Raw genomic sequence first — 121,896 nt, forward strand, 5'->3', positions numbered from 1 at the left:
TTAAACGCCTGCGGTGCTGTGAAAGCTGGATTTGGAGGCACAGCAAGGGAGAAGAGAAGATGCACAGTTCGGGCACTAACCTACTGGGAGCCCCAGATTTAAATCCTTATTTCGCTAAGGTCTGCTGGGGTCAGAGCAGACCGAGTTCCTCGGTGCAGCACCGGCCCACGCCGGGGGACATCAGCAGCACCGCCCCTCGCAGAGCACTACACAGATAAACACCCTGGACACCCTGAAAAAATTCAACGGGGCACAGTAAGCACGCGCAAGGATGGATGCTGGAACAAGTCGGGAGGTGGTATTCCGTGAGGCAGCCTTTCATCCTGAAGGCCAGAACTCAAAAGAGGGCTGAAGCCACAGTTCACAGCATTTGCCCCTTTTGACCTTTTCATTAGGCACACACAGAGTCACCCCCAGACAGGCCTCTCAGCAGGAGAGGTTTGCGGCAGAGGGGAGTTTGTCCCAAAGGTTTAGGGAGGGACAGGACAACGAAAAAGCTAGTTCATTGCAAGCTGTGTATTTCTGCTCTAAAATAAGTATGCACAGTCCTTGGCGCTGGAAAGGGAAGTTAGCACTGGGCTTGCAGGTGCTGAACAAGAGGCACAGAATGAAGCCCTGACAGCACAGCTCACGGACACCAGGCTCCCCCACGGCTTCTGGCTGCCCACGTTTCTCAAAGCCCAATAATAGTTGTAATTTCCAAACCAAAAGATCGCTAGGCCATCTAGTCTTGAACAGTGTCTGTGAAAAGAAACTCTGTTGAGGTGGTTGTATTTGAAGAACTGACAGTGTTTTGTCTCTGATTTTGCTTCCCAAACTTCAGGTAGCAAAGTCGGGGCACCAGGCACACAAACCCAGCTTTTACCATTTAATAACATACTAATAACATTGCTCTGGAAAAGGTGGTTTGGGGCAAACTATAAGTCTAGTAAACATAATTATCTTTTGTTCAGTGGCAAAATAACTGCCTTGGAGAAGGCTCTGAATGAAGATTCCATAGAGGGAGTTGCATGCAGGTCTGACAGCAGAGCAGCTGCTGTGACATCTGCACTGTAGCAGGGAGGGAAGGACGGGCTGAACCGGCTGCTGCAGCCAGACACTCAGAGGAAGCAACACATGGCAAATCCCCTTCCACCTCCACAACACAGCCATGGCTGGAAAGAAAGAGCTTACCACCAAATACAAGCAGCTGAGACTAGTAACTTCCTTTGATATTTAAGTGCGTAATCTCCACAAATTAGGCCTTTTTTTAGCACCCACAAAGGACAGGGTACATTAAGTACTAGCAAAGCTGCCCTCAATTGGCAATTTCAAGGCAAAAGCTTGGAGGTAATTGCCATATGATAACAGTACAAATGAACAGCTTTTCTGGGAAGAAACTACCTTGGCCTCTTTCTAGGCTGGAAAGTCAGAGATTTATCCCAATTCAAGGGGCTGCCCCATGTAGCCATACATCCTACATGTCCATGCCATCAGACATCTACGAAGTGCTATGTAGCTACAAGGATGTGTATCTCCCCTTCCTGGTGGTCACCAGGAACAAGACAAAATGTTACTAAGAACAAGACAAGTTTAGCTAGGTCTTCTGCAATTTGCTTTCTTTGTAGGAGTGAATTCTTATATAAAGGAGCATGAAGGGAGCAAGAAGGGGTGCTCTTTCCTCATAGACTACAGCACTGGGCTGAACACCAGGGCAGTCCTTTATGACGCGCAGCCCTCAAACCCACAAGCCCCCAACATTACTTCACTAGTGAAATGGAAAAATACCACAGGCACCATTGCAGGTGCCTCTTCAGCAAGTTATTAGATCAAACAACAGAAGCCAGCAATCTCCATGTTCAAGGAAAGTATGTGCAAACCAACTTCTCATGTACAACAACCAAAAAAAAAGATAAAAGAGGCTGTGTTCGTTTTAGCAAAGAAAAATTGCATCAGGCCAGAACTCTAATAGCCTAAAGGATTTACTATCTCACTAAGTTGCTTCAGCTGCAAGGGGCTGCTGCAATAACCTGGACTCGGAGTACAAGAGCCTTACAGCCACACTCATCCCTCCCCACTCTCCTCCCTGCGTTCCCCGGGGCCAGCAAGCAGGAGAACTCCCAGCAGAGCCTGTGTGCATTCAGCTACGCTGCCTTTGTGTCACCCAGGAATAATCTTATGCTGGAAAAAAACTCCAAACAGGAAACATAAGTCAACTATCCAGCTGCTTTTGCTTCCATAAGTGAATACAAAGCATCTGCTGGGGGTGTCCAGCTGTGAGCTGACAACATCTCAGCTTCACACCCTCCTCCTCTGTGTATAGCCCATGGCCTGTAGGGTGCAGTCCCAAAACCTATTCACCCGTAAGACCAGATACCAGAGAAGGGTATATTAGTGAAACAAGAGCTTTGTGATGTGGTGGTTTAGGCTCTTATCACATGCTACAGTTAACAAGACAAGGAAAACAATCAAGCAGGTCAGCATGAGCTCTTCCTCTGTGCACAGGCAGGGAAGGAAGGTTTGCTGTGCTATTTTTCCCTGCACTTTATCTAGGGGCATTCTATATAACTCTGAGAATACCTTTCTGCCTGCCTTTTTTTTAATCCCTGAACTCTGGTAAAAAAAGTACTAACATGAGCAGTGCATAGAAATCAAGGTATTGAAAACATTTTAGAGACAAAAGCATTTAATGGGCGCATGTATGGAAAGCAGAATTAGCATTTATTGAAACTTCTTAAAACTTGCTGAAGGTATTTTGCATGAAACCGAATAACCCATCAGTTCAAGTGGGTGGGAGAAAAAATGAAGGTGCAACCTTGCAAGTCTTCCGATTATTTAATTTGTTTAAAAGAATTAATTTTTGACAGGGCTCAGTCCTAATCTATGCTGAACATTCCCCATTTCCATTTACTATTACAAAGAAAAACCTGCAATTCACAGAGTTAGGCCCTACATAATATATTTCCTGCTGGACCATTCTACCTGTCAAGTTGTGCTTGCACTATTAGGCACTCCACACTATATCTACCTCAATCCTTGCTGTGCCTTTTGATAAGGTGCTTCTTTTCTCACCATGCAAAATTTCATTTCACCAACAGTTTTTGCAGTTAACCTTAGAAATGACTTCCTTTCAGTGATGGAGAAACACATGAATTGGACACAGAATACACTACAGGTCCCTAAAACACGCAAAAAATATAAGAGTATGGTTCCTCAGATGACCTGTTTTAAAAACCACAGTAGAGAAAGGCTGAGGTTAAGAACAGAGTCCTGTTGAAAGGAAAAGATTTTACAGTAAATACTTGTACCAAAAAAATGTAAGCAGTGAAGTGGTAAGTGTAGCACAATATTCTTTCTGTGTTTTTATTAGTCTTATCACCCTCTAAAAGAAAAGTTGAATTAAAAAAAAATTACTCAGCCTGAGTTTCTAACTCTCAGTATTACAAAATGACAGAAAGCAATGACCAGGCTGCCTACACCACGCATGACATTCTGAGGTCTGGGGATTGTTTCCAAGGTCTAGGGATGGATCAGAAAGTTATGTGAATTAATGATTTCTCCTTCCTGCACCTTCGTGGTAAACTTCTAGATTCAAACTCCAATTATCAGCAAAAACAAATGAGTCAAAACATTTAAACACTCATAAAAATTCTCAAAACTGAAGGGACAATCCATTAGAGGGGAAAGTAGTTCAAGATTTTCACTTTGGCAGGGAACAAGGCTTTCCCAACTCAGGACAGTGTGAAAAAATGTTACGCCTCTGTTCAGTGTCCAGAACACCACTTATTTACAGTGCTTTTGCTAGAGACTGCCACTGCAGGCTGCCTCTCTTGAGGCCAAGCCTCCAAGAAACCATATTCCCCATGCTCTTCTGTACTTCGTTAGAGCCCCCCTCCCCAAAACAGCCGCTGGAAATTAAGGGACTTCAGGTACCCCAAGTGCCAGAGAATGTGCATATTGATCAGGAACTAGGTACCTCCATTTAGTCTGATACAAAAAATGTAGGAATCTGTATCTTGTCTTTCAAGTACTACACATGAAGTAACTGCAAACCTGCTTTTCAAGCTTGATTAACAGAAAGTTTTCCATCAAAAGTCTTCAGGAAAGGCTCTTTTGCAGCAAATTTTCTATCATCTTTTTCACGCATATACATTACTAGTTTACATGATCAGAGATTTTGAGAAAAAAAAAAAGTAGAAAACTTCTAGAGAGAATTACTGTGATGGTAATCTGGTGAGTTGGTAACTCCTGCCCCTGCATTCCATGTTTTTCCAATATAGTCATTGCTACTACAGCATTACTGGTCAATGACCAGCAACAAACTCAGAAGTGTGTGAATGCATTCACACGATTAACAGTTCAGTCATGCCTAAACTGTACTTTTCTGTATGCACATCATCCTGTGCTCTCATTATATCAGCATTTGTTCTCAGTCACCACAGCAGTCATTAGAACATTAACAGTTTCTGACACATACCACATCTATTGCCAGCTACAAACATAGAGGAAAACAGGTATCTTGTATCACTCTTCAGAAATCAGTGGCTGGTGAGATGACATTTGCGATGTCTGAGCAAAAAGCTTTCCTGTACAGAACTTCTCATTTTCTATCATCCCAAATATGACTATATAACAGAAGGTGCAAATCTCAATCTGTTTTAATTAACAGTTACAGGGTTTTATACTAGGCGTACCATATTTGGAATGACTACACTTCAAAAAAGCACTTTAGTAGGAAAGTGTTGTTGATCTCATGGAAAGAAAGACTACACAACCTTAAGGATTACTGCAAAGCAAGTCTAATAATATTATATCAAATATGTCCAGTGTAGAAAAAAAGTCTAAGGTAGCCAGGAGCAAGCCACATGAAACTGCAAAGTTTGTCTATAGGGTCAAATCAATACATTATTTCTGTAATTAACAGTTCTTTTTATGAAAATAAGCATCATATCTTTAAAGTTACCCACTAGCTTAACTTTTAGTGTTATTGTTCCAGTTCTTTAGAAAGCTGGGGAGATTGTATGTGAATATTTCAAGAGCACTGCCAGGCTTAGCTGAGACAAAAATGTTATGTGAAGTCAAGTCAACACTGCTTTGCATCATACTGTCCTGCTTACCAGAGAGTTGACCCAGCAACATAAGCCAGGTTAAAGCTATATTTCAGGCCTGTCCCTATCACTTGAAAAGGACAAATTGTCCTTGGGATTCAGAGAAAAATTCCAGAAGCAAGATCTTCTCCCACTGGCAAGATCTGCAGGGTAAGGATAACCCAAACAAGGGCACTTCTTTACTGCAGATAAACAATGTGAAAACAAATATCTATTGAGCCACTCAAGAGGGCAGAGGTACCTGAAAGGGAATGGTTTAACCAGACAGCCTGCATGCCACTGCAGCTGTCACCGGCTCGGGATGAAGTCTTTCACTGCAGAAGCAGCTACGCACTGGCACAATATGTGCTGAGACGTTTGAGCATACTTGTTGCAACAGACAGAACCTGAACACATAAAGAGAAGAGGATGATGGGTTCAGAGGCTCTTCTGCCTGCCTTTGGGACTTATTATACTCCAGCAGATGACTGGAAAACTCAAAATGCATATAACAAGAACTGCTTGCAGGCACTCCACTACTGTCAGTCACAGAGATTCTCATTCAACACGCTGCCATCCAAACTGCAAAGGGTTGAAGCCATTCTGAAGATAGATATTGTACTCAGACTGCCTTTTGCCCAAGGAGCTTTTGTGGAAGAGAACCTGACAATCATTAAGCTTCCCAATGCCCCTATGAGGCAAGCCCACTTCTACCAGGGAATACAGCAGCAAAGCTATGAAGCCCTGGAAAGCTCTCAAACTAAAAACTGCCCCCTAGTAATTAACATCAGGCAACTCACAGACTGACCATCACCTTTTGCATGTAACAGAGGGTCAAATTTAGCCCCAATTTTAAGCAGGTAGATGATAGCCACAAGAGAGCATGTGGAGCTTAAAAAGGGTCTTCAGCTCTTCAAAAGAAATAAGCTGAGAAGACCACTACAGTTTTCCTTGATTTAATTCTTACAAAAATGTCTTATCCCCCTCTGTGGTCTGTCCACCGATTACCCCTTTAAACCTTTTTCACTCTCCTACACTGTAATGTGCCCACTGCTTCCCAGACAGGTGCTCAGAGGCTTGTCTTGAATGTTCTGTAAAAGAACTAACTGGATATTAGAAAGATAATAGTTACACTGTCCTGTGACAGCTTTTATTTTCACTTACATTGCAGAAGCATCCAGAGGTGTGAACTACAAGCAAATTCTCCTTCTACTAGAGCCCACAATTCTCACCAGAAGAGCACCCTGTGCTGATAGTGAAGGCAGAAGAGGAAGGAATAGAAGCAGAATTAAGGAGCAGAAACGGCCCAAGGTCACGTGGATGTTCACATTAATGAAACGTTTGCAACAAGATTTTACAATTTCCACTTAGGTGGTAACCTGTAAGCTAAAGTGTTGCATTCTGCTGGGTATCCTACTGCCATCCTTTACAACTCCTGAGGATTAGCCATGTTATTTCTAGGTGTTCCAAATACTTACTTCAAACACTGAAAAACCTTTCATAAGAAACCTTGAAAAAGTCCTATGCAACCAAACCTTCTGGAGAGGCCTCAGAGTTGACATATTTAAAACAATGGAACCACATATAGCCCACTGTTCTGCAACAGCTCCCACTGTATATACAACATGACCCAATATACACACAAACGTATGGGAGTAAGCTACAGCATGCAATGAAACGCATGAGTCCATTCTGCTAAAAGCATCACATTATGCAACCTCTGTGGTTCAGATCTCAGTACTACAGGTAAAGGCTAATGCAAACTATTCCAGTTAATGAAAATTGGGCTGTTCTTACAAGCCTGCTGGGTGTAAGTTAAGATGACTAAAGCTGTGGCATGCTGTGAACTTCGATTCTGTCTCTTAAGCTGTGTGGTGTGCAGCATGAAAGCCTGTGATGTCTCAGTAGTTGCCACAACAAGTAATTGAGTTTTCATATTCTGAATTAACCCTGCCTAAAGATTTTAGTACTCGGCAATTACACAATCGCGCCTCTTCTCCCCAGACCCTAGAAATCTGACATGATTTAAATCAATGTAAAAGAAATACTCTGCCCAGAACAACCCTAAGCCCCAAATAAACAGATAGGAATCACAATTCAGACCTTGCCACAAAGACATTCAGTGAGTCACAACGTTTCCCCCTGCATACCCACTGCCAGAGCATGGGATACCATTTCATGTAACAGGGCAGCACAAAGCCTCAAATCAGTATGTCACCAGCTTCTGCTGTCCCCAAGAACATTCTGCTTTGCTATAAGAAAGTAAAACAAACAAAATATCTAAACCTGGGGAGGTGGACAGTACAATAGGGGAAAAATATTCATGTCTGTACGCAACATATGCGGACCTGGGCAAAGGTTTCATCTTCCCTGCAACACAGCCTTTGTGTCAGAAAAAGGCTGACAGATACACGAGCCTCATTCAGTGGAATCCAGAGGAATTTTGACACCAACTTCAGGAGGAGTGCAATCCTACCTGAAGACCTGTATGTCAGCAGAAGGGAAGCACCCTTCTACCGAGTGCTTCAGCATGATTGTATTTCCATTTCACTAGAGATGCCTGTGTCTGCCTTTCACTGAGCACCTCACCAGTTAAAATGTCTAGCTTCCCAAGACAACTCTTTGTATTGTTTGTATTGGGACTGCTCCAAAATCAGGTTAGGTTTGTTGGAGTGTTTGTTTTTTGAAGGCAGGCATTAAAGTGCTACCTTGAGTTACAGGCAGTGTAGCAGCATAACTTATGTCAGTAATACCAAGTTATATCTAAGTCTTAACTGTGAGTCATGGAGTTATAAAGAATAGGCTGTCTACTGACAATCTTCATATATTCCATAGGATTATCTTCTTGACACTGAATGAATTCCTGGCTCAGAGCCGTTCTTTGCCATCAGCTCTGAAGGGCTCAGGTTATATGTCTACTCTGACAGGTAGCACAGCACAGTGTGAGCAGACCTACAGAGTAAAATAGGTGGTGCTAAAGACCCAGTATTTGCACTGTGCACACTTCTGAGAGATTCCCCTTCAGACCAAATCTAGATGGTCCCACAGACCAACATGCCCATTGGTTATTGGAGCATGTTAGATGCGATCCTAGATTGTATTCTGCAGTTCAGTTTCACCCAAAACAAATCCAGCTTATATACTCCAAGACAGCCCCATGATGTAAACAAAGGTACACTAAGTGAGGACAGTTCAGAGATAAATTTTAAAATCACACTCTTAATCCAAGCTAAAATGCTAATGTAGAGTCAGCATTTACTCTCCCTGCTGCAAACATTTACATAATATGCAGCCTACCCGAACTTTGAATACCAATTCTTGCAAGAGGCAAGTACAGAACTAATGGGGTTCCTAAACCTCCACGTTCTCCTGGAAGACAGAGGTTTTGACTTTCCTAAGAAATTTCTTCTGGGTTACAGTAACTCAGATCCCAGCAGAGGAGATCCTGTTTCAGCTGAGTGACAGTCACAGAGATTGCGCAAATGGAGACTTGACCAGGTTTGATTGTAGGAGGTGCTGAATCACAACCATCTCTCACAGATGATTCACAAATGCAGAACAAATTCTTCAACACAAACAGGATGCAGTTAGTGTTTTGAAATCAAGATAAGTCTTCCAGCAATACAGTTATCTCAGCAATGACTTTATAAAGCAAAAAGATCATTCCACAAGGTGCTGAATTACACAAGACCCCCAAGCTAAGGCTAAAATTAAATCTGAATCCAACACGGAAAATTGGACATGTGCTTCCTACAGGGAGCAGGATCTACAGTGGCCCAAAGCTTGGATATAATCCAGAAAATCTTCCCGGGGGAAGCCTGTTCTCTTTATTGTTCTCTTTGCTGTGAAGCATTTCCCCTGGGAGCTGCTCTGTAAAGCTTTAAGTCAGCTTTCAATTTAAAAGAGTTCCCAGTGACCGAATCTTGATACAGGCAGAGTTCAGTGTCTGTGTGCAGACAGCCCTCTCACAGGGTAAAGCCACTCCAGTTAAATTATGGGCAATTAGTGGCATGGAAAATGAGAACAGCCTCTGCACAGTGTTAAAAGCACATGGATCTTCCATGGTCTGTTCTGAAAGACACGCATCTGCTTTAGAAATCCTTGAGCTGCCCATATTTAGACAGCAAGACTGGGCCCTAAAAGTTATTTCTTTCATGGCTAAATATTTCCATAAAGGTATATAAATTATGACAAGTCTCTTCTGTTAGCAGATTTAGTTACGAGTTTTACATTAATAAAGCCTCAGGCTTTTACTGACGTAAGCGGCATTTCCTAGCATGCATTTGAATGTGAAAGTGCAGAAAGAATAGAAATTAATCTTTGAAGTTAACTAAATGTCCAGCAAAAGTTCCTGTTTCCAACAGCATGCTATAAAGTTGTTGATAAACTATGAAATACAGCTTTTTATGTCCAACTAGTACAGTGACATTTGAACTGATCCGAGAGACCAGCTAATCCAGCAAAGCCACCAACAACTGCCTTCTCCAAGTCAACATATGCAACTATGCACAATATGGAAACAGCCTGCACCTCTCTGCACCTCACATCAATGGAGATAGTTGTGGTAGCCTGAGAGCCTTCAATAAGCACCTGGACTCCAGGAAAATCCAGCTGCACAGCTCTCAGAGCACACGCTGTTCTCAGTTCTCGCCTCTTTCCTAACAGACCCTGGTTCAGACATCCCCATTTCCAATACAATTTTACACATAGATTTTCTAAAAAAATTTTGTGACTGATCAGGAGAGAGGACAAAATAGGACTCCACTGGGACTAAACACACCCACCCAAAAATATGAGATGCCAAGTTAAAATTCTCAAGCACAGTTCAGGCTCACTAAGAGCTGAACCCATAGGATGCTACATCAGTGCCTATTGTTATTTCCAGCTTCACCCCAAAGCTTTCCCATAGTCTGGAAAACCCACCAAGTTTAAATTTATTTAGAAATGGCAGGCTGCCATGAAGCAAACAATGAAAAAAATCTTCCTGTTAAAAGGTTCTGGGCAAGCTTTAGTTTGACATCTACATGGGAAAACACTTCTGTCTGTGGCAAGCTATGTGGAAGCACACAAATACTAACAGAAACAAGTGCAGGATCAAGTCAAAAGATTCCTATTTGTCAGAGACTGGAAGGTCCTTGTGCCTCATAACCAGTCTGGCCAAAGTGTTGCTCTGCTCCCTTCCCCTGAAACCTGCTCTGAAGGATCATGGGACCCTTCATTTGTCATCCCTTGGCTGATTGATCACCACCTTCTACACTGTGGTTCATCTTCCACCACTCAGCAGCACCAGCACCTTCACTTTCATGGCCAACAAAAGAATAGGTGTTTTATAACCCCTCATCTTCATACCAGCAATAGCCATTACTAGGAACTAAGCTTCAGCTGGCCTCCAGCTGGAGCCTTCTCCCTGCCTGATATTTATCTCCTTGATATATTTATAGTCAAACATATCCCCTCTTGGCCTTTGTTATACTATGCTAAGCAAGCCAGCCAACCTCTTCTAGTCTCCTCTCATAAAGTAAGCTCTCTATTTTCCTTATCACACTAGCAAGCTTTCTTTGCACCAGTTTATTTTCCTTGAACACAGGTCATCAGAACTGTATACAATATTCCAGAAGAGATCAATTCAGGTACTTGTTAAGTAGCATTTATGCTCTACACTGGAAGCAGCTCTCACTGATACATTTTAATTTCTTCCACTTCCAACCCTCAGTCTCCTGCAGGCTTTCCATTCCCATTTTATTCACTTCTATCACCTCCGTCCCCTCAAATGCAAAGCCAGCAGCCACCACTTCCACACCCAAGGCACAGGTCTCTGAAGAGCAAAGCAATGTTCTCAGGGGAGGCAATACCCAGCTGGGAACATTGGGCAGGATGCAGGTGATGGAGTCCTGTCCCAGCTGGAATTTTGCAGTGTTTGAGCACAGTCTGGCCAAATTTGGGCCGATTTTCCTCACCTAGGAACCTAGACACAAAAATTACAACCAGATTAATTTTTTTTTTATCTCCCCCAAGTATAGAAATACCAAGACAGGTTAAAGGACTGCCCTACCTGTCCCACCTATAACATTTCTAGAGTTTCTTATCCAGAAGACAACTATCTCATTGCTCTCACAAGAAATCTTCACTTTATTTTTTTATTGGCATTCCTCATCCTTTTCAATTACAACTGGAACTAATATTATTCACCTGTTTAAATTTTAACTAGAATGCTGAAGCAGCACTCTAAAAGGAGTACATAGCAGTGAGCACTCTGTAGGCTTTACTTCTGGCACTGGATAGTCAGAACATGTTGAACTCAAGTCCTATTTACACATTGTTCTATTAGCTGGAAGATTTCACTGGGTAGGGACAGATGAAGTTGTCTGAAAGCCCATTATCAAATGCAAAGGTTGTTATCCTGAAAATAAGATACATGTCTAATTTGGAAACAATATATACTTGTTACATTTGTTTTAACCAGTAGCCTTCACCTAACACAAAATTCAAATTCACAGTTCAGCAGATGCTCCAAAATTTGATAATCTTACCCCACTTTCATCTTCAAAATGTATTCTGGGTTTGACAAAAAGGAATCTAATTAAAATTCTCAGTGCCCTTGAAATCAGACTTTAAAAAAAAAAATCAGCACTTAATAAGATTATACAATTAAAGGTACTAAAAAACTGCATATATTGTGCAAAAATTGCCATGTTCTATGGTTATAGTCTTCTGCTGTCAATGGGAGCCTTCACTATGCTTCAGTTGTCCCGTTAATAAACACATATTAATCGAACTATACAAGTCCTTGGTAAAAATACTTATTTACCAACTTGGGAAATACTGAAAAGCATTCAGAACTATTCTATGCTTTTCATGAATACCGTTTGGCAATACTGTACAGCATCCTGTCACATGAAAAAAAAAACAAACCAGAGCTTCAAATCAACAGCACATACTTGCAAATCTGTAATTCAATTTTTTTTTTTTTTTTATGGGAAGACGCAAGGTCACAGAGGGAATTTCATTATGAATGAGGAGAAAAATGCTTTTAAATCAAGCACTATTTCATTGAAGGAGACCGCTCTTTTCAGATACCGAGTCCCAGCTTGGAAAGCACATTTTTCCCATTGCAGTGAAAAACCAGAATCAAACGTTCACTTAAATTAATGCAGCAGGGCAGTCAGTAACACTGCACTAGTTAAACACTGACATCTACAGTCCTGTCTTGGGAAAAAGATTGTCTCCGGAGTAGGATCTAACAGTCACTGGCACCCTTCGGAAAGCACTGCCCTGTACTCACACTCACGACCTATTCATAACTACCTGGTGCAAAACTCACCGTGCAGATTAAGGATTATGTCATGACATCAGACCTGCCAGAATTACTGTTTGCTGTTACCAATGCAAAGATAGACACATGCAGAAGAACAACACTGCTATCAGGAGGCAGGAAATAAACAGAACTCAAAATAAGGCCCATGGCTTGGTTTTTCAATGCCACTTGAACATCTGTAATTTCAACTGAAGTTTGCTCTGTGCTGGCGCTCTGACAAGATAAGAAAACACCTTGCAGTTTCTACTGCTCCCAATGGGTAGTGGGGTTTTTAATTATACTATTAATTAGACAGTAGTTGCAATTGAAAGGAAAAAAGTTAATTTGATAACTTATATAGTACCTGAGCCACATGCTGCCAACAAACAAAACTGGATGACGGCTATAAGTTTAACAACATTTCATGCTAAAAAAGAAAAAAGAATAACATTTACAGCCAGAGTGCATATTTAAATTAGGTAATTAACACTAGCTTGGCCTTGAATTTTCCTCAGGTGAGACCAGATGCATGGATCCCTCCCAGCTGCATGTCTTTTGTTCTACAGAACAAGCTCTCAATTTTTTCAAATATCTAGGAAAAATAAAGGTCCGTGAAGTCTAGGGCAACAGCTACGCACAGGCTCTATGCATTCGTCATGTGCAGTATCTTCCCTGTCAGGTCACTGGCTGCTGCACCCACAGCCCTCGCCTTGTCACTCCAGCACACTACTGAAAGGATCACACATCTCCAGAATTCACTCCTGCTAAACTCCAGTAGCTGACACTGTACTGCTGCTCATCCGTGGTCTACACACACTCAAGCCATCTCTTCATCCATGCATTATAAGATTGATTTTATTACTCAATTCCCACTCACATTGAAGGGATCAGCAACATCAATGATAATTTTAAACCTTCGGAGATCCACTTCCTTCAAAGTGACCTGAGCTCACTTTATTATGCTCTCTTCAATGCTCCCCTGAAGAGAAATCTCAGCATGTGCAGCAGGCAGGAACAGCTAAGCTATCCCTGCCATATACAGAGGGATACACTCACAAAACCACAGTTACTAGCAGAGAAAGGGAATAAAAATCACCCCATGTATTAGAGTCTGTATACCTATCTGAAAATGACAAAATTTTAATTCTTATGTGGAAAGACAACATAGATGAGATTGTAAAATAAGCATGAAGGCGAGGAGAGAAGAAAAATGCATGCATGGATGGATGAAGAGAATCAAGTAAGCTGTTTTACAAGTGGCCTCTTACCACAAAGAGCTCAAGCCCTTAACTTCTGCTCAATTGGAGGGTACTCATCTATTCTCAGGTGCTATTCGCCTCATTAGGGAAGGTTCTAGTAAAAATGGAGCTCTCAGACCCTCAGCTTTATTGTTTTTTTTTCTTGCCTGCTAGTCAGAGGGGGTTTTATTGCCTTAATTTCCTCTCAGTTGGTGGACTGGATTTTCCCAACTAAAACAGTCAGGAAATCCTCTTTTACCAGCCTCTTTTCATGCGTGTAATCGCAGGCTACTGTATAACGATGCTATTGCACATTGCCCTTATGATCACTGATTAGATGTAGGACAGACATTGCTCTCTTGGCAATTCGCACTCTTCTTAGTCGAGCAAGTCACAATAGGGTCAACCAGCATTAAAAATATCTAGGTGTTTCAGTTCAGAGCCAGCTCTTCCCTTTCTCAGAGTGCTTAAACTTGCACACTCTGTCAGGGTTTACCATCATTTATCCAGTTATCCTACTTTTATTACCTGATGATAGATCTAGGTTCATAAACACCTTGTCTGAAAACTCAATCTCACAAGGTAAATGATTTTCCATTCACAATTTTTGCTCTTACAACCAAGGGTCTTGCCAGTTGTCACCAAAGATGATTATATCCTGTCCACCCACATATCCCAACACTGCAATTCAGTTAGCATCCACTGAGCTCTGCACAGGGCTTTGTCCTGTATACCAGTCACTGTAACATCTGGGCTAGATTATGTGGCAGCAGTCCTTGGATGGCAAGCAATGGATTAGCAGGAACATCAGGAAGACTCCCAGGTAACCAGCTGCAAAGTCCTGGGTTCACAAAATAAGCGGAGTTAAGAAGCAATCCGCAGAAGGTTGTAAAACCACTGAAATACAAAACTGTGTATTCTCCTGCTCTGTTGTAAGTACATGAGTAACATTTCTGTGACCTTTACTACACAACTCTACTGTGTAGTGCTACACAGCACTATTCCAGGGGTGCAATCCTAAACCTTGCTTTGCCATTGCTCCCATCTTTAGTCCTGGGTACTGGGCACATCTGGTCCTCTGAGATCAGTAAGGGACAGACCAGGCTGTTTGTGCCATATTTCAGGATTAATTCAAGACAGGAATGCAGAATTTTAGTCTGCTTTCAAGTCTTTGCCTCACAAAATAATTAACTAGTTTTCCTCATGTCTTACCCAGAATATCACAGAGTGGAAAGATAAGAAGAGAGCAAAGAGAAACCAAATTTAAAAATGGCATATCTTAAAAATTTATTTGGAATACATTATGGTTTCTCACCCCAACTGCCAGCCCTCATCTCCTTACTCCCCAGTTTCCATGCATGAATCCTCTCCCACTGAAAGAAACCCTTAAGTGTATAAGTCATATTTGCCAAGTCCTCAAGAAGCTGCAGTTCCTTAGTCTCCCAGTCCTTTCGCTCTCAGACAGGGGGAGCAGAGGATACCTTTGGAGTACCTGTGCAAATGAAGGATGATGCCAATAGCTACCTGTAAAATCCAGTTATAGTGGCATTGAAAAGGTTTTATGCAAGAAAAGCAGATGACTGCCTTTAAACTACCAGTGATGGAGTACTTTGGATAAAAAACAACCATCCATTTTGTTTATTTCTTTAAAGTATTAGAATATTGGTTCTTTAAAGATTTGTGCTGGATTCAGTTATTAAAGGAAGAAGTTATGCAACTCACTAGAACACTAGTTGAAAGGCAAGTTTCTTTTCAGTATTAATATCAAACTGTAGCTTGTCACAGAGAAAGCTATTTTTCAGAGTTTCTCCTTGAAAACAAAAACTGTCAGCTAAGGCCAGTAAATAGGGAGTGCAATCAAAGGATGAGAGGAGGAAAACTTAACTGCAAATCCCTGGACTACCTCTATCATCACTCAAAGAAACAAAACATCTATCTTGGTGTTTATATTTCACTGTAATTTATTCAGGGGGGTGGCAGGTTTCACACTTTTATAGTCATAATTATACAATGCTGTACTGCTCTTCAGCACAAGTATACACAAAGTAAGCTTCAAGAGACCATTATAGAGCTCAACTCAGCTCACAACTAGTGATCTCAAGCATGTTATTACATCCCTTCCCATTTTTTCCAACATATAAAGTCACACATAAAAACACTTGTTCCCATTAATGGAAACAAGGAAAACAAGGAAAAAGAATACAATGCAGTGTTTTACCTTGCAAAAGAATTTTGACACTAACCCCCTATCCTCCCCAAAAAAAAAAAAGCAATTTTCCAACTTACTAGTAAGAGACATATCAGCTTTTATTACAAAACATTTTCAGGTAGTTCATAGAAGACAAAAGGCCCCATACTACTTGTATTTTACTACCTCTCAAGTTTAATTGGCTGTTCAATAAAATACAGTTGCCAAAAATTGACGGTTTTCGAAAAATACCATTTTTCAATCAGAAATTAAGCAAGATCATGGGAGATTTAAGATGCTGAATTTTCCTGATATTTCCATAAATTATAATTGCTTTAATCATCTCTAAAAGCCAGCAAATCACGTTAGGTGAAGGATTATTCTTTATATTATCTTATTATGTTACATGTTGAAGGCCTTGCTATTTAGACAAACAAAAATTTTCAAGCTGCCTCAGGATTGCCTGAAGGCATCACCACTCACTTGACTGTTGGGCAGGATGGGGTGCGGGGGGCGGGGATGCAGAGGATTAATGGGTTTTTTTGTGGGAACATTCATAGCTTGACCAAAGTTATCTATACATTTGTCCTTCACGTTTTATTTTGCAGCTAAATTTTCCCTCTCAATTGTTTTCCAGCTGTGTTTATTATTTCTTAATTTCCTAACACTAACAAGTCTTCCTCCTTTTCCACCTGCTGGGCACCTCCACGGACACCTCCCATAGCACTTCAAAAAGTAGTTAAAGGAGCAGGAAACACAGACATCCTTTCACAGATCACACAAATGAGGTGCAGCATTACTGGTAAAAATCCTGCTAACAATTAATTCCATTTCATTTGCAAGACTTGTATCTCAAGTATCAAGACAAGTATCTCAGTGTATGCCAAACAAGCTATTTGCTCACAAGGTTGGTGCCTCACCCTCAGCTGGACAGGAACAATGATACCCTCCCTACCCAGCTAACTGGACCAGCCCCAATACCACAGCAATTCAGGAGGTGGTATCTGGACCCCGGAGAAAACTCCTTTCATCTGAATGAAGGAATGCTACTGAAAGGAAAAGGGTGGGGAGGGTGACAGGTTGTTAAAACAGATTTTGGAATTAGCATGTTAGCTAATAAAGGTGATTTTTAGCAACAAAAAAATTAAAAGAAACAACAAACAACTGAGCTGGAGGGTGGGGTCTAGGGTAAGGTCCCTGGGATACTTCAAGAGCACAGATTACTCACATGTGGATAGGACACATTTGTAGAGATTCACCTCTGCTACAAATACAGCAGTTTTCGTTATTTGGCCCAGATATATGCATCTTCTACAATTTGTCAGAGAATGACTGATACAGCAGCTGTATTAGTCTCTCCATATTGCTTCCTTTAGCATGCTCTTGGGGGTTACATTGTCTACCACAGCACGTACAAATGCAATGCATGGGAAAGCTATTATCATTGGGAATACTTTAGGGGAAACATTAGACTTGGTCCCAAAAACAAGTCCTAAAAAAGGTTACCAGGCAGGGTCTTGCTCAGGATATCTGTCTGAGAAACACTCTCTGCCTGCACCTAAGTTTAGAAGCATGTCAATCTAGCACAGGGTCTGATCAGCAGTCAGGGTTTCATCCTAGAGAAGGCAACATTACCCATGACTGTGTAGCCAAGCTTGTAGCAGATGTGGCAAAAACCATCTCAGCCACCATATTAACACATCACTATGATCTGCCAGCAGATGGATAACCCTTCTATTAAGACTCAACAGGATATTTCACTTCCCACTGTTACTCTAATAGCATTTATTAACTACGTAGCTCAACAGCCATGAGGAAAAGAAAAATAGTTCAGCTTTGCCTGCATGCTGTAGGAAGGATCCTTTTATTGTTTTAAACCCAAATGTATCTATTGCTGTTTTTCTGAAACTCTGGAAGAGACAAGAGACTGAGATGACTGCAGCTCTAAAGATGCCCAAGCCCTTCCCACTCTCATCAGGAAGCTGCCCAGCACAGCCCCCCAGTTCTGACCAGCTGCACCAAACAGGCACAACTGCTAGAGTTCACCTCACCAAAAGCAACAGTAATCTCCAAAATTTTGCTGATGTTGGAGTTGTAACATCGCCTAGTATAAAAAAAGACCAACTATTTTTTAACAGTACCATAAAAAGCCTGTTCTTTGAATATATTCACATGGATCATTAATAGCTTCTTCATCTCAATTAAACATTTAGTTTCAGTAAAGTGATGGCATGATAATAGAAACTCATCTGCTAGTTCTTATGTGTATTTAAAAGACAATGGCAGGCACATTTGGCAATAATACTCCCTATTACTATTATCACCATGACTGCTACTTATAGTCAAAAGATATCTTTGAGGCTGCATCAATTTTTAGAGTTTCCATCAACTATAAGCACAAGAGGTTAATCCTGGGACACAGGCAATCTGCTAGGCAGGATTGCAACATCTTCCTTAGATCAAGTCACCAACCCTTCCTCATCACCTCAGAACCCATTTAGCCCTCCCCTGTTATATTTCCTCCTCGCTGGTTTCCCATTGCACACCAGAGGTCTTCCTCTCTCCCAACATGCTGAGAAAGTTCACTGACATTTTCCCTGGTTTCTCCTCACACTAGTATTTTATATAAATAAACCCCTTTTCAGAACACATCTCATAGTAAAGCAAAAGTAATAAAGTTTTACTGTACAGATATATCAAATCCAACTAAACATCATATAGTGATAATATTTTACGGGGATTATTTTTCTTAAGTATGATTGTGAAATTTGTTATGAGCAAACAGACTTGCATTCTTAAATTTACCAAATGTTCCTGGAATATGTAATGACTCAGACAGTCATTTTGGCATCCATTTGAAAGATGAGGTCTCCATCCCTTATATTAGCACATGTTCTTTAATTTACTAATGACAATAATGAGATTTCTCAGAAAATATGCACTCAAAAAAAACACACCTTTCTTCAATACAGAGGACTGACCACATCAAAACCCCAGACTGACACCTGAGTGCTACAGTTTATAAATCAGAAGTCAGAAACATGAAGACTCTTAACTCCTCCTCAAGCTCTATCCACTAATACTGTAATTTTTCTCAATATATTGTCTAGTCCTACTGACCATTAGTGAAGACTAAAGAACTGCAAAAGTATTACATAATTCTAAGGTTACTCATCATTTTATGATTCTACTTAGATTTTGAGCCATAATCAGGTCATAAGTGTGTTATGAGCTGTAGCCATATCACCCAAAACGTACGCAATACTATAACCAATTTTTGAGTATTTAATATTCAATATAGCAATATAACAACACTTGGCAGTAAAGAGACTCTACTATGTTATTGAAAATGCCTATAGTCCACAATACATATCAGTTAAGTTCTATGATAAAATCCATTGACTGCTCTTCCCCATTTCACCATTTTGAGACCTTTAATGAATAATTTTTTCCTTGGATAATATATTGAACAAATTGCCACAATCAGGAAACAAAACTGAAGATAAAAAGAGAATGAAGACATTAGAAATCCACTTGCAGATCTCATAAGATAACCAAACAAGACACTCATTCCCACTCTCCCCTGGCAGAAATATAGCTGTGTTTATAATCTGCCAAATCAATTATCTATTAAAAAAGAATTCAGAAGTTCCATTGCTTTTAGAGTCACAAACTTAAGTGTCAACTTCAGTGTTTACTGGCTACCATATCACAAAATTGGAATCACTCTTGAAAGACTTTGTCCTTTATCATTATTAATAAATTCATAACAAGTATTTTACATGCAGAGGCCCTCCCCATTTTCTTCATTACTCCTACAACCCCAGTGCTAGAGTAGAGGATAGGAACATAGGGAACTCCTTAGAACCCATGATCATTCATTCTTTTGTTTGGACTTTTTTAAAATAATTCGGGCTTTCAGTTCAGAACACAATGTTCCCTCAACAACACAATGTTGGCTTCCCTCATTTCTTCTGTCATTACATTTTAAAATCATCAAGAGCCTCAAGCATCCCTTTCAAAACTGAATTTACTACATTATTCAGGCTGTCTGTCCATCACTAGCCATCACCAGCCATCACCTCTTCCCTACAGATGCTGTCATGCCATCTGTCAAGGTGCTGTGGTGCACAAGGGGATGGTTGGAGCACAGGGCTGGTGGCACGAGGGCAGCCTGTCAAGAGGTGCACCCTGAGGAGGCAGTTTCCAATCTGGAGCACAGTGGCCGATACCCTAAGATCAAGATGGGAAATCCTGAGAGTACAAGAGAAACAATAGATTCGTAAGGTGAATTTCTTGGCCATTAGAGTTACCATTCTGTGAAGAATGACACAGAGCATGTAAAACAAATTAACTTTTTTGTTGTTGAAAAGGCAATGTTTCCAAAAAAGAACCAAGCTTGCATGCCCAAAAGAAGATATATGGTCCATGTACGGTATTACACCAAGATCCAGAAGATTACTAGAGCACTCACAAAATTAGGATGGTCAACAGGTTGGAGAGAGAAAAGCAGAGAGTAAGCTACTATCTGAAGACACCAAGTCTTATTCCTCCCCATCCAAGTACATGCACCCATGCCAGTAGTCTCACTCTACTGGAATACTGTTTTTTCCCCACAAGTCCTAAGCACTGTAGTTTCTCCAGGTGGGTCATACTTCTTTGCCCCCTCCTGTGGCCAGCTTCTACTGCCTCTTTCTTCTCAATTCCTTCCACTAACAGAAAAGCAGTAGCTCTGGGATTTTCAGATGTACATCATTCACCATCGACTGTGATCCACACACTGGAAAAGTGAGAAATGCAGAAAAATGTAAAAGAGCAAAATCCCCTCAAAATAGATTTGAAGGGATAAGAAAAACTGCTATCATAAATAATGTAGGATCCAGGGGAGTCAGCCTTAGAAACCACTACACTCTGAGCAAGTTCCCAGATGTACAAGGAGGCCAGGCAATTATGTTCAATTCTTGACTGATTTAATTGGTATGCACAGCAAACCCACAAGACAAACTACAGGCGAAGTTATAATTGCCCTGATTACACAGCTCTACAAGCAGCTTTCAACAAAATAACATGCAGCAGTTTTCCTTTATTTATATCTGACACTGAAGAACATCATGGACAATCCATTTTTAAAACCTCCTCTAAAGCAGCTATTATCAGAAGCAAAGAATAATAAAAACAGGAGGTAGAAGAACAGTGATCTAGTCGGTACCTTGCTTTAATGCCTCTATTTTGTTTTGTTTATGAAGGCTTAGGTTTTTTAAAAAAATGCCCAACAGTTTTAATGACAAAAATAGCAATTTATGATGTAATTTCTTGATGCCATAATGTAGCAGTGAAGATCATCTTTGTTTTTCAAGACATAAAAAAAAATGTTTTCTCTCACTAAATAGGCTCACAAAGCAGGGTTTTCAGCACAAACATTACCCTCTGACTTGACCTGAATTTCTTCCACTACTACTGACAGAAATGTCAACTTAATCAATAGGTTATACCCAACTGTCAAAGTCTTTCCTACACTTACATTTTATCTTGCTCTTCAATAGTTAGAGAGGAAGGAAAAATGAGCTACCTAAAACAACATAAAGCCAAACACTGCAAAAACCCTTTCTCCTGCAAAGATGAACCTCTCTCCCAGCTGTTCTTCATGCTGGTGTCCAAAGGAGAGGTGTGCAGGACAGCAACGCTTTCACCCCAAGCCCACATGCTTCCAGCAAAGGCAGGAGACAACGTTATTCCTTGCAGCTCTTCTGCACTAAGGAAACCCTTTCTCTACCAGTGACAATGGCCTGTTTCACCTCTGGCTCAAGAGCTCTGCCTGCATTAACCAATTCATATGTGCATTTGGACCAGCACAGGTACAGAGAAAACACTGAAATCTTAACATTTTCAAAACTATCATCCATCTTTACCTACACGTTCTCCATTTGTCAAGTACCCTACACCTCAAATAGAGATGTATTGTGCTAAGAGTCAGTCTTCTCCTGCCACTTTGGGACCTTACCAGCACAAGTACTGACTGCTCCTCTTACTGACAGCATTGGGTAGATTCCTACTTCTTTCAGAGATTTGTGATCTTCATATTGAAAAATGTATCTTAATTACTGACTGCAGTTTGGACTATTTAATCAGTCTTCATTAAACACTTTACCACTTTAACAAACTGACCAGTGAAATACAGCCTGGTACATGCTGATCGTTTGGAAGTAAATAAAAGGCTAAATGAGACCTGGATCAATATGCAAATTCTGACCCCAGATCAGCAAAGCAGAGCTGCACAGCTTGGCCTCCAAATGGAGGAAGGCACCAGCTGGAACACAAAAATCTAGATGGAAATTTCTGCTCCACTCAGCCTCTGTGTGATGTGGAACATCACGTTTGACCCATAGGTGATTTTTCAGACGTTACCCAGGTACTTACTAGCACTTTCAGGCAGGCCTATGTATGTTGCTCATTCCCAAAGCCAGTGGCAAGGAAACACATAACCTCCTTGGACATTTGTAAATCCACCTGGGTGTTGATCTGCATAAGTATCTGAATACAGCTAGTCCTTAGTTTCTCTCTGTCTTAACTGTCTCCCACTGAAATGAAATGAAAAGCTGAATGTATATATTGAGAGAGACACACAGACTGAACCAGAAGCTCTACTGGCATAAGTCTGGCACACATTTATTTGGCATAAATCTGGTCCAGCAGATTTGTTGCCTCAAAGCTTAAAATAAACTAAAAACAAAGCTGCAGATTCAAAGCTTCACACTTCATCCTTGGAAGCCTGGGGTAGTTCTGGGGAATAGCTGTGAAAGCTACAAATGGCAATAATACATTTTTAATAAAATTGCTGTTTTAAATCATTTGCTTTTAACATCTATTTTGCAAGTCTCAGAGGAAACAAAAAGCCATTTTGCAGTAGCTTCCTCATTTTTATATATTATGAAGAATCTCAAAGATCACTCCAGCTATAAATACATGTTATGAATGGAGTTTGGTATGGAGGACAACAGCTGTAAAATAATGCCTGGGGGAATGAAAAATTTACTGAGGCTTTGATATAACACTGACAGGCAGAGGCTGAGTGCATTATTTCAGCATCAAGGTAACTTTTCTGTCCCAAGGACAATATTTTACACACCGATTGCTTGAAAAAACAACCAATATTTCTTTTATTACACTTGTCTGTATTTTTTCCCACACCCACATATTGAAATTGCTATAAATCCTATTTGCTCAGGGCAACATTACCCATTCCATTCACTTGGGTGACACTTCTGAGCACATGCTATTTTTTCCATACTGTTTTCCAATTTTCCAGAAAACTGTGCATATTAGGTTGTTTTAGACAGTTAAGGGACAGGGGGAAGAAATCAGGAGCTCTCGGCATAGCTGTAATGATCCTGAGCCCCAAAGAGATGAAGAGCAGTAGAGTACACAAAATCAATACACCCCTCAACTGCAGTCACAAACTCTGCATGTGATGTAGGTCCTCTTGCAGCAAATTGCCAGCTGCAAACAGACAGGTTGTTATGCAGCACACACACAAGACACAAGCAGGAATCCTTGTCTTTCAAGAGACACCGAGGGGAAAAAAAAAAAAAAAAAAAAAAACAACAAACCAACTCACAGCCATACACACTCTTAGCAAACCACCTCAGCAGTGCTGTGATCCCCCCCAAAGTCAGAGCCTTACACTACTAAAGGCAGTTTGCTTTGTGCCCCAGCAGGAAACATTTCAGACACATGCACAAGAGTTCCAGCCTAGCCATTGCTGTGAAGCAGCACATTGAACAGCTGCGACAGTAAGCACTTTTAGACAAATTTCCAAATGCAAGAGCCATTAAGGGAAGCTTGGTCAGCACGGCAGTACTGCCAGGAAAGCAGAGAGCACACTGGCCAACTGGACACTAGCAGCACCCTGCACACTCCAGGTGCACAGCAGAAGGCTGCTGGGCTCAACCTAATTCTCCTCTCGCCCTCTCACCCTCAGTCCAGGACCTGCAGAAAACCTCAGAAAGCTTTCCTCTGGTGGCATTTCCACATATGAAGGTTTTTCCTAGCTTGGAGCATTAACTATAAACCCATTTTCCCCATTTCCCTTGCGCTAACACTGAAGCACACAGAAGGGGAGGATGTGTAGCAGGTCTAAGGGCACTTTCAGAGCTACAGGTTTCTCTGAAAAATGGCTGACAGGCTATCTGGGAAGATACAAAGCTACAGAGGCAGCAACAGAGCCAACTGTTGCAGTACAGAGCCAGCTGCAGCACGTTACTCTGCTGGCAGGGAGCAGGAGCACTAGAGAGTTGTATTCGCCAAGGTTTGTTATAATTCTGACTGTATTCCAACCAGGGAGAACAGGCTCCCTTGACTAAGTCTTGCAAAGTTGCTGCATCTTGAATTTTGGTCATCAGTTCATTATGCTGTTAGTTTTCAGCCAGACCAATTCCTGTTAGTCCTGGAGGAGGGCAGCTCCTTCCTACAACTCAGAGGATCCCCTCTGCCTAGGAAAAGTGCTTTAAAACATGCATTAGTGTGGCACCTAGAGCTTGAGTCAGAGACCAGAGACTGACATATGAAATGCCCAGGAGACAAATGGGCATAAAGAGCCAATACAGGCAAGCCCAAAGAGGAGGCTGAGGGCACGTGCTGAGCCACAATATCGTTACTGCTACCTTAGCATCCACATAGCAACTTTAGAACAGAACCAACACAGCCCTTTTCCTCCTGGCACAGTGCAGAATGCTGCATTTCTGTCATCTGCGGGTCTTTTCTATTTTCATCACCTGTACAGTAATGCCTGTCTGTCTAGGCAGAAATGATAGCAACCCTCGTAACTGTCACTGAAACATTCCCGCTTCAATCCAGGATGAAGATCCCACACTGTGTGCTGTTGCTTGCAATGGCACTATAGCCAATAAAACAAATCAGGCCTAAGAAGATTGATTGCTTTGTTTGATCAAATTACAAAAAACAGTAGCTGAAGGGAACATAGGAGACGCAGTATCTTAACTTTCATCAAACATCCACTACAGTGCCTCACAAAAATCTCTAAAATGTTTGAATGAAATTGGTTTGGACAGAAGCATTGTCAGATGGTTTGAAAGTTAACTGGAAATCATAAGCGGAGAGCAACATTGGGCAGCAGTGTTGTGAACAAGAAAGGCATGTATAAGTGTGCTTCCACAGGGATTAACATTATACTCCATTTTGTATAACATTTCTACTGAAGCACCTGGAAGAGCAAGTAGCACATTATCTTTGCAAATAGTAATTGCATGGAACAAAGAGGAGGCTGTTGGAATTGAAAGTATGACCACACCACCACTTGCAATGCAACAAACCCATAGCATTTTTAGCTGGTATGAAAATATCATGGCAAGAAAAATAGTGGGAAAGCAGTAAAAGCAAAAGAGATTCCATGCCATTTGGCCAGCAGAGTAGCAGAACCATGACTTAAGGCCATTCGTTTTCCAAACAAGTTGCCATTCTCCTGAGCAGAGTAGATAAGATCACAGGGGACATGGCAGCTATTTTTGAAATTTGCCATCATTTGGTAAGAGCTGGCCATCTGAAGACTAAACAGATCTCAGTAAAGCCAAATAGGTTTAAAGAAAGGTCTTGATATTTATTACATCCTGGGAGGTTTTTCCTCATTAATTAGAAAGTGATTTTCTCTGAGCAGAAGGAAGATGGAATGCAATAAAAGCTGACACTTGCAAACACTAGCAAGAAACAGATGGTCTTGCTCTCAGTCAGGTAGACAAGGCTATGGATTTGAGTCTCTTGATCTGTAAATACTATCCTCTTTCTTTTGCATTATATTAATCTGGAAATAAGGTTCCCATAATATAATATAGTCTAGGCATCACACTCAGGCTGACTTTAACGGCTCTCTAATTCATCTTCTGTCAAGTCTGTAGCTGAAATACACAAATTTTCCTTTCATTCCTGTCAGCTGTCAATGTACCTCAGGTCTTACACATATTCACTAACAGCCTATGATCTGTTTTAATCAGCTGTGGGACTGGCCGTGCAAGTTGCTAGATAAAACACATTAAATTTCAGGTCCTAATTCCCTTTATCAGCTATAAGAAAACACTCCACACTATAAAATAACAAGTCTTACTGTTAATCTTCAGTAGCACCCACAAGGTATCATATGTACAAATTAAAGAGATTCATATCTCCTGCTGTAATGTAAAGGTCCAAGTGCATCAAGATACTCTGCAACCTCTCCCTTGGCAGGGTTTGGCTGCTCAAGACCTGCTCTGACCTGGCACCGTGGTAACCTGGGATGCAACTGCTGGGAAGAGCCACAGCAGGGAAAGATACAGGAGAGATCTTGGCTGGGGCCTCTCACCCTTGGTTCAGGAGGTGTCTGTAAGCTCAGGGACATCACTGCTATGCCTGGCTCAGCATCACCCTTGGCTCCCAGCTCACCTGCCCTTGCTGCTCCCTGACATTTAACTTGCTTACCCACCATCGGGGTAGGGCACCTGATATTCAAAGTTATGCTTCACATTAACAGGAGCGAAGTAACCTCTGCTGGTTTGTAGTTAAAGTATATTATTGCTAATACAAACAATTTGCAAACCTGCTCTATAACCAACGCTAACCTAGGGCCACCAGTAGCGGTTGAACTCAGACAGGAGACAGTCAAGGCAATGAGCCAAAACAAGGAGAGCTATGGTGGATATTACTGCCAATATTCTGAGCATGCTGCTGCCTCACACCTGTCCATCACTCACCCTGACCCACTGGTGCTGTACACACAACAGAGCAGCAGCCTAGTGACACCTCACTCCCAAACCCATGAAAGCTGGAAGTGCTGAGGATCCGCTGCTCCCAAAGTACAAGCCACACAATGCACAGGATGGTGTGTTCTCATGGGTGCTCTGCAAAAGAGGAAAAAAAGAAAAACGGCCCTTCAGGACAGCACTACTGAACTCCAGAGGCCGCTCCCTAACGTATATCAACATCAGTCAAGATTGTGTAGCTCTTAAGTGGCACACTAGTCGCAACACTTCATTTGCTTTTCTTTTTTAAATGAGGAGGGAACAGGGGATGTTAGCCAACAAGGAAGTACATCCAGGCATGCTATGCACAACAGGGCAAAATGTATAAATCATCGGCTACTACCCTAATCCTATAAACACAGCATAAGTGGCTTAAGTGAAAAACACTAATCTTGTGATCAACAGCACCAAATCAAACTGGTGCCACTAGTAACATCCCTCAGAGACAGATAATAGACAATGCTATTTAAAGTCTTTTTTAAATTACCTAGACAACATTCTCAGCAAGTTTGCAGACAACATCAAATCGAGACAAGTGCTTGAAATTATGATTAGATATTTGCATGGGGTTTTAGGTTGGTTTTTTTTTCCCCACCATGCAGGTGATCAAACACCAGAACAGGAGCCAGGCAGATGGGGAAACTTTAACCTTGGAGATATTGAAAACAACTGGACAAAACTCTGAGCAGCTTTGAGCAGGGCATATCTGAACACATGAACCCCAGAGGTCCCTCCCAACCCAAGTTATTTTACAACAGTATTAGTTAACATATCAACAGCAGGGCCTGTGCTTTTGTATAACCTTAATGCAATATTACTACAATGGGTTATGGAAACCTGAACATCTGAATAACACCCTATCTCCAGGTTTCTTTTTTGTTAAAATACCTAGCTTCTGACATAAACTAAATTAGATTTTACTCAGTACTAAGCTGCAATGAAAAGACTGTCTAACGAGCACAGAAACTTCCTCAAGCCACATTGCCTCTCCTTGATGGCAATTGTTATAGTGACACGTTTTGAGCTCAGTAGCCACTTTCAAGGCAAATTATGCAAACTATACGAGTTCTCCTCAGAATTAGGTACAAACCTTAGGTCAGCTATTTTATAGATTAAAAAGAAAAATAATGGACAATAAAACTGATGGCCAGTGTGAGTAATTACTTATCTAACTAAAAGCACATTTTCCGTGTCCTGAATGCTCTAGAGCTTGTCTGCCCATGGTTTTTATAAGCACACTAATTCTCAGCCTGCCATTCTTTGCCTACACTAGTTCATTCTACTGTGATAGATTGTTGCCTGTACATGCACTGAATCCACAGGAATAAAAAAAAGGAACCTCTCCTTATGGCAATACTGCTTGAAAAAAGCAAACCAAAAACATTCATTTTAGCCATAGTGCAATGAGCAATGAAGGAATAAATAAATTATAATAGGTTAAATTATTGATGTTTATCATTTAAGAATCTTCTTGTTCAGCAGTTGATGTTTTCCTCCCTTAGCTATTTATGATGTGCGGGTGGAGCAGAGGTAGAGGGTGATATATTTGCAGCTGTATTTGGATAGCATAGTTTTGTAACCATTCAATATTCTATTGAGCTCTAAAAGTTGTTGACCCTGCCAGCAAATAGAAATTACTTGCTTTAAGGAAGCCTTCAGCTTATTAACATGATACCAACTTTTAAAATAAATGCAGAAAGATCTCCTTGCTTATAAAGTACATAGCAGCATTATACACATGAACAGCTTGAGATCTGCAAAGCATTTTTCTGGTTTGTTGTCACTTTCCTTTATAAGTAATTGTGGTACTAATGATTCTGCTAAAGCAAATAAGTACTTGAAAAACATTCAGGAACTTTATTCTATGTAATGGACCATTTCTCCTTAAGGATGAGGTTCTATGGGAACATGGACCATAAACCTTCCTTTTAGCTAGAAAAATACTATGCTTTTCAGGATCTTAAGGTTTAAGCAGTTATCAGAAAGACAGGGCTCAACTAATTGCAATGCAGTGTTCTTTCAACACAGTATTGAAACGTACCAATTTGAAAGAAATGAAAGCTGCAGTCACAAAATGTCTCATCAGAGTTTTGTAGCTCCCCATGTTTCAGTGTTTGCCTTGTGAAGGAGCGTTTGGCATCTGAACTACCCTTCCCCATGCACTGTACAAACACCAGGGTGCCCTGCAGAAGGGGAACCACAAAGGCCCATTAACTAAACATGCTGAAACATAACCCAGTTGTTGTAATGCACACTAGGGCCAGTGTCACTACTCAGTACAGAGCCCAGATGAAAAATAACACTACCACTCCTTTCCATATTCATCCCTCTATGGTTTATTAGTTATCTGTGATGTTCAGGGCGCTCTATTGTTATGAGCCTGACTCCAGTGGTAATTAATGGGAATTCCCAAGAACACAACAGGAGCCTCTTAAGGTTCTCAGCAGGAAGCACTAAGAGCACAGAAAGCCCATTTCTCCAAAGTGCTTTCTCTTTCAGCTGCAGAGATGCACCTGGCCACATACCTTAAGAAGTCTCCTGAACTTTTTGAACAAGAAGAAGTCTCTTTGAACCACTGTCTCTGCTTTTTTTTTTTTGCCCTTCTATGGGCTAACCAATACCTTTCCCCCAGCTATCGTTGCTACCTGCAATATGTTTTCCACTAACACACAAAAACAGTTGACCTGGCCACCAAATAGAAATTACAGATTCACTGGGAACATGCTGTCTTTAAGCTTTGCTATAAAGAAGTCTATCTAACTGCAGGATCAAGTACACAGAAAGTCACAGGTTCAGATCCCTCCTTAACAGAGGAAACTCAAGCACACAGCTCCAAGAAGAATGCTCTGGTGTCAGGCTACTTTGGGACAAAGGAAAAAAAGCAAGGCTTATCCTCATGGAAACTAATTCAGATCCACTCCACACTGATTAGCTGCACAATCAGTAACCAGGAAGAAGTATAGTACCCAAGGCATACTAGCAGAGGATAACAACTACTGGATTGTAGTCTTTCCCCTTTCCCTCAATTCATTGCTACTTTATATAACTTGAGATTCCCAGTTCCTTCCTCTCCCAATACTCCCACATCTCAAAGTGAAAACATCATACTTACTCTTTCTTCTCTCAGCAGCCAGCTGTTCCCCTCTCCAGAAGACATGTAGCCTAGCAGTCAGAGCACTCAGCCAGAAGACAGGTCAAATCTTCCTAAATAAAGGAAGGAAACAACATTAGTCCTCTCACAATATCACTTTTTCCTTCTACAGGGCAGCATAAAGCCTACTCTCCTACCTAGGCCTTAACAAATACCTATTAGATCAGTGATCACAATCAAGACAAGTGTAGAGACACCTCCTTTTAGGAAGCACAGGGAAAATACAGCCCCAGCTAGAGACTGGGCCACCCAGCCCAGGTGTGATTTACCTCTCTGAGCCAAGCAGTAGAATTTAAGGCACCTGTGGCATTTCACTAACAAAAACCACATACACCTGAAGACATGGGCTCCTCCTGGATTAATACAATATAAGGATTTTAACTCTGGCCTTGCAGGTCCCAAAAGTAGTAGGTTGTCCCTTATCTGCCTTCTTGAGGATCTACGCCCCAGTAAATTCAGAAAGAAGGGAATAAGCCTTTGCGAGGCACCACTGTCTTCCTTCATTTTTTAAGTATTATTCATGTAGGGCTTGGTGTAAATGTGAGTGAAAGCCCAGCCCCCCAAGGAATAAGCACCATCAGCCTTGTCCTGTATGCAGTGACCTTGACAACTTTACACCACCAATTTTCAATCATAGATGATGGATTAATCAAGGCTGATTTGAACCAGCTGCACTCTGTCAGAGTCTTTGCTCTGATCTTCACGCTGCAATAACTTTCCATTTTAACTGATTCTGACAGGGGTGAGGCTGTTAAGAAAGCAAAGTACACTTTACCTCCCTTCTGCCACAAAAAAAAAAAAAAGGTAATTTTCACTAATACTACTAAGGTATTTTTTTGCTATAGTGAAAAGACTGGTGTGACCCAATTTCTGTCAAATGCTTCTGTGTGCACATGTCCTCATTAGTTGAGACTTCAGAAACTGACCTAAAATTTTAAGGTCAGCAGAGCAGGCAACAGAAGAGGCTTATGCCACAAACAAACTCACATCCATAGAAGATTATTTGTAATTTTCCCAGCACTTTCTGTGCGATGCAGAACATGCTGCCTTTCAAGAAAAAATTGAGTACTGTCCCCAGTCACTATCATGTACCATAATAGTTGCCATATAAATGCATCTCACTGTTTCTCCATCACAGAAAGCATATTTTGTGGAGGCTTGTACGTCCCCAAAGCCTAAATCAAAAGCTGGTGTTGGACTGCTTACTCTCCAGTTCCCAGCACGCACACACATAAGCACGTGCTTGCCTGTTAATACCATTTTTAGATGACCAGTAATTGACAGGCTGCTCCAGGCATGGTTTCATACAGAAGCTACTGGACCTAGTGAGGTGGAAGGGCAGTGGAGTAGTGTGCAGCCATCTGGAAACCCAAGACTCAGGATGGATGAAGTTGGCATGGCAGCCACTGGGCCACAGGCTCTGATCACTACCTCCACTCCCATCCTGAGACAAGGAACTGCAGAGCACTACCCCAGTGACCCACAGAGCTCCGTTCCACGACCTCAGACAGCTACTTTATTAACTCTGACAGAGGTTGCTCACTTTCCCCTTGTCTGGGTAAACAGAAATCCTTCCCAAAGCATCAGGAATGATCTCAGTTTCAGATTTTGGTTGCAGGGACCCTGCTGTCACCACAGGTGACAAGAGCACCAGATGAAAGAGACCATCTACTGTCTCTCCTTGTCCCGCAGCAGGCCATCCAGCACTAGACACAGTCCTGTTGCTGCTTGCTGCCATGCTGGTTCTTTTACGCATGCTTTCATTTCTCACACTGGGCTTAGCACACAACAGACCATTTTGCATTACAATCCAGCCTCTCATTCAACTGATTGCTTCTGTCCACTCAAAAATATCTGAGATCACAAGTACCCCTCTGCTGCTGGAGCCCCAAGTTACTAGGTACAGCAACACTGCCAGTGAACTGAGGGTTAATTGTAATTTCACTGGCACAGGTGCTTAGAGAATTAGATCCTGGAAGGATCTTGGGAATCAGGAGTACTTACCAACCACTAAATTAAACTGTTTATTGGCCTCCTTGCACAGGCTCTAATCTATGCCATTCTCTGCAGGGTAGCATATAAAGGCATATCAGCTCTGAAGCTGGCTGGGATTCAGCACTGGTAAAGTAGCTGCAGCACTACTGATCCCAAGAGAGTGGCTTTGTTTCATCCGGTGGATGACCTCAGCAGCTTTCCTGAACTGAACACAGACCAAGCCAACGGTTCCCTGTACACATTCCCACCCTCACATGCCAACAAAACTCCCTGACCAGATTCACTGACTTTATTTCAGTTTAAATATTGGAGTGCATGAGTATATGAAGAAAGGGCCTGGGCCCTCCACAGCCAATTCTTTCCAACTTTCCCAGTTCCTCCAGAGGAGCTTAAAAATTCTGAAGATCATACAGACAAATATTATTATAATATTATAGAAGCAAATCTATAATAGCTACTAAAACAACTTTAGTAAAAAATAATCAGTGTACTAAGGCGGCTCCTTTTAAATGCTACAGCATTCTACAGTAGAAGCAGCTAGTCTTAAACATGCAATCCTGACAATGCCAGAGTTATGAAGGGACATCAGAAGGCTCATCAGAAAAAAAGATGATTAAATGATGGCCTCCACCAGGTGAATTTCAATGATGGGGCACCACTGATCGGCTCTAAGGGACAGCTCCTCCCTTTGTGACCCAGGCAGGGATCAGAGTGGAAAGAAAGGAAGATTTGCATACAACCCAACATCCCTTCCCTCTGATGCAGAAGATGTGATGTGTACAGACTCTTCTAGCACATTAATGAGCTCACCCTGCTCCTTTCTTGTCTCTTTTGACTGGAGGAGAAACAGTTCATTGGCATCACCTGAGTCTTCATGACAAACTTTTGAACTAACTTGTCATGGGAGAAACACCTGCAGTCCATTCCTCTCTAATATTTATTATTTCAGGCTGACTGCAGGAATAAGGCATTGATTACATGCAGTTCATGTTTTGAATATTAACTTCCCAACCATAAAGAGTAGAGACATTTTAGTTTAAACAAGAGTTTAGCTTTTAGGACACAAAAGAACAGTTTCTGGAAGAAAAAAAAAATACCACTTTACCAAGCCTGTGCTGTATCCCAGTTTGGCCCTTGGGTCTAGTGCTGAAAGCCAACACCAGAGCAAATGCTGGAATCCCAGCAGCCATACGAATCCAGACAAGTCACTTAATCATGCTGTGCCTCCATCTTCTCATAAGACACAGCTATTTTACTGGGGTAGTGCAAAGCTGATTTCATTAGCATTCACAAACTGCTTTCTGCCCAGCAGAGAAAAGTATTAGGGAAATGCTAAGAATCTCTACTGCTTGGCTTCTCTTCTAAACTAGCTCTTTTCATAACTTATGCCCTACCAAGCATGCAAAAATTTCTTAGAACCTTCTTAATCAAGAAAGCAAACACATCCTCATTTGCCAAACACAGGCTTGTAATTATGTGGGAACGAGGCAGAAACAGCACATACATGGTTAAGATTGATATGATCAAGAGATGACAGCACCATTAATATATCCTCTCGGAAATGACAATTTGGAGCCAGACAAAATAGTTGGAAAATCACAAGTGGGCTCATTAAACATTTTCTTTTGCAAGATGAATATAACAAAGAGCAGCATTAAAGAATGCTGCAGTAACTTAAGGTAGAAAAGGGACAGTGGTGCTCAAGTGCACTAAATACATTCTAAACTATCCATCCAAATGGACCCATGGACCTCAGGTACCCAGACCAGATATTTAATAGACTGCTGGACAGCTGTAAATAACCAGCGACCTTGTATGAACTCCTTCACCTGCTTCAGACAGAAAAAATCTCAGTAAAGATAGAAAAGCACATGCTCCTCAGTAATTGATGCTAGCATCCAGAAATGGCATAGGATCAGGAAGGTGAGAGGCAGAACTGGGCAAAGGAACAGAGCAGTCCATAAAACACTTGCCATTATAGCACAGGTTACCTGAAGGAGAATGCTGGGAAAACACCTGGATCTGTGTTGGAATCCAATGTAAAGTCAGGGTAAAATATATTCCACTGTCAATCTGTAAAATAGAAGTTGTTCTTACTATAGCACTGACACATAAACAACTTCATATCATCCTGCCATGTCCTGAACTAGTTTCTTTTTTTCTTCTTTTTTTTAAATTTATTTAGTCTTTCCAATTATCATTTTTCAACACCACAAACCAGCATTCTAACTCCCATTATTTTCAACTATGCTGACGTGGGGAAATATAGAAACATTCCCATGGTTGTTTCTTTACTTCCAGACTCCATGAAAAACAGCCTGACACATACTGACCCAGGTCCAAATGATTTTGCAGTTCATACTGTCAAGTCAAATGCCTTCAGGTCACTTCAGCTGCTACAGACAGTCAAGAGATTGTATCTATTAGTACTCCTAGAGATAATAAACATTAGTTCAAGAGTTAAAGGCCCAGTTCCAGTCTCAAAAATCATAATGTCACAGAATAACTTGAGTTGGAAGGGTCGTCCTGAGGTCCTGCTCAGAGCAGGGTCCATTAGAGCAAGTTGCTCAGGGACCCATCCAGCTGAGGCGTGAACATCTCCAAGGACAGAGATCCCACAACCTCTCTAGGTGCCATTGGAGTAAAAAAGATTTTCCTTACAATTAACCAGAATTTCCTACATTCCAACTTGCACCCATTGCCTCTTGTCCTATCCCTGTGCATTTATGAGAAGAGTTTGGTTCTGTCCCCTCTGTGTTCTCCGATCAGGCAGTTGCAGACAGATATAAGGTCTCCCCTGAACCTTTTCTTCCTACAAATATCTCAGTTAGTTAATAGTTGTGTAAATAGTTATAAGACCAGTGCTTTTTAAACTACATGAACCTATATGAAAGAGGGGGGGGTCTTCTCATTGTTTTGGTTACTATTGTAAACACAAGTGACCATTCTCTTCCAAAAGCTACATATTTCGTACATCTTTCTCTGTGTGACATGCAAGACAGAGCCCTTTTATTTTAGCAATGGTTAAGATTGGATTAGGTTAAACAAATGCAAAGCACTTGGATTGTCTTCTAAAACAAATTAAGGATCCAATATACTTTATTAGATCTGGGAAATACAGGATATTTCTCTAGACTAAAAGCTATATTGCCTCTGCTCTGTGATATTGCTGCAGCTCAGGTGCTCAGAATTTGTATCAGTACCTTCTAATATCTTTAAAGTTCCAACATGTTGTAAAGTAAAGCTTTAATTATCTTCTTGTCATTTTACCACTGTTGATCTGCTACCCATATCGCTGTATTAAGTCACAGAAGAGAGACATGACATGGGCAAATACTACTGAAGGGGAGTTCTGGCAAAAAAATCACCTTACATTAATAAGCTTTCCCCGTAAGGCAAACTCAGCTCAAGCTGCTGCAGTCCTAATTTCTAATTTGTTTGGAATCCGTTTTGATTTTCTGTCTCCTGTTAAATATAATTCTCTTCTGGGCTCTGTTTTATGCATCGATTTTTGCAATTGCATCCATATTACATTGGGACCCAAATCCACAGTTCTCTAATTCAGGTTACACAGAAAAGTTTAGACAAATAATCCCAATTTTTTTTTAATTAGAGAAATACTTTGCCTCTTTGAACAAGGATGCGGTTCAGACTAGTTACAGCACCATTTGTTCCCACAGTCAAGGATATACATTAGGAAGGGATGGACTGTTGACTTTTTAAGAGTATACTAAAAAAACTCTCTGGACTATGCTTTGTATTGGAGAAACTTACAATTTAATGAAGTCATCAAACTATTATTTTAAATAGCTGTGCTCCAGAGTAGCCATAACTGCTGCACTGAGAGAGAATACAGAAATTCAAAAAATCTCTTCTGCACAGGCCTCATCTCTAATGCAGCACATGATGACTTTTTCCTCTTAAATAATCACAAGTGGGTCTGACATTTTTATTTCAAGCAGGGTAGTTTTTACTGATTTTATGGCTACTAGATTAGTTTTAGCATGTAGTCATCTCAAAAATACACGCAGAGAGCAGAAAGATCATTACCACTGCGCAGACCTGGTTTCTATTCCTGGCAAGTCATTTAGGGCTTTCTGGAAAATGCAGGTGCAGACAGAGGCAGTCTCCCACCCCTGCTGTCAGCTCAGTAACGCCACTGCTGACAGCTGTACCCGTGTCAGCACAGCACCATACCCAACCTAATCTGGTTGTATCCTCTCTTACAAGAAGCTCCTCCAGCTACCCTTGTCTTCAACGGGAATGTAAGAAGGCAACAGCTCTGAGGATTACAATTCAAAATTAACTGGGCTTGAGACCATCCCATTGGTAAGGAGCAAATATTATTAACCACTTTTTGGTGTTTTGCCAGCTGAAGTTACTCAGAGCTTGTAGAAGTACTTGGTAGTTATGAGATAGAGGATGATACACAAACATTGAGAACCATTAAAGTGGTAGAGATTCTTTTGGTCTGTTTTATATAAAAGTCAGTAAGAATTCTGGCTAGCAGCTGACAATTTCTGCTGCTATAGGAAATGCTGTTTCAAAGGCAATGAAATCTTCGTACCTAAACACCCTTCCTTCAACCTCTTTATTCACAGGGTGTGATACAATAGTTTTGATCCTCTCTTGCATTCAGTTCAAACAAATATTTTCAATCACAAATGTATTTTATATTGACAACCAGAATATTGTCAAGGACAAGAGTCACCTTCCCATTTCTCCTCTCCCCCCAGTTTCTTCCTACAATGAATATGCCACAAGATAGAGATGCCCATGGTACTATTCCACTAATACTAAGAGATTTGGTTTCCTTCCTCTTAGAAAACAGCCTATTAGAGCTAGATTGCTTGCTTTCAAAATAGCCAAGAAATAGCCCAAGAGGTTTTTTGGGCTTTGTTTTGGTGTGGGTTTTTTGGGGCATAAGCGAGAGCTCCCTTCTTAGCTGTCCTCAAGGAGAGCATAATCTGTATGCTTTTCTGATATACTGCTCGTTGTCTAAGTTTATTCATCACGTTGATCAAGCAGTCTGGAGTATTTTAAGTACCCTCACTGTGTTCTCCTTTTCATTTCAGAGATTGTCTTCTCCCCATCATCTCAAATGGAAGAAAGCAGAGCAGACTGTGGTGTGCCACCCTACCATTGCACTGACCAGTCACACAGGAAAAGATGCTTTGGACATTTTTTAAGAAGATGGAGTTTTCTACTGCTCCACCACAGAAATTATTTTTGTGTCTCATTATTTCAAAACCTTTCTGCTTCATTATAAAAACACCATTTGCTAGAGCTAAGGTAACTAGCACAACAGCATTTTAAGGCAGCGTGAATTAATCAATATAGCCTCTACAGCTGAGAAGCACAATGTCACTCTCACTGGGAAGGTGTAGGTCTTGTTTCAAGCTGCTCTCCACCCTCCTAATTAAGCACTTTATAACTCATCTTCTACAAAAAGCTTCAGCTCCCAGGTATAACAGCAAACATCTCTGTTGAGAAACAGATGTGAATATAACTGGAGTCAAAACAAAAGGAAGGGAAGGAGGAAGGAAGGAAGGAAGGAAGGAAGGAAGGAAGGAAGGAAGGAAGGAAGGAAGGAAGGAAGGAAGGAAGGAAGGAAGGAAGGAAGGAAGGAAGGAAGGAAGGAAGGAAGGAAGGAATTGAGTCAAACATTATAGGCCCTACTCCATCTAGAATAGTTAGGCTTGACCCATACATACCACCTGCTGTTTTCTGTACAGTATTTCCAAGCCTCAGGGACACTTGTTTGATCCGGCAAAAAGAAAGGAAGCAAAGACCAAGAGAGGTTTCCTACCCATCCTTTTCACTGCCTCACACCCCATACCATTGCCAAAGAGCACTTGTTCTGGTACTGGGGAGCTGCACACAGCATGCAGCCTGGTACTCACTAGAACTCATACAGACAGAACTTTATTTCCAGGGCCACGATGGAACCAGGAAGTTGTTAAGGGTTAAGGCTCATGATGTTATTTCAGCTTCACTGAGTGACCTGTGTGGGCTCTACATCAAACATTCAGTCCATTAGCTGTACTTTCAAAAATTTGACTTTTGTTCTTAAAATAGGATACTGTGTTCCACTGTGTCTTGTGAGTGGAGATAATTTTCACAATCCCCCCAATCCACCCAGAGCAAACCAGACCAGTGGGAGCCAGCAAAGCCCTGGGTTAATTGCTGTAGGAGCTGCTTGCCAAATTCCTGTACAGCCCCACCAAAACAGTCATCCTTTGTCACTCACAGCCCCTCTACCCATACAACTTGCAACTCAGCCTGTAGAGTTAAGAGAAACGTCTTACAGCAAGAAAAACAGACCTGGTCCTTTCCACTTCTAAGCTGTCACTTCAAGATGTAGAAGAGGCCAGGCTCAGGGACTGTGATCCAATACTAGCTCTTTCTAATTACATGATTAGGAAAAGGGAGGAGTAGCATCAGTCCTTCAGAGCAGGAGAGTTCTTCCCTTCCTGCAGTACAGCACAATAGCCATCTTCTCCTTCAGAAGGGACAGAAGCACTAACTAGGAGTTAGCCCTTACCTGTTTGTGCCTCACCATGCTGAAGGGTGGATCTGGCATGCACTTCTGCCTCTACTGATCATACAGGGGAAAGCAGACAAATGGGAAAACATCATTTCTCCTTTTACTCTCAAATCTTTTATCTATTCTGCAGTCAAGCACTACAGCAAAGGCTTAACACAGCCAGTGTTTTCTTTAACAAGAGGTCTCCCCCCAGATGCTTTTGTTCAGCTGTGCCATGTACAGATCTGGTTTGGGGTCTTTTAAAAAGAGCTGGAAAGCTGACAGAGTTAGAATAAATGCTTTAAATGGGGAAATTTTATGCATTTTTTAATTTACTTTGTGGGATTCCTTCTCACAGACCAAGTCTAATATTGTGCCGAGCCATATGCATACAACACTGCAGTTTATTCTGTATCATGCTGCTAGTTTTCCAGTGTAATTTAATGCATGGGATTTTATCGCCAGTCTTTCAACAGCAGATATCAAGCAGTCAGAATGAAATGGCTTACAAGATCTCTTACTGGCAAGAGTTTAGAAGTGTGCTTGAAGGGCAACTGGAGTTAAAATATGACAGGCAGTAGACTAACCCATACCTTAACAAAGGATGTAGCTTTCAGACAGTTCTTTCTCTCCAAAAACACAGGCAGCTCCTCTGGGGTCTGCTTTGCCTGTATGTTGTAAAAGCTTGTAAAACAATGTACAAATCCAGCCCTTGGGGTTGGCTCAGAACAAGAGATAGTGTTGACTGCAAGCTCGGGAAAGAGCAGCACTCCTTTTACTGAGGTGAAGCTGGCTGGCGTTTTTTACCTTCCCCCTTCAGAGATATTTGCTTAAAAACAAATGCAATCAAGATACCAGTCTACTGACCACTCTGTCAGATGGAAAGCAACACAGCTTTAGCAAGCAATCTCCCAGCACATTAGCCTTTCCACCTTGATATAAGGAAAAGTTTCGTTTTCTTCAGTTTCTACCTAAAAGCAGATCCAGTAGCAACTCTTCCACATGTCTACTTTATCCTCCAGTGGAGATAATCAGAAGCAAACATCTCTCAAGATCAGCTACAGCCAATGCAGAGAACTGTCAGCCTTTGGATGAATTGTACCAAGGACGATACATGGAATAGCCTCACAAATGCACTGTTTGGCCAGACTGGTTTCTACCATACTTTTCTATGTTTCAGTACTATAGTGACCACCTCCAAGCCAAGAAACATCTGTTCTTTAAGTTCTGCCAGCTGTCGTGAATGCATGTAGTCTGCTTCGAGATGCTTTCTGATAGCAATACTGCTACCTCTTCTACAACTGTTCTGCAGCCTCATCTAGGTTTTTTCCAACCAGGATGAAGTTCAACTACCAAATGATCTGAGCTTTTACTTACCCTTATTCAGTGTTCCAGCAGCAATAAACAAGCAAGGGCTGGAGCTAGGATCTTTGGCAGATTGAGTAAAAGTCCATTCCTTTCTGAACAAGCTGTTAGAAATAGTTATCTTCCAAGATAATACTTCAAGGGCTATTCTCACATGTATTTATATGAAGACAAAGGACACTTCAGTTAAAAAAAAAAAAATCAGGCCTCTTATTTGGTCCAGGATTGACAGCTGAGGTAACCATCTACTGAAGATTTTGTAGCAGCCAGAGGAAGCAGCCACTGCCCCGCTTGCCTCCACAAAGTTAATCTTAAAGAAATCTTAAATTTCATCAGATCAGAAACAGTCCCCAGCTCTGTTTCCTCCAACAGCTCCCTGTTAAACAGCTGCAGTAGGCTCCAGATTTTTCTACCAGGCCTTAACTTCCTAGTGCAGACACCTTCGTATCCTTGCTTCTCCACTATCCTCTTCGGAACAGATCTGCCAAACATTTTTACCCCCTCCCCCTTAGAAATGGAGGTTGGCTAATTGTGGAAGTCACCACTTCTTTTGGCACTGCCTAGATTAGTGTTGCATTATTGCATCTGCTTATCTCAAGTATTTTTGTTGCTTTTCCCATTTCTTCTAACACCACTGACAGTACTGCAATTGAGCAATAACCCCTCATACCTGACTCAGTACTCATCAACCCAGCATGAGCACAACGTGCCAGAGCAATGTAAATGGAGGGAACAGAGCCCAGCATGCAAAGCCCCCGTGCAAGACTACTCCACCTTGCAGCATGGACACAACTAGCCCGTCTCTGGTTAGCTGAGTCAGTTCCCCCCAGTTTCAGTCTGAGAAGGGCCAGAGACCACAGTGACATCTCCTCCCACCACGCTGGGCCGACTGTACATACACACAGCCCTGACACCTCCTAAGCAAACATGCTTTGCCCTGCAAATGCAGAAGAGTAGCTTCTTCAGCTGAGGAAAACGTGCTGGGCTTACTGCAGAGCTGAAGTAGTGCAGACAGGCGCAAATTCGGTGGCTGCCTGCCAGCACGCAGAACAGCAACTGCAAATGCACAGCACTGTCCTCCCACGGTCGAGATGGCAGAGTTACACAGCGAAGGCAGAGAGCAGGGGTGGGCTGGTACCAGCACAACGCATGTGGCCTGAGAACAGCTCACAGAAGGATAGTCTCAGCCACAACAGGTCTAAGCAACCCTGCCCTAAAAATGGGAGGCATCTATGTAGCGCATTAATACTCAAGGACACACAGGCATACACTAGGCAAGATATCTATCCTGCTAGCAACACGCTTCCTGATGCTAGACGACACGAGAGCTCCTAAGCTGAAATCCAATTTTAATCCCCTTGTTGAGTGAGTTCACGTAAGTTCAAAAGGGACCTCTCTATCATTGTTATAGATCTCATCTCCTGAGACAAGGTGAGGCAAGTAAATCAACAGAAGTATCGTTACTAAACCATAGGAGAAATAGGTGTATTGGGGCTGAGTTGGTTTTCTAACTACAGCTTTGATTCACCTATTTTTCTCAAGCCTGTCTCATCTGTCAGGCTTTCCGAACCGGTACCATTTCAATGCCTAGCTGAGCTATAAAGCTTCCACTATTCCTCATTCAGCTTAATGTTAGCACTCAAGCCTCTATGCTAAAAACTGTGGCGCCACATGGAGAGAACAGATACGTTTAAGTTTAATGCTCAGTATAGCTAACAGTCATTTATGTTAATAGACACTTTTGTTTCTTGGAATTAATCTTCCTCTGGGATTTTTTTTGGTGGCATAAATCAGGACATATTATTTCCCTTACCATTTAGAATACTGTTCTTTCTCAGATACTAAGAGCAGAGAAAGACAATCACAAGCAATCAAATTACCATATCCTAATGAACTGCCATTTGTCAGCTGAGCCAGCAGTAACTATTTCCTTGCATGTAGCAGGTAAACATCAGAAAGGCTTGAGGAAGATTAAAGCCAGTGTGTTTAATTCTGCATTTGCAGTAGGCTGAGAGAGTACTGTCAACCACTTACAGCCACTTGCCTTCAAATCTCCATCAACTGCAATCTCTTGTCCTTATTCCACATATTCATTTCAGCCTTTTCCAACTGTCCCAACACTGGCTACTCCGACCAGTTCCTGCTGAATTTCACATTGACCTCTGAGTGCTGGAGAGAGATGTATTCCTGAGCAATACAGGTTTCTGGACCACCAGCACAGGGAAATGAAGAGGTTTGCCTGGTGTCCCAGGAAGCCAGAGGGCAGCTGAAGGGTCCAGAGAAGGGCCACAAAGGTGATCAAGGTACTAGGAAGCCTGGCCTGTGAGGAAAGGCTGAGAGAGATGGGTTTGTTCAGCCTTGAGAAGAGAAGGCTTAGGGGAGACCTTATCACTGTGTTCCAGTATTGAAAGGGTGGCTACAAAGCAGGTGGAGACTCCGTTTTCACAAGGAGTCACATGGAAAAGATGAGGGGAAATGGGTACAAGTTACTCCTGGGGAGATTCCAATTGGACACAAGCACAAAAATTTTTCACAATGACAACAATCAACCATTGGAATAATCTCCCCAGGGAAGTGGTGGATTCCCCAACACTGGACACTTCTAAGATTCAGCCGGACAGTGCTGGGCCGTCTTGTCTAGACTGTGCTTTTGCCAAGGAAGGTTGGGCCAGGTGATCCTTGAGGTCCCTTCCAAGCTGGGATTCTATGATGCTCTATTCTAAGCTCTGCAAGAGACATTTTTACACTTCTTATGCCTCCTTTTCCTCACATCTGAATTGAGAATAACTGCAAAACATCCTGAGATCCTTGGTGAGAGAATAAGATATATAACACTCTGGGAGAAAGAGATGCCCAAATGTGACATCTTGAATGACTGCAGCATATATACATTTGAAACCTCAGCTACTAAAAGAAAAAAAAATCCTCCTATCTAATAAAGGGTTAAGGGTTCAAAAGAAATAGTTTTAGCAATTCTGGGTGCAATATTAGCTCAGATACATGAGTTGAATCCATATGGCATATTAACAATTCCCAACAAGGAAACAATTTCAGGAGCTATTCATTTAAGCAATAGTTTTCATTCTATCTAAATACTGGAAGCAATAAAGGCTCCTACGCATCCAGTAAAATAGATGAGGAAATGGCATAGTATGAAAATCAGAGAATAGGGGGCAGATGTCAGAGTTCGAAGGAATAGAAGGTATTATTTTTATTTTTCCTGTTCCAGCTTTGTGTGCCTGAAGGGGCATGCACAGAGCCTGCTTTAGTTTTCATCACAGTATACAAAGATAGGAGCTTGTATTCCCCCCAGAACAATACAAGGTGAAAGAGGTGGGTGTTTCCAAAAGAGGTGGTGATTCAGAGGACCAAAAGATTACGTGCCTAAAACAGGGAAGGGGTGAATAAACCCCTCACCTGGAAAGCAGCTGGATTTGCCTCAGCGCTAGCCCTTTAGGTACTCCACCACTTGTTTGAGACTCCACAACAAAAAATGAAAGAAAGTTTAGTACAAGCAAACTCTCTATGTGCAGCATGGGAAAAGCACTGCATGCTTAGCCCCAGTCTGTCATCATACACTCGTAATGCCTGCACCAGTGTCACATCCATGGCTCCACATATTCCTTCTTACAAAAGCCTGATCTCACAGGCAGCCAGGGACTACAGGAGCCTTTGGCTGGCCCACACAAGAAATATGTTAGGGCTGTGGAGACAGAGAACATACATTTCTCCAGACATTTAATTTTTCTTAAAGAGAGGTGATCCTCTCCTGCTCTTGCTGATGTTTGTGAAGACAATGCACAAGCAGCACCACATACTTCAGCAACAAACACTAAGGATCTGATCTTTCTTTATAGAAATATATATTCTGATAGAAAAGTTTGTGGATGTTTTTGCATCATATTGGTTGGAGCTGGATCAAATGCAGGATGAAGGACAGCATTCCCTACTGAGACAAAAGGCAACAGTGACCTGGAGCCCTTTCATCCCATTACCGTCAGACCATCCCACCAGTTACATTAGCACTGCACAAAGACTAAGGTCATACAGCATTTGAGTAGACTTAAATACTGCTGCATTATTTCCAAAAAAGGGTAGGCTGTCACAGACAGGAATAATCACTTCTCTCTCTCCAGGAGGATATATGCAGATTTCTGGGGAGTCATAAAGGAAATGTATCCCAGAACTACAGAAAAATCAGTGAAATCCTTTATTTTGTTCAACTTGCTGTTGAACTATCCTATTTGGCCACATATGGAGGCAGGTACTATGCTACTGCTCTTTATGGAATTTATATCTACCATCTTTCTTCAAAAGAACAGTAACAAAACTTCAAATATCATTTGAAGTTCAGGCATTCAGGAAGCCTACAGTGCATCTGGCACTGCTCTCTGAATGCAGCACTCCTAGTGCTCTACTGTGTCCCCTACCCTGTCCCATCAGATGTGTTGGGTGTACTCACCTCATCTGTGCTTTGAATAGCAGCTACTTCTGGGATCATAGATATTTTTCTTGTCCAAGCAACTCTGCAGCAACACTTCTCTCAAGAGTATTTCAGCCGTGCTGCCACCTAATCAGACTAAAGAGATCAGCAGTCAGTTTCCCCAAAGTCTATAGAAATGGAGCTTATTCTAAGAGAATCATAGAATGATAGAATGGTTTGGGTTGGAAGGGACCTTAAAGATCATCCAGTTCCAACCCCCCTGCCATGGGCAGGGACACCTTCCACTAGACCAGGTTGCTCAAAGCCCCGTCCAACCTGGCCTTAAACCCTTCCAGGGAGGGGGCAGCCACAGCTTCTCTGGGCAACCTGTGCCAGTGTCTCACCACCCTCACAGGGAAGAATTTCTTCCTTGTACCTAATCTGAATCTACCCTCTTTCAGTTTAAAACTGTTACCCCTCATCCTATCACTACATGCCCTTATAAAAAGTCCCTCCCCATCTTTCCTTTAGGCCCCACTTAGGTACTGGAAAGCCGCTCTAAGGTCTCCCCAGAGCCTTCTCCGGGCTGAACAACCCCAATTCTCTCAGCCTGTCTTCATAGGAGCTAAGGACTTCTGATAAGAGCTGAAGCCTCCTCTGTCATCAACCTCAGGAGGGATTAAAACCACTGAGCATCCTGCAGAGAAATCTATCTACATTCAGCCACCAAGTTCCAGGGTAGGATGCGCACATGTTGTACACAAGAGCCTAATAATTCACTTGCAATGTCTTTAATGCTGTCATTGCAGGGGGGAAAGAACATTTTTTCAGAGCAACAGAAGTCTCTTTTTTTAACATTGCCTGATAACTGACAAAAACCCCTACCCACAACCACTGAAAAGGCTTTCTTTCAGGAATCGCAAAGACCTTTCACTTTTCTTTAAGGCTAAAAGAGCTTTCTGCAGTGGCACTTTCATGTCCTATTTTTCACCATCTCTGCTCTGCCCACTCCTTCTTGGGGCCCTCCCTACTTCCCTTCTCCGGATCTGGGTCCTCTTTGAACAGTCTTTCTGTTCTAGCAGTTGGGAGAGGAAAAACACACTCCTCTCTTCTTATATTTTGCCCTACCCCACCAGCAGTGCCTCCCTCTCTGCCCAGCAAATTGCCAGTGTGGAGCTGCCCTGTGTGTTGGAGGGGAAGGTCTGGATAACAGGTCCTGTACCGAGGGTAGGTGGGAGAGACAGTAGTAGGACCAGTGCTCCCTCGGGGGGCTTCACATGCCTACCTCCAGCATGAGGCACGTCTCCAACAACATGTCCTGACACCTGCAAAAGCAGAGCAGCAGGGGCTGGATGCAGCTAGGAGGGAAAATCCTGACACACTGCCTGAAAGGTTGAAAAATAACATCACTGCTACTGAGATGGTGTTGTTTCTGTGGGAAGTTCAGCTGACATTACCTGTCACCATGCAGTGAGTGGGTAGCTCAAATGTGCACACACTTGTTGCTCTACATACACCGTTTGCATTTCTGCAGGGTAAGAAAACCAGGAAGAATGGGCAAGCAAGGGAAATTAAGATTAACCTCCCTTGGTAACTTCATAATGGTATTGCCAAATTACGGCTCTGCTATAGGTCTTTCAAATTTGGCTACAGACAAGGCATGCTCCATCATGCTGACGTTTGGGCCTAGCAAACAGACTCTCCAAAGCAAAGGCTACCTGTACTGCAATGCTGACTTCTATAAATGGCACTTTCCTGTCCTTAGTTGGCAGTTACAGGAATGTTGTCAGTATATTCATGCCAAGAAGTCCAACTGTGAAAGCAAAAACTAAAGAAAAAGGACATTGCCAAAGAAAATCTGACCTTTCAGAGACTGACATATCCTGAGTACTGTAGATGGTTCTGCTCCCAAATACTCCTTAAATCAGACATTAAATATTGTACAATAAAGCCAGTGCAGACTAAATGCCCCACACTGAAAGTTTTGGCTAAGCTTTAGAAATCCTGCAAAAAGTTACAGCAGAGAGAAACATCCTACAGAGAAGCATTTCCATTAATCAGAATTACAAGGCCACTATTGACAAATACAGCAAATCTCTTAGCAGAATGCTAGGTGACCTTGAGGGGAACATCACCTTCTAAGAAACTTGTAACCATAAGACTCAAAATTAGTGGGGTTAAAAGGCCTCACAGGCTTTTGTGTTCTTGGTTGCTTGTCCAAGTCATGCATGGTCATGAAGCACTGAGCACCTTAAGTTCCATGAAACTCAGTGTCCTGGCTATATTTCTTGCTGATTTGAGTAATTTCTTAGAATTTTTATTTTTTAGTGATTATAATCTTGCAGGAACCCTGGGCATAGGGCTGAAGGGATCTCATGGATCGCTGAATCCAGCCTCCTTTTCTTGAAATTCTGCCATATAATCCCACTCCCAAGACTTGCAAATTCAGGCTTTAAACTAGCAAGATAGCTTGTTCCCAGTGCTCTATGGATATGGCTTTTCAACAGAGTGCCCTGATGCTTAACTGGTTCTGCTGTGTTTTTAGCAAGTTTTATCTAATACTCTCTTTACAGTTCTACCTGCAAACTACTTCAGAAGATTCTCTGTTAAGACTACCACAGTAAACCTGCTGACTCCATAATACAAATTCAAAGCAATTCCAGGTCAAACCTTTAATCAAAGAGACCTCTCTAAGCTTCTTCTCACCCTTATTAAAGAGATTTACAAAACCGTGAAGGAGGTTGGAGAGTTAATGATGTGCCATTTAAAAAGGCTCCATTAAGATCTGGGTATTTTTATCTTTTAGAAAAAAGCATTTGCAGATTATAACTCTAAGGAGACAATTATAAGAGCATTCTGAGAGTCTTTTCACTTGATCTATAAGGGGGAGAAATAGTACAGCAGAGTATAGGGAAGAAAATACACTGCCTAAGCCTTTTTCTTGAATAGGATCCTAACTAGCCACGTTGCAGCTGCAGTGAAGTGTCTTATGTTCCTGTGATTTATTACCATAAGGGCCACATCATCTGCCAAAGTGTGCTTGTAAGAAATTAAATGGTTTCCAAAGGAAACATTAGAATAAGACAGATTTTAGATTTGCATTTTTACCCTGATTAGTGTCTGTGAAACTCCTTTGAAAACTTTTGTATCAAACACAAATACAAAATTAGTGCCAAATGCAGTCTGAATTTGGGAAGGTTTCAGGAAGGAAGCCCAGTTACCCACAAAAAGGGATGAAGAGACTGTTTACAGGAGTGAGAATGCAGAACAGTACTGAAAGAGAAAGGAAGTGGCAATCTTCCAACATGCTGCGCCTTGGACCAAATTGCTTTCTGTCTAACATGATGAGTTGTTCACAGGCCTGAGTTATTCCGTTAGCCTTTTAGCTCGACCTTGGACACTAAGCTTCAAATCAAATGTAAGTAACAAATTAAGGGCTCGATCCTGCACTCCAACTTCCCTTTCACTTCAAATTGAGGAGGGGAAGCTGTATTAAGACCTATATTAATATTGATCATGGTGGTATTCCTGATGGACTTCCAACCAGAAAAATTACCAGAGGAGAAAACACCCACAATTAGCCTGGCTACTGCTGACAGATAATTTGGGATCATAGCAGAAAATGAAGCAGCATTATTTCCACTGATTCCAATAGCATCCATGAACCTCAGAGTCAGCCTTTAAAGACGTTCATTTGCATATGAGCATTTCTGTCAACTTGTATCAATTTTTCAGTTTCATAGAGAAAGAAATTCAACCTCAAATTATTTGTTCATAGTTGTAAGACTGCTCTGTTGTCCCGCTGTACGTCAGGAAAACTGAGTACAACTGTAAAGTAGTCCCGATACTTCCATCAGAAGGACCTTGGGAACATACAATATGAGTCTATTACACTTTTATTTGTCATTAAAGCATAGAAAGAGGCAGAACAAAATACTAATACATGGAAAAGGAAAACTATGTAATCATCTAAACAGATTGGCAAGCTGTAACATTGGGTATTCTGTTATGAATGCCCAGAAGTTTACTACTACTAACAGGCCAAACAAGCCTCTTGGTCAGTATCAGCTTGACTCATGTTGTATAAAACACCAAAACACTAGCAGTGAGAAAGGATTGACATCTTACTGGCCTAAAGAGGTGGCTTGATTTTCAGGTGTGTCAGGAAGTTGCTCCTGGCAAATTACTGTTGTCCCAAATAACATGCTTTCTTTAGTTTTCTAGGATAGGAATCAAAAAGCACAAATAGTTGCCATGAGACACTGGGAACAAAGCAGCTTTGGTAGTTAACACCGCAGAGGAAAATTCTCCCCTGACTTTATAGAGTCTTCAGAGGGGATGTAAAAAATCCCAGGGAATAATCAGGTGCCTGAACAGCTCCAAATATATGGCTAATCATGAAGAGAGAAGGGTTTTTTGAACTGGATCTTCTCACCTTTATCTGTATGCCTCCTAGAGAAGTTATGCAGAGCTTCTACAAGGGATTATTTCTGATTTTGAACTTGCAATAGCATGTAACCAATAGCACCTCCCTATAAGCCATGAATATCTCCATCCACATTCAAGGAGCACAAGTTACATTACCTCGATACCTCAATCCATTTGCTTTAGCAGCAACCTATAAAAGGATGAGCCCAAACTGCTCAGCCTCCTACCTGCTTCCTTTTCTCATTTCATGGTCAAAACTAGCACTTCACCTGAACTACTGCATATTTCCCTGGGGAGACATGATCATCTGATGAAGCCCATCAGATTTGGTTTAGAACTATAAAATGTCAGGATCAGCCCATAAGAATCCTTCCAATTGTATGGTATAGTTCTCTTCCTATATATTATTTCTACAATCCCATTCCAATTACCATGTTTCAAAGCCTTTTCCTCATGCAGAGAAGCCAGGTAACACAGAAGAACCCATTGAAAACATTTCTGACAGCTTCTTTGACAGATGTTCAAGACATGCGGTTGACAGTATATTTTTTAACTGCTTAGGATTAATAATTAAAACTGATTCAGCACTGAGAATCTTCTAACTTTGTTCTGATCAGGAAAAATCATGTTCAACTATGAGATGACTAGTATCATTAAAATTCTGTTTCAGAGAACTGCTGTTAAGTGGTAATTTTGCACTTGAAATTAGGAGAGAGGATTAATAATTGAATCCAAAGACCTAGTTATATATTTTGGTGGGTTTGTTTCCTAATAGGAAGAATGACTTGAGCAGAAATCCATTAAAATTTTTAGTATTCCCATGCTAGTCTGATTCTAAGCTTTTCCATTAAGTAGCACAGTCATAATGGCATTAAACCACTTAAGCAGCAAAAACAGCACGTAATTATCACTTTTAATTCAATCTTTTGGAGTGTGAATAGATACTGTACATCACTGACAATTCACACTCCTAAAGAGATTTTTCTATTCCTTCATAGCAGCTTCACAGCCTCTTGTACTGATATAACTGACCCAAACATGTATGACTTTTTTCTCAAGAAAAATTCCTCAGAACAGTGAGATATCAAAATTAAGCCCAGATGAAAAAAGGTGTTACAATCAGCTACAGCTTTATTTTTACCTTAAGGTAGATGTTTAGATATGAGTGGGAACTAGGGCACCATTATCCATGTATCAGCTTATCAAGATCTGAAAATACTGAGTATACTCTCAGAATTACGAGCATGATAGATATCATACCTACTAAAGAAAGTCCCACATAGAGAGTATAAGGTACATTGAAGCTCTGTAGAAATGAGGGTAGAACAGAGAAGACTTTGCAGCACATAGCACCCCCTCTCTTGCTCCTCAACAGACCCCACTGTATTATTTACTGCCTGGGACCTCTTTCCCTGGGGAATTAGGAAAGTGACATCTTATCTGTACCTGCTGTCCCAGGCAGCAGTGACAATGGCTTGCTCCCTGCCATCAAAGGACTGCTGGGAGGTGCAGTTGGTGCAAACACAACCAATATTCACTTCGCACCACTTCCATCCTCGATGCCAGCACTGCAGAGAGCTGGGAGCAACACTGAGCATTGCAGGTGTCCTTCTCCAGGTGCCCCCTTCCATAAGATTAAGCCTCTGGCACACTGCAGATACTACCATAGTGCTGAGGAGCAATGGCACCTTTGAACTTTTGTATATGTTAAAGGGATCCATAAAGGCCAATAAAAGGCAGAGCACAGGGGTGCTGTGGTTTAGGTGTCAACAGCAGTGCCTCTGCTAAAGGCTGCAGTGCAGTAGCTGCAGTAACAGAAGGCTGCACGAGTCAGGAGTCTAAATACAGCCCACAATTTACAAACCAAACTGAAAGACAGCACCCTAGGACTGGGCAAGCTGAGCCCCTGTGAGACAATACCACACCATCAGGTCTGTTTGAAAGAGAAAGAGGCTAAAATCTGACACATCAACTGATCTCAAATGCAGCAATCTCAGTCCCTATGCGCTCTCCTCTTTTGCCTGCAGTCTATGCTACTCCCTGCTCACACGCGCATGCTATTAGCACTGCTTACATCCCTGCTTCACCAGAAAGCATAAAGCTTCTACATCTGATCGCAGTGCCAGAGTGACAGCATCCCCTCCTACGCAGAACAAGCTCTCTCTTTCATGGGTCCTCAGCTAACAGGTAAAGCTGAAACAGTTCTTCCCCCACCCCAGGACCAGGCGTACAATGTTCGTGGTACATCTCCTCTCACAGATTTACAGTTGCAGTACAGGGCTCTGAGTTGCTGCTCTAACATCGTTAATAATTCCAGTTTATTGCAAACACATATCTAGCAGACATTTTTGGTTTACCTCTGCACATACAGCTCAGGAATCTCCTATTTCAGTATCAGTATAGGAAAGCAAATGTCTGCTTGGAGACTGATACTTCAAAACCTCAATTTCCTTGGTGAAATGAAGGGATGTCAACATTCAGTACAAGAAAGCATCTCATAGAAGCTACTGACATTCAGGCCCATCAAATGCTCTGCTATTTCCATCCTTCCTCTTCCTCCTCTTCCCTTAGTGAGCTAATGTCAACAGAACTTCACAGATCTTTCCATCTAGTAACAATAACTCTTTACTCACTATAACCCCTTTTACAATAAATACCATGCCAGAAGCTTTTGTGTATCTCCAGGTTGCAGGTAACCAAGCTGAGGCAATGTCTAAAGATTTTCTCAGACACAGGACCAGAACTCCTGTAAATCAAAACACAAACCTAGTCCTGTGCTCAGGCTCTACAAACTGTCCGTAAATCCTGTCAAGGCTGGACCCAAAGAGCAAGGTTCCCCTTCTGGCTTGTCTGTGTGCTACAGGGCTGTCTTTGTCACTGCTGCTCGCAATGGTGCTTCTTACCTGTACAAGCTGAGCCTGAAAAACCATAATTTGGGACCGTCATTTTCTGCAGAGGCCATTTTTCAAATAACCTCAGACTGACAAAAGCAAGCTCCTTAAAGATGCAGCAAAATCACTTCATCACTGTTTCATGCATTTTATTTTAAAGGACTATTAAGAACCCATTCTTTCTGATAGAATTCTGTTTTCATCTCCACTTTTTTTTCTCCTTTGGGAGCTTGAAAAATAAGATTTCTCTACCTCTGCCTTTTTTTTTCCTGCCTGTTTCTATTTGATCAATGATGATTTTTTTTTCCTGTGCTTCTAAGAGAGTTGACATTAAAATGTCTAGTTCCTATTCTCTTTCTGTTGTATTTGTGCATTGGAGCCATTCACAATGATGTCAGCTCAGCTCTGGGCATTGTCTCTGCCAGTTCAATTCCAGCTGAATTGCTGGAGCTAGCAGGACATTAGCATTCACTTGATTGATTTAGCATATCCAGAGAATAAGATGGGTTTTGCATTCAGCTACACACATTAAAAACTGAAGAAATTATAAAGCAGTCCAAAGTGGGTAAGTTCTTTTGGAATCACACATCTTTTGCTTCTCATATATCTTCCTGTTCTTGAGGACACCATTTAAATAATGGCTATTTCAGTGCCAAGCCCTTCATTGACAGTGCTCATAGATGAAAGAGGAGAGAAAAGTGATTTTAAACTATTGTTTAACATAGTTAATCAATTTAACAGATCTCAAGGCTAAAATATCATATTATGCATTATCTCCTACAAAATGTGGGCTATTCAATTTCATCCTGTAATTCCAACATTTTGTCCAACAACTGGAGAGAACACTTTTTCAGAAGTAAATACTTCAACCTAAGTTTTGAAATTAGTATTAAGAATATAACACTGTATCTCTTGCTGGCTTTAAAACTTTCTTCCTTTGTCCAGTGCCTACCCCTGTGACAAGGTCTTGGTGTCCTATGTAGCTGTGCACACTTGCTCAAGGTGCATATGACCAACGAAGAGTCCATGGCTTTCCAGATTTTGAGTGTGAAAGTAAAGCAAAGAAGAGGATGCAGGGCAAAATTTTCAGAAGGGGCTAAAGTTTGGCTCCAGAATCCATCTTCCTCCAAACAAAATGCTGAGCTGAGCAGCTCACTGTGAAGTGAATGAAGAAATCTGGCTTTACCTGCCTGCAAACTAGGATCTCCACCTCACTATTTTATGACTTTAGAACAGAGATTCCCAAACCTTTTCCAACAATAGGATTGAAGGCCTCAGCAAACATGTTTGTTCCATTATGCACTTTATGTGCTGAATGAAACAATGGAAGTACCAAGCATGTAACAGAACAGTAATAGCTGGTGTCTTCATAAAAGCCCTTTTCCCGCACTGTCTCTGTTGGCTTCAATGGGAATTCAGCTATTCAAGAGGAGAATTTGCAGCCTTCAGACCATAACCACACTTGACCCCCCTCTTCTGATGGGAGTCAGATGGACAGGTAGAACTTGGGTGTTTTCCAGTAGCTTCAGCATTACAAATATATGGGTGATGTGACAACAAAGTCGGCTGTCCCACTTCAACCATACCTCTGCATTTCCAATAATTTCAACAGTATCTTCTGATTAAGGGTTCTTTCTATACGACATATAGCTCAACTGGTGTTTTAACTGCCCAGAAATGTCTGCAATAGCTCACCTCTAGCTTTGGTTACCTGTTCTGAACATTATTGCACTGCTCTAGCCCAGCCTCTCTGCTGCACACTTACATAACAGAGACAGATTAGTCTGTTTCCAAGAGAGTGGACAGTCATTTGTGATCATTAACAAACAGTCACTGTAAAAAATGACAACTCCTGTGTCAGCTGAAACATTTCACATTAATTGGAACAAAGTTCCTATCAAGTATGTTTTGATACTAGCCAATCTCTCATGGACATTCTGGACCACACAGTGAGAACAAAATGTTTGATGTCTTTCCTTGGAGGCAAGAAAGAGCATCAGAAGGCAAAGGCAGCTGCAGCCAGTGAGGAAAGACAAACAGAAAACAGCAGGGGATCAGCTGTCTGTTGAGACAAGAAACGAGCCATGGAGCTCTTCAGCTCTGTCAGCAGCTTAGATCCTGGCACAGGTCTGTAGGTTTCAAAAGCTGCTACTGATGAGTGTGGTAGAGATACTACGAAAGATCAGTAGGAAGTAAGGGGTAAAGCTGCAGCTAACGAACATCTCAATGGACAGCAAGTTGGTATTCAAAGCTGAAATCTGGCTGATATTCTGTGTACATACATGACTGCATGTTTTAACACAAAACTAATGCACAGCCATTTGCAGTGATCTCAGAGGAGTCGGTTCTCCTGGTTCATTCCTACCATGTGACCGAGCATCTCCCTTGGCTTTCCTCACTGAACTTCCATCTTAGGGCTGGCCCTTCCTTGGTTATGACATTTGATTGGCTCCCAGCCCATGGCAGAATGACTTCGAACGCTTATCTCCTGCAGTTCTTAAAAACAGTTTCTTGTAGTAATTTGAGATGGATAGTTTACAGGAGTACATGTGTCTCTAAATGAACTCTAATATAGCTCCAAAATACTTAACAATGGCTGTTGTGAGATCTTATGCATTACTATGCCATTTTAGTCCTTTTAACACCAAGCAACAATTTCAAGCAACACAGAAGCCAGAAGAGTCTCTTCAGGTTTATAACATGCTTTATATGCTGCTTAAACTTTCTCTTCACTGATCTGCTGCTGGATAAAAGCAATGTTGAAAATATATTAAAGCGACAGTCAAGATCTGTAGCTGCATTAGTCATTCTGTCAGAACCTTGGAAAGAACCTCACTGAAGTCAAGCAGGAAAACAATTTGTTGAAGCATCAGCTGAAGCAGTGAGTCGCAACGCATTCAAATCTCTCTGACGTACATGATCAAGCAACTGCTGAAGCCCTGAAAGCCACAATTGATTCTGCAAACAGGAGGTACGTAAAACAAACTTTGAACTGACCTCCAATCTCTGGTATGTGATAACAACCTGACTGTCCACCTATTTATACCTTAAAAGCAGCCAGATGGGAAAAGATAGAATGAATGATGTTCCCTTAGTGTAGTAACAGAACTACCCAAACATACAAACTGACAGCATTTTCCTGTAAGTGTGTAATTGGGGTTTAGTTCCACTGAATGGAGCCATTCTAGATACACATTGATCCAACCAAAATCACCATTTTGTAACATTTTTACCTGAACCTCAAGCAATAGTTCTCCAGGCTCAGTCAAGTCAAGCAATCAATGTTCTTACAGATCTTTTTGCCAAATATATCATCATTAAGCTTTGATGTCTACAGTACAGCTACAAGCCTAAAAAAAAAAAAACCCTCACCTGAATAACTGAGGCATCTGGGGAATCCAGCCAGATGCCAGAGAATCCAGAGCAGCTCAGCTGTAAATTGACTTAAATAAAACCCACTAAGTTCAGCCAACCAGGGCATACCTTACAATATAGGGAAAACCTATAGAGGACTTTATCCTAACCACTATGTCGGCCTAAGGGCACACTATGATCAGCTAATAGAGATAAAACATGTAAAACCTTCTTTTTTTTTCTCCAAGAGGCTGGTGGAAAAAGGGAGCAAACTATTGTTCAGTGATGCTCCTTCAAATCAGGTGTCAATTCTAAGATCTTGAGAAATGTGTAGAAAGGGATTCTGGCGTACTTCTTTCAACCTGGAGCTCAGGAATAATTATCACTAAAGGAAAGAAAAAGGGATGTTAGTAGAGAAACGTTTTGGCTTTACTCTTTAAATATTAACTAATCCTGTGTGTCTGTGTATTATGCTCTATGCTGGGGGAAAGAAAAACAAGTGAAATGTACTATGCTTCCAGCAGAGTTTATTGTGTTGGCTTGGAAATTTAGGGCAGTATATCCCATCGACGTCAGCGGATTTTATCCCGGGTATGGTTTAAGTTTGGTTCTGCCTTTCCTTCTCCACCCCGTCCCCATTCATATACCTTCTGCTCCACAAGCAGCGAGTTTGTGCTAGAAACTGAAAACCGCTTTGCCCCCCCTTCGCCACGTAAATTCGTTCACAGGTTCCGATTCATGCGGTGAACGAGACGCTACCAGCCCCGCCGGCGTTTCTGCCCGCCCCGTGCCCGCGGGCAGCGGCAGCCCCGCCGCGGCCCTTCCCCGCGCCTCACGCTCCGGGGGAGCCGCCGCGGCTTCGGGCGGGCCCGCGGGTCCCAGCGGCGCTTCCCGCAAGATGGCAGGGCTGCCCCGACACGGCTCGGCCGCCGCCCGCCGAGACAGCCCGCCGGGCCTCGGCCTGAAGGCGAACCGGCAGCGCCCGGCGCCGCTTCTGCCAGCCGCGGGGGCGCGGAGGCCACCCCGCCCTTGCCGAGGCTCCCGTTCCCACCGCTCCGGCAAGCCAGCCGCCCCGCCGCGTTCCGCCGGCCCTGAGGGACACCCGCCCGCGGGGAGAGGGCGCTGCGGGCAGGGGCGGGACGGGGCGGGGCGGGCGGGCTGCCGGGCTCGCTGTCGCACGGGCGAGGGCGCCGGCACCGGCAGCACCGGGACCGGCACCGCGAGATGGCATCCGCGCCGCCAGGGGGCGCCTCGGCACCCGCGAGCGGGCGGCGGCCTAGAAGGGCCCCGCGCGCCGCTTCCGGCGGGGAACAGAAAGGGGCGGGGAGGCGGCGCGGCGCGGGGCGCTTCCGGGGCGGGGGCCGGCGTCGTGCGCGCGGGCGACCCCGGCGGTACCGGTAAGAGGCGGCGCGGGGGAACGGGAGGCAGGAACGGGCTCTGCCAGGTCACGGCACCGGCCCCACAGTCGTAAGGCTCCCCCGGCGCTCTGGGTGTCTCGGGTGTCCGCGGCGGCGGGCCGGGCCGCCGTTAGCGGGGTCGCCTCGCCGCGGGACCGACGGGGCCTGGCCTCCGGGAGGGCTCCCGCGGGGAAGCGCCGCCGCGCACGGGCCGTGACGTGGCCGCGGCAGTGCCTGAGCCGGTTCCGCGGTGTCTCGGTGCTGCGGGCGGGCGGGGAGGCTGCGGGGCCGGCGCAGAGCAGCGGCGGGACGGGGGCCGTGCGGTCACGGCAGTAGAGCAGGTCTGGGGTACAAGACCCACCCGCGGGGTCTGTCGTACCGTTAACGGTAACGAGAGCCGCGAATGGGAACTTTCTTTTTGCCGCCGCTTTCACCAGCGTTGTCTTGGTGTCTGAGTTAAGGGAACTGCAGCCGGGTTTAGCAGTGGAAGAACGTATTAAAACTATATGGAATTTGCAGTTTAAACTTATTCCTGTAAGTTCTTACAGTGCGTCTCCTTTCTAGGAAAAATGATTTCTGAAAGCAGCTCCTTCGTGAAAGGCGTGGTGCTCGGAGGAGCCTTCTGCATGTTGGTGACACTCCTCGGACACATTAAGGTGGGCCACGGGACTAAAGCCCATCACCACGAGCATCATCACATCCAGGCTCCCAACAAAGAAGATGTCTTAAACCTTTCAGAAGGTGAACGCATGGAGCTTAGTAAAAGTATCCGTGTTTATTGTATCATCCTTGTGAAACCCAAAGATCTGGGGCACTGGGCTGCAGTGAAAGAGACGTGGAGCAAGCACTGTGACAAGGTGGAATTCTACAGCTCTGAAAACGTCAAAGTGTTTGAATCTGTAGCCCTCAACACAAACGATATGTGGGTGATGATGAGAAAAGCTTACAAGATAACGTATGAACGCTATAAAGATGAATTCAGCTGGTTCTTCCTTGCATATCCAACAACATTTGCTATTATTGAAAATCTGAAGTATTTCTTACTGAAAAAAGACCCCTCGCAGCCTTTTTATATAGGCCATACTATGAAATCTGGTGACCTCGAGTATGTAGACGGTGAGGGAGGAATCGTCTTAAGCATTGAATCACTGAGACGGTTCTCCCATGTTCTTGAAGACTCTGACAAGTGTCCGGAGCAGGGAGGTATGATTTGGAAACTTGCCGAGGATAAACAGTTAGCAATCTGCCTGAAGTATACTGGAGTGTTTGCCGAAAACGCGGAAGATTCGGAAGGAAAAGACGTCTTTAACACTAAATCGGTCGGTGCTCTCATCAAGGAGGCGATGTCTACTCACCCTCAGCAGGTGGTGGACGGCTGCTGCTCTGACATGGCCATCACCTTCAGCGGACTGGCCCCGAACCACATGCACGTGATGATGTACGGCGTTTACCGGCTGAGACCCTACGGCCACACGTACAACGATGCACTTGTCTTCTTGCCACCTCCAGGCTCAGACAATGACTGATGTCTCTTCAGAGAAGGCCCGGAACCATGGAGTCAGCTCTTCTCCTGACATGCATTTGTACTGACAGATTCAATTTTTGTATCCGGCAGTACTGGTGTACTTTTTTTTTTTTGCACACCGAGGTTTGGTAAAGCTCTTAATTTTAAAAGTGGAAGGAGAACTTTTTTCTAAATATTTTATACAGAAATGCTTCTGGCTTTTGACAGTGCTGGAATGAAATGATAAGTTGTTAATGTTTATGATAAAAGGAAATTAAGTTTATATGGGGGGTTTGTACATGTAAATATTTATTAATGAAAACTCAAATGAACTTAGTCTACTGTTACAAATATATTTTTGCAAGACTTTGATTCTTCCAATTCTCCCAGGCATTTCTAGAATGTCTTTATATCTTTCTAAGATGTACCAATAAAACTGGCTACAGATTCAATTTCAAAGACTTAACTTTAAGCTATTTCCTTTACACTAAACTACACAACAGCTAGAACTATGCTGCTTTGGCAGCACCCATCAGTTGATGTACAGCCTCCTACCCCTGTAAGGAACGAGTAGGAAGCAAGTGCATGAGATCTGTTAGGAAGTTGCAGCAGAATAATTAAGTGACCTTTGCACTGCTGTTTTTAAGCAGACAAGAGATAACTATATTTGAATAACTATTAACATAGTCACGTAGCCTGTTAGCACAAGAGTAATTGCTCATTTAAAGTTTCACTTTCATATATATAAGCATGTTACGATAAAGGTTCAGTGTTATTTTCACTCCTGTGAGTGGTGCTAATAGTGTTTACAAGGAAGAAGTCGGTTAACTGTCAATACAAGTGTAGTGTAGATATATTTATAGCTATTGTTAACAACGGAAAGAGCAACACGTGCTTGTGCTCCCAACCTTTCTTTGATTATTTAAAACCAGTTACGTGCACAACAAAGCAATATGCAGAACTCCCCAATACTGGGTTTGGGGGGGTGGTCCTGGGGGGTTGGTTTTCGTTTGTATGGTTTTGTTGGTGGGTTGTTTTTGGGTTGGTTTTTTTTTTTTTGCAAGTGAATGCACTTGAAATACATTTTATGCCAGTTACACCCCCTTCCTGTCACAGCAAGTGGGAGTAAAGAGCACTTCAGTAGTGACTCCATTTTTAGAACTCACTGACCTGACCTGGACGTTTGAGACTTAAGGTCCCACGTCTATCTGCTACACCTAGGACTATCACAGGCTTTGTTGCTACTATAAAAGTAACTACATAAAAGACCTGAGAAGCTAATATGTTACCTCACCCTTCTTTAACAGGCCATGTGTAGTATCTCATCCTATCCTGAGCTGCAAGGGGACAGGTGGGGAAGTGAAACAGCTGCTTCAGAGCTGAGAATATCCACATCATTTTGGTTTTAAACATTAGGTCCTTTGTTTTTGACAAGAATGTTAAGACAACTGCTCAGACCCCCAAGCAAGCTACCACAGCTCAGGTATTTCAGGTGAACCTTGTCTCACCTGTTGCACACACTCCTCTTCCATGCCAGTCAGAGCTCAGCTGACATAGCAAGACAAACATGTACACGATTGCTACTAGAACCTAGAGAAAACTTCGTATTTTTGATGTTTTGCTAAATTGGTATACAAATTAATTTAAGCATGATTTAACTTGTATCTTCTTACAGAATCATTTTTAAAAGGTTAGATCCACAGCTGGGAACACTGACAGAGCCAGACCAACAAAGTAAAATTTTGATTTCAGTGGTGTTTCCAATATTAAAGAAAGTTCTGGCCCCACAGCAACAACAGCAGTCATAGAGCAAGTCAAGGAAAAAGAATGGGGGTTAACAATTCAAACCCGAATAAATATCATTTATCAGATTTGAGAGGTACTGTAACATAGAGGAGGCAAGATGGAAGGGGAAAAAAGCAAGCCACAGAACTCAAGACTAGCTCATTTTACGCAAAAAAGAACCACTGAAGCACAAACTGATTCCTCATAGCACTGACAAGAAATTAGTAGATATCTAGCAGTCTTTAAGATGCATAAAAATGTCCATTAGCATTCTGAAATGAAGATCTGAGGTTTGACCACTTTTTTCTGCAACACTGCTGTAATGATCACCTTAATTTTTGCCTTCCTATGTTAATAGTTTCAGATTTACCCTGTCATTTTCAAAAGTATGATCTTTTAAATTTCTTCTGTAAAATTATTTACAAGTAGCACATATTAGGTAGCACATTCCATCTCCCATGTCTTAATTTGACCTGAGAATCAGATGGAGAACACCTCTGCCACTATCTTCTGTAACGGTCCCAGGGTGGGGAAACCAAACATGCAGAACAGCACCAAGACAAGGCACCTGCATGCAAAGTTACATTCTGCCATCATAAAACACAAGAGCTTGGAGAGAGACTTGAAATATTAATAAATGCTTCCAGAGACAGAGTTATGAGTGGTAGACCTTAAAGTTTCCTTAGTTTATTAAATGATTCCATGGCACAGGCTGTTTTCCATAGGCATAGCTTTGGGTGTGCAGCCGCTGAACAGTCGGATTATCCAGACAAATACACAGTGCTCTTTAACCCGTTCTGTAGCTGTACATACATGTGGCAGTGTGCACAAGCTGAGATCTCTTTTCAAGTTCCACCTGAAGAAGTTGCTCCTGACTACACTGATAACCATGTGATGCTATCATGCCTTTGTTAAACAGTGATTTTGTTTCTGCTCCTAAAATAAGAAGGCAAACGGGGAGAAGAGCATCAGGCACCGAGTTGGCACACACTCCAGCTGAAGTATGCCCACCATTACTATATACACCGCTACAAGGAGAGCGATATCAAACCGTGTTGGCAGGTAGAAAGTTGAACATTATATATATTCTTCAGATATGAACTAGCATAAAAGAATTTCTAGTCCACATATCAGTCTAAGTTCATAAATCCTATACAGATAAATGCATATTAAAAAGAGAAAATCCTTAAGTAAAATACTGAAGTTAATGCTGTTAATAAATTAAGTTAAAAAATAAGTGTCAAAAAACCTGATTTCTCCACATTCAAGAAACAGGTAGACTAACAAGATGTTAATCAGAAGAAAAAAAATCTGAAATGTTTCAGAGGTTTTATAAACCGTATCAATTATATTTCACATACACTTTGTATTACTCTTTTAGAAGAGCATAAAAATGTAAACATTTCTTGGCTTTTTCCTCCTTTGATTGAAATAGTCTACTCACAGTCCATGCAGGATCTTTCCATCAGATATCTTCAGTCACTGAAGACTTGGGTTTAAGACAAAACAAAAGAACTGCAATAAAAAGAAATCTAGAAAACTATTGTAGCCTAACAGTACTTTCGCATTCACTTGATTTATTTAGCATAGCCACAGAACAAAATAATTTGTACATTCAGTCACATTAAAAACAAGGAATTACAAAGCAGTCCACATTTAATCTAAGTGCGTTCCTTTGGGGTAACACAGTTCCTTTTGTTTCACTTGTATGTCTTCATATGCCAGAGGCCATCATTTAAATAGTGGATATTTTCGATACCAATCCCTTTGTTGACCTTCTCACTGTAGAAGAAGGAAAAAGGTACAGCCAGGTTAAATATTAGAGCAGCACAAAATACAATATTTAAAGTAGAAAATGCAATGTTTGTCAACTGGAAGGGGAGAAGCTATCATCCAGGAAGTCATAATCTTCAACAACAGGTGGACAAGAAACAATATTTGTTATTACATGTACCCACACTGCTGAATAAGAGGACAATATTTGCCTTCCACATTTTGTCAACAACCTTCCACAATATTTTTTAAACTACTTCTGTGTGGGAAGCAGTTCTTCAGACAACACTTCTACTTTTCTTAATTTTAGCATTTCTCTATCAAAGTAGAGCAGCAATTTTAAGGGACTCTCGCCCTCCTAGCGCAGGAGGTGGTGTAACGTGGCTGGAATGTAGAATTTGACAAGTTCTGGTTCCAAGTGTGCCACTGACACAAGCAACTGCAGGTGAGGTGCTTCACTGCTTGTTGCAGGACATCTACCCACTTAATTATAAATGCTAAACTTATGTGCCAAGGACTTGCAGCATGTTACAGACATACTATCCTTCTATATCTTGAGTCATGTAATATTTTAAAATTTTGTGTGTCTGCATTGGATGTGTGTTCATCTTTTTTTCCAGCACATCATTCCATGGAAAAATCTACAATAAACAAGACAAATCTCATCCCTCTAGGACTGAGAACAAGTTTTATTCCCCTGGAGAATCTAATTCACTGTATTTACACAAAGTATTCCATTACTTATACAACTTGTCCAGAAGTAATCAGGAAGGAAAATACTGCTACGTTAATCGCATTAACACATCATGTATCATGATCACACCAAGTGACTCAAATCATACTGTTTCACAGTTTTCTAGTTTAAACAGTATCACACAAAAAACCAGGCTGCGTAGACCAGTATCATTTTGTTTTCCTCCCCAGTTCATGTTGCTTCTCACAGGAACAGGATATTCAGCTGCAAGGCTGCTGAATTTGAAATTCAGATTAGGAATACAGCTAATCTTGGTTTGCAGCAATCACAGCAGATCACTGCAGACGTAGGGCTGGGACAAAGGGAGCTATTCTTTCCACCTACTCCTGGTCTTTTGAAGGCACTACAAAGAATCCTGAGGGATATAACTCCTCGACAGCCACAGCAGGTCCAAATCCAGGTTGCTGCAGTCCCTTTCTATACCCATCCTCTGTAACACACTCCCACCTCTCTCCCTTGTGCTTCCATTACAATTCAGGACCCAGCAGAGAAGATGATCCTCCTGAGAATTATCCCCACAAGAGTGACTTGCTTTCAAAAATCAGCTTCCTCACCCACAGAAGTGTTAGACAGGGCTGGAACCAACACAGCCCAAAGCTGCTGGGGCATCTTACGTCCTACTGCAAGACGTTACTGAACTTAAAATGACAAAGTGGTTCAGCTACTTATTATTTAGCACTATCAGAATGCCAAGAATAACTTTAATTTCCATTTTCTGTCTCTTGCCCTTCTCAAATAGTTTTCAGTTGATGTTTAACCCCCAAACAGACCTCTACATTTCACAAGAAGCTCAGCAAAGCTAGTAAGCACATCAAGCAGGAATGCTGCATGCGGGTACAAGGTAGAGAGAAGGCCACAGAGGAAAGCCCAGCCAGACAACCAAGCACCAGCAGGACTTAGTCTCTGCTGTCCCTGCAGACAAAAATCACTTCAACATCTGCAACCCCCTCCGATCCAAATTACATCTCTTGCCCAGCCCAGGTAGCAAGTACTCTATACAACTATATCTTTGTTCAGCAAGATCTCCGAGAAAGTGTGATCAGAGAGCAAGAAATACTGACATTCAGCAGTAGCACTAATGTTGTACATCTTAAAATCCATATTCGTATGAAAAGGACTATTTTGATTCCATCTGGTGAACAAATAAGTAGGGAAGATATTCCCTGGCTCTTCTTCTTTCCCTGAATATTAATCAACAAAATAAAAACTTAAAAAAATCTGTAGTTGAACATATGCTGCAACAGTGATGCAGGAACCTTGACAGTGGTGCTTAGATTCCAAACTAACATAGGAATGATGACGTGGGACAGGTTATATTTCAACTTTTAACACACTTACATGTCCTCAGCTGACATCTTCATTACTCCCACACATAATGCATGTTGTTTTCCCTCTGCCATTATTGCCTACAAATTACTGCTAAGGAAAACAGATTTTTGTAAAACTATCTCAGAAAAGTAAAAGCAGTATGAGAAAACGACTGTCCAAAAAGTTTCAAAATCCCATGTTGAACTTTTACCCCTTTAGTAATTCTAAAGCTCTAGCTCTTAAAGATAAGCAAAACAATGCACTGCATTTAACAACTGAATCGCAGCCTGTAGAACAAAGCACGTATTTATGAACTTCAAACAGCAATTACAGAAAAAGATCTCCCACCACTACACTCCATTTCTTCCTTTGTGCCTAACACAGAGAAGATAATCTCACCCTTTCTGGAACAAAACTGCATGTTTGTGGGGCCATTTTAGATTCCAAGGTACAGAAGAATTGAGACACAAATCTAAAAAAACAGAAGTACTAAAGTCAGACATGGCCTTTTCAAAGCTTAGCAACATGTGCTGCTAACTGCTGATCTTTTCCTATAGCATCTAACTAACAACAAAAGCAGCACAGCTTAGTATTATTAATGCTGTATTTGCTCAGGCTTCCTTTCTCAGTAATATAACGAGGAATGAATTAGCATACTTTCCTCATTTTACATATGCTAATTTCATCAGACACATAGAGCAAGTCCTGACTACATCTTTCTAAATTCCCTAGGAACAGGAGCAAATTCTTCTATAGATGAAGGAGATACAAGATTGATTAAGGAGGCAGGGGACAAATTACACTGTACCTCAACTATTTTTACAGTTCTGCATAAAATCACAAAGGAGCTCCACTTATCAGTTAGATTAATGGAACAGCATCCCACCCAACAGCACAGCAGGAATACTTATTTGGTTTGGAACATCACAGTAAGTAACAAAAGTTAAGAACAATTTTAACCTTGCCAATTAACATCTGAACCTCTGCAGCTCTTTTCAGATTACTAGTTATTCCATCAAATACAATTAAAATGCAAAGTAATTCAGATTACAATCAGCTGAGAACACATGAACAGAAATTTAAGTCATCTCACAGCAAGCAGTAGTTCATAGTTAAAGAAGGATACAACAACAGTATCAACGGCAGCAGGGTAAAGTTTTGCTCCAGGAGACGTCAGGCCAGGGCACATTATATTAGCTCCACTTAGTACAAATTTAATGGCGCCTTTATCAACCTGCTGATGTGGTAGAATAAATGGGTCTAGGAGAGGAAAGATACAGCATTACAATTAATACAATAAGATGACAAAATGAATAACTCATTATCAAGTCAGTTTAGATGGGGCAATTAGATCTACAGTGTGCTGCGAGGGTAGGAAGTTTGAAAAACAATTACCAGAGCTCCTGCTGGGCCATACTGTCTCAGAAGGGCACAAGTACTATTCTCCCAGACCACATCTTTTATTTGAGAACCAAAGGGCAACCCAACACCAGGCCTATGCCTCCTGCATACTCACACACCAAGTAACAGTTTTAACAAGTTTCCTAGCGAAAACAATCACCTAAGAGCCCAAATACTAAGAGGTCTTAAATCCCTCAAATTACATGTATAACCTCTTACATGAAGAAGAAACAGTTTAATGTTAACAGGACAAAAAATGGCAAAGATGGACAATATTCATGAAGGCTGTCAGTTCTTCAAGCCATCCTTCAACTGCATGCACCTTCCTGAAGTATCTCAAACCAAGATTTGACTGAATAACATTTTCAGGGACACCTGCACTCATCCAAATCAGAGTAACACAATAAAGCAGAACAGTGAGAACAGCAAGAAAAATAATGAGAGTGTAAAAAGTAAAAAGCATGCAGCATAAATTCTTACAGGAGACAAGTATACATTACATCATTAAACTCAGGATTAAACAATATTTTTCTAGTAAGAACCTACAAGCATTTGGAAGGAAGCAAGAAGGCTTTAAACGAAGACCTGAAAGAACAAAGATGGGGCTAACAACAAGAAATTTAGATCTCTTAGGGAAAACTCTCTCAAGAATTTTTTTTTGCAGATTTCCACAACTTAATTCTTAGAAAACAAAGTTCACATTGCTTAACATATAGCATTACAATAATTACGGGGAAAGCAACCCATATAGGCACCTGAAATAGCAAAGCAATAAATTACAGTTGAGAAGGCGTACTATACATTTAAGATCTATCCTGGAATATATATATGCATGGAAGTAGTAAATTCTTTTTGATTCTCTTCTAGAGAAGTCCTGTGGAATCACACGCTCACCCCTCTCTCCCCACCACTACCATCCTCAGGAAACTTACATTTGTGAAGCAACCTTAGTGTCGGGTAGAAAATCCCTTCTCTTTGTCTGAAGAACAGCAGTTCCCCATTCACAGTGAGGATTTCTATATGTTCATGACTGCAAGATTAAAAATAAAATTATTCCAATAACTACTTAACCCTTTTACAGTTTAAATATTTCACTTCAGAATCTGGTCTATCTTGGCATTTCAGAGTTAAGTCAGGGAATCAGCAGGAAAACTTAAAACTAAAAATACTATCTTCTTTTATAGCTTGTTCTTCAACACTGGTTTCCTAGACACGTCCTTTCCCTTTAAAAATAAGGAAAAAAAAAACTACAGACAAACATCCAGTTGTTCACAAAGTGCATGTCTTTGGGGTTTTTTAAAATGCAATAAAAAGAGTGAACAAGGAGAAGAAATCAACAAAAATATGCTACTCTCTATTTAAAAAAAAAAAAAAAGGAAAATAATCCAGATAATATATGAAAGCCCAAAAATAGTAAAACAATGCTACTGGAAGCTATGCAAATGGAATGCTACTGGAAGCTATGTTTGAGCTTCCATATCCATAAAGCTGAATGCTTCCCTTCAACACCAGGCTGGTCCCTAGAGAGTCCCAAATGTTGCACATTTACTATCAGGCAGCATTTTTGCTTTCCTGAAACATCCTGCTAGCAGGCCTTCAAGAGCGTGATGAGCACATGCAAACTTTCTAGTTTGGCCATAACATGGACTATTACCTATTAAGAAATGATAGATGCTTTTCAAAAACAGTAGGTTCATCTACTATACAAAATAAACATATAAAGGAAGCAATCCTAGCATCTTGGAAGCAAAGTTTAAGAAAAAAAGAAACTTACCATCTTACTATTTTGACTGGGTCTTTCTTTGGCATAATTTGGTTTAGCCATGGTTCAATAACAGGAAACTGGTCTATCAGCTGATTCTTAATACCTTTAATAACTGAAGTCTTCAGCTGGATGCAGTTTGATACATTCTCCTTTTCATCAAATCTGCCAAAAGAGTGTATTTCAGAAGTGCACAATTTGCTGCCCAGAAGATGCCATATCTCAGCAGCATTTTTCAGAAATGTTTATAAATTTGCTGTAAAACCTTAGTAGTACTGCATCTGCCCAACTTTCAAATCTAGGATTTCATGAGGCTTAAATCTGTCCCCTGGGAACACTTGGGCTGGGGGAAAGCAGAGGGGTTCCCACTAGTAGGCTGGTTTAGTCCCTAAACGTTATGTACATCCATGAAACATGTTTTTAGTCTCAGGGATACACCTTGGCACACAGCCTTATTGAATGATTCAACTTACAGAGCAGACTTTGCTGGTAACACTAACACCTACAGCCCTACTCAGATGTACTTACAGGAGTCCTTCACCTTTAGCGCAGGCTTACAAACTGGGCTTTTTACTACCCCAAAGTTCAGAGAAATTAATGACTCAGCTTGCTTTTTAGGTCTTTTCTTTTAAGAAGCGAGTCCCCAAGCAACCCAGGCCAGCGCGCCCCAAGGCAAAGCTGACGGCTGCGGGGCGGCGCTGCCCCGAGGGCTGAGGGCGCACCCTGCGCCCCGAGGAGGCCGAGGCGGCCAGAGGGGCTGGCGGGGAGCGAGGCCGCCCGCTCCCGCGCTGCCCCAGCCCCCGAGCAGGACTCGGCCGCGCCGGTCCCGCGAGCGCAGCACCGAGGCCGGGCCGGCAGGGCCGAGCCCCGGGACAGAGGGGGCGCCGGGCCCATCCCAGCCCCCCTCCCCACAGCCCTCCCACCGTCCCCCAGCCCCGGCCTCACAGGGGCGGCGGGGCCCAGCCACACTCACTTCTTGAACATCCTGGGGGTGGTGGGCGCCGGGCGGACGAGGCGGGCGGGTGCCTGGGGCCGGCGGGCGGCGGCGCGGGCACCCACAGCCTCCGCGCTCCCTCACACGAGGCTCCCGGCCCTCCCCTCGGCGCCAGCCGGAAGCGCCACGCACTTTACGGCTTGTCGCGCCGCTCCATAACAACGGAACGCGCATAGCGTCACGGGGGGGGGGGGGGGGAGGGGGGGGGCGGCGCGCGGCGCCTCGGCGCATGCGCACGGGCGGTACCCAGCGGCCGCGGCGGCAGTTGGGCGGGCTTGTCCCGTCCCGTCCCGGGAGCCGCTGCGCCTCCGGACGGCTCTCCAGCCGCTTGCCCTGCCGCACGTCCGTCCTTCTTATCGCTCCCCTCGAAACCCCGCTGGTTTGGTCCCGTATCGCTGTTCTCGTGCGCCTGCCTCCCAACAGCGTGACGGCGTTCTGAGCTACAGAACTGCCAGGAAGGACAAACCCCAACGGCAAACCTGAAGGCATTTCTTAAAGTCAGCACGGCAGCTTCAAGGATTCGGGCTGACGAAGGACTTTCTGCCTGTCGCTTTCCAAGCCCCACGCAAACCCCCGTTTGTCAGAGCGCACCCACAGACGAGGCGCGGGGGAGCCGTTCCCGCCTTCTAACGCCCGGGGCTGCTCTGCCGCCGAACCGCTGCCCGTTGCGTTCGGTAGGCTCGCACAAGGGCTGGGTGCTTGTTACTGCAGACTTGCAGTTTTCCCAGGTGCTCTATCACTTCTGGTTAAAATAAATCCTTTAAAAGAAAATCAAAGTGCTAATAACTGCTAACGCCATTTAAACACAAAATATGTTTAGCAGGAAAAAATGCAGCCACCTTTAAGTTAGCAAGGCAGAAGCTATCCTCCTCCCACTTTCACAACAGGACACGAGACCCTGTCGATAGCGTTCTGAGAAAAAAAAAAAAAAAGTTTCTTGTCAGACAGCAGATACGGGAGCCGGCCAGGGAATCGGTCAGAGGTGTGGGTGCCACATCCTTCCAGGTGGAGAAGGAGCAGAAGAAACCTGTGAAGATCCCAACCACCAGGCAGAGAGATGGGTTCTGGTGAAGAGAGTTACACTACGCAGCGCTACATAGAATCAAACTAGGTTTTGTTTGGTGATGGCTGCAGGAATTGTATTAATAGAAAAACAGAAAGAATTTGCCATAGTGCTTTTTAACTCTTTGAAGAGCAGACATGCACGTTTTCTTTAGGCAGGTAGCAGCTATGTAAGCATACATAGAGGCGACTGCCCTATTTGTTTTTAGAGTAATGGAAATCTTACCACAGGCATGAAGGGGAGACAGCAGAGAACATAAAAGACCAGGTCATCACTTGTGCTAACTACCAAGTTCTTTTTTCTATACAAAATAATCAGCTTTGATACTATAACAACTAATTAAAACCTAATACTTAAGAGTTAACATCAGTCGCACAAAGTAAAATCAAGCCTTTATACATGGTATCATTTATTCAAATAGTGAAATACAGAGTCAGGAACACACGAATAACTTTTAAGACGGATAGGAATGAACTATGGCATTATATAAATATTCAGGCATTTAACTTATGAACACCACCTCCACCTACTTTGTAGCATCACTAAAAGTACTAAGCTATAATCAAGAATTCAGTTTTAACTGAAACAGTGACATTGCTCATGCCCAGATTAGAAAGTGAGAACAGGAGTTTGTCACGCCAACAAACTACTCCATACATTTTTTTTGCGCTCCTCAGAATAACTTCTATTAAATAATACTTTGCCAAGTAAATAATCCTTGCAGGTGTGCTCACATTTTTAAAATCTGTACTGAAAAAGTCATCATAGTCCCACCTCAAATGTTAGAAACGTAAGGTAAACTTTTACCCTTGATGACCCCCAATAAATATGACACGTCTCACTAAAACCATCTGAATTGCTGGTTTCATGCTAGCCTAAAATAGCAAGATTAGTTTCAAATTTTCAAAAATGTCTTTTGTCAACAGGAAGCTCTTATCTCCATTCTTCTGCTACCTTAAAGCACCTGGACCACTGGCTCCCTTCAGGGTTCAGCTAACCTTGAGCATAGTCTCAGCATCTCCACCTTACCATCCACATGCTTTTTGTTGGTGTAGCTGCAAAGACTTCAAGGCCAGCTGACTGCTTACCCAATCTAAATCTGTTTGTACAAAGGATTTTTGAAGAAAGCCCCGAGCACCTAGACCGGAATTTTGTAATACAGCTCTCATTATTACTGTTCAGCCTCGCCACCAAAAAGCTGCAGACATTTGCTCTTATTGCAGTGTCACTTTTAAGTAACAGCATTTTAAAAGCATGGTACCTGGGTAAGACTGACAAAGAGGCACGTTCAGCAAATGGCTTTACAACCCTCCAGCCCTGACACAAACCACCCCTCAGGATCATACACTAAATAGAAAGGATTTAGAATCTTTCCCCCCATATGTTGCAGCAGGCAAATGGAAAAATCCATTGCACCTGGCTTCCTCCTGGGTCCCCAGCACTTTACCTTGCCTTCACCTGCTCTCCCGTGTATCCCAGACCATGACTGGTCAGGAGCTGCGTATTCTAACTGATGGGACACTGTCACTGACGCTTCCCCACCTGAATGACTGCATGGACAGGATAACCCTCCTGCTTCCCCAGGAAAAGGGACACTTAACTCACGTCTCCTCTTTCATAAATCCGATTGTCTTCACAAACCAAGAATCTGTAGAAATTTACAATCTCTTACATATCTACACCTAATTTGGCTTAAGTGAGCATGACATTTACCAGGAACAGAGGAAAACTTGACAGCATAATCATGAAAGTTTTACTCACTTAGCAAACATGTTTATTTCTGTTCCATCTGACTTGGAATGTAACTCATTAGTGCTTGGGAACTATACAACCTGTTCTAAAGCTAGTCAAAAACAGACTGAAGCTTTGGGTTTCTTTAATCTGGAAAAAGTACTTTTCTACACATCACTAGCATTACATTTCAGGCCTCAGGAGCTGTCTGCCAGTTACTCAGACAGAAAGCATGCTCCAGAAAAACCTCAGTAAAATTACATTCATATCTATATGAACCACAGTTTCTGTCAAGACAAGTTAGTGTATCTTTTTCTATCAAACACACAACTGCCAACAGCCTTCCCCCAAGGAACTCCGCTGTCAGGAAGGCAGGTGTAAGCTCTCGGCTGAAGTCCTTGGAGAATCTCTTCTGGAACAAAAGCCATTGCTTGTTTTGTTACTTTTTCCACAGCTATTTCTCAACAGTGATAGAATCATAACAACGCTCTTGGAGAGCTGATGTTTCCTTTGGTAATAGATACAGCAGCATCAAAAAAGAGCCACTAAAGGGCCACGATTTCTATTTTTGCTTCCAAACGTTTAAAGAAAACCCCACACCAACAACCTTTAGCCCAATGCAAGTCCATATATATTAAAATAATATTAAAAAGTTGACACTAAATGATTGTTTATAAATAAGAAAAATCATTTCCAAAATAAGCTGACAGGCCGAAGCCCTCAACTTGACGGCAGGCTCACAGCCCAGAGTGCCCGAGTTCTAACTAAACCCCATTTGGTCCCACATTTACCTCAGCCGAAGTCCCCGCGGCAAGCGAAAAGCCGGGCTTCGGCCTTCTACGCGCCCCTGCGGGGTCGGCACCGACCTGCGCCGGCAGCCGAGGCCGGCAGGCGGCAGCCGAGGCCGCCCGGGCCCGGCCGCGCTAATGGGCCGGGGAGCCACCCCCGGCAGCTGGGGGCAGGGCGGGACCGCGCCCTCCCGCGAGGGGGACGCCCCGCCCCCAAGTACGGGGCGCGGCGAGGGACGAGCCCAGCGCCCCCCGCCCGCCCGCGGCCCCCCGCCTGCTCCGCGCTCCCGGCAGGCGGAGGGCGGAGGCCACGCCCCCTCCCCGCACGACGCGCCCTGCGCCGGCGCGCGAAGGGGGGGGTGAGGAGCGCGCCCGTTACGAGCGGCCGGCAACCATGATCACTTCCGGTGGGTCGGAGGGCAGCGGAAAGGAGCGGGGGGCGCCGGCGGGAGCAGGGAGCGCGGGCAGGGCCGCCGGGCTGGAGGTGGGGCCCGCCGCCTACCCGGGCTGCCTGGCCGCGCTTCCGGGCGGCCGCGCCCCAGCATGCACGGCGACCGGATGTGCCGCCATCTTTAGGCTCCCTCTCTGCCGTGTATTGACAATAACAAGCCCCGGGCCGGGCCGTCCCCCCTCAGGAAGCGCGAGCAGGAGGCAGAGAGGGGGGAGGCGGGAGCCCGAGGAGAGCGGGCTGTGGGGGGAGAGCGCGCCGGGCGGCGGCGAGGGAGCGGGAGGCGTGTGGGGCGAGGGGCTGGAGCCGAGGCGTGAGGGAGCCGCGCTCAGCCCTCCCCGCTGCTGCTCGGCAGAGACGAGGCGGCCGGAGCAGGAGGGGAGCGGAAGGAAAAGCTGGGGGAGCGGGCAGCCGTGGGGAAATACTGGTGTTGGAGAGAAGAATTGAAAAAAACTGGTGGGTGGCGAGAGGCAGGAACGGAGACGCTCCGCTGAGAAAGGAGTAAAAGCAGGAAAGCAGAGACAAACTACGACAAGAAACAAAGTAATAAAGAAAAGGGGAAGAGAGGAGAGAAGGTGATTCCTCCGAGAAAGAAGGCGGCGAAGGAGAGGGAATACGGAAGGACTCCACTGATGAGAGAGAGGAGTTGAAAGACACCCCCCCGAGAGACACCAAACAGAGACTGACTCTCAAACTCTCTCTCTCTTTGTCACACCACAAGGATTTGATGCCCCTCAGCCTGTTCACTTCTGTGTGTTCATGTTTCCCACAGGTTTCTCTTCCCCCAACCCCCCCGCTGCAGCCCAGGAGGTCAGACCTGCCACTGATGGTAATACCAGCAGCAGCTCCTCCTGCAAGAAGAGAAAGTTAAATAATAGCAGCAACAGCAATTCTGAAAGAGAAGAATTTGATTCCATTTCTTCCTGCGCCTCTTCTCCTTCCAAAAACACCTCCTCGTCATCTTCCTCTGTCATCACCACCTCCTCGTGCTCCTCCTCAGGGGTTGCCTCCTCTAACCATCACCTCCAGAAGAAGCTGCGTTTTGAGGACTCCGTGGATTTTATTGGACTCGATGTGAAGATGGCTGAAGAGTCGTCTTCCTCCTCTCCTGCTGCCTCTTCTCAACAGCAGCATCAACAACAGCTCAAAAATAAAAGCCTTTTAATTTCGTCTGTGGCTGTGGGGCACCATGCAAATGGCCTGACCAAAGCTGCCTCCTCTACTGTTTCCAGTTTCGCCAACAGTAAACCTGGCTCCGCTAAGAAATTAGTGATCAAGAACTTTAAAGGTAACAGGCCATAATTTGTCACACTATGGGGAGCTGACGTGCAACTTTGTATTTTGTTTTCAACACAGAAACTGGTTGGCGTTCAAATAGCTCCAAGTTTTACAGGAAATGCTTTTCTGTGGTGAATGTTTCTATACTTATGGAAGGGGGAATAATGTTCTGTGATGCATACTTGCCCAGTCATGTACACATCCTGAGCTACAGTTTGCTGTTTGGGATTATTTTTCAGACTCCTTTCACTCCAGAGAAGGCCTTAACTTGTATGTTAGATGAGAGGTTTTAATACATAAGTATGTAAATCGCCTGTCTTCAAACTTTTAACGTTTGATACCTCTTTTCTAGTAATCCTGATTGAGGGCATAGTATATATTTTAACCCAGTTCATAAGTCTTTGCACGGAATGCATTTTTTTAAACTGGGCCTGAGTTTATATGTCTTGCCTCTATCCATGTTGTCTGTTTATAGATTAATCTGTCCGTGCTTAGTTTTAAATGTTGAAACTAAGGTGATTATCAGGCTCTTATGGCGGATTTCCTTTCTGGTTTCCCCACTTTCCTTTAAAGTAGGTAGTTCGGATTTTTGCTGAGTGTTTTCTTTGCAATATCCTTGCTGTAATTTTTATTATTTAACTCTTTAATGTCTTTTCTCTGTTTTAACATACTCTCACTTTACAAGCATATATTACCTTATAAATTCTTGAGTGTTGTTAGTAGAGACCAACTGAAGCAGAGAAATGAAACTTTTCTGATGTGATGCTGCTTCATTTTCTAGCAAACAAAAATACAAATAAGTGTAGGCAGAAAGCTTAGCTAAAATTCTGTCTTTTTTCTCCTATAAAGACAGGGAAATCATGGACTTATTTCCTGCCTTTTGCTATCTTCTAAACTAGTCTGATACCTTGCTTTCTTGGGTTGTTTTTTTTTTTCCCCATGTGTTTGGCGTTGGGAGGGGGGGATAGTACTGACATTACATTTAATTTCTAAATACACAATTGATACAAATGTTCTGTAGAGATATTGCAGAAGGTAAGGGTTAGGTTTATTTTAGCCACTGTAATGTTTTACAGCAATTCATGATCATAGTGTTAATTTTGCTTTAGGGTCCTTCTAATTCTCAAACCTGTTCTCTGCCTATCAGGTCATCACCATTTACTTTGACTAATTATTTTCAAATTTATGCTTATGATGCATGATAGTGAGAAATGGCACTCTTCTGTTGCTTGTACACTGTTATCTTTAAGGGAAGTCAACTTTTCATGTTTAAAATATTTGTTAAATGTCATGAATTGCATGATGCTGTGATCATCATTCCGTATGAATTGGTATTTGAATCACTTAAAAAGGATGTCTCTAGAATCTGCCAGCTTTTGCTTTTTATTTCCTCTCAGATGTTAATCTGAATAGTAACCTTAAGATTATTGTCTTTATTTTGGTGTGATGGCAATAACATCCTTTACAATTTAATTAACTTCCTAAAATCCAGACTCTTGGTATTTACTGCTGAGTAGCGTACTCGTTAGTTGCTAGTGAAAATAGGCAAGTCTTACTTGTAGTTAGCTGTTTCTCTAGTTTCTTACGATGCAGCTAATGTTGGGATATTGCCAATATTGTAGGGAAATGCTTGGGAGGACAAAAAAATTACTTCTCTCTGTTATTTCTAGAGAAATCATAAAGGTTCACAATTTGTTTTTTACCTTTAGGTATGTAAAAGTCAATTTTAATAAACTCTGGGCCGATTTCACCTGTTGGTGGCATGGATGTGCATGTGTCTTCCTAAATTTTCTCCTTCCTTCTCCATTTGGGAGTGTGCTTATTAGAACAAAAATAGTCATTTTAGCTAGTTAAGAGAACACACAATTTTAAAATAGGCCTGGTATTCTGAGGATTTGACTTGGGGAATCTCTTTTAGCCTGTTGTAAATGCTTTAGTTTTGTTGAAGATGCTGCATAGCAGGGCATCTCTAGAAAAGAGGCTGAAAAAAATCACAGCAAGAGACAAATCTGCAAAGCCTGAGCTGTTTGAACATTAAAAGAGGGCCTAACTCTAATAAATATCCACTGGCCAAACCCAAGAGAAACGTAAATGGAATACTTTAAATAGGAAGGTTTTCCTTGCAATCATAAAGCCTGTATTATAATTATGATATTTCCATGCGTGCTTCTAGAGGGTTTCTTTCCCACTGTTAATACAGACTAGAATTAATGAGCAGTAAATTTAAAAAATAAGTTATACACAATTCTGTATCTTTTAATCCATCATTTTCAGCTTTTATGTTCACTTTTCTTCAGCTGTGCTGTCCTGGTAGCGGAAAAAGAGTGTAATGAAGATGCAGATCATTCTTACTGGGTTTTAGCCTTTATCCCTTCTTGAGTTGCTCAGACACAGTATTGTGATTTTTATAGATCACACATGCTGATTGGGCTACAGATGCTGTGATGTGTATGTGAAGAGCAATGCTGAATTCTTACAATGTGTTACTATTTCAAATGTAAATAAGATACTGCTTTTACACGAATGCTTTCTTTTCATGTAAGTATAAATTAAAATCTAGAGCATCAGCCCACACCTCTTTCCACTCAAAGCTGCATTTGTAACTTCTATACAAGGTAAAATGTTCTTCTTTTTCTAAATACTTTCTCAAACTCTATATAATTTCTTTTAAAGATAAACCCAAATTGCCTGAAAACTACACAGATGAAACCTGGCAAAAACTGAAAGAAGCTGTAGAAGCTATCCAGAACAGTACTTCAATTAAGTACAATTTAGAGGAGCTCTATCAGGTAAGTGCTATAAGTAAAAGCGATGGGTAGGGCTTTTTGTTTTGTTGTTGGAGTTTTTGCTTAAAACACTTTTGATACAGTGCTAAGAATATGACATTTTGTTTGATAGCTGCTTTTGTCATTGAAAAACTTTTCATCGAATAGTTTCTTAAATTTTAAAATCATCAGCCAAAATTTCACAAGACTGAAGATTGAACTGGGAAATTTTTTAACTTGCCACAACATAATCCAAGGTATGGTTTCCCTTGCAACACTTGACAAGAATTAAATAAAGCAAGGAGCTGTGTTCCCTTTACTGTTTTGGGGTTTATGGTGTGTAGCTGCTAAAGGAGAAATATGAAATCCTAAAACAGTGGTGTTCAGGTAAAAGAAAAGAACATTTATATTAAAATATTATCCTTTTTCTGAAGACAGTATCTGTTCATGATTGAGAATCGTAAATCATTTAAAAACTGAAAATTTTAATTTGACTTCTTAAAAGTAAATAGAATACTATTTTTCTTCATTAAGTGTATTATTTTGGTTTGATTGTAATTTTTTATCATTCAACATTTTGTCTTTTCTGAGAATCAAAACATTCCCAGCAACAGCTCTGATTGTTTTGCCCTAAATGTTTTAGGAAGTGGTCAGACTTGAACTGCATTTCTGAACTTTTTTGTATAAGCTCCACTTCTGCTTTCTCAGCTGAATGTGTTAGGGAGACTTCTCCTCCTCACCTTTTCCCTGCTAACATTGTGGTACTTGCGGTTGTAGTGGCCTAGCAACAGCACTGCTTTAGCTAGGTATTAAGAAGCACTTATACTTTTTACTCTACTTTTAAAGCCTTTATTACCTGGTTAGTTGTTTGGTTTGTTTCTCTGTGTGTATATAGCCTTCTCTCCATCTGTATCTAGTGTCTTCTTCCCCTGCCCTCCCCTTTTCAGTGAGAGTTGCATTTGGATATGACTGATTTCTGTGAAAAGTTGGGAAGAAAGATCTTGTTTGCACAAGGTTTGGGGACAGATTTAGGGAAGGGTAAATCGCCATTCCTTGTAGAACCAAGAACCTCATGGGCCAAATTCCTTAGTCCAGTGTGGTTTTAAGCTCATTATAATCTTTTATAACGTTCAATTACTCTAAAAATAGCTTTTTTACAGTTTGTCAGGATAAAACATAGTATTGTTAAAGTAGCAATAGTATTGTTACTTTTGCAAAACTTGGTGAAACAAATTGCAACCCACTATTTGCTTGTGCTGTAAATTACTTTAAACTGCACAACAGCAAATAACTGTTAATTAAATACTTGAAGGATATCCAAAATTGTTTAAAAACACAAAGTTCTATTTAAAACCTTGCTTCTGCTTCACAGTTATCACTTAAATTTCTACTCACTTTTACCACAGGCTTAATTTAATGTTGCTTATGCTCAGAAAACTAAAAATATCCTTTTTTTGGTAAATCTCAATTTTAACACTCTTAGATACTTTTCAATGAAATAGAGTGCAATCAAGTATGAAATTTTTCTTTTTTTATAAATCTAAAAATAAATCTCTTGATTTAAAAATAGTAATAGGAATCACTAGTGTTTTTAAATGCTAACTAAACTAATGTCATTTCTGAACAGCTGCTTGGTAAATGGATCTCATGCCAAATATGCCTTGGCAGACACCATTATCCAAGCATAGAGGGGAATTGCAAAAGAGTCTGCAAAAGTTCTGCTGCACACCTCAAAATAAGATGCTTCTTTTTATTAATGGAGTTAAACTTCTTGAGTTTGGCTTAACTCTTGTCTGTATTGGAAAATCCCACTGAGAAAATAATTTGAGGCTTTATTTCTTTGTGGCACACTGGCTTCGTACTTGCTTTGTTCCTCCCCAACAAGAGAAAAGATACACATCTTTGAGTAGCTGAAGTGCTACAGAATTGAAAGCTGCTTTGGTAGAATAATTTTCCTTGGATTAGTACCAGGAAATACATATCTAGATCTTTGGTAGCAGATCCCTAGTTCAATTTTTTTTAATCAATCAGAGTTAAGTGATTCTGGAAAGTTCTGATTTTCTCTCATCAGAGCTGTTCAGGTTTTTTCCTACTTTTCCTCAGCACGCAATCCCAGGTGTGGATGCTGCAATCAAAAAAAACCAACCAGACAAAAAAAACCTGAGAAAACAAAAGAACGTATGTTACACAAAGGAAATATGATGCTTCGCTTTTGAATGTTCTGACCATCTTCAGGGCACAGATTCCCTGATCAGAAAGCTTTATTCCATTAATTCAAAACAAAATAATTTTGTGAACTAGAGCCCCTAAAGTTGTTGGGAATTTTTGATACATTACAATTATTGTTGTGTAACACCAGTAATTAAATTTGCAAAGCATAATATTGCAGTAGCGGTGGTATGCTCCACAGAGCAAATCTTAGTAAAAGGTTTTGTATTCATGTGCTTAGAAAGTTTAATCTCCTTAAAAAAAAACCAGGCCAATTGAGCAGAATTCACAAAACATTTCTATGGATGTTACCAATGAAGCTGCAGAAGTTTTGCACTTGACGGTCAAACACTCAATACTAGCAGACGTGTTTTAACACTTTGGAATTTCTTAAATGCAAAAGCACAGCTTTATATGAACACTACATGTTAACTTATTTCACTAAGAGTTAATGGTATGCATTTGTCCGTCTACAGTGCAGAGGCTAATTCTTTTAAGGATTTGGATCAGCATGGTTAAATAGTACATGTTTTGATAGACAGCAGTTATGAAAACATCGGTAGTTGAGATGGATGAACTGACCAGAAGTACAGCAAAATGGCTGCTGGTGTCCTAGGCTGGTTAGGTAGCCGTGAGACTAACTCTGGTTGTGCAGGTAACTAGCAAGTTCTATCCAAAACATCCATCTCTCAGTTGGCTTCTCCAAAGTAAGTGGGGGGAAAAGAAGAAACCCATTTATTGCACTTGCTGAAGGTCTAATCAGACTCTTCAAGCATAGTGTTTTCCATCCTCTTTTTCTTCTGAAATTAAAGTAGCGGCTATTTTGTGTTTTGCTGCTTTTTCATTTAGAGCCTGACCCTGTGGCTACAATAGCAGAATAGAGTTGAGCAGTGTCCATAACCTCTTCTGAACAGGGAACTGTACAGTATGTTTTCCTATCACATCATTGTATTTGCTTGGGGTTTCTCAAGTTGTTAAGGCCGAGAGTTGAATTTGTTGCTATTTCCAAATATTAAGATATGTGCACTTCAGTGATAATTCTGGCTTTCCTAGTATCACTCAGACCTGTTTTAGTCTTAACTGGCACACTGACTCTCTTGCTATACCTGTTTGTTTCTGACAGTAAGCTTATGCAGGTTGTTTTCTTTTGTTGTTATTGATGTGTGGGTTGGTTTTGTTGTGGGGTTTTGGTTTTTTGTGGAGGTTTTTTTTGATTGTTTTTAACTGCTCTATGTCCTAGAGCCAGTATTAGCTGTAGTGTACTTGATCTAGAGAGTTGTTTACTGTTGATACTGAGAATGGTTACTGTTGATATCCTGGGATAAACTGAGGAACTCCTTGTTTAGCTGTTTTGATTGTTGCTGTGCTTTTAGTGGTGGCTGCTTACTGTTTGCTGGTGGCTTCTGTTTGAACTGCTGGCAAATATTCTGGGGGACTTCAGTGTAATGGCATAGATCTGCTCTGTGTACTTCTGAACTGCACTGTCCCTGCATGGTTGCCTGCAGTTGCTGGGGAACAAACTTGATCTTCCAGTCCTTTTTTTCCTATGAGTTGGTTGTACTGGCAACTGATGTATTTTCCATTAAGAAAATAAATATAATCAAGTGGCATTAGTTGAAAATCATATATACCTCTCCTCTTTAGTTTCTACAGATGTTTTACAGAGCAATGATATATTTTTGTCTTTCACCAACCAACAAAAAGTTGAAGTTACTCAGTTGTGTTCCAAATCTGGCAACTGGTATAAATTTTGGAAAAGTCTGGACTTAGGAATGCTTGCTTGCTTGATCAGTCTCCAGGACACGTCCCCATGAAACTTATTTTCGCTTCTTGCTGTGAATCCCAGCAGCAGTTCTTCTAATAATTGATTATGGTCTAGAAATCTGAGATTTGACACTGTAAACATCTGGAATGTAGTCATACTACTAAAAATTGTTCAGGATTATAACTAAACTTATTCAGGCAAGGGGTTGATGGATGAAGAGAGAGATAAAATATGCATATATATGTACTTTTGTGTATGAGAGAAGCTTAATCAAGGAAAGGAGTGCAAAAGGAAATAACACTAGCAAAGCACAGCAGTTAATAAAATTAAGACCTTAAGTGTCTGCTTTGAAGTATGAAACCCAGCAAGCTGCTGGAACATATTAAACTAATATCCTTGTTCTTAGAGATGCAAGTCCTGAAGTTCCTTATGAGATATTGGTACTCCAACTGAAATTAATAAACTGTAAGCTGTTCAGGGCATGGCCTTCCCTTGTCTCTTATTACCATTATAGTGCCATATATAGTGCCATGTCTTTCTCTGGTGTCTTGCATGCAGCTGTTAACTATGTTACAATTAAAAGCTGGTAGATTGAGTGAGAAGCAGAATTCCATGGTTGTTCTGGGGTTTTTTCCCCTTTCCTTGTAAAACCACATATAAGAATATAAACAGATTTCTTAGTATCTGTTTCTCTTTACTTCAGGCTGTTGAAAATCTCTGCTCCTACAAGATTTCTGCAAACTTGTACAAACAATTGAGACAGATCTGTGAAGACCACATTAAAGCACAAATTCACCAATTCAGAGAATATCCTTTTTTTAGCTGTTGACGATCCAAAACGTTTTTACCTGCCAGTATGTGGTGATGGATTTCTTTGACTAGTTCATGACACTAGGCCATGGTAATCTGAATTCCTAGTTTTTGCATAATTTGGTCTGTTTTCATTTTTTGTGGGACCTCAGAGAACACTACTAGTTCCTTTACGTCTATAACCATGCGAAAAGTTTGTGAGAAAGTTTCATTGGTATTTATGAAACACTTTGACATCTTACAAAAGTTCGTATTAGACTTAAAGCAAAGCTTAAAAAGGCTATATTGGCTGTATCGCTTCAGGCTTTTTTATATGCTGAACTTGTCATGCTCAGGTAAACAGAAAAGTCTTCCAACAAGTACTTCTTGTTTTCTTTTTGAAAAGTGCTAGTGGTCTGGCAGTATACAATATTAGTGGTTCTGAGGATCAGAATGTTTTATTTTCAAAAGTTTTGAGTTGCATCAGATCAAGATCCTATTAAGTGGATATTAATTAGTACCAGAACTATATAATGAGCTAAATACAAGTTAAATTTCAAGGACGAAATTTATCTCTTAAGGTCACCTCTTAACGTGAGCTGAAATTATAATATCTGTGTAGTTGTGGGCTCTTAAGTGTATTGTGGATCATTGCTTTTTAAGGTATGGGGGTACCATTCCCCAGGGATGGGGGACTAGACAAAACATTCAAAAGTATTTAGATCCTTTTTTTTAAACTGTTCAAAACATTGTGATTTCTCATTATTAACACAAGGACCCTCATTAGAAATAAACATGTTGCAAGAAGTTAACTGGTTCTTTTTCGGAGTAGGTGAGTTTGTTGTGCTCTCTTAAGTGTCTTCAAAACAATAATTATGTTGGTTCATTTCATTGCTAACACTACCTATTAATCATAATTTTCTTAATGATTTCTTCATGGATTCATTGGATAGTGTCCTTTTTCTAAAGAAAATAGACAAATGTTGGCAAGATCACTGCAGACAAATGGTAAGTTTTTTATCTTTTTAAAGAAAACCAGTTGCCTAGTCAGCCTATGTTTTGCTTAACTGTTCCTTTGCAAACATAGTATGCTTCTGAAATGTTGTCTTAAATTTATATAAGGCTTCTTCATGAAATACAACTGTAGTTTGTTAGAAATTGAGCCTTGAAAATACTTGTCTGTAGTGTGTTTCTTGACACATTGGTCTGATCTTGGGCACACACACCCCCAACTCCTAACTTGTTTCTATGCAAACCTTTCTCCTTTTATACCTGTTATAAAAGGAGCTATTCTTTTATACAGAAAAATGCTAAATGTCGCATTGATCATCTCGCTGAGATTGGCGGAATATTTTAAACAAATCAGTGCTGTCTAAGGAAGCGCTGCCTGAAACCTGTCAGTGGGATTTTTTTTGTTGTTGAGCATAATTTGTGTTGCTCTTCAATTTCAAGAGTAAAATGACTGTGGCTTTTTTATTCCTTCTCATAACAGATTATGATTAGAAGTATCTTTTTGTTCTTGGATCGAACTTACGTACTTCAGAATTCAATGCTGCCATCTATTTGGTAAGGGCACAAAGAATAACATTATGGGAGGTACATTTAAATTACTGCATATATCTTGCTGATTTTCAGGAGGTTTTTTAATATAAACTTTATAGTGACCAGTAAATGAGATGGTGAATGCATACATGCTTGTTGCAAAGGGAGCTTTCACTTTTAATTTATTTTCCATGAATTACAGTATTCTTCTAGAATTAGCTGTGATAGCAAATTTCAGCTAAGTAGATATCAACCTCCAGTTTGCACAGTTAAAGGAAAGAGCCTGTTCAACAAATGAAGTGTGAGGGTTTGAGTTGCCCAGTTATTGGCTTTAGCGTGCATAGTATTCAAAGTTCTGTAAGTACTTTTGAAGGAAAAAGTTACCTAAAATAAAAGCAAGTTACTCTCTTTTGGACTTCAACCTTCATGCCCTTTCCCCCTCCCAATATTGTAATAATTAGCAAATGCCCTACGGTGCCTTTGACACTACCTCAGTTACTTTGCCAGAGATTGAAGGAGTGGTGGAAGGAGGGCCTGGCTTTTCCTACAAGTGCCCATACCCACAGTTTCACATTCATGGGAGGTTTTAACTTGGATGCCCAAAGCAGAGATCCTTGTCTTTCACAACATGGAGTTCTTCTAAGCTCTGCCTAAGAATTGGAGATTAGAAAGTGATAAAGAAAAAAGAATATTGTCCAACAGCTTAACCATGGAATTGGGACCCAGGGTGACATTATCCTTTTCTCGTGAAGGCTTGCTGTTCATTCGGTTTCCATCATCCTGCCAGCCAAGTGAAAAATAAAGATGCTGCAAAAGTTAGGTGGTTATTTAGGAAAAAATACGTGCTTTGGTCTTTAAAATCTGCAGCTTATGCTTTGTCATGGTTTATTTTAGTGTTTATGTGTTTGTTCATCTGAAGCGATTTTGGGGCAGAGGAATGAGGAACTTGAAGAATGCTAGTATTTATTGACCTCTCCATTTGATCTAGATCAAATTCTATTAATAGAGAATATTTGGGGTTGGTTCTTATGGAATTTATTGAACAGTCTTTATTTTCTTTTTAGGGATATGGGGCTAGAATTGTTCAGAACTCATATAATCAGTGATCAGAAGGTTCAGAACAAAACTATTGATGGCATTCTTCTGCTAATTGAGAGGGAAAGAAATGGTGAGGCTATTGATAGGAGTTTACTGCGAAGCCTTCTAAGCATGCTTTCTGACTTGCAGGTGAGTAAGCTTTTCACCTTTAAACCAGTGAACAGCTCAGATTCTTTAGTGCTCAGTAAGCTTGACCCTGGGTTGCTGTCATTTTGCTTCCCTAGATTTATCAAGACTCTTTCGAACATAGATTCTTGGAAGAGACTAACCGCCTGTATGCAGCAGAGGGACAGAGGCTTATGCAGGAACGAGAGGTATTTTGAATGTTTAACAATATTTGTTATGCCTAAGGACGAAACATTTCTCAGGGAGCAGAATTATTCCGCTGCCTTAGGCAGCGCACAGGGTAATAACATGACCTTTATGTTTTTTAGTACTCTGAAAAAGGAAATTCACATGCAGTTGCCTTCAGTCACAGTGCTAATAATTTCTGCTTAAAACTAGAGGTGCTCCTGCTGTCAGACCAGTACTGTCTATTTTTTTTTTCCCCTCTTGATTTTTTTAAATACATACAAAACTACTCTGGCATTTTCAGGTTCCAGAATATCTTCACCATGTCAACAAGCGCTTGGAAGAAGAAGCAGACAGGATAATCACTTATTTGGATCAGAGCACACAGTAAGTGCAATCTCTTTGCTTGGTATGGTTAGCTGTTTGGCTCTTCTGTTGAGGGCCTTCTAATAGCTACAGTTTATTTCAGTTATTGACTGACCATCAAATGCTTCTACTCCCACAATTCCTTGTTTACAGTGAAGCACTGTCTTGGCTCACACAGCTAATATCCTTTTCTTCTAAGCCACTAGCTTTGACATGAACATTGTTGGGCATTTGGTTGGAGAAAAATAGGCTGCCACCACCAGTCCAAATGTCTCTTTCTTGCTGAAATGCAATTAATCAGCTGTTGTCCTGCCTGAAAAAGATAGGACCCAGGATAGAGAATTCTCAAGCTAAAGGCTCTGAATATTTATATAAAAATATTTGCATATTCTTTATGGAGTCTGGGAAATTATTGACTAATGTCACTCTTCAATCTTTTCTACTTAGAGGCAGGACTTCCTCAAATACAGTCAAGTGGAGGTCATGACTGATAGGACAGGAGAAATGTTCTCCTAACATAAAGCCACAGCTGTCATGTCTGAGAGAAAATGTAGGTCACTAATACAACAAAACTCTTCGAGTAAGTGGTAGCAATTTCTTAAAGAGTAGGTACAGAGAATATCTCTGAGAGGAAGGTGTTCCATTGCTACCATCATACATTTTAATTTGCTTCCTCCTTCAGCTGTTAAAAACATTTACCTTGTTTAGTGGCTTCCTTCTTCTGCACCATTATTAGTGGCCAGCTCCCTGTTTTGTTTTAATACCTCTTGACTCATGAGGTCTCCTTGGTTTGTCTCCCAAGACATGAATTTCCTCCCACAAAACAGGAGAAGGTATATTCTTTGACAAACTTTTGCCCAATTTCTTCACTGATGAATCATTGTCCAGCTGCCTAGAGGTCATGTACAACAGGCTTATTGTGTGAATTAAATCTTCAGTCAGCAAACAGAAAAAAAGATTGCTTACTGGGGAGGAAAAAGGATAAATATGTGTATAATCATTTTAGGTCCTTGGCCACAGATAATTAGAGCACCCCCAATGACAAGTGTAGTTAACATAATCTCAAAAAAAGGATTGGATTTAAAACTGTCAATAATGGAAAAAGGAAAAGTAATTCTAAACGTTTTTTCTATAGGAAGCCACTAATTGCTACTGTAGAAAAGCAACTTCTAGGTGAACATTTAACAGCCATTCTTCAGAAAGGTAATCTTTCTTCTTTATAGAAATGTTTCTAATTACTGCTTTGGGGCTTTCAATTCCTGTGCTGAAAAAGAAAGTGACAGATTCAGGTGCTGGGGCAGGACACAAGCTACATCATCCTTTAAGGCCCTTTGCTACTCGGTTCATGAAATACCACTGACCATTTTGCAAGAGGGCAAGTACCATTCTCCTTGTGAGAGGTAAGGAGATGCAATGCTGTCTTCAGATACACAGCAAAGCAAAAGGAAAGCTACAGTAGGGACTCTTGAGTTCAGTGTGTTAAATAGCTTTTTGAAGACTCCGAGGTAAAGGAGTAGCCTTCGAATTATGGCTGTACAACAAAGGGGAAACGTTGATTACTTGCTGCTCACAAAAAGCAGCTTTTAATAAAATTTGAGCAATGAAGTATGTTGCCTCAGTAATACAATAGTGTCTATGGAGTCGTGACCCTCTGTTGTTCTGAGCGATAGTCTGGAAATAGATATGGGCGCAACAAGAGTTGAATAATAAAAGAAAATTACCAAGTCCTTATTAGCCAGATTCTGGATGAAACAGGTATGTTAGCATCTTCCTGCACATCTGTAACAGGCTCTTTATTGAGAGGAGTATCAAGTTTGCAATATTTACCCATCTACTTTCTTAGAGCATAGCTGTGGAGCATCAGACCTTCTCTGCCAAAAAGTTAGGAAGTAAAAGGTGAAGATATTTCTTGAAGCTGCTTGCCTTCAAACATCTGTAAAATTTATTTTACAGACAGAATTGAGACTCAGAGCTCTGTCTTGCCAAGGAACCTTTCCTACAGATCAGTAGAGCATAAACTTTTCCAATCTTTAGGGAATAGTAAAGCAGAAGCAAGCGAAAGTGTTATGATAAGTATGTTGTGTAAAGTACGTGTAGCCTAAGATATCCAGTGCAATAACAAGGTTTTTAAGGTTTGAGTCAGTTCAGGTAGCCATTTTGTGTTTCTCTGTTAAATTAGTTAGCTTAAAAAAAAAAAACCACCCCAAAACAAACCCCCAAAACAATTGCTTGATAAAAAAATACTAGTTTTGAAGAGGTCCCTTACTGTAATAGCATGGTGTGCTTTCTTTGGGTTACTCTGGTTTTAATTTCTATTTAAATTCTCTCATTTGCAGGTTTAAACCACCTTCTTGATGAAAACCGAATTCAAGACCTGTCTCTTCTATATCAATTGTTCAGTCGTGTGAGAGGTGGAGTACAGGTTCTCCTGCAGCACTGGATTGAGTACATAAAGGTACTGTTCCTAGACCTCTGGAGCAGATACCACTATTGTGTTGCTGGAGTTTATATATGGATATTTGAGTAATCTCTATAAACTATTGCATTCTTTCTAAGAATTAAAAACTACTTTCTTATCAACATATTTAGTAGGCAGCTTTTGAAACTGTGCTAGGAAAAGTAGAGTGACTGTTCTAGCCCTATCAAAGAAAATACTGAACATTCAGTTGAATTGTTGAACTCCAAATAAACACGGAGTTTTTATCTTGCTTATAGTTGTGGAGGACAACTGTATTTCTCCAGTAGACATTTTGGTAATAGCAGAATGGTGACAGCTTAAAATTACCAACCAGTTGAAGTTCAGAAAGCAGTTGAATATCACTTAAGATGTTTCATCTTATTAGTGAAAATGTTGTCACAGAAAGTATGGTTGTTGTGAAGGAACACTTTGTAACAGTATAGGAGTACTCTTAAATAAAAATGAGTTTAGTGGGAGCTTTACTGGTGTAAAACCCGAGGATAAAGATGTTTAAAAAGGACGTGTTAATTTTGTCATGTTTAAGTTTATTTCTTCAGACAAAAGTTCTGAATCTGTTCACTTGTTCACAGGTTGGTTTTGAATCAACATAAAAGATCTAAGAATGATTATATAGTGAATACTTCATAATGCTATTACTTCTCTTGTATTAGTGGAACTAATATGAATACCAGAAACAAGACATTACAAAGATAACTTAGGCTTTTAGAAGTCTTGTCATTTAAATTCATTATTTAGGCTAATTGAAAGATATTTTTTATTTTGCAGGCGTTTGGTAGCACCATAGTAATTAATCCAGAAAAAGACAAAACCATGGTCCAAGAACTACTTGATTTTAAAGACAAAGTTGACCATATTATTGATGTTTGCTTTCTCAAGAATGAGAAGTTTGTAAATGCTATGAAAGAAGCCTTTGAAACATTCATTAACAAAAGACCAAATAAGCCAGCTGAACTCATAGGTATTTTTCTTCAGTTTCTTCCTGCGTGAGAGTTTGAGTGGGGGGGACAAGAGGGAGTTGCTGATGCAGCTTACAGATGGGATATGATGGAATTGTGCATTAAGACATTATGCATTGTCAAACTGGGAATTAGAAAAGTGAGAACATTAGAACTTGGGCATTCCAGCAATTGACTGGTGTCCGGATGTGAGAATACTGCTAATAATTTTATCAGAAGCTTACATAACTGTGCCACCAACACATGTGCACAGAGCTATTAGGGGCTCTGCATATCTAGCTGTGTTTTAATATACAAAAGTGAAGAAACATGAGGATGCACTGTACCTCTCGTGTTACAGGAACACAACCTCTGTAGTTTGCAAAGAACGTTGTTTACAGATTTGTGCATTACAAGCCTGGCTCTCTGCACTTTTGAATAACTTAATCATTTCTCCATGCACTGAATAATACCTGCTTTGCAATCTGTTGTGCTGTTAGGCTTGTGGAGTAGAGCTTTCTGCCTGCCTTTTTTAAAATTAATTCACTAACTGTAATGGCTTACCAAACCATTTGAAATTAAAACAAACAGTAATCTGCTAGAGAAATTCCGCAATATAGTCAACACATTTAAATAACCAGTTTACATATTTTTCTTGTCTTTGTTATAGCCATGTCCATCTACAGCAATAGTGACTTTGTACTTTGAGATCATAATATAGACCAGGATTTTTTACATAAGCAAAATCTTTTTTAACATTATGTATGCTAATAAAGTTAAAATGCAGCAATTGCTTATCTCAAAAAAGATCAGACTGTAATGTTTTTATAACTTTATAGTGTCTATGAAAATATATTAAGCTAGCTGTGATGAAACTGATTTGAAGGTGATTTCAAGATCCTTTACATTTCCAAAGCATTTCACCATATTAGATTTTTTCAATTTAAATTTTTTTTTTTAAAAAATAAATCATTATTGCATTGTGATACTAAGCATATGCTAAACTTTCTATTCCTCAATGCACTTTTAGCTAAATACGTAGATTCAAAGCTTCGTGCAGGCAACAAAGAAGCTACTGATGAAGAACTTGAAAAAATGCTGGATAAAATTATGATCATATTTAGATTCATATATGGTAAGTATTGGGGTTTTTGTGGGGATACAGTTGTTTGATCAGTAACATAAAGGTACTTTGAAATAATTTCTGCAGTCTGTCTGCATTTTCAAGTGTTCATTCTCATAGATGCAGTTTGCTGGTGTAGTGCTGTTTAACTAGTTTGTGTGTTAAAATGCCAGTAGCAAGACCTGACTCAAAATCTGTGGAAATCTTAATGTGAAGGCCCTTGTTAGATTTACTGAGCTTTGAATGTGGGCCTCTTGTAGGTAATGTATGTTTAAAACATGCAATGATTTGTGATCACTGTCAAATCTCATCTCTCACAGGAAAAGATGTCTTTGAGGCCTTTTATAAAAAAGATCTAGCAAAGAGACTATTAGTTGGGAAGAGTGCATCAGTAGATGCTGAAAAATCTATGCTTTCCAAACTCAAACATGGTAAATATCTATGTATCTATCTATCAGCATGGTTTATTTTAAAAATAGTAATTTTAACGGGTCTTCCCAGAAGTGCTGTTTGTATTTCCCCTTTACATGAGGGCAAGAACCTCGTGTGCAATTCTTGGAATGACTGGTGGGTTTTGAGGAGGAGACTCATTTGCTTTTAGTTTTGTAATTGCAGCAGCAGTAGCCAGAACACAGGAGCTTAAAGTGCACAGTGTATCTTGGTCTGTGGGATAGAGTTGAGGTTCCCTGCTGAATAAATCTCTTGCTCAGAGAGCTTGAGGATGACTTCTGCTTGTTATCCGCTCTGTATAAGGTCTAAAACGTGCACCTGCCAGCTAGCAGTCTTCTACTCTGGTCTTCATAGTTTCGTGGGATAGTGTCTTGTGGTGGCAAGAGTAAGATTTTTAGAACCTGATGTTTTTCTGCCATCAAGAGACAGTTTGGCAGGCACCTGGTAGGGATTAGAATTGTTGTCTGAGTGACAGGTTGCCAGTGGAGTCCTAGGATGAACAGTCAATGTCCACATGGAAAAACAATTGGGTTGCAGAAAAGCTGCCACATTAAAACGTTTTCCCCCTCGTTTATAACCTTATTCTATATCTTAATTAGAATCCAGGTCTTTATGTGAGAACATATGCTGAAATAGGTCATCTTGCTTCAGACTGCATTCTGACATTTAGAATAATTACTCCATGGTGGTGAAAATAAACAAGATTCATTTTTAAGATTTACATTTTCTCTTTTATAGAATGTGGAGCTGCTTTCACCAGCAAACTTGAAGGAATGTTTAAAGATATGGAGCTTTCAAAAGACATAATGATACAATTTAAACAGGTACTGCAGGAAAGCCTGCCATGGTTCATTCATTTACTTGCCTTTTGAATTAGTTATTCTCAGAAAGCCTAACGAGAGGGTGCAGAATGTCTTCATTTCTGAACATTTCTATTGTAATTGAGTTAAATTCCTTTTGAATTATTTCAGTTGTCTGTACTGTTCTTTCACTACAGAGAAAATGACTTTGTAGATGATTGCTCTCAGAAGGAGTGGATGAAAGCCTAATTGGGAAAACAGTCTACTGAAAATCAGTTAGAATCTATTTCTTAATTCTGCTGTCTGTGTTTTTGAAAATTTTACTGAGTTTATTAATGGCTTTCCTGAACAACAAAGCAAAAAACCTCAAACAAGAAGTTTTTTTTAAAAAAAAAACCAACCCACCCACAGTAATAGAAGAAGAATTGTAAACTTGTAAAACATTTTAACACCACTGGCTTGTAAGTTTTTGCCCATTAGTTCTGGTGGTTCTATAATGTTTTGATTACAAGCAAATTTTACTATTCTTTCCTTCATTCTCACATAATTAGGTGCATCTTCCCATTAGCCTGATAAAACACTACTTTTGCTGTTTTCTTCCTGTATGGAAGTGCCTTTAGAACTTCAGAAAAGTGCTTTTTCTTATCCTAATTTTCTTGTGTGTAACTCACAGTTTATATAGCAAAGATGTCTTAAGGTCACTTGTCTTCTGGGCTCTTGTAATGCCTGTTCTAACTAACTTTTCAGTGCTACCTGAAAGATGTTTAATAAACATTGCTTTATTTCAGTTTACTTTGTTTCTTTCTGCAGTATATGCAAAATCAGAATGTACCTGGCAACATTGAACTAACAGTGAATATTCTGACTATGGGTTATTGGCCAACCTACGTGCCTATGGAGGTCCATTTGCCCCCAGAGGTAACAAATATAGACATATTATACCAAGTATCAGCTTATCAGTAATGCATCTTGATACCAACTGCAGCTTGGTTTTGAATATGCATATAATCTCTAGGAAGAAATGCAGAACTGTCTTTTTTAAATCAAGTTTGTTTTCTTGCAGTTCCCTTCATCTTTCTAAGCCTTTATTTAAGGCTTATTTGATTGTGGGGGAGGGAAGGCTGCTTTTAAAGTAGCAATTGTGTTTTAGTGTGTTGGGTTTTTTCTTTTTTTAGATGGTAAAACTGCAGGAGATTTTCAAGACCTTTTATTTAGGAAAACACAGTGGTAGGAAACTTCAGTGGCAGTCAACACTAGGACACTGTGTACTAAAAGCAGAATTTAAAGAGGTAAGTGTATTGTTTCTCTTATTCCTGTTTTGCTGATTCCAAGTCTGGGCTGCACCTTAGGGATATATGGGGAAGCTTTTTTGTGTTGTGGTGGAAAACTTAGCACTGTTTTTGCAATTACTTCTAGTTTTTGACCTCTTGCTATCATTTCTGGAGTTGATAGTTTCGGATACAGATGTATTCGGGTCTAAGAAGATGCATCTGATTTCTGTATTGGTGGGGAAAAAAAAGTTATTGGTTACTGCTTGGGGAAAATATCCAGTGGGTTTAGTTCCATATTAAAAATGGCACTAATTTTTATACTGAGGAGAAAGAAAAAGGGGGCTGTGTTTCATAGATGACCTTCCTTCATCTGACAGCATGAAATATCTTTACAGTAAGCTTTTCACACTGAAATAAAGAAAAGCTTTGGATTGTACAAGAACACAACTGTTTTAAAGGACTTTCAGTACTATTTTTCAGAAAAATGTTAACGGTAAAATAAGTACTACCAAACTTGGTTATTTCAGAGATCCTATAGTTCCTAATACTGTGTTTCTTAAACTAATGTTTGTGTTACACTTTTAGTTAAAGGTCTTCCAAATTGTAATTTTAAGCACTCAGTGCTTTGAGATTTGTCTTGAGTAAGTTGATGCGTATCTTGAGTGAGTTTTGTCACTGGATATAATAGTCTAACCTTCTGGCCTCTAGTTTATTCTGCATTTCATAGTAAACCAAGGTGACTAGTAACTTTTATTCTTTCATATTCCCAAATGAATGAAATAACAATCACATCCTTTAAATGAAATAATTCACGTACAAGAGTGACTTGTTCGTCACCCTGCCCACACCGCCCCCTCCCGCCACGCACCTCACCCCCACCCCACCCCCACCCCACCCCCACCCCCCAAGAAAAAAACAACACCACAACAAAAAAACAGCCTAGTGATGTATATTAATTTCCTTTGTAACAGGGCAAAAAAGAACTTCAGGTCTCATTGTTCCAGACACTGGTGCTGCTCATGTTTAATGAAGGAGAGGAGTTCAGTTTAGAGGAGATAAAGCAAGCCACTGGGATAGGTTGGTATTGAACCTATCTGCTAACTACTTCCAAGTGTTTTTACTAAAAAAAAAAACCCTAAACAACTTGTTTCTGCTTTAGAGGATGGAGAGCTGAGAAGGACACTTCAATCTCTGGCTTGTGGCAAAGCCAGAGTACTGACTAAAAGCCCCAAAGGCAAAGATGTGGAAGACGGTGATAAATTCACATGTAATGATGATTTCAGACATAAGCTCTTCAGGATAAAGATCAACCAAATTCAGATGAAAGAAACGGTATATTCTTTTTTTATGCTCTGTGGTTCAGATCCTTGGGTTAAGTATCTTGTTGCCTGCCCATTTACAAGGGTTTTTTCCTCTCGGGTGTAAGGTACATACTGATATCTTTGTAAAAGTTACAAGTATCATTTGGATGATACCACATACCTAACTATGCTGATTCAAATGTGTGCTTCGATACTAACTTAGACACTAGTGATGCTAGATGTCTCTGAAAAGGTTGTTTAAGAGAAGTTTCAGCTAGTGAATGTTCTTTTTGCCCTTGATCATTCCCTGGAACTTTACTGAATGGTTTGTGAACATAGAAACAAGTTCACAGTGAATTTTCACTCTCAGCCATCCAATGAAAATCTGTGCAAAGATTTTAATTCCTTGTACAAGTGGTTTTTTTAATAGACAATTGGTCTTCATATTTGTAAAGGATTTGTGTCAAGTATTTGACATTTTACTGTCTTACACCGAGGATTGTCTTAGAGATACAAAGAATAATTGTTTTGACAGTTCTAGTATTCTCTTTAAAACTTTTCTAAATGGATCCTTCAGGTAGAGGAGCAGGCAAGCACTACAGAGAGAGTATTCCAGGACCGACAATACCAGATTGACGCTGCAATTGTACGAATCATGAAAATGCGCAAGTCACTGAGTCATAACCTGCTTGTGTCAGAGGTCTACAACCAGCTTAAATTCCCAGTAAAGGTGTAGTACTGATTTTTCTTCTAAAACGTTATTACTTCTTTTTACATTCTTTGGCCTGTCCTCAGTTAAACAGTGCTTCTGTCTAAAACATACATCTTTTCACTATTAGGAGGGACAAATACTCACTTTCAGGAATTTTTAAAGTGTCAATTGCATTAATTTATCTGAATATTACCTCCGGCTTTTAGTAAGTTAATAAAACCTATTACCAAAAGCTTTCAGACCCGGAGTCTGTTAGCAGTAATTGTGAAGCTAGCTCTCCTTGTATGCTGCTGTTCTTGCATTGAAGGTTCCTGGGGACGAGGGCAAAATTATTCAGATACGTAATGCAGAATTGGTTTTAATTCTTAATTTGGTTGATACTTTTTAATAAATTAGTAACCAATGAATGAACAATGTTTTTTCCAGACAGATTATATTGGTTAATGTGTGTATATATACATGCACACACACATATATATGGAACGAAAATTAGATATTGGTGAATGTCTCAAAGCTAAAGAAGCCACCAGTTGCCATATAAAATGAGTAGTTTATTGTGTACACATGGAAATGGATTTTCCAATACAGTGATACATCTGAGTTCAAATATACAGTGCTTTCTATCACTGGAAGTGTAAAATAAAAGGTACTGCCACGTAATCCTGTTCTGTTACCATGTTAAGTTCCTGCAGAAATGTAAGTATTGCATAAACTGTAATTGGGCTTTGTGGGGTTTTACCAGATTTAAATTATTTTCCTCACTCCTTATCATGAGGCATTTTTATAAAGTCCTTCACCCAACAAAATCATAGGGCACCCAAACGGTCGCAAAACTCACTGGCATTGAGATAAAATGAAACTTGTACTGTCTTTTACCAGGTAAAAGTCAGAAATGGAAACACACTCGTGTGTAATGCATGAATTGCAGTTCTTTAAAGTAGAGTTCAGTTTAAACAGCAGCATCTTCCCCTACTGTAAAAAGTCTATGCTTAGCTGCAGGTGACAAGCTAATTTGTAACTTTCTCTTCAATCAATTACACATTGCAGACTTTAGAAGCTTTGATGCTTTAAGGGATTTTTTTCTTTTTAAACTGTGATTGCTGTTTCCTCGACTATCTTAAGCAGTATGGATATATGACTTAAGTAGAAAGAAAGAACTGAGAAACATTAACTGCAAAGTAATAATGCTGACATCTGCTTTATTTTACAGCCTGCTGACCTTAAGAAGAGAATAGAATCCTTAATTGACAGGGACTACATGGAAAGAGATAAAGAAAACCCAAATCAGTACAACTATATTGCATAAACATATGTTGGCCTTTGTTTTACTGCACACTTGGTGTCATACACAGTTGCCAGTGGATAAACTAGCCTGTTGATCCCGTTAATTGACTTTTTATACTACCGATGATTGAATGAAAGCAGTGTAATGGAAAAGTATAGTAGAGTGGACTTCTTTCAGTGGTTAACATGCCCATTTAAAGAGTACTATTTACATTTTAAGAAGAATGCTGTTGAACTCTTTGCATGTTATTTAGTAAGATGTGCAGAAAGCTGAAAGAAAGTACCTGGTCTTTGTGATTCCATTTGTCTCTGGGTCTGAAGAGGAGTCCCTTGATATGACAGATGTCTTTCACACCTTTAAATGGAAACAGAAGGTTAATTAATATAAGAAAATAGCCTTTAAAATGCTTAAACTGCATGCAAACTTTTAATTTACTGTACAGAATGCATTTCAGTTAGTAACATACCATTGGTTTGGTTGATGCCCACACTTGGATTTTTCCCTTGAGGGAGGGAAAATGGGGAATATGCCAAGCTATGCTTATTGCTGATCTAATGGGAAATATTCTTGGTCACAGTTAAGACAAAATGGTACCAATATAAAATGATGTATAAAGTTTGCAGTGTGGGCATATATACTGTATATACAAACACCATTCTTAAATAACTGCTACAACAAAACAAGTTCAGATTAGATTTATATGGCTTGCCTATAAGACTTAGTGTTCACCTTTGGGAATTTTAAGCGTAAAACAGCCATAATGGAAAAAGTGACAGTTTTTACTAGTCATGGGTAGGAGGCCTTCACCTCTTGGCAGCAATACTCTAGAAAAGAGAATCTATTTACAGATATCTATGAAAAAGCCACACTGTTCTTGTGGTAAAGCTGTAAGAACAAAAATTACAAATGGATTTTAATACTTGTTTTGCTTTGCAACATTCTAAACTTGAACTAACCTCAAGGTTTAGACAGGGCAGTTCTTCTAAGACTGCCCTGCTTTGGATTGCTTTAACTTAAAGCTTTAAGAACTCAGCCCTAGATGTGGCAGGCCTCCTAGAACCCAGAAGCCTACCTCTCATATAGAAAGTTAAGTATTGCTACAAGGCATCTAAAATATATTTTCTTAGATGACCAGAGAGCATTCTTTGCATCTTTATAAGACATGGGAGAATAAGTCACTTGAATGTAGAGCTTTGTTTCAACAAAATGCATTTTTTTATTGCTATAGCAGCATGTGCCAGGAATATATGGGAAAAAAAAAGTGTCATCAGAAAAGGTAACTCCTCCATGTAACAGTTCTTCCTTACCCAGCCAGGCTTTAGACCTACAATCAGCTGTGTTGCAGAGCACAATGAAAGACCTCATTCTCTTTCAGGCACTGATAGTCCTGGGGAATACCAGATATTTCTTGAAAGCAAGACGTTACTTTTGTTTAATGACAGTGTAACTTAGCTCTCTATGATCTATAACTTTTATCACTGTGATCCCACATTCAGGGGTGTGCATGTGTGAGAGAGGGAGAGTGTGAGTATGTGTGTGTATTTTGTATCTGACACATCCCATCCTTATTGCTTTTTTGATCTACTGTTTAATTCCGTATCTTCTCCAGCTGTGTTTTCTCTCAAGCTCTTTTTATATGCAACAGTCCTCAGCTGATAGATGAAGCAGATGGGTTTTTTTCTCCTACTAAATTATTTGCTGTCACCCTCTACTAACTGTCATACAGCTCTTTGTGATCTGCAGAAAATCTACCTTATGCTTTGACACTATTGCAGTATAACCACTGGTAGACATCCAGGACCACCCTTGCCTCTGTAAGAAAAATACTAACAGAGTTATCTGGTAAGAAACTTGAAGACTGCTCCTGCAAATCTTTAAGTATTAGTTTAAATAGAGATCCACTGGGGAGGAAAGAATGCCCCGCAAAAAACCTTCTGTATTTTGCATTCAATGTTCCTTTTTCTTGTATGTGTTTTGTATCTTTAGCCAATAAAAGATTCCTTTTAAAAAGGTGTTTTGGAGAAGGAGCATAAAACTTAACTCTTAACAGGAGATGATGAATATCAGTATTGAACTGGTTCCATTCAGTCTGTTGTAGCATATAAATCTAATACCACTACATGTTTAAAATACTTATTCTGGTAAAGTCCTCCCTCATTAGACAAGTGTGTTGCATTCAGTCAAACTAACCGGAAAGGTCAGAAGGTTTATTTTAATTCTTATCCCATCCGTTTCAGTAACTTAAATGCAGAAAGTACTATATAGAAAATGTCCTCAAATCTCATCAGACTTCCACAATCTGAGGCAGACCCTAAGCGGCAATCCAGTTAAAGCAACCCAAAGAATGGACTTTGAGAACCCTGGCTAGGCCGAGAGAGGGGGTGAGAGAGGGGAGGGGAGAAGGCTTTTCCTTCCTTTATCTTCACGGGTTTTCCCCAAGAACTTGTTCATCTCTTCTGCTAAGGTCTCACTCATTCCTGGGTAATGACAAAGCTGCAGCCAAGATTTATCGTCCAGCCGTACAACTCTGCAACTTCTTGCTGGGATCATGTGCCTGCCTATTGAGCCATATATATCTCTGTAAGAAAAAAATTAAAGTGGGCTTGGACCACAACTCATCTGGCTATAACACAGCTTGTCTGTTTGGCCACACATTTTTAATCTTGACTCTTGCATGCAGTTTATAGCACCTTGTTCATAAGAAATTGCAGTTTATTCTTAGAAATATATATTTTAGGTTTTTTAATCTTTATACCCATAAATGGACTATTTTTTTGTCTTGGCTGGTTTAAAAAGTGACCATTTGTTTAAATGCTGTAATTGCAAATGTGTTGTAAACGTTGTTTTGTTCTATAGTTTACACAAAGGTGCCAAAGTAAATAGTTAATAAAAAAAACAAACCCTAGCAAATTAAGTAAGTTGCTTTAGCTGTTCTTCATATTTTGGTCTCTGCTCTTCTTTTTTTTTTTTTTTTTTGGTCAGCCTTTCATTTTCCCTAGACATATCATTTGCCCTAATGCTTTCTTTAAAAAAAAGTGCATCTAAAGAAATGTTCAAATACCACTTTTTTTTAGTGATTTCATATAGTAGGAAGAATATTTTCTTTGAAATGTTACACTAAAATTGTAAGAGTACAGCAGCATTCAAAAATGTAATATACTTTTTGTATAACAGTTCTTCAGAGTATGTCTGGAGTGGGGGGAAAAAACTAACCCTGTTACTTTTCAGAAGCCTCTTCCCTCAGCTACCAGAATATGAAATCGTGCTTTTTCACTGCATCAAAAAATTATAGTTTATGCAGACTTGCAAACAGGGCATGTATCACCGTTGCATCCTTCGATGCAAAAAGCAGCAAAACCTTTTTTATGTTTCATAAGTCTGATATGGGTACAGAGAGTCTTTCTTAAGTTGGTAAATAATGTAAATACATGTCCTTTCAGAGAGTGAGTCTGTTATCTAGGTATTTTGTGTCATTTAATAAATATTAAACAGTTTTGTGTTGATAAACTCTTGTGTGTAAAATGCCTTCTTACTCAAAGTTCTGTATGTTGGGCTTACTAATGTTTGTGGCTTCTTTAAATTCTTTAGCTTGTGCTTTGATAGCAAAATACTTGTTTGCTACTTAAATATAATAAGTAGTTCCTTCTTCAGTCATTAAAATCCCTTGAGTTTTCTAAGTGGCTTCCATTCCTGAATTATTTTTTTTTACTAAGTCTTCTACAAGATTATTGGAGGGGAATATGAAATAAGCATCCTGACAAATTTTGAATCGGGATTAGAATGTGTAGGAGTGCCAGAAATGGTACAAAAATACCAAAGGTGGTGGCTTGTTGCTAGCAGGGGAGGCTACTCTCCTGCTGCATGATTAATCCTTGTTTCCCAGTACAGTTAGTAATTTTTTTTAATGGCTCTGGTATAATTATTGAAGTACAAAGGACAGGGCTGGACAGGGAATTTGCTTCTGTTATTGCTGATGGCCGACTGGGCCATTTCTTAATTTTTCTTCAGCTATTTGGAATCGTTGAACTAAATCCAAGCAGGGTTTGTCAGGAATAGCTTCAGCCCGGCCTTCCCCAGTGCAGGCGCTCTGAGGACTTAGTGGAGAGGGGAGGTGGAGTGTTTTGATTTTATTTTCTGAGCTCTGGAGGGGTGATTTGGCAACACAGATAGCTGTAGCAAAGCAAGTGCTGATCCTCCACACTGTTTTCTGTTGAAGGCTTGCTTGTACAGCAGGGAGGCTGACCTTGCACAGCATTGCTGTCATCGCAAAATGTTTCTAGTGTGTGGTGGTTTTAAATAGGTAGGGTAAAGGTCTGCCACTAATACTGCTCAGGTGCTTGCTTTCTCTCATAGTTTGGAGGCATCTAAATGCATGGGATGGCTTTTCCACTAACAGTTTCTCTTTAAAGAAAATATGTCCTACTTCCTGCATTCACAATCCTACAGATTTTCGTTGCAAAAAAAAAAAAAAAAATCCTACAGAAGCAGATGGGTGTTTGGAGATTAGATCTATCTACTCAGAGAAAAATACCAGAGAGCAGTAAATACTTTTAATTTCTGTACTGTATCAAGTGTAATATATGTTACTGTACTTTCTCCTGATTTTGAGAGAAACTGGTGCCAAATCAAATTTAAGACAGTAGCTTTGGATTTACCTCCCCACCATGACCCCTTAAAGAGGCAAGAGCTTCTGGACATAGTGTGGCATTTAGAAAATGAGCATCTCAAAGCTTACTTGAGGGGTTGAGAGACACTGGACTTTGTGCAGAGGGTATCTTGTAAACTACGGAGTTAACTGGGAAGAGGAGCAATAGATGTTGATCAGCCTACAATGGAGCAGGTTTTTCTTCTGGTTAAGTAACTGCTTCCTGATACAAGGTCATCTTTAAAGTGACTCTTTCAATTTATCTTCCTGCTGCTTATGAGAAATGAGCACTAGGATATAAACAAAAGAAGAGAAGTAACTTTGAAAGTTAATTTTCTAAAATCAGTAAGACATTGCAGCAGTGTAGATAAACCCCTTCTCTTAAGCTTAGAAAAAGTAGTTCACATCCAGCAAATGCTAAATTTTTATTTTTTATGGATTTATGCACACTGGCCACCGTAACAGTGTCTGACCCCAGGACCCCAGAATGCCAAGTCCAAGTAAAGGTTTCCAATTAGTCTTTTATTGGCCCTTTGGTTACAGCTCGAGCTGGGTGCTTCCAGAGAGGGACCCCTACCCCAGTTCACACCTCTCAATTACACCTGTACCACCCATCACCCGATCCCCAAATCCAATCTCTTAATTCTGGTCGGTGGTCTCTTGATTTCTTACTGGTTTTCACTGTGTCTAGGCTGGCTTTCTTCTGAAGTTACTTCATTCTCTTGGAATTGTATCCTTGGTCCTTATCTTCTTCATTCCACTTGTATCTGCTGAATTCAGCAAGTTCTTTGTTAGCAGCATTAGTTTTATCAAAAGTTTGTGCTTGGTCAGCTCTTGCAGCCTAAGGCTTCAGCTACTTTAGCTGCTAATGCTAAACCACTAATGCTCAACGAGACTATTCAGAATACAGTTAATCACATTTCTTCTATAATATTGGTGATGGTTCTTTAGCATACTCCTTAAGACAATCAGTTGACAGCTTGAAACACCTGTATTTCAGAGCTGGAGGAAAACAGGGATGTCACTAGGTACTTCTGTGTTTAAAATGCCTAAGTAATCCTCACTTGCTTTTGCTATGACATTTTGTCGTTTCAAAAAAGTGTTAAGTCTAGAGGTTTCTGCTCCATCTAATAATATTTTCAGTAATAAGAAAGTTGCAGTAACTGCCTTTCCAGTACATCCAACATTTAGATGCTTTATGCAATTAAGGCACACAGGGTGTTGGGCAGCAGACTCTGATAATGCCCAGGCCATTGCCGGGCTCAAGGGTTGCAATGCTTCTTTGCAAAGCTTAGCCACTATGACTTTGTAAATACAGAGGGGCTAGTATGACAGTAAATTGCATCTAAGATTATATGGAATGCATTTCTTTTTACCATTTGGAGTGGTATGTAGTTTTAATACAGCATGAAATATCAGTGCTGGATTATTAGCAAGATGTTCTTTTGATATGTAGCTTTTTTCCCCTCCCAGACCAAACTTCATGTGACATTGTCACAATGCATGTTCTGTTTTAGGCCTGTGTAGTCTCTGAAGTATATCTGAGAACAACTTGTTACCATGGTCAAAACCTATTTCAAAAGCAGTCCCTTAACTGTATCAAGAAAACCTTTCAGGTGGTGCTTGTCTGAGGCTCAAGCAAGGCTGCTCTACTAGTTTTCACTAAAGGCTGGGCAAGACACTGCAGCCCCAGTGTTGCTAGGTGTGTGCCAGGGAGGAGGTACAGCATTTGGGCATGAGATGGAAACAAAGATGGCAAACTACAGCCTCTGCAGGGGTGAGCTGGAACCTTGTCATGGTGCAGGTAAAGCTTGCTTGTAGACTGCGGCCAGGGAGTAGGTCAGGCTCACTCCTCCCCAGAACTGGTTCTGCCACCAATGAAAAGGCTGCGATTCTGCTGCTTGCAGAGCTGGCCCCGGCTGTGTATCCCTTCAGTGTCTAACTTTTTATTCCTATGGTAGCAGCAGCTGCTTCAAATCCTAGCTGCAAAAGCACAAAGCAGACATACAACCTCAAACTCGAGAGAAATCATTCCCCAGAAGTTTTGTTGTTCAGAACAATGCACTGAACAGGCATTAGCTCAGAGTTTCCCAGACCTGGTTTCCTACCTCTGTCAGAGCTGGAAACTGTAGACTAATTACATATATCATTATTACATATACCATTTGCCCTGATGTGCTCTCTGTAAAAGGCATGTAATGTTATTGTAGGGCACAAGGGATCCTATAGCACTGAAATCCTGCAGTTAAACTATCCAGATCTGAAAATGACTGTAAAATAGTCTCCCTTCCAACATTGTACTTGAGATATAACTTCCTTTCCTGATGAAATTTCTCAGATAAAAGTTACAGTCAGCACATCTTTCATAAGAGTTGGAAGTGGGAGGTGCCTTGTATGCAGAGCCATTTTCACAAAATAATTTCTGCTTCGAAGCTGACAGATGTATCTCCAGCAAGTTAGCAATGTGTGTTGATAAAAACACAAAATTGAGAGTATTGACATTTTTCTACTTTGCTGTTACAAGCCCAAAGAATATGTTGAGTTGTCAGTCAAACAAGTTTTTCTCACCTCTAGTAGTAGTTTGGTGTGACTCACAAAATGCATAAATCTCATCTGCTGCCACATGTTAACCTGGCTGCCGAGTGCTCTAGTACATGTCACATCCAGCAGCAGCTGGAAATGCTTCTGAGCACAACAGGGTACCCCAACACCACTGGCACCACCTCACCCTCTATCCCGCAGCATCGAGGACGCCCGCATGGGACAGCAGAGGAGCAGCTGCTGTACCAGCACCATGTCACAGCCCAGCTCCTGCCCCACTTTCACCTCCCCAGGCAGCCAGCGTATGATTAAATCAAGTTGCACGTACGTGAGTTATGTTTGTATAACAGGCTTGTGACGACATGCCACCGTCTGTGCCTTCGCTTCTTCCTGCAAAGCTGGGAAAGTGTTTTTCCAGCTGTGTGACAACACGGGATTTGAGAGGACTTTCGCAGGAAGTTTTGCAGCTGTTTACTGCAACCTGCGCTCTGATCTCTTCACCTCCCCACCACGGTTTCTTTTTTTGGCATTTCACGTGATTGCCCCAGTCTTGACTCAGCAGTTTCCTGCAGCAGCGTTTAATGGTTTGGTTTCCTACCACCACCTCCTCCAGAAACCCAGCAGCTCAGAAACACTGCCATCTGCTCAGAGCAATAGTGAACCACAGCTTTTGCCGTTTTAGAGAATAAGCGGTTTTTTTCAGAGCCAGCACAGCAGAGCTATCGGGAGTCATCCCTTTTCTACCACTGAGCAGGCTGGCATCGCAGCTGAAGCACCGCAGATGTCACACTGTGCTGGGCAACGTATGCTCTTCATTATGGTGTCCGGATCACAGCAAATCCTTGGTCCCCAGGCTACAAACTGGGGCTGCATGAGAAGGAGAACTCTGGTGAATCACTGTAACTCTCACACTTATTGGCACAGTCCCAAGAGGGTTCACCCCCATCTGCCAGGTGAATCTGTGAACCTCCCTGGCCAGCATTAATCTCTTCCTCTTTCCATCCCTCCCACGTGAAATGGTACCAAATCATTCCTCTGCCTCCTGAAAAGAAATAATTGGTTCTGCTGTAATCTCATCCCTGGAAAAAATACAGAAAACGCCCTGTTGTTTGAAGAGACATCTAAAAGAATGACTAAAAATACATTGGAATGAAGTAGTGATTACTGCATGTCCTAGGTATGATCTCTTTCTTCTTTTTATCTCAAGCTGTGTCTTCTGCACCAGAGATCAGAAACTTTAAGTTTCTCAGTGCTTCATTAAACACTGGACACTTTGCTTCTGACCACACACATCCATCAATTTTTGCAAGTCCCAGGGTTAAGAAAAGTTTGATTACAGATATAATATCTAACCAGCTGAAACTGCCAAAGGATTCACAAAGGATTAAGCATACACTGGTCATCAAGAATATGATGTGAATGAAAGTCACAGAACAGCCTATGCATTTGAAATTAGGCATGAATTTATATTCCTTGATGAACAAAAGCTTTAAAAAGAAATCATAAGGTTTTACATATTTGTTCTCAGTACATGTCAATACCTTCTTAAAGCTACTGACATGAGACTAAGTATAACATGCAGTAAAAATGTAACGCTGTACAGAAACATTACAGCCCTAATTTTCACATCCAGCAATAAACATAAGGGATGTCTTAGAAAACCAGGATCAGCTTGCCATCCACCAGTGGCTCCCAAAATCATGCCAAATGCAAAATCATTTCTCTCTAGGAAGCAAAAGGGTAAGGCATTTTCTCTGCACCATGGTAACAATCATTCACACTTCTATCATTAAAGGAAACAGCTGATCATATGAGTTTGATCTTACATTACTGAAGTCCAACTATCACATAAATCTTACCTTTCTTTAAGACTGCCACAATCAACAAAGAAATTACTCATGATAAATAAGATGCAGTGGATATTTGTTAGAAGTTGAATCCTACAAGTAGTGAATATAATAGCTTTCCATGGAATTTAAGAGAAATCAGACATCTGGCCCAAATCAGTAATTTATTTTTTTTAAGGAAAGCTGGAGGATTTCTTAAATGAGAGAGAAACAGAGTTTCATTTTGCTTCCTCCAGAGCTACAAAATGGAGATAGGCTTTGGGAACTGCCCCAAAATTCTCTATTTAGAGAGAATAGTGCCAAAACCAAGCTTCTGTCAGCTGGGCAAGAGGAGACTGCCACTGTGCTAATGCAAGAGCACATTGTTTCTGACAGCCTTTTAACACATTCAGATGGCTGGAGCATGTGGGCTTTGCTGGGCAAACTTCATCCCGTGTGTGAATGCGAGGTGCCTGTACCAACTCCCTGCAGGTGGGATTTGATCCTTTGGTCTCCCCAAGGACACCACACAAGGGCTGAAACCCTTTGGGCAGCCTTTGTGGCTGCCTCGTCGCTTCCTGCGCTGTGACTAGGGTCAGCCTTGATGTACACACACCACAGGCACATCAGTCTCTCCTGTGATATTCTGTGATAATGAAAATAAACCACCAGTTCACAGACTCTGAATACACACAAATTCATCTTTCTATTAAGCTACTCCTATAGCCAGTTTGGCATTGGCTTAACTGAAAGCAGGATAAGCCCATGCATTGTTTTTCCATAGCTCCAAGGGAGGAACTGTCCTCTCATTTATCTTGACTGATACAGCAAGCAAGAAGTAAACCTCTGAATAAAAAGTGCACCTGCTAGGATTACAGTAAAATGATATAATACCACAAAGTGCCCGCGGAAGGCAGTTATCTGACAGCAATGGAGATACAGGGAGGGCAAAGCAACCAGGTGCAAAGAAAGAAAGAGAATAATCTGTGTTCTGATACTAATGATGATATTTCTGGTGCAAAACAATGTATTTTTCATTATGCTAAATTATATAAACTATACTGTTCTCTTAATCCCACACCAGCTGCTACTTTTATTCTGTGTTATTAAACAGAAACGGATTTGCTTGTTATGATAGCTACCATTTGATTTAATTTACAGGCTTCACTGAATTGGCATACAGGAAACAAGGTAATCACTCTTCCTCTTATGGCTGCAGAACATCTAGTCATTTTACAGTCTATTTCCTATGTGGAAGTGAGAGATCAAAATATTCAGGATTCTCCACTCAGAACAAGGGGGTGTTTGAACATACTAATGTTTATACATAAAGCTACATGTCCTGAAGTAAATGTTCCATCTGATACAAAAGGTGACATTCCACCACACAAACTGCCTGGAACATACCAATAATTTTTTTCCTCCTCCAATTAATTAAAGCCTAATTCAATGTCTCTCTCCTAATAGTCAAATCCTCTTAATGTAATTGCTCCTAACTCCCTGAGAGATCATTTTTTTAAAACCAGGACTTTGCAATAAAACAGTGAAGCCTGAGGAAATGTAAAAAAGTCCCAGCAGCAGGGCTCTCCCCAGCCTCTGAAATGCCCCATTCTTTGTGGTGGAGCTGAGAAAGACGAAAGACTTGCTGTTTTCAGAATTTGTGGTTTCATCTGTGCTGCTGTTACTGGATGTTCCCCCACAGCCTGCAGCAAGTGCTGGCTCAGTTATTAAATATAAAGTTTATTTCTTCAGATAAGTTTTCAGTAAATTAAGCCCAAAGGCTAAATAAAAAATTACTCTAAGTATTTTGAAATAACATGAATTTTGGTATTCACACGTGTCCTGGTTTCAGCTGGGATAGAGTTAATTTCCTTCCTAGCAGCTGGTACAGTGCTGTGTTTTGGATTTAGTGTGAGAATAATGTTGATAACACACTGATGTTTAGTTGTCGCTAAGTAGGGCTTAGCCTAAGTCAAGGATTTTTCAGTTTCCCACGCGCTGCCAGCGAGCAGGTGCACAAGAATCTGGGAGGGAGCATGGCCAGGAGAGCTGACCTGAACTAGCCACAGGGACATTTCATACCATAGACCATCACGCTCAGTACAGAAACAGGGGGGAGTTGGCTGGGGGCAGATCGCTGCTCGGGCATCGGTCAGCGGGTGGTGAGCAATTGCACTGGGCATTGCTCGTCTTTGCTTGGGTTTTATTTCTCTCTTTTTTACTATATTCTTTTTCATTATTATTATTATTATATTATTGTTATTATATTATTTTTTATTTTATTTGTAGTTATTAAACCGGTCTTAACTCAACCCATGAGTTTTCCTTTTTTTTTGATTCTCCTCCCCATCCCACTGGGAGGGGAGAGGAGTGAGCATATGGCTGCGTGGTGCTTAGTTGCTGGCTGGGGTTAAACCACGTCAACATGCAACGATGCTTAGACAGATGCATGTCTAGGTATGTAATATGCATGATAAGTCGGTTCTAGGTGCAGTTATTAAGCACAAAAAGAAATGCAGAGAAGCAGTGAACGTGTCTGACCACGCAAGCATTTGTGTGTGGAACCCCCATTAGTACGATACGCTGGTTGCAGTGGTGGTCCTGACTTGTCAGGTTTGGTTTTGTGATACTCTTTGGAACAGTATGGTATTGCAAGTATACAACTGAGAGTATTTAACTGACATCTAATCACAAATTGCATTATTTCAACTTCCTCAAGACTTCCTCCTTTCCTGTCAACACCATCTACACTCCCACTGTCTCACTGTATTAGGTCAATGTGTTTTATTGTCATCTTCAAGAGCTTTCATTTTCTTCCCCCATGACTGGGCATGTCTCTTATTGCCTGATGATTCAAAACACTATTTGCAGTTCTCCCACAGCATTAGAAACAGGAATATGTTATTCCAGGAAAGCCCTTCCTCGCTGAGTCGAGAGTTCCTGCCTCCTCAGGCAGCTGAGCATCTGCCTGCCATTTTCCTTGCTGTCTCCCCTTTCTCTGCCAAGCCAGCCTTTCTTCCCCCACCCCAATCAATATCTCCAGGCTGCAATCCAACGTCCATCCCATTTTATACCTCCTTCCAGTCTCAAATCCACCAGCTTTCCTGTCCACCGCTGTCTTCTATCCCCCTCCACCCCGCTGGCTCTTTTCTCCCTCATTTGCACCAGGCAGCTGCTTTCTCCCACCTTCTTTCTGCCCCATGGTTTACATTTCAGCATCACTGAAAACGCAGCAAAGCGTCCCAATTCTCGGTGCTGGTGCCAACCCCCTCCCGCTTTGCAGAGGCCATGGCTGGAAGGGCTTCTGCCCAGTCACGGGGCAGGCACAGTCCCCCGGAGCGCCTGACACCAGCTCGGGTCTGCCCCGGGTGACGTGGGAGGATGGACGATGCCGGCAGCCGTGCCAGCCGGGGGGGGACACCGAGGGGGACACCAGGGGGGACACCAGGGGGGACACCGGCGGACCACCGACGGCCGCCCCGGCCCTCAGGCAGGGCCGCTGCCCCGGGGCGGCCTGCCCGGCCCCCCTGGCACCCCACGGCCGTGCTCAGCTGCTCCTGCACCGCGGGCTTAAATACTTGGGGCAATTTAGCCCACTTCTTGACCTTTTTATTTATTGTAAACATGGAAAACTTTTTTTTTTTTTTTTTTTTTTGCGGTGAAAGCCTTTATATTAAACTTCTTTGAACGCGTATTTCCTCTCAGCTTTTGCTCCTCAACCCGCAGTGGCCGCAGTAGAGACAGCCAAGGCTGCCCAAGGCCAAGGCCAGCCGCGGGTAACGCGCTCCCCCAGAGGCCCGCAGCGGCCGCACCGGGCAGGGGCTGGGGCTGGGGCAGGGGCAGGGGCAGGGGCAGGAGCTGGGGCTGGGGCACGGTGCTGATGCCAGGGCCGGGGTCGGCCCCGCACCGACGCGCCCGCCCGAGGCGGTGCGGGGCGAGCGATCTGTCCGCGAGCCATCGAATCGAGACCCGGCGCGGCGATTGGCGGCGCGCGGGCGGCACCGCCCCTCCCCTCACATGACCGATGGCGAGGTTTTTATCGCGCCCGCTCGCCGCTGCTGCTCGCCCCTCGTTGCTTCTCGGTGTCCCTGTCGCCGGGAGCATGGGGCCGCGCTGTTCCGCCTCGTGCCTCCTCTTCCTCCTGCTGCTTGGCACCTCCGGTGAGCGGGGCGGCGGCTGTCCCGGGCCCGCGGGCGGGCTGTGGGCCTGCGGGCGGCCGGTGGCGGAGCGGGCGGGGGGGGGGGGGGGGGGCAGGTGTCCCCGCGGGCGCGTGCCGCTCCGCCCCCCCCTTCCCCCCCCGCCGCGCACGTGACGCGGCGGCGGGGTCGCGGCGGGCGGCGGGGCCCTCACAGGCCCGAGGCCGCCTCCGCCCGGCGGCCGCTCCCCCGGGCGGCTCCGCGCTGCCTCCCGCCGCGCTGTCACCCGCGGAAGGGGAGCGGGATGGGGGGGGCGAGGCCTGTCGCGCCGGCTTAGCGGGACCCTGTTGCTGGTGCCGCCGCCGGGATGGTTGCGCGTGGCGGCGGGGAGCCGGGCCGGGGCGTAGGCCGGGCGGCTGACGCGTGTGTCTGACCTGAGGGCCTGTCGGCCGGGGCAGCGCTGGCCCACCCGAGCAGCCCTCCCCAGGCGGGTGGTTGCCTGGGCGTGTGGATCTTGTGAGCCCTCCCCTCCGGCGGCCAGCTCGGAGCTCTGGGGGTCGACGCCCACAACAACGCACATCAAAACTGACAGTGGGGAAATGCCTCTGCTGAGATCCGCTGGGTTAAAAATCCAGCAACTGTAAAAAAGTTACCTAAAAACGTAAAGAGAACATCTGTGTCTCTTGAGCCAGAAATTGTGGCAACAGTGAAGGCACCCCGATCTCATCTCTTAGAGGTCAACTTGAGTCATGCCACTGATGAAGCAGATAGGGTGGTAGGAAGACCCTGGTCTACAAGCAGTACATTGGTTACGTGCTGTGCTTGTGCACTTCAGTTCGCTCAGTTTGTCACCAGAAAGCTAATGTTCATTTAGATTCTTTGTCAGGTAAATAGACTATAAAATGTTCTCCCAATTTTTATCTAGCTTTGGTAACTTCATGGTATGCTTCCTAGTTTTAATAATTTTTAGAGGTCTGGCTACTCTTTCAGTGTCTGACATACTGAATCCAGTCCTGAAGTTTACTACTTTGTAATGAGCTGTCCTCTTAAGTGGTTCTAGATAATGAAGTAAAAGCAATGCCTTAACAGCAAATAATCATATCTTACAGGTTTTTTCCAGTCCTATGCAGTGGAGGTAGATGTAAAGGATGCCTCTAATGCTACGTGCTTGTATGCAAAATGGATGATGAGATTCTTGATAAAATATGAAACAAACAATAGTGATTATGTAAGTATTTTGAGGTAATTGTTATTGGGAATTATTTTGTCCTGGGTAAAAGTTTTTAAGTATACTTTTTTTACCTAGGGTGTTTGGCTTTTTACTTCTTCTGTTTAAACTATGTCAGTTGTTAAGAGTATTCCTAAATATTAATTTTAAAACAAAGCATATGTTCTCAATTAATCATAGAAATAACTAAAAGTGCCCCATTGCACTTACTTAAATGGCATACACAAAAACCACAAAGTTTGACTAGTATCAGTGTAGTAATGGTTTTATCCCAAATAGTAACTGTAAATTGCAGCTCAGCATGGTCCAGATTTACAGACAAGTTGGATTTGTACTTCTGTACTTGAATCTGATATGGCTCCTTTCCAAGTCAGATGTCAGGGAGCCTTTCTCATAATTTTGTAGAATAACCTAAAATAATCTCGCTCATCTTGTGTATGGTTCCATCTAACTCCAGCAGGTTTACAGTGTTGTCATGGGGAAGAACTATCTGTGAAAATATTTAAAATTACCCTTTTCTTCTAGAAAAACGCAGCCTTGAATTTGTCATCCAGCGTGACACACAATGGAAGCGTCTGTGGCAATGACACACAAGCTGCACTTCTGGCAGTACAGTTTGGAGAAGGTCACTCTTGGAGCATTAACTTTACAAAAAACAATGAAACTTACCAGGGGGACTTCATCACGTTTACCTACAACACCAACGATGCTGCTGTATTTCCTGATGCGAAAAGAAAAGGTAATGTTTGGTGCAGAATCCTGCTTACAAAACAATCTCAGCCACAAGTGTCAGATCTCATGTACCTGACTGGTTGGCTTTTTCAAAGTTAGAAGGACTAATAATGTATGTAATGACTTCAGTGTCGTCATATACTGCCTAACTGTTGTTCATCGTACCAGCCCACTGGATAAGAACACAGACTAGTTAGCTTCACTGAATGCCTCATTCCCTTAAGTGGAATGGAAGGGGCTGTTTGAACAGCCTCGGCGCTGATAGTAGATAACAGGCATCTGCAAGATTCGGTTTTACTGTGCACTACTTGACCTTCCACCTAGCAAAGCAATACAGTGTTAGGCTTTCCTTGTGTTAATACCTACTAATAATAGGATTTTTTTTCATAAAATAAAAACTTAAGTGAAAGGGTTCATCTTTCTAATGGCTTGTCTGGTTCTGGAGCCTTGGTTACTTCTCTGCATTACTTAGCACTTCAGGTCAGGATATATAGGTAAAACATTCAAGAGAGGTTAGGATTGTTAATTAATTATTTCTTATTCTTTGTCTTATGACATAAAACATAACACTACCTATAAATGTTTTTGTAGTTCGTAAGGCATTAAAATATTTCTGCTTATTTGTAGGACCAATTACTATTGTTGTAAAGGATACTATGCGTCCAGTTCAACTGAATAACGTCTTCGTGTGTCATAATACTGACTCTTTTGAAGCAGAAAATGTAACACAGATTTTCTGGAACGTTACTGTGCAGGCTTTTGTTGAGAATGGCACAATCGGTAAAAAAGGTGAGCATTTCAGTTTGTGAATGACCTTTTTTGTATTGCACCATAGTGCAGGGAGCAAAGTCCCATAGTAAAAAGTTCACCAGTTCTAAGATGTGCTGTGTTGAATAATATCCATGTAAATATCCTCTAGTACATCTTTCCTTGTTCCTGGACAAATAGATTAGTAGAATAGATTTAGTAGTGTATATAGTGAAGTAGATTGTTCTCATGCCAAGGTGGTAGTCTAATAAAGCGGGTATTCCAGTAATTGGGGTATTAAGAGTAAGCACTTCAGAATTACTGTTGCTGACTGGATCATTTGAGCTTCAAGATTTTTAACTGACTGCTTTCCACTTTCAGTGGTAGCCTCTGCTGTTTCATGTAAATAGTCCAGAGTCTGTTGTCTCATCTCATAGCTCAGCTACTCAGGAGATGATCGCATCATCCTGCTATGCACAGCTTAATAGGGTTGCTTACTTTGTCTGCAGCAGATACATATCACACTTCTTATAACCACTTAGCTATCTTTGTCCATGTGTTTCGCCTCCGTGTGTCGGAAGTAAGTAGTAGTGCATATGTTATGTGGATTTAAAACTGTGGGCATTACAGAATTTCTGAGAATAAATCGTAGCTGTAAATTGTGTTTGGAATACTGTGCCATAGTGCTGAGTTTGAGAATTCTGTCTTGGTGATTAGCAGACTCCCAATAAACCTAGAATTCAACAGAGGGAGTGGTGTCTGTATTGAACTGACCTCTGAGTCATAAGACTTTAGTAAAACTTCCAGCACTGAAATGGTGGTTAAAACTTCTTTTCAGAGTCTAGATGTCGTGCTGATACACCTACTTCTGCACCTACTGTTCCACCTACTATCGCCAATGTGACTACTGCATCTACCACCACTTTATCACCTGCTCCAACCACTGCTCCCAAACCTGTGGAGAATCCAGACACTGGAAACTATTCTCTGAAAAGTGGAAATAAAACTTGTCTTCTGGCTACTGTGGGGCTACAGCTGAATGTTTCCCAAGACAAGGTGCTTTTCTATTTTAGAAGAGTAGAAAGGTTGCTGTAATTTGGTATGAAATGAGTGCAGGGTATTTCCTTTGTATGCTGCTGGGTGTCCAGAACTGCTTCTAAGTATTGTACATAGCAGCTCTCTGACATCAGAATAGTTTTGTGGCATAATATCTAGCTTCAAAACCTTACATGGATTCAACATAACTCATTACTGGGAGTACCTCTAATATTAAAAGCCTGGAACTTTCTTGGCTTTTAAGGCTCTTGGTCCCTGCAGATCCTGTCTTTCCCCCCAGAGGGAGCCAAAGCTAACCAGTTGTGTTAGATCGACGAAGTAAGACTTCACTGGGCAATGTGTTTGCTTCACTGTTGCCAGCATGTAAACTGAACTCAAGTAGCCTTGGTTTGATAGTAGCCAGGCTCAGTCTTCCTGCTGTCATCTTCATGACAAGCTCTTCAAGCCTAAGACTGCTAGTGACAAACAGTGGATTGGTAATGGCAGCCGAATGTCTCTGACATGGTATGTCTGCATTTCAGCCTCTTCTGATCAACGTCAATCCAAAGACAACTAGTGCAGATGGTGCATGTGGTAACACAACAGCTACTCTGAAACTGAATGATGGAAATAGCACACTGATTAGTTTCACATTTGTTGTTGTAAGTAACTTCTTTTATTTTAAAGTAAGTTTCCACTTAAGCAGCATTGCATGATGATCACTCATAGTAAAATCCTTCTATCACTTGCTGGTGGCAGGCTGTTCCCATATAGGAAGTGGAACTGGCTAGCTGACTGCCTCACAAATGGACAGTTGGATTAATTGTAGAAAATGTAAGACCATGGTAAATGTGTTAGCCTTTGTAAAGCATGTGTTCTTAAAGTTAAAAATGCAGAATTAAACACTGACAGTTGGTTCTTTCTTCTTAAACAGAAAAATGCAAGCGCAAGTATACAAAAATTTTATCTGAAAGAGGTGAATGTTACACTGCTCAACCGTCTGAATGGCTCTGGTAAGAAACAGTATCTGCCTTAAAGCAAGTGTCAGCTTTTCTTCAATGTCTGTTATCAAATACTTCTGACTTTTTTCTTTTCAGTGCTGTTCATGCTTACTGTTTGTTCCTACCAACTTAAAAGTAGGAAATAAAGTAATAAGCAGAAATGGCTGTAAGAGTTACTTTAAACAGCAGTGTGGGATCATTCTCTTTTCCTGAAACTTCTGCTAATGGGGTCTCTTACTTTGTGATAAACATATATAAATGAAGAGGGCTGCTTTAATTGTTTTCAGCAACATAATTTTTTGAGGTGTGACATACAGGTGTACCAACTCTAAAGCTTTTTTGTTTTAACTGAACCAGATGTTGTCTTTGGTTGAAGATGCTGCTGTATCTTCCAACCACTTCTACTTAAGTCTCACGGGGAAGAGGCCAGTCCTTCAAAAATTAAAGCATACCTTTTTCCAAATCAGAAGTATGGTGTTTTTTGAAAGTTGCTTGTCACAGGTACTGCAGTTAAAAGGGCACTAAAGGTAAAATGCTCGCCAGTCTGCAATGTTGGGATGAATGGAGGTACAAGGAAATCCTAACACCGTGTCTATATGGAGGACAGGTTACTGCTAAGTACTGTAATAACTACAGTGCCTGACTTCTTTTGGTTAAGCGGATCAACCACACTTCAGACTACTTGTTCTTCAGAGTTGAAAAGTTGGCCCCTCTAGATTCAGCTCCTTAGTCTTATGATTGTATTAGCAACTCTCTTACATTTAAAGTAGCCATGCAAATTTCCTTTTTTTTTTTTCCCCCTCTGTTTAGTCATTTCAAATGCAGATAACAACAATTTCAGCAAGTGGGATGCTTTCCTTGGTAGTTCTTATATGTGCCGAAAAGAACAAACTCTTGAGATTAATGAAAATCTTCAATTACATACTTTTAATCTATGGATTCAGCCATTCCTTGTGAAGGCAAATAAGTTCTCTACAGGTAAGAGGTTTTTTTGTTAATTCTTGCAATATTTTACTTGCTAAAAAGTACCAACATTGGGCACAAGCACTTTATTTTTGAAGTTTTTGTTCCATTGTTTCTTTTTTTTGTTGTAATTTTTTTTTACACGTGGAATGAAGAGAAGCTCTGAGATTCCCATTCCAGTTCAAGGAAAGCTTTGTTCTCACTTAAAAAATGCCTGCTACATATGTTGGTTCTCCTTCATAAAACTTGAAGGAGCTAGAGACACTGAAGAGCGACTTAGGCATTGTCTTGCAGAATAGGTTAGAAGTTATCTAGCATCATCTCGACATACAGCTTTTTGTAGCATAAATAAGAGAATGGGACAAAAGTTTAGCAGAAGTGGACTTTGGTAATACCGTTAGGTGTTTTGTTTCTTTTTACCTGTCTTTTTAAGGAACTTAGAACGTGTTAGGGGAAAAAATTAACTGATGGAGCTTCTTTCAGAAGCAGTCTTGGATATCCAGAACTAAAGAAAGATTCCAAAATGTTTGTTTGATGCATTATTCTGGTCTTGTTTGGGAAAAACTGGAGTGGCTTAAATGACCTCTTTCTTAATCTTTATTGTGACCTGGTCTTTGTACTTAATGATAATTCTTGCAGCACAGTCATACTAGACTAGTCTGTAGACAAATAGATTGGTACAGATTTTTGAACTTCTTTTTTTTTAGGCAGAGGTAAGTTAACTCCCCAGATGTATGGAGGGTAAATGGTATTTGTCATAATATGTTCTAAAGAGTTAGAGTGCCATTTCACTCTGTAGTTCAAGTTGCAACTATCTTCCTTCCCTTAATTACAGTTACTGCATTTCTCTGTAACATGTCTCCATTCTGGGTAGTTTCTTGATACCAAATCTATGTCACTTAATGAGTAAAAGCACCAGACTTGCCTTAAGCATGAAATAGATAAGCCTGGTTCTGTCTTAGAAGTAGAAGAATGGCTACTCCCTTGTCTAAGTACAGATCCTATGCACATGAAGACTTGTACACCGTTAGCTTACTGTAGTTTTATCAGATGTTTCATGTGATTGTGATGCTTAATATATGCTAGATGTACCCATGAAACCTCTGCCGTTCTTTCTGTCTTAGTTTAAAGATGTAATAATACTTGATTATTTTTTTTAACACCTTCAGATTAGGGAAAACAGACTTTTATACCACACTTGGCAAGTATTCTGTCTTTATTTATTCCTTGTTGCAACCTTTTTCTCGTCTACAGCCGAGGAGTGTTCACTGGACGATGACAGCATTCTAATCCCAATTGTAGTTGGTGCTGCACTTGCTGGCTTGATTGCCATTATAGTGCTTGCTTACATAATTGGCAGAAGAAAAAGCTATGCCGGATATCAAACTTTGTGAATCTAAATGTGATTCCTGTTCTGATTTCACTCTAAACAAAGCAAGTGCAAGTTCTGAAGTCCAGAAAAGACACAAAACTTAAGAGTAATTACTAGCCACAGCTAACTGGAGTTGAGAAACAAAGAGAGAATGTTTATCTCAGATGAAGCAGAACTACGTTTTTAGTTTTCCTGCTCAAAGACGACGACGTGGGTTTCATTACTGATTTGAAGATGTCACATATTGGATGAATTGCTAGGCTAAGGATTTTATCTTGTGAAAACCATAAAGTGTTTAGGATTTATTTCTGCTTTTTACAAGTTGTAGCCTGAAACAAGAACACATTCTAAACTGATGTGCATTGGGCAACTCCCAGAATAGCATAGAATTTGTACTTGCTTCTCTCCTCTGCGTTCCTTAGTTGTCATAATTGTGGGTTAAGCTGGCAGCATTAGTCACTATGACTTGTGTAGTATTTAACAAGGATTGTTCGATGCCCAGTAACAACTTTGTTTTTCATAGAGTTGAACTTCAGGCTGGTGATTAAGTGATCTTTTGAAGTGGCAGCAGTAACTTACTTAGCTTTGACAGAATTTGAGTAGTTAACTCCTGCCTTGGTGTAGTTTCAGGAATCATTCCTATACCCTGACTGTACAAAAGAGTAGCCTATACTTGCCAAATGGTGGATATATAGGAAGACTTCAGTGCTGTTTCCAAATGCTTTTAAAAAAAAAAAAAATTACTGTTAGGCACTGAATTCTTCATCACTTATTATACCTTGGCAATCGTCTAAAATACTCAACTGAGGCAGAGTTCTGCTAAATTAATGCAAGCTTTTTTGCTGGCATCAGTTTAAAGGGAATAACCTTTCTAAATATTCCAGAACTTTAAAGTGCACTTAACTTTATATCATACTCTGCACAGAACTGGTCTGTCTTGTTGCTTTGAATGACCATTGTTTAAAGATGCTTTCATTTAATGAGCCAGTATCTGTTGTTGCAGCTTGAGCTGTCTTTAAATCTTCATCTTGAATGGTTCTCTGCCAGTCAAAATTCACATTATAACTGCCCGCCATTGGCATTCTGAATGTTTAATGTACTTTGTGTTTGATTGCTGTGTAGCATTTATTAATGTTAAGAATGCAAAAGCCAAACAAGTCTGAGATGGACCCACAACACCTGTTTTTCCTTGCTGTATGGAAAGGATAACTAGCTTAAAAAAATGCAGTGCAACTGGACTGTTCTTAAACTGCAGCTCTGTAGAGACTAACCCTTGCTGCACAACTTTCCTCTGGCCTCCTTGTGCTGTAATACGTAGTTCTTACTGCATGGAAAAAAAAGTCTTCTAGACTTTTAGGTAAGTGTGGCTTTTTTGCATATATCATAACATGAGCTGCCTAAACTAGTTATTTAATGAACATAACTTTGTCTCCCCCTTTAGAATGAGTTTAGCCTGCATCAAAGCTGGTTTAGTGTTTTATTAGTATTTTCTAGGGTTATAGAGATGTCTGTGGCATGTTTGTATACAAATCATGAAATACACTTCTTTCAGTAATTTTTTTTTGGGGGGGGGAGGGTGGTTAAAAACAGTTTACTCCTGACACTAGCCAAGGAAGCCAGTATGGGTGGATAGTGCTTACTGTAGCTGGTAGCCTACAGCTTGAATTTTGCATCAGTTACTGAAATTCATTTTAATGAAAGTGGGGAACTACTATTAAGTTTAATCCTGAAACAGGCTTCAAGACTTAACATTTTAATAAAAAAAAAGTGGATCTAATGACTTTCTTATTATTATATTCTCAAAGGCAGAAGTTCATACAGATTTTTAGCATTTTTGTGACTGATGTTCAGTGGCACCAGTTACACGCGCATTTCTGTTAAGGAGTAGTTACCACACTGTATTCATCTGACCATGCAAACTTTAGAACTGTGCACGGTTTCCAAGTGACAATACAGAAGATTAGTGCAAACTTCTCCCAAAATTCAACAATACTAGAAGTATCTTTGCAAAAACCTGTAACTTAATATTAATTTGCAAGTATATTGTCTCAGACTAAAGTACTCCTAGACTGATGTGCAGATAACTGGTTCAAAAAACATCTAAGTTTCACCTGACTGCCTGTTGTTATAAAACCACTAGTTTTCCTGTATGTATTGCTCAGTAGGGAAATGTCAACCTGTTCAACATGTGCTCTAAATAATAAAGATTGTTCTATTTCTTAAGGAAACTTGTTCACATTTTTTAACCGATTTGAAAACAGACATCTTGTACTGTCTTTTTTTAAAGAAAATAAACTAAAATAGTAAGGTCAACTTCAGTCAGTCCATATCTGAGATTCTGGTATCTAGCTGGTGAAGGAAGGGGCTCCTCAAAGAGTCTCTGTTGTCTGTGTCTTAATGCTTTGTTTTGCAGCACGTTCTGAAGTGTGTTTGGGTGCAACCCACTAGCAGAAGACAGCTTGGGAACTAATTGAGACACTGTACATCTGGTTCATCATTAGGAATTTGCTTGTAAACTTTTTTGTCAATTGTAGCTCCATCCTGACGAGTTGTTCTTGTGATTTGATTTTGCTGGCCATCTTACATTGGTGTACAGCTGTGAACAGTTCAGTTTCTTGCAGTCATCCTGGACAATGAAATCGGTCTCTACATTCAGCGAACGTGGGAAGCGTTAGGGAGCCTTCTGGGGATTGGTTAGTAGCGTCATCCTCTATGGTAAAAGCTGTGTTGATCGTGGCTGTGCTGCCAGCTCTTCTGGTAATGGTACTGCTATATACTTTTTTTCCTGCATCAAGAGAGATGATAGTCTTCCCTTCACCATACCTCTTTCTGGCCTATCTTGTGAACTCTATGGTCATATGACAAGAGGAAAAAGTGTGGGCTACTCTTGTACCCTTTCTTCTTGATTCTAGCCTGCACTGCTTATACAATAGTTATGTTAAAGCTACCTTTTTATCTGCTACACAAAGTCAGAATAATGTTAACACCTTCCTGAAGTGTCAGCTGAAGCTTTTTTAGTGTGAAGAAAAATGCAAATATTTTAATAGGCTCTTGTTAAAGAACTTAGCAGCGGGGTTCCTAATGATGTAAATCAGTCAAAATGAATTTAAACTCCAGTGGGACTGCAGGCATCAAATTCCTGTCAAATTGTGAGTACAAGTCAGTCTGCAAGAGTCTGATGAAACTTGGAACAAGCAGGAGTTACTGATATCCTGTAGTAAGTGTAAAGACTTTTTTTTTTTGTCAAAGCATTACTGTTTTTACTGTAATTCTATCTCCAGTATTGTTGGAGACTTGCAGTGAGTAGCTAGACACTGGAAGGCTGGATTTTGTGGTGTACAGTAATGATAAATCTACAGTAAAATGCAGATACATGCTTTCCAAGAAAGTATATAATGGAATTATGACTGTTGTGATGTTTGAGAAGGGGAATTATTGCTATTATATTTTGGGGAGGGGAAGGAGGTCAGGGTTTTGTGGGGGACTGTCTGATGTCCTGTTGGCGAAAGGCATAACTGTTTTAAATAATTGGAGGAAGAACATAGTATTAAATACTTCTATTTAAATGCATTTATTTTCAAACTTGCCCTTTTTCTATTTAGCTCAAGACCACAGCCCGGAGGTAGACAACTTCATGGCACTTGTAGCAGTAGGAGCAGGTTTGGGGGGATTAGTTGTCCTAGTACAGGTTGGCTTTGTTGGTTACAAGAAATGCTATAATGCTGGATACGAATAGTTTTAAAATGAGAAAGTTTAACTTTATTTTAAAAAAAAAATAAATAAATAAAAATCTGAACTCAAAAGATGGTTTGCTTGCCAAGTCAGGCAAATGGTTTGTTAAAAACAAACCTGGTTAAGAAGTGATACAGCACATATTGTTGTGGTTTATGTTTGAACCTAACAACTTAGAGCATGTTCTAGTTCATAATCAACTGATGAATTCATTTCAGTTCTTCCAAAATACTACCCTTCTAATTTCAGAATATTACAGGCATGCAGTGGCATTATGTGAATCAAAACAGTTTTGTTCTGGTCTGTGGAAACAGCATTTAACTTGTGTGTTCTTGTGGATGTTGAATATTAATGGGTATAATATACCATAGACTGCGGTTTGTTTTGATTAGTATTGTCTGTGTCTTCTATACAGTTTACTAAATACTAAAATTGTGCTCAAAGATACCAAGATTTCTGATCTTTTAGCTTAATGATGCCATGCCAGTAGTCCTCAAAAGAAGCTTTTCCAGACAATGAATGCCTTTATTATTTTTTTTAATTTGCCACAGCATTCTCTATTGCATAGCATATACCAATAAAAACAGGTTTGTTTTTAAGAAACATGGGTTGCATCTCATGATTGAAATTAAAAGGGAAGATAGCTTTTATACTGGGGCTAAAAATGTTGGGAGTCAAAATTTCTCATTATTTTGAATGGAGACACATTCAGCCAAATATGCCAAAAAAGCTATTCCTCCTGGGCGGAATATGGAGTCTGCTTGTGCTGTACAGTTACCAGGTTCTGCATTTGAAGACAGTTCTCTGAAGCTTCTAACCATTGTACAGAGACAATATGTGGATAGATGTGTGCCAACAACAGTGGCAAACTGGAGAGAGGTAAAGGATGGAATGTTTCTGGTATGAAACTAAACCCTTTTTATCCTGGGAATCCTTGTACCAGTGCCATAGCGCGGTGTGTATTGCAGTGACCCCCTTTAAGGAAGAGAGGAAGGGAATTTCTGTCACTGCATGCTGGGCACCTCTGCCTTAGCAAATTCATTCATGTTTAGTGTTAATGACCCATTATCCAGCATGTAGTAGTTAAATTGTATACGCTGATCTTCAGTGAACAAAGATGACTAAGCAAATGCAGTTATCTTTTTAAGATGCTTAAATACTTTCTCAGTAGTCAGAATATTTTGACATAGCTCAGTGCATAAGGTACATATTTCCTTTCCTCTTTTTTCCCTTTCAAGTGTTGCTCTACTTGGCAGTGGGTGCCCTCAGCTTGCCTGAGTTTAGTGTTTTCAGGTGCTGAACCTCCATGTGTTGTTTTCTTTCCTCTTAGCCAAAGGCTCTGTATAGCCTTTTGTGTGGACTATAGTGAACTAAATCAAAAAAGTAAATTTCCCATAACCAAGGCTGATTCAGTTAGAGGCTCAAATGGTTTAAATATTCGCTTAAAACAGTAGCTAACTTTTGATAAAGCATTGAATGTATGCGTGACACTTACTCTGCTCTAATATAAGGTCAAGCAAAGAAGTTTTATAAGGAGCTCTGCCTTATTAAAAACATGTAAGTCAAGCACCCTTACAGTGTTGGAGCAGTGCACAGACACTGTATCATATCTCACTAAACCTCTCATGTTGACACCACACAGGTGGAGCTTGGCTCTCTTTACAAATGGGGGGGAAAAATGCCAAGCCCTGCCTCTGTGTCTAGGGTGTATCCCTGAGTTTGAAATCAGTTCCCAGTGTTTGCTAATCCTTGCATGAGTGTTTGTATCAGCAAGGAGTTCTCCACATATTTTACAGCCTGTATATTAAAAACCACTGTAGCATTACAGCTGTCTCTTTTGTTTTTCTCCTATGTTGATTTCAGTTAAAGGCTGTATAGTTCTCAGCTGAAACTGATAACCCTTTTTTTGTATTTGGATTGAAAATAAATAAAGTTACCAACCCAAAGAGTTTTTCAGTGTTTTCCATTCAGTGCTTTCAGCATATGTGTCTTGGTTGTCTCTCGTAGTTTCTGCTTTGTTACGTGGTTTGCTGTCTGTTACTTCTCTTCATGTCTGGAACCTAGAGAAGTGCTGGTGACTTGAGGGTTTGGCAAGTCACTCAGACAAGGAGTAATACACCAGTCTATACCAGTCTGTCTTTTTTTGTTGCTATATTGCTGTTAACTCTGAGGTGTGATCAGCTAATGTGTGCTCAGACTGCTGTTTTGTCCTCGCATTTCTAATCTGAGTCATCTGGTTGCTAGAGGAATGAAATTAAACATCAGATGGGAAGATGTTACCAATACAAATTATGTGTGTATTATATATGTTTAAAGAAATCAATCTTTCTATCACTTCTTTACTCCATACTGATTTTACTTTAGATGCATTATTGTATCTATAACAGTTTAAGTTCTCAAAAAGTCTGTTTGCTCCTTGCTTTCTCTGGTTTCTAATGCTTGATTTCCTTTACTAATTTATTCTCCCTTGCTTTTTTTGTTTTTCTTCTTTCTGCAGCCGAAGAATGCTTTGCTGATTCTGACCTGAACTTTCTTATTCCCATCGCAGTGGGCATGGCACTTGGCTTCCTTATCATTCTTGTCTTTATATCTTATATCATTGGAAGAAGAAAAAGTCGTACTGGCTATCAGTCTGTATAATCTCTTAATTCTTCTCAGTTGCCACCTTCCCTGCTCTAGTCCTTTTCCCAGACTTCCCGATCTGTCCCCTTAAAAAGAAGACGACCAAATGAATTCATAGTTTGTTTATTTAAAAAAATAAAAAACACACTTCATGACAGAATAACATGCCCTGAGTCTGAAGATGAGTTGCAGAATTACTTGAAGCTACTGTATGATTTTGGAGAAAGTAAGTGTTCTGAGAACCAGATGTGTGTCCGTGTGAGAAATGTGATTATTTTGAGTAAAGACCTCTCTAAAACTTGATTTCTGTTGTTTAATCCTTTTATACAAGAAAATTTTTAGTTGCATACAGCTTATCTCAGATAATGCTAAAGCTAAAAACCATTATTAAAGGTGTGAATGCTATGGGAAAATGAATACCAAGCTCTTAACAGACTTCTATGGGGAACTTGGCATATGGCTGTTGTCTTTTTTCATTAGCAGCTTGTTCTTGTGAATCAGTCTGAATTTCCTATTCCTTCTGAATGTAAAGGTAGTACCTGATCTCACTAATAAACTATCATAAGAAGAACGTCTGATTCTTCTGGTAAATTTGTTTAACATCAGTATGGAGAAGTTGACTTCTAATGTATGTTAAATAGCTTTGTACTAGCATGATGCCTTTAATGTCTTTATTCATGAAGATAAGGCTCAGTCCTGGAGAACTTTCACTACTTAGAAAAGCCAACAGTCTGCTAAAGGAAGTGTGTCCTGTGCTATTCTGTTTGACTGTGTTTTCCCTTTTGTTCTGAGCTCAATTGTGAAACAAGGGTGGGAGGCTGGAATCTCACCGGCTGCAGTTTGTCTCCACTTTTGATTCTGTGAACATAAAAGAAACTACACAGCATTTCAGCACTGGTCAGTGTGAGGTTCAAGAGTATTTTGAGAGCTCTCAAAGACTGACTAAGACGACAGATTGTTCAGAGATTCCTGCAGTTCCTTTGGACAGCTTTCCTGGGTTAACAGGGGATCGCTGAAAAGCTGTGATCTAGGAATGCAAGTGAAGATATAAAACCATTCTGTTTTGATAGGATTAATCTGCTTTTAACCTCCTAATTATTGCTCTCTCTCAAATAATAGTTGAATAGTATAAGAGCACAAAATTTCTAGTATGAGGAATGCTGGTCATAAAGGAGAAATTAATATATATATGTAGTGAAGAAAGTGACTTCCAAAGGAATAGGAGCATCTGATTTGTTTGAAGATGCTTGCTTTGTTATTAATGCTGTACCTTTTGCAATTCTGTTTTATATCTAAACCGTACCAAAATAGAAGGTAGTTGTTTGTGGTTATGTTCACCTTCATTCCCACCAGGTTCATGTTGATAGGATGAAAGAAGCCTCGTGCTCTTTCAACCTCTTTGGTCCATCTTGCAGTTGGTGAACCCTGATTTCCAACTGTGGGACAG

The 121,896-nt window shown here is 41.1% G+C and overlaps 4 protein-coding genes and 2 long non-coding RNA genes across 16 annotated transcripts; 3 read left to right on the plus strand and 3 right to left on the minus strand.

Moving 5' to 3' along the window:
- Positions 1 to 55,961: 55,961 nt before the first annotated feature.
- On the plus strand, positions 55,962 to 58,063 carry C1GALT1C1 (C1GALT1 specific chaperone 1). 2 transcript variants are annotated; one of them, XM_074882904.1, is made up of 2 exons: positions 55,962 to 56,100; positions 56,665 to 58,063. In XM_074882904.1, exon 2 carries the CDS (start codon positions 56,670 to 56,672, stop codon positions 57,624 to 57,626), a length of 957 nt encoding a protein of 318 aa, XP_074739005.1. In that variant the 5' UTR covers positions 55,962 to 56,100; positions 56,665 to 56,669; the 3' UTR covers positions 57,627 to 58,063. The 2 variants fall into 2 exon arrangements, with proteins under 2 accessions (XP_074739005.1, XP_074739006.1); XM_074882905.1 differs by lacking the exon at positions 55,962 to 56,100 and adding an exon at positions 56,125 to 56,170.
- A 2,883-nt stretch (positions 58,064 to 60,946) lies between these two features.
- Positions 60,947 to 67,518, minus strand: MCTS1 (MCTS1 re-initiation and release factor). 3 transcript variants are annotated; one of them, XR_012630660.1, is made up of 7 exons: positions 67,361 to 67,518; positions 66,400 to 66,552; positions 65,558 to 65,655; positions 64,318 to 64,484; positions 63,624 to 63,696; positions 63,255 to 63,332; positions 61,028 to 61,171 (listed from the first exon to the last, which is right to left on the minus strand). XR_012630660.1 is itself a non-coding variant. In XM_074882298.1 (6 exons), the coding sequence occupies exons 1-6, from the start codon at positions 67,369 to 67,371 to the stop codon at positions 61,090 to 61,092; spliced, it is 546 nt and encodes a 181-aa protein (XP_074738399.1). In that variant the 5' UTR covers positions 67,372 to 67,518; the 3' UTR covers positions 60,947 to 61,089. The 3 variants fall into 3 exon arrangements, 2 of the variants coding, with proteins under 2 accessions (XP_074738399.1, XP_074738400.1); XM_074882298.1 differs by lacking the exon at positions 63,624 to 63,696 and having other exon boundaries at positions 60,947 to 61,171; positions 63,255 to 63,322; positions 64,351 to 64,484; XM_074882299.1 differs by lacking the exon at positions 63,255 to 63,332 and having other exon boundaries at positions 60,947 to 61,171.
- Positions 67,519 to 68,835: 1,317 nt separating this feature from the next.
- On the minus strand, positions 68,836 to 71,094 carry LOC141949087 (uncharacterized). Its single transcript, XR_012630663.1, has 2 exons — positions 70,967 to 71,094; positions 68,836 to 70,587 (listed from the first exon to the last, which is right to left on the minus strand). It is a non-coding gene; the product is annotated as an uncharacterized LOC141949087 (long non-coding RNA).
- Positions 71,095 to 71,482: 388 nt separating this feature from the next.
- CUL4B (cullin 4B) lies at positions 71,483 to 97,376 on the plus strand. Of its 6 annotated transcripts, none has more exons than XM_074882290.1 (20): positions 71,485 to 72,699; positions 75,363 to 75,478; positions 80,131 to 80,234; positions 81,155 to 81,224; positions 81,709 to 81,782; positions 82,823 to 82,985; positions 83,081 to 83,170; positions 83,452 to 83,534; positions 84,649 to 84,716; positions 85,850 to 85,968; positions 86,758 to 86,950; positions 87,958 to 88,062; positions 88,371 to 88,481; positions 89,239 to 89,324; positions 90,111 to 90,218; positions 90,476 to 90,589; positions 91,543 to 91,648; positions 91,731 to 91,903; positions 92,450 to 92,602; positions 93,011 to 97,376. In XM_074882290.1, the coding sequence occupies exons 1-20, from the start codon at positions 72,171 to 72,173 to the stop codon at positions 93,026 to 93,028; spliced, it is 2,583 nt and encodes an 860-aa protein (XP_074738391.1). In that variant the 5' UTR covers positions 71,485 to 72,170; the 3' UTR covers positions 93,029 to 97,376. The 6 variants fall into 6 exon arrangements, 5 of the variants coding, with proteins under 5 accessions (XP_074738391.1, XP_074738390.1, XP_074738392.1 ...); XM_074882289.1 differs by having other exon boundaries at positions 71,486 to 72,699; positions 93,795 to 97,376; XR_012630659.1 differs by lacking the exons at positions 92,450 to 92,602; positions 93,011 to 97,376 and having other exon boundaries at positions 71,483 to 72,699; positions 90,476 to 90,600; positions 91,553 to 91,648; positions 91,731 to 91,867.
- A 1,639-nt stretch (positions 97,377 to 99,015) lies between these two features.
- On the minus strand, positions 99,016 to 101,692 carry LOC141949086 (uncharacterized). Of its 2 annotated transcripts, none has more exons than XR_012630661.1 (2): positions 101,384 to 101,692; positions 99,016 to 100,497 (listed from the first exon to the last, which is right to left on the minus strand). It is a non-coding gene; the product is annotated as an uncharacterized LOC141949086 (long non-coding RNA). The 2 variants fall into 2 exon arrangements; XR_012630662.1 differs by lacking the exon at positions 101,384 to 101,692 and adding an exon at positions 101,083 to 101,366.
- A 5,053-nt stretch (positions 101,693 to 106,745) lies between these two features.
- Positions 106,746 to 121,026, plus strand: LAMP2 (lysosomal associated membrane protein 2). Of its 2 annotated transcripts, none has more exons than XM_074882295.1 (9): positions 106,746 to 107,041; positions 108,127 to 108,245; positions 108,771 to 108,984; positions 109,605 to 109,766; positions 110,563 to 110,780; positions 111,302 to 111,421; positions 111,694 to 111,772; positions 112,571 to 112,738; positions 120,325 to 121,026. In XM_074882295.1, exons 1-9 carry the CDS (start codon positions 106,906 to 106,908, stop codon positions 120,465 to 120,467), a joined length of 1,359 nt encoding a protein of 452 aa, XP_074738396.1. In that variant the 5' UTR covers positions 106,746 to 106,905; the 3' UTR covers positions 120,468 to 121,026. The 2 variants fall into 2 exon arrangements, with proteins under 2 accessions (XP_074738396.1, XP_074738397.1); XM_074882296.1 differs by lacking the exon at positions 120,325 to 121,026 and adding an exon at positions 113,978 to 116,323 and having other exon boundaries at positions 106,838 to 107,041.
- The last annotated feature ends 870 nt before the right edge of the window (positions 121,027 to 121,896 follow it).

The sequence above is a fragment of the Strix uralensis genome, chromosome 13 (assembly GCF_047716275.1).
Source record: "Strix uralensis isolate ZFMK-TIS-50842 chromosome 13, bStrUra1, whole genome shotgun sequence".
NCBI classification, from domain to species: domain Eukaryota; kingdom Metazoa; phylum Chordata; class Aves; order Strigiformes; family Strigidae; genus Strix; species Strix uralensis.

What these genes read in the sequence shown, in the direction of transcription:
- MCTS1 (XM_074882298.1), bottom strand. An exon ending in ACTAAGGTTGCTTCACAAAT is followed by an intron (nt 64,485 to 65,557) that starts GTAAGTTTCCTG and finishes TTCCTCTCCTAG; the next exon opens with ACCCATTTATTCTACCACAT. An exon ending in CTGCCGTTGATACTGTTGTT is followed by an intron (nt 63,323 to 64,350) that starts GTATCCTTCTTT and finishes AGTAATTTGTAG; the next exon opens with GCAATAATGGCAGAGGGAAA.
- CUL4B (XM_074882289.1), top strand. Translation starts at nt 72,171, where the DNA reads ATGTTTCCCACAGGTTTCTCTTCCCCCAACCCCCCCGCTGCAGCCCAG. An exon ending in TATTTGGATCAGAGCACACA is followed by an intron (nt 83,535 to 84,648) that starts GTAAGTGCAATC and finishes TTTTTTCTATAG; the next exon opens with GAAGCCACTAATTGCTACTG. An exon ending in ACTGGATTGAGTACATAAAG is followed by an intron (nt 85,969 to 86,757) that starts GTACTGTTCCTA and finishes TTTATTTTGCAG; the next exon opens with GCGTTTGGTAGCACCATAGT.
- C1GALT1C1 (XM_074882904.1), top strand. Translation starts at nt 56,670, where the DNA reads ATGATTTCTGAAAGCAGCTCCTTCGTGAAAGGCGTGGTGCTCGGAGGA.
- LAMP2 (XM_074882295.1), top strand. Translation starts at nt 106,906, where the DNA reads ATGGCGAGGTTTTTATCGCGCCCGCTCGCCGCTGCTGCTCGCCCCTCG. An exon ending in CCTGCTGCTTGGCACCTCCG is followed by an intron (nt 107,042 to 108,126) that starts GTGAGCGGGGCG and finishes CATATCTTACAG; the next exon opens with GTTTTTTCCAGTCCTATGCA. An exon ending in TGGCACAATCGGTAAAAAAG is followed by an intron (nt 109,767 to 110,562) that starts GTGAGCATTTCA and finishes ACTTCTTTTCAG; the next exon opens with AGTCTAGATGTCGTGCTGAT.